Genomic DNA, 142551 nt, shown 5'->3' with positions numbered 1-142551 from the left:
GGAAATCATAAGCAACAAAAATGGTAAATAAACTATTTCCAGGCATCAGTTTCCCCCCTTTCAGAAGTTTCAAGCTGATTATTTGAGATTTCCACAATCTTTAATCAGTGTGTAGTTATGGATAAAGAGCACGCATTATTGCATTTTTCACACATCATATTATCATAGTCATAACTATTCTCATTATTTGAATAATAATAACACTCTGCAATAGACTAGCTAGCCACCCCGTCAGTGACCACCCTCTGAATTTCTGCAAAATTTTATTTATCCAAATATTTTCTGCTGATTTGCTCAGCGCTCTAGTTCCTAGCACTATATAGCCATGCAATCAGCCTGTCTATAAAAACCCTCTGTTACATTAGAAATACGTACACAGCAATGTTCTTTATCCAATTTAAGACATCCACACAATCCTCTTTCTTTAACTAATAAATGGTCCAAGGCTAACCTTGCCTGCAAAAGCACTTCACTATTGGCTTGCACCTGCTTGTTAACTGTCAAGAGACCTTGTCTTTCACATCTGCAGGGCTTTCCACTTGCCACAGAAGATTAGATACCAACATTCTATTTCCAAGAGACATCGGTCCTGGCACAAAGAAGGCCTGGAATCCCCAGCCTGCACAAACACTACTAGAGGGCCCTTGCCATTCGTCTGTATTTCCTGATCACCTTACTCTTCCCCAGAATTCCATAGATAAGGGATTTCTTCTCTATAATGGGCAAAGGGTCAATGCTCCAACAGCAAAATGATGATTTAGTGAGTCCATCTTCAAAATATTAGTCCAGTACTAATGGATGGGGATGGACAGGAGCACATGGGCTGAAGGGCCCTGAAACCCCAACAAGGGTTTTGCATTGCTCCTGGCTCAGTATAAAGAAACCCTCTGCAAATCCAGAGCATAGAAAACCTTGCCATTCAAGAGGAGCACATAAAACCAGTGTTTCAGAAGGAATGGTGGTGACACATGGAAGCTGGGAAAGTTCTACTCTCAGGTCTACAGCCACAATGTCTCCTCCCCTCGCCAGTGCTGAGTGCTCATATCTGCTGTACTTGTCCCGCTGTAGCTTAACAGCAGATACCTGCACATGTTTCTCTGCAACCTGAAGCCACCCAGCTTGTGTCACAGATGGCACAGCCCCTGTTTGACACTCTGCAAACTGAAGCCATGCTGAAAAAGCAGTCAGGAGTTTGCCAGTGTGACTGAGCTTTCCCCTTGCAGGCAGGAGGAAGCTCCAAGAAATTGGAGCTCATTTGGAATGAGTTCTTCATTCATCCATCCTCTGACTCTCAACTTTAGTAACATTTAAGCTTTCTCACTCTGGTTTCAGACACTTTGTCATCATCAGACCATAATTTTTCCAAAAAAGATGTCAGACTGCGCATCTCCAGAAATGTCATTCACTGTCACCAAATCATGATGCTTCTCAGTGAGACTAAGGCTCTGTTCAGTGGATTCTGGCAAGTAAGCAGCAGAAACAGCTTTTTTGTCTTTCCCAACATGCACCTATTAGAAATTGAATGACTCTTACACCATGACTACTCATAAGCTCGCACTGTGGACTGAAGAGTTTTGCCTTCAAACCAAGTATTTGCTGTGATAAACCTGAGTGTGAGCTAGCAGGTGATCCCCTCCAAAAAATATCTAACCTCTTCTTTCTGAACACAGCATGAGGGTAAGAGTTTTAAAGACAGGTGCTTATCCTGATCACAGTTCCTCGGTAAAAACTGCTGCATCATCTTCAGTAGAGTACCCTTCCCTTGTGTAGTTTGAATTGACTCTACCTCAGTGGCATGTTCTTCTAAACAAATACCAGGATCAAAATCGTGCCTAAACTGCAGCTTTCTTAACAGTATGCATTATCTGAAAGCTTAGGCAAAATGCTCATGTCCACAAAGCTGTTAAGGTGTTCACCCTCTTCCTCTTCCCCATCCATTCACATAACTGCATGGACTGCACAAGAGATAGGTACTGAGGTAACAACTTGTAGCATAAGTAAAGATGCAGTGGCAGAACTCTTCTTGTGGTTAATAATCATGTCTGTTTTCCAGGGGATTCTGAATGGGTCCTCCTGAAGACCTTCAGAAACACAAAGGGTAGAGAAGGGCATCGTCCCTGGAAAACAAACTAATCTCCAGAGAGATTTCTCTTCAGACTTTCAGCCAAGTCTTCAAAGCAAGCGAAAAATCAGGTTTCTCTGAGCAACAGTAGCATTACAAGGTTAGCTCAAAGCCAGATGAGAGAGAAGGGAAGAATCCAAACCTCAGCCCAATGCCGTCACAAGTTTCCTGGCAAATCTAATTGCCTGAATGTCCAAATTTGTCCTCTGTGTGTCCCCTTCTGAATGAAACATACTGAATGGGATCATCTCCTTCACTGCATTTCCAGGACACTTTGCATCTTGGAGACACATGGCATAATAGCATAGCCTGAAAAGGGTAGATGTGGCACTGAGGGACATGTTTTGTGGGCATGTTGGTGATGGGTTGATGGTTGGATTGGGAGATCTTAGAGATCTTTTCCAACCATAATGGTTCTATGATTGCTGCAGGGAAAGGAGATCCTCATTCCCATCTTGCCTCCATTTAAAGGTAAGCTATTCATAATTAACAAACCAAAAGATCTTCAGTTTGGATTAAAACCTCACACAGGCCTCAAAGCTAATGGGGAAGCAATCAGCTTCATCCATACCATGCAACGCTGTCGTGGACTTGAGAAAGTTGAATTGTTTTCAGCCCAGTTGTTACCAGCACTGACAGCAATGTGAAGTTGCAGTGTGCTAGCCTTGATTGAATTCATAGTAAAAACTCAAATCAGACATTTCCTGAATTGCAGAGAATGAGATCTACACATAAATTGCTGCTTAAATAGGCTATTGAAGTGTTGAAGAAGGTTTCTTACCTGTCCTGTGACCACGCTTCTGAAAATGCTGTATCAGTGCAATCAAGATAGTAGTTATGACAACTGCTGATGTTACGAAAAAACAGAGAACAGGATTTCTTCCAAACATTCCCGTTTGCTCTATAATGAAAATTTAGTTGTCAAAACACGTACTGTACCATGTTAGCTTTATTGATCTTAATCAAGGGGAAAGGATTTCCAACTAAAAGAGGTGAGACTTAGACTGGATATAAGGAAAAAGGTTTGTTATGATAAGGGTAGTGAGGCACTAGAACAGCCTGCCCAGAGAGGTGGTGAATGCCCATCCCTGGAAACTTCCAAGGCAAGGCCGAACGGGGCTCTGAACAATGTGATCTAGCTGTAGGTGTCCCTGTCCATTGCAGGGGAGTTGGAACGGATGGCCTGAAAGGGTCCCTTCCAACTCAAACAATTCTATGATTCCATTATTTTTCTTGCATCCTGTACGTACGTTATTATCGGAAAGCTGACCTCTGAAATTAAATGTTGTCTTATTATCTTTCTCTAAATGAGTTGCAACCAAATGGCCTCTTTTCACAAGGCATATACAAGAATCTGTAACCCATGGCACTAGGACAGACCTCAGTCAACTGTGTGGCTCAGCAGCTGTTCTTTCTGTCCCATGCCACTAACTGAGATATGTGTAAGCTGTAGTGAGAAGAATAACTAGGAAGCAGTATTTGTACATTAGGCATTTTATTGTTACAACATGCCTCTGTTAAACTTGCAGGTCTCTGGTTTGGTTTCTACAGCACAGTCTGAAAGGTACATCAGTGATGGCTCAGAGCTTGAATAACACAAAACCAAAGCAGCTCCGCTTTGACCAGACAAAGCACGGTAGGCTTTGTAAAGAACAGTGCACAGAAGTACGCACATCTGGAGTAGGAAACAGTAGTCAAGGTATCACCTTCAGGCAACAAAACCTTTCTAGGCACCACTGCTGCACAACCTTGTGTTCCAGGCAAGTGCATGCAGTACTGAAGCTGTGCAGGTCCCTGTCATTTCATACGGGAGCTAACATGTCACTGCCCAGGTCTACACTGGCCTATGAAGACAAGATGGTGTTAAATGAAGCAGCAAGCAGAAAAAGTGTTTTTTTTCTTCTTGTTTTTTCTTTTTTTTTAAGAAATTGCTTTCATCTCAAATGAACCCCATGTTGCTTGATCAGTAGAAAGGCTAATTTTAACCAAACCAAAAGAAGTTACACTAAAGTAAAAATGTTTGAACTCGAACTGTGAAATTCAGAACAAAACCACAATCGTAGACAGCATTTAATTGAAAGCTACGCACATTCCCCACCACAGTAAGCCTTGCAGATGTGCAAGTAAATAATTACTCAGTTTGAGGGATAGTCATAAATAAACTCAAATTTACAAGAAAGTTCCTCAGATATATCTAAACCAGCAAGCATTTAAAGATACAGCATTTACTGCCCCCTCCCAGTCACAGAGGATAGTATTTCCAACACACAGTGGAGCAACACAAAGTATAAATAAAATGACACTTTCAGCCACCCTCAGTCTTTAGCTGAAGTAGTCGTGCTGGCAAAAGAATGCCCAGCTTTATCCAGCAAGGCTTACCTCAGGAAGTCTCTGTTTCATCTATCTGTTAACTGGATGATTGCTCGTGCATTCGGGGCAGTCTCTAACATAATCCAGTAGGCAATCCAATACACAATCTCTTACATAATCCAATACACAAATGGGTTTGAACATTGAATCTGGACAAAAAAGCTCTGCATTTTTAAACAATACTCACCAGTATTCACATTGGTGATGCCTTCGTACACAGTTCTCCCAGATCTGTCACTCACTTCTACAGAATACATGCCACGGTCGCTTATCTGAATTTTGTCTAGTCTGAGATTGTAATCAAATCTGTTAACATATTCCCAATGGTACCAAGTCCAAGAACCATTTATCCAAGCCATTTCTGTATTTTCCTTTTTACAGACTACCTAGGAGAAGTGTTTCAGCATCATCTCTGTCAGATTCAAGAATGTGGACCCACCAATAAATCCTGTGATTTCTTTAGACCTTTCCACTCCTGAGGGGAGAAAAGTGTATGTTCATTACTATGGTATTTTACATGTCATGGAGTGACCACAAGCAGGAATATTCTTGTTATATCTCACTAACTGGGAATGTTCTTTGCTGTTATTGAAATATCAGTCCAAAATCAATACAGAGAGATTTGTTATAAGACTGACTTAATAAGATAGCTTTTTTTCCTACTTTACTAATGCTTCTTCCATTCCATCTGCACACACAGCTTTTTCCTCGCTACACTAAGGTTGGCCCAATAGTGGGTAAACTATAGGTTAGTGGCACTCTATCCAGCCTTAAAACATTAATTGATGTAAAAACATTAATTAGCTACCTGCACAAGACAAATAAATCAAGGTTAGCTGCTTCATATTTTGCATCTCCATTACAGTCTCAGCTCTTTACTGCAGCTCACATGGATGTACTTCTCACATGGATGTTAGTGGTAAAATACCAGGACACTGTAGTGGCACAGAGCTTCAGGTGGGCTGCAAAACTTGCTGGGGAGGCTGTGCACTACTTAGCTCACACTGAGCTCTAGCTCTGCATGGGTAAAGGGTCACTGGTACCACAGGAGCAAACCCTGTTCCTATGAATAAATTGTTACATGCGAGCTTGAAATTGTATTCCACATGCACCCTCAGACCATTCCCTTGGCCCTCTTCCTACTATAGAAGAGCAAGTCCAAGACGATCTCGCGAGGCTGAACATGTACAAGTCTGTGGGGCCAGACGACATGCATCGCAAGGTCCTGAAGGAACCAGCTGATGAGATTGCCAAACCACTCTCCATTTAAAAGTCATGCTGTCAAATGAAGTCACCGGTGACTGGAAAAAGAGAAACATCAGTCCCTTTATCTAAAAGGGAGAAAGTAAGACCTGTGGAACCACAGGCCAGTTCTGTGCCTGGGAAGATCATGGAACAGATACTCCTGGAAATTATGCTAAAGCACATGGAAGATGTGGAGGTGATCCAAGACAGCCAGCACCGCTTCACCAAGGGCAGATCATAACTGATCAATCAGGACGGAGCAATGGCTTGGTGGACAAAGGAAGGGCAACTGGACATCTAACTGGACGTCTGCAAGGCCTTTGACGTCGTTCTGCACCACATCTTTATCTCAAAACTGGAGAGATAAGGATTTGAAGGCTGGACTGTTCAGTGGATAAAGAATGGTTTGGATGGTCATAGCCAGAGGGCTGTGGTCAATGGCTGTATGTCCAGGTGGAGGCCAGTCATGACTGGTGTCTCCCAGGGATCCATCTTGGAACCAGTGTCTTTCAACATTTTTATCAATGACATAGACAGTGGGATTGAATGAACCCTAAGCAAGACTGTGGATGACACGAGGCTGAGTGGTGCAGTTGATACAACAGAAGGAAGGGATGTCATCCAAAGGATCCTGGACAAGCTTGAAAATATGGCCCACGAGAACCTAATGAGGATCAACAAGGCCAAGATTAGATTAGCCGTTAGGGTAAAATTTTTCCCTCAGAGGGTGGTGAGGTGCTGGAACAGGTAGCCCAGAGAAGCTGTAGACGCCCAATCCCTGGAGGCATTCAAAGCCAGATTGGATGGGCCCTGGGCAGCCTGATCTGGTGGGTGGCACACCTGCCCATGGCAGGGGGTTGGAACTCGGTGAGCTTTAAGGTCATTCTATGATAAGCACAGAGAATGAAGGGCATTGCATGTACTGAAAGGAACAAAGGCAGTCTGAGGAAGGACACATGAGTTTGGAGCTAGAGCACTCTTTCACAAAGCCAGGCATGCCTCTCTGATCACAATTTGGTTTTACATCACATCCAAGAGCTACGTCTCTTGTGCTTTGGAGAAGACTTGGAATGCATCAGGACTTCCCAAAATCTGAAAAACTGTTCTAAAAACATTAAAAAACAGCCTCAGGAACATGACTGCCCCAATCACTCATTCCAGACTTCAGTCTGTGCATATAGGGACCCTCTCACACCTAAGCAAACTGTTCTGTGACACAAGATTGACAAGGGTGGATTGAAGCCTGGCTTCTTGTTAGAAAATACAATTTGAATTTGATTCAAACGTTAGGTAAACCACAGAATATGGACCTTGGTTGAATCCTCTCCCAGTCTGGAGTTTTACTGGGATTTCCTATATTTCTATTTTACTCCATGCATGCTGGCAAGTAAACCATGAGCAAGGCCTGTCTTGGGGGGAAAGGGACCGGTCTTGTCTCACCGTTTTGTTGAAATTCATCAGCTAAGAGAACTTTGAACACAGGCTCTGGAAAAAGAAACCTGCTAGAGCAGCATACATCATCTAAACAGTGCTTTCAAAATTTTCCTTAGAAGTGCATCTACTTGCTCTGCCACTCCCAGACAAGCCACACTTCCAATCTTGCATCATTCAACACAGCCACACTCAGAGAATAGAAGGGAACAAATGAAAAAAAAATGTTTTTCCAGATACTTCATTCTTCTAAAACATACATCTTCTGGGAAAAGGCCTCTCCAATCATTTTGTAACCCAAAGATAAAGTGAGACATGCAATCAGAGCAAGGGCACCTACTGAAAATATGTTATCAAAAATGCATAACACACTCAAATTCACTGTTCAGCTCCAGGTTAAAAATTTCACACAAATACAAGCCATCCTTATCACATCCTTTTGCTACACACTCTCCTTCATCTCTCCATTGCGCCATGCAAAGGTTCAAGCTTCCATTGGGGAACACACTAGCCATGTTGTTGTACATTGCAGAGACCTTTACTGTTTGCCTTCTTATCTGGGCCACTGGCCGTTTGTCTTTCTTCCAGATGTCATGGATGTTTCCAGCTGACTGCAGGCAGGCCAGGTGAAAAGCAACACAGTTACCTAGAAGCCCGCAGACAAGGTTTCCTGTTAACAGAAGGCACATGCATGTGAATATTTACGTAAGGGACAAGTAGGATATCATATATATTTGCTTTTTGAAATCTTGTACTACCTTGGAAGCATTTCCACACAGGTTTACAAATTATCTACTAGGAACTTGCATGCCGCCCGAGCTTACTCTTAAGAGAAAGGCAGATAACGAATTAAGTCCCAGAACAGTTCCCTAAGAACCATAAGAAGGTTCATTTCCTTGTCATGCTGAGGAAGCAGTTTGCTTGCATTTGATTTAAGACAGTGGAATTCTACCAGGAGGTAACAAGACATATCAAGAGCGTATTATGAATCAGCATCTGTCATATGTATTAACACCTAGGGACAGATCCAGAAGATTGTCTTCAACACTGACCAAAACTCAAAAGACTAAGTTTTAACAGTTTTCCTGCAGAACCGGATCTTGGCATTTACAACAACTGCTATGTGGAAACAATAAATCCTATGTATTTTGTCATAAGTTGAATTCAGCACATTTGAGTTATAAAATTACTATAGTCTCAATGTCTGAATGAAAATAACTCCCGTGCTAATAATAATTTCTTGCTTCAGAAAAGACAATTGCTCCTCAGCAATTCTGAGACTGTTTTGCCCCAACAAGCAAAGATTTTCTTATTTGTACTTAATTCTTTCATCCCAAAACTCTCTAATCACTCAATATAATACTAAAGCCAGTAGAAAAAAAAAAATCTGAAATCTGAAAAAATAATTTATGCAGCCCTAAGTAAAGAGTCCGATGGACTGCAAATTCTACCCACACTGAAATCGTAGTGAGGGCTAACAACACTTTCAGTAAACCTTGCTGCACTGGGATGACCTCAGTAGCCACATTAGCACAGATTTCAAAATTAAGATCTAATTTTTGTCGCTGGTAATTTCAAGCAGTGGATAAGAAGATAGCAAAACCAAGATGTGAAACAACGTGATGGTTGCATTTAAAAGTCAAACCGTAGGACCTTGTTTCTAGACTTGTGTAGATACTAGTTGTGAGCGCAACAAGTGTTTCATGTAACATGCAAGTGGTCTCATGAGGTTAATACATGAACTCAAGAACAAAAAGGCAGAAGATGCCAACCATGAACACACATACTATATATCATAATGTAAGCTAGTGTCTGATCTGGGCATCCCTTCACCCAGAGAACAAGGTTAAAGTGAGAATTTATACCCACCATGCACATGTAGACAAAATACTCACTCATAGGGACAATACTGGGAGCTGATGCATATCACAGCTTTGTACTGTCCTCCATCCTCTTTCCCAACAATGCAGAGCCTTAATGTTCCATTAGGAAAGATGTGAATCCGCTGGTCATGCCCACTGTTGCCATGTGTCCTGTACTGTAAGGGCACATTTCCCTTGTACCAGCTGATCTGAAAAGGCTGCCACGAATGGGGATAGCCAGGGTCAAAAATAACACAGTCGCACACACAGCCGCTTATCATTGTCACATCACCATGAGCTGAGAATACAACACACAAAACAAGGTAATTACAAGCAATTTTCTCTCAGCCTAACCTTCAAATATTGTCCTGATCCTGCAATTAGTAAGCCCAGCAGCATAAACCTCCATGAACACATGCACACATCCACACCATTTTAAATCCCAGTTTAATGTAGAAGCATGTTGCTGCTACAGAATTAGGAATTAAGTAAACATATTTTCTTACCTTCAAGAATAACAAGTGCACACAATGCAGTCTGGAAGGTGAAAAGAGGTAGCATTTCAAAAAAGATCCTTTCTTTACTATGATGTATACGCTTTTTCATGGGCTTATTCACCAAGAAATCATTAAATCCCACTAACCTAGGTCTCACTAGTGAATGATGTGACTTGAGGTAGGTGAGTAGAAATATTTAAAGGATGCCTTCATGCTAACTGCTAACTCTACATAAAATTCTCAGACACACAGAAGAGCCTTTTTTCTTTGTAATACACACATTGTGGTTTCAACCACTGCATCAAAGCTTTTGAACTTGTGGGTAAGCATCCCTTTTTTCATTATGTCATAACTGTTACCATAGAAGATGGCACCATCAGACTGCTTTTCACAGAAAAAAAATAAATCCATCAGAAATATGTTTTCCGTTGCTACTATGTGCAGAACTTCAGAGTGAAGCATGACCTGCAGGTCAACAAATGAAGACTGTGCACTGGTGACAGACTTGGGCATCTGCACAACTGCTCCTCTGGCCCTCTGCAAAAATACTGCGGTGCTACAGGGGAACAGGGAGCTGGGAGGGGACCCAGCAAGGGCAGCTGAGCCAGCCGACCAAAGAGATGTCCCATCCCATCCTATCCGGCATCATGCTCAGCAGTAAGAGTTGGGGGAGTTGGCTGCGTGTCTGCCACCACTCAGGGACTGGCTGGGCATCAGTGTTGAGCGTTGTGTTACGCATCACTTGTTTTGAGCATTCTTTTTTTTCAATTCTTCCCTTTTCTTTCATATCAAACTATCTCAAACTACAAGTTTTACTTCTTTTTCCCCAGTTCCCACTGGGTGCTAAGTGAGCAAGCTTAGCTGCCAGCCAGGTTAAACCACAACAAGTGCATAGTTTTATAACCAGAAGCGTGAAGGTGTCTACAACAAAGAACTATATCACAGTCATCTGTAATAGTGAAAGTTCCCCAAATCAAATAGTTTGTGTAAAATAGTGCAACGCCAGAATAGTGCCACACATCCCACTCAGCTTCCAGTTTTTCATCAATTCATACATGGCTCCAATCAAACAACCCATGGGAGATAATGCAAAGTGCTTCTTGATAGGCCGAAGGAACACAAATGAGACCAAATTTCAGCAAGTCTCCAGAGAGGTCCGTGGCTCCAATGTATCTGGCAGCTGAGTAGTCGGCTCAAAAAATACATTTATTTCTGGAGTTCACAGAATCTGATTTCTCATCCTCAGCACATAAATTAGGGTGAATTTACCATTCACAGCACCAAGACTGCAATTTGTGCCATAAATCGTTGATTGAACTTACCTTCATTGTCCTTCATTACCCCCAAAATGATTGTCTTTACTTCTACCAGAAAGAAGCAAAACCACTCGTAGGGCAGAGCTGTAGGTGAGGCCCAGGATGAATGACAAAATGGACAGGATTTCTAGGGAGGAAAGCAGGTCATCTCTCTTTCTGCTTTTCAAGCAATGCCTCGTATCCAAGTACAGAGTCATAGAAGTGCATGTAGCTGAGACCCTTAAGATGAAATGAAAGTCAGCTAACCTGCACCGGCAATCCAAAATAACTGCTTACATGGTTTGCACTCATATAGAAAATGAGAGACAAATCCAACCATCCTAAAGACCACAGCACGACTAAAAAAATGTTGCTGCTATACCGGTAATGAACAAGACAAGCAATTCTGGAGTGTGATCAGAGTCTCTGTAACTTTGATTGCTGCCTTCACTGGATGTGTCTGATCATGAAATATAGCTTTGAGGGTCATCTTTACTGCCTTGTTTCAGCAAGTACACACACTGTGGACACTACAGCACTCTGAAGACTAAGAATTTACGATGGCACATTCAAAAGAAAAGGACAAAAACCACAAACTAGCTTCTTTCAACAAGAAAACATTCAAACCAACAACAAGAAGCAGTAAGCACAAAAAGCCATCATATACAAGAAATCTAAACAGTACTGCACCAAAGAGATATAAATGAACAGGGTGATTTAATAAATCCAGAGAAGTAGCTGGAGTCTGTCAGTACCGTATGAAGCCAATATCATTCAACTTCAAACAACCCCTGGAGCAGAGCAGCTACACCAACAATTACCCTCTTTAACCATAGCGAAGATGAACAGCGTGCTGCTTCAGGAGCACCCTCCCCAGTACCAATCTGGGTACAGTAATCTACACTCAGCCCATCCTAATGAGCTCCACGAGCCATGCAGGCCCAAAGGGTACCCTTTCACCCTACTACAGGTTTACTTGCAAACTTCCTCTTCCTTCCTTCCCAACGCACTAAACTGGTGACATTCCTTGCTAGATGAAAGAAGAGCAACACTTCAGTCAGGCAGTCAGTAATTGGCTGAGTCTTTACACAGCCCAAAACAGCAGCAAGGCTTAATGAATTCATTCACTAGGTTCAAAGTGGAAAGGTGTTGACTTGCACCATTAGTCACACTGGTCCTGTAAGCTTTAGTGTGCCCTTCATAATTCTTGCGCTAAGATGAAGAGGGGTGTGCATACACAAGTATTTGTGCACATACCCATGTGCAGCCCTACTTAAGTTTTTGTTTTACATCTGGCTTGGTAGGCCCTCAGGCAATCATTGTAATTAGAAAAGGCACACAGGAAACCAGCTGAGTGACTCTGGCCCACCTCTGACAGCTTGCATACAGCCTTCCCTGGGCACTAGCTGCCAGTGTTCTCATCACCACTTGAACTGTTGAAAGTCTCCTTTGCGAATTACTGCTTCTCAGCGCCCATAGACCACTGAAGCCCAAATAATTTGCATATCATTACCTTCAGGCAGATAAGGCATGTGTGTGCAATTTCAGGTACGCAGATTCACTTGCACCTTGTCAAGCAATCGGTTCCAATTGAAATTAAGCTGCCATGGGACCTGGGGCTGCTATCTTTTATTTTGCATGAGGCAATTACCCCAATGAGGGCTACAAAATGCATATTTAAACAAATAGCCATGTTAATATAGTTCAATTTCTGGATCAGCCGTCACTGACACTGAAGTAATTCAAGACCAGGCTGCCTGAGGGAAGAAACAGGGAAAGGCTGCCCCCTCCAGTACACAGATATGTTATTCTCCAGATATTTGAAAGCAAAATTCTCAGCACACCCTGGAACATTTATCTAACTAGAAAAAAAAAAGAGCAAAGCACAGTCACAGCTGCACAAACAATTCGCACCTTTGCCCTGGTGAAATACAAGCTTAAGTGATAACTGCCGCACTGGTGGTTCCCCTTCAATTCTCTCACTGCTGTACAAGACCTTTTACTTGATGCATCCCAGCTGCCTTCCCAATGCTTTTGAATGCCTGATAGCCCTCCCGACACAGGAGTTCATCAGCAGTACCCCAAGACCTCCTCAAAAACTGCTGGGAAATGAACACATATCTGCCACTTCCTCTCACCTCACTTCAGCTGCTCAGTATGGATTTTCTTGAAGGTTTTCTACGTATCTAACCTATGTCCCGACACACACTCTGCATCTGTTGTTCTTTTGGTTGGGTAACAAGTCCTTTGTAACAGTACCTTGGAAATTCTCAGTTATTCCTAGATATTGGAGGGTGGAGGGACATAAGTTACTCCTCACTCTTCAGTTACAGGTATTAAGGGAAAGCTGAAAACAAAAGAGCACAGAACTTGCTACATCCATGAGATGGATTAAAATGATCAGATGAACCCTTAGAAAGCACTTTGCTACCACTGAGAAATATCACCTGCTGTCACCTTATGAAAGGGAACATCCCATTCCTCTGGAACAGGGAAATGGACTGCAAAGCAACGTAAAATCATAGAATCATTAGGGTTGGAAAAGACCAGGAAGATCACCCAATCCAACCACCAACCCATCCCCACCATGCCCACTGACCATGTCACTCAGTGCCACATCCACACGGTTCTTGAATACCTCCAGGGATGGTGACTCCACCAAACAATTTCAACTGTTTAATTTGCAAACTATGTAAACGGAATGTCTCCTGCAGATAGCATACGTAGAATTCAGTATCTGTTGAAAGACTTCTCAGTGTAGTTTCCCAGTCCATTTTCAGGGGTTTTTTTTGCTTTGTTTTGGTGGGGTGGTTTTTTTTGTTTTGTTGCTAGCGTTGTTTTTGTTTATTTGTTTTTTTGGTGTCTGTTCCTTAACCCCTATTTGGTTTTCTAAGAGCACTGCCAAAGCAATAAATCAAGGTAATGGGTAATGAAGCAATCAGCAACTGAGATCAAGTCATTCCTTCAACAAATGAGTTTTATTGGGTACATATCACCAAGACATGTATGAACTCCTCAAGATGCAGTCCTTCCAGAAAACTGACAAGTGTTGTAGTCTAAAGAATTTATATCTTTGAAACACGACGGAGTTGCTCTTCAGCACTAACACAAATGGAACACAACACAGTAATGTTGCTGCACTGTTTGGAAGTTTGCTTGTTTATCCATGAGCAAATACAGATTCAGGTAGCTGCATTTTAGCATTGACATAGCAATTGCCTGCTTTCCAATTTTTCTAATTAATTTGGTGGTAGTTTGCTTCCTGTCTTGTTTTTTTTTTTTTTCCACCTCCCATGAAATGTAACACAGATGTATGTAATGGAGATGCACTGATATTCAGAACCCAACTGGATGTGACCCAGGGCAGCTTGAGCAGAGGGGTGCACCAGGTGATCCTCCAGGAGTGCCTTCCAACCTCAGCTATTTGGCGATTTTGTAGTTCCCATATCAGAAACAGCTGGGGGAGTGAGGGGGGAGCTTTGGTATTTCCAATCCAAACCAAGGGATGGCAATGTCCTCTGGGAAGGCACTATGCTTTCCATGGTTTTAACAAGCAATCTTTTCTAGGCTATGGAAAACTGTGTCTCTGTTTTAAAGCTAAAATATTTACAGTTGTGTTCTCTGCCAAATGTGTTCAAAGAAGAACAAGACAGCAAACTGGCCTTACTGTTTATTTCTCTTTTAGCAGCTGTGCAGAGTGACAGTGCTCTACATTTGAGTGATTAATACATCACTCTGCACCAAAAGCTTGTTCTGTGCAGGTGAAAATGGTTGATCAATACCTAAGTTTAAGAAACAATCTTCAGTGGGTAGCCACAGTCACTCAAATGTCTTTAAGACCATCCTCCCTTCTATTCAGATGGCAGTTTAGCTAAACGTAAAGTAATTACTATAAAGACTGTTGGAAGATAGGGGATTCGTTCATGCACTACAGTGCCGAGAGAATGGTAAAGCTGAGAGTTTGCTAGAACTAACAGCAAAGTAGAAACTTAATTATTCCCCTGTGTAGCGCTTCTCCTTATCGACTGTAATTCTCATCAGATTTCATTGCTTTCCTCCAACAGACTCTTCATTAGACACACATCTTTGGTCATTTCAGCTCTTTAGGTTGTTTTAAAGACATATAAATAAATAAATAAGCATTTTTAACACTAAATGCATTGAACCTATAAAAAACAATATATCAGCTTTGTCAAAACAAAAGAAAAGGGTACTTCCAAGTCATTAGCCAAATGAAGTTGCTCTGCAGTAGCAAATAAATGGAGCCAAGACTTGACATGGCAGTGTTTCTGAACAAATAGTTATTTTGAAATGCGGGAAGTTTTTCAAAAGCATCTGTCTAGATTCAGGCAGTTGCATTTTAATAGTGAATTCATAAATGCCAGCTTACCATTTTTATCACCCTGGAGACACTTGGTTTCTCCTTTCCATGAAATATGACTACATTACTCACTTTGGGCATTTCATTGCTTTCCACATTTTTAAGACAGCCAAACTTGCTTGGAAAGATTTCTCCCCAGTTATCAATTTGTAATTATTGAGTTGTCTGCAGGACAATACTTGCATGGTTACTTGTAGAATCACTGAAATGCTGATTGGAAGAGATCTCTGGAGTCCAGCCTCCTGCTCAAAGCAGAACAACCACCAGCACTAGAACAGGTCTGCCACGGGTTTGTCTAGCCAAATTCTGAAAGCCTCCAAGAATGGAAAACTAGCAAGCTGTAAGGTAGCCTGTTCCTCTCAAACACTGCCCTCACAACGAATTAGTACTTCTCAGTGTCCAGCCTGAATTTTTAAATCAAACTTGCCTTTATCATTTCCCTCTAAGCAGAATAGTTTGCTTCTGCTCACTGTTCACGTGTCCTAGGCTCCTAAGCACCTTGGGAACCCTCTCCAGTTCTTCCATATCCTTATTGAATCGGAGGGCCCAAAGCTGGACACAGTATTACAGGTGTGGCCCCACCAGATCTGAACAGCATGTGTAACCTCTCTTGATCTGCCAGCCATGCTTTTCCTGATGTAGCCCACTATGCAGGCTGCCCTGTTTGTAATTGGAGCATACTGGGCTGTTTTCTGCTTGGTGTCCAGGTCCTGTTCAGCACGGCAGTCACTCAGACAGCCACTTCTGATGCACATTGTCATTCTGGCATGTGTGAGGAACTTTGGTCTTCTCCTTGCTAAACTACATTAAGTCTCTGTTGGCTCGATCTACAGGTTTTTCAGGGTCCCCTGGAACTGAAGCTTTACTGTATAAATATCTCAACTCCCACCCATTTCAATATCACCTGCAAATTGGCCGAGGATGCATTCTGTCTCATCATCCAAGCTGCTGACAAGAAAAGTCATTACCAAACACTGGCTATTATGGGTCATGAACTAGACATCAAGCTGTTGGCTGAGCTTGGAGGATCAGTAAGTTTTCAGCCTGTCTCTCAGTTTCCAAAGGAGAACGCTGTGGGATACAGTAGGCCATCAGAAGCCTTATTAGAAAGAAGGTGTACTACATCCCTGCTCTCTCTTCATCCATGCCACCAGTCATGTCTGGATAGCAGGCAGCCATGGTGGTCAGATGGCATTTGTCCATGGTAGATTGAAACCAAGGGTTTCCAATCACCTTTTTCTCAACATGTATTTGGAAATGAATTCAGTGGTTGTATTCACTGATGCTGGACAGCAGCCTGATGCGTCAGCCTAATGGTCCCTCACATCAGTATTTAAGCCACAGACAGTACTATAGTTTCATGTGCAGGATACTTTCCTCTTTCTTTCTTCTCTATACATTTGTACTTTGACTGCAAACATACTGACCTTCTGCCTTCCACATTCCTAAGCAGATGTGCTTTGCAGCAAACATGTCAAGGATGCAGCAATGCATCTGACAGTCGTACTGTTTTACAGACTGATGGGGCTACAGAGTCATAGAATCATTAGGTTAGAAAAGACCCCTAAGATCATCTGGTCCAACCATCAACTTATCCCCACCGTGCCCACTAAACTGTGTCCTTCTCCCACACCTCCATGTTTCCTGAATGCCTCCAGGGATGGTGATTCTACCGCCTCCCTGGGCAGCCAGTTCCAACACCTCACCACTCTTCCTGAGAATAATTTTTTCCTACATCCAACCTGACCCTATTCACTTTATTTCAGTATTCCAAACTTATTTTGTCAATGGCCATTTCTCCATCTGTTCCGACACAGTGAAAGCACAGACTGCAAGCCTAAAGAGCTTGTATGTCAAACACAACCTCCCCAACAGAAAGTCGTAACACAAATTGATGCTTAAACCTAACAAAGCCTCAGCACCACAGAAATGAACTCTATTCATTTCCCTGTCACTGCAATTTCCATACTATTTAGGGCACACTGTCACTAAGGTTTCTGCTCATGGGCACAGGGGGCCTACCTCTTTGACCAGGCCCACTCCAGGTTCCATGGTAAGGTAGCAGGGAAACCCAAATGGAAATAAAATGGAATAAGAGGGCAATACACTGAGGTCAGCACGGCAAGAACAGGGGCGGACTCACTGTGACCCCTGACAGCTTGTCCCAGGAGGGCTTGAGCTGCAGCCCAGGGGTCAGACTTTCTACCGCGGGACGGAATGTCCCCCCCGGGCCGTGCTTGGAAGTGGCCTGGTGCTGCCCAAATGCACACCAGGAGCGCTGCAACAGCTCGCTGTCACCGGCGGTTGTGTTCTGTGCTCTCGAGGGAGTCTCCGGACACAGCTCAATCCTCAATGCCCAGAGAAGCTGTGGATGCCCCACCCCTGGAGGCGCTCAAGGCCGGGCTGGATGGGGCCCTAGGCAGCTCCAAACGGGGAGAACTCCCCCACCTCGCAGCCCGCTTCCCTCAGCGCCGAGCACGGCTCCCTCCCTCCATCCCTTCCCGAACGGCTCCAGGCCGCGCCGCCCCGCCCAGGAAGCGCCCTTTGCCCGCGGAGCAGGAAGCGGGGCGGCGCCGGGCGGCAGCGGGCGTCCTGCAGGTAGGCGCGGGGCGGCTGGCTCGGGGCGGCAGCGGAGCGCTGGGCCGGGAGAGGGCAGCCCGGGTAGGAAGCTCCGGCAGAGCCTTTGTCTGTCGGCACCGTGGAGGAAGGACCTGCCCGGAGAAGAGACAGAAAGGAGAAGGGGAGGGCCGGCTGTCCTTTTTGTACTCCTCTCTCCGCTTCAGCCGCCGTCCCTGTGTGCTCGCGTGCCTTGCTTGTAACGCGGTTCCCCCGTCCCATCCCTTTTCACCTGCCTTAGGCAGAAGCATCTCCTTGCCCAGTTTCCACCCGCCGCTTCCGATCCCTGTTGCACACAGGCAGCCTCGTACTCTGCTCCCGTTCCCCAAAGCTCCACGGCTCCCTCTTGTCCTGCGCACCCCTGTCTGGGTGCCGTGGCAGTGGCCTGCCCCATCCTCCTGCCCGTCCCAGCGCATCAGCCCGCGCTTCACGGACGGCATCGCTGTACGTCAGGGACAGGGCACAGGCTGCCCAGGGCTGTGGGCACGACCCCACGTACCGGTGTTCAGGGAGTGCTTGGACACCGCTTTCAGACATAGGGTTTGGAATTTGGGTGGTCCTGTGTGGAGTCCAGAGTTGGACTCGGTAATTCTTGTGGGGCCCCTTCCAGCGTGGGGTATTCACACCTTGTTCTGAATGGCAGCTTTGTGCCTTTGTGCCCGGGATGACCATGCAGAGAACGCTCAGCCAGCAACAGCACTTCAGGAGCAGACTGCAGGACCCCGATGAGCCTGAGAGATGGAGCTCTACGCTGGGATGACTCCCACAGCCTCCACAGCGCGACGCAGCCACAGGACGACTATGGAGCTGAGTGGTCAGGAGAGAAAATGAAGAGCCATCAGCAAACAGCTGAGGTAAAGACAGTGAATTGTTGGTCCCTGAAAGACTGTCTCCTCTGTTGATGAGGTCCATCTCCTCCTTCCACAGAAACAGGACTGAACACAGGAAAGGAAGAAATGCTTTCCTTACTTCAGGCTAGCCTGTCAGTGTATAAGGACTGTCTGCTTTTTGCTGAGCTGCTATAGCAAATCTGAGCACAGCAGCCGTCTGTCAGGAAGTCTTTGCAGGGTCAGAAGTGAACTCTTCCTTCTGCCTTGTCTGCGTGCTTTGAGGCTTGCCCCAGTGGTTGTGGTCGGACGTTTATCAAGATGCTGGCACCACCTCTGAAGTGCCAAGGGTTCTGCTTCTCTGCAGATCCCGCTTGTACAGCCTTCACAGGAAAACCCTGCTGTTTGTGGTTAGCTGCTTTGGGCAAAGGCCTGTGTGTGGGTGGGGCTTTGGGTTCTCCTGCTTTCAGGTGGAACAGGCCATCTGGTACACATTGCAGCGTGTCAGTAGCTGTGTTGGCCCCTACTATCAACCTGCTGCAACAGAGGTTCTCATTAGCGGCAAAGTTCTGAGAGCTGTAAGGCTGCCGAAAGCAACCTAACTTTGTATGTTGGCTCAGGACAGCCTGAAAGGGTGCATCTGCAGAGATGGTCCCCATCAGCATTCAGCAAATATTTAAAGTAGGCATTCAGCTTCTTTTCCTTTCCCTTTTCCCTTTTCTTTCTTCATCATTCTGTAGTTCAGTAAGTCTTTCGCTTGCTCCCTTTCTTTCTGTCCAACTTTGCCACGCAGAATCAAAGACTTCAAGACTGGTGTCTGAAGTCCAAAGCCATTCCCCTCATCTGAGTTATCTCCTTAATTCTGACACCATCTGATCTCTTACTCCTTTTTACCTTTCTTTAAATAGCTGTCGGTGATGGATGAAGCGGTCCACAACAAAGCACCGATCACTTTGTGGTGTTTGTTTGCACCAGAATCCATCTGTCCAGTTAGCCAATTGCAGCTGAATCGTTGTCCAGAGGTGTACTTTTCCTATGGCTCAGCCATACGTAAACAAGGATTGGTAGTTTGAAGCATAGTTCAGGGAGAGTTTCTGAAGGGATGCTAACTGGCATTTAGGTAACTAAAGATTAAAAGGAGAGTAAAAAACCCAAACGTAATGTCTTAAATGCTTTAAAAATATTCCTAGAAGTGGTCTCATCTTTGATATGCTGTGATGCATATCAGTCTCCAGTCCTAGATTCACCCAGCTGGTATCATCCCCTTGCCACCTTTGATTCTTCCTTGTTGAAATAAAGTGGGATTTTCTTCTTACCGTTGTATTTTCTCTGTTCTCCTCCATTTTTTTCTGCAGCAACTGCCACTGCCTACCCTCTTGATGCTAACTGCTGCTACTTGCTGGTTGGCTGGTTTTTATGCTAAAATAGTAAATTCTAAAGGAAATATCATGGTCTTTTGTGCTGGCGGCATTTGTGAGATCAAGCTGCCCAATAACTGCATTTGTGGCAATTGCTGGAGTTTAGTAGGAATGCCAAGCAGGGATCTGCCAGAATCCAGGAGGGGTAGACATGACATCGTATTGCGTGTTCTATGGGTTTAGCTGCCTCAGCCTAAGAGTCTCTCCTTGGAGGAGAAAAAAGAATTGAGATAGCAAGTAAGAAAATCATGCTTTGATGACTAGAGAGTCATTTTCCATTTAAAATAATTTTAGGACAGTAGTTAGTCTTGTGTTTGTCCTTGTTACAGAAATGTCTCCAATTCAACTATGCATGTAGATGTGGCTGAGTTATGCTTTTTCCTTAAACCTATAGCTATTATTGCTGTCAACCAATTGTGAGTCCAGCATGTCTGGTGTATCTCCTGACGTACTGCTCATCAGAAGAGAGGCAACCTTGAATCTCCTATAAGAAAATAAAACCTATCTGACACCAGGTACCTCACTAGTGTACAGGATGCCCATAAATGTTTGTTGCTCAGATGTTGCCATTCATTTATGCAGTTTCTCCATCTGTTCCCTGTATTCAGCAGGGGGAGTAGATTTTAAGGCATATTACGTGACACTATTGCTGAATATTCAACTAAGATTTTGATTTTGTTTGCTTTTGTAAGGAGGATTCCTGATTGGTGAACCTGACATAACCTGCCCAGATGGACCAAGGAGAAGATCAAGATCATGAGGCCTCGGAGGAGATGCACGTGGGTGAGGAATAAGATGAGTTTATAAACACAGACAAAGCAAAAAGCTCTTTGAGCTTCTGCAGTGTTCTTTAAACTACTTTCTGTCATCCAGCTTGATTTGAGACTTGCTCTTCCCCTGTCGGTGCAGGCAGAGCACGTACCCTTGTCAGTGTGCTGTTAAGAGTCTGTATGAAAGACAGAGTATTAAGACAGAATGTGACGATTTCCTGGGGGCAAGGAAAGGCCTATGGCACAGCCCTTGGCTCTGCTGTTTGTGGTACATCTGCTTTGGGTCGCTTGGTGAGGTTGCATTCCCACAACTAGTTTTCCATTTGTTCCCAGTTCTTCCCTGTAACTGCTTCTCCTACACAGTGCAGACCATACTCTCTGGGAGAAGAGCTCGCCTGTTCTCTGCCATGCTTGTCTCCCAGCAGTAATTACAATTAGTGATTACAACAATTAGTTGTACATTTTTTCCAGGTGTTGAGGTCGGTCCCTTTCTGAATCACTTCACAAGCACGGATCAGCAGGACTTGTTGGCACCAGGATCCACGGCGGGAGAGGAACAGCTGGGGAATGGCCGTGGAAGTCAGTGTGGTTCCACAGAGGCACGGCGAGGTGACCACAGGGAGGCAGAGGAGGCTAAGCTGCCTTGCTCTGCTATCAGCCTGGTGAAAAGGCAAGAGAGAAGGGTGGCAGCAGGCCCACGGCGAGCCCCTCGGGCAGAGCGGCCCACCATCTGCTCTGAGTGTGGCAAGGGCTTCAGCCGGAGCATCCACCTCATCCAGCACCAGCGAATGCACACCGGGGAGCGCCCGTTCCTGTGTGGGGAGTGTGGCAAGGGTTTCAGCCAGAGCTCCCACCTCATCCAGCACCGGCGGGTCCATACGGGCCAGAAACCCTACAGCTGTGCAGAGTGCGGAAAGAGCTTCAGCCAGAGCTCCAACCTCCTGAAGCACCAGCGCATCCACACCGGACTCAAACCCTACATGTGCAGCGAGTGTGGGAAGATCTTCAGCGACAGCTCCACCTGCATCAAACACCAGCGTATGCACACAGGCGAGCGGCCCTACAAGTGCCCAGCCTGTGGGAAAAGCTTCAGCCAGCATTCCCACCTCCTCCAGCACCAGCAAGCCCACAGTGGTGTCCGGCCTTACTCTTGCGGTCAGTGTGGCAAACGCTTTGGGCAGAGCTCCGACCTCATTAACCACGCTCGTACCCACACTGGCGAGAAGCCTTACAAATGCAGCCAGTGCGGCCGGGGCTTCAGTGGCAACTCCAACCTCATCAAGCACACCCGCATCCACACGGGCGAGCAGCCGTACCACTGCAGCCAGTGCGGAGCAAGCTTTCGTTTCCAGCCCCAGCTGGTGCGCCACCAAAAGCACCATACAGAGTAGTTGGCCACGTGGACCATGGGCTGCTACCTGGTGCTGGAAAGACAGCTGGACACCTCGTATGGGGTGTGAACTGGGGGTCAGAGAGCCCTCAGAGCCTGACCCCTTCTGGGTAAATCGGTTTGTGAGAGCTGTCTAGGTACTCAACCTGCACTGAATGAACTAGCGCAGGTTCACTGCGTGGAGTGGCTGTTCTCAGCCCCTCTTTCGGGGATGAGGAAAGAAAGGCGCTTACCGTACGGTACGTTCAAGACCAGGAGGGAGAACACAGAGACGTTCCAAGGATCAGTGCCTTCTTTTGCTATTCTTAGAGGGGTGTGATTTTTGTCCTAAAATCTATTTTCTGTACAAGTTGTCTGGATTTTGCCTCCGTTGTAAGGCCATAGCCTGGCATGATCGCTCCCTCAGAATCCACATCTCCCTCTTGGCAGTTTTCTTGGGTTGAGGTGGTGGTAGCTATTTCTTTTAAACCCCTGCGACACAGAGTTGGATGCTTCTGCGTATATGTCGCAGGCCCAGCCATCCTCTGTGCCGGCCATGTCTGTGGAACTGTATTTCTGCTGGGTTGGATGGCTGTTAAATTGACAGGTTCGCAAATGATTGCTGCTGTTTGACAGCTTTGTCCTCAGCAGCAATTAAGTAAATTAACATCCTAATAGGTACTTCTCTCAGATTCTTGTTTAGGCGCTTTTGTGGGTGGCACTTTATGAATGTTTTTATAAGGCTTTTAGAAGTATTTGGGATGACTTTTTAAATTGTGATCTTTAATTGACAGTTGATGAAAAGAAAGAGGATGATGTTTAAAAAATAAGCTATGTCAAACCGATTTTGTATTCAGTGTTAAGCATCTTTTCTTGCATAAAACTTCTTAACTCAAACACGGCCTTTGAGTTGTTAATGATTGCGAAGAGGTGATGATGACATTCATTTCTAGAATTTCCATGAATTTTTGCAGGTGGTTTTGACATCTTTAGTAATGGCTGTCGAAGGAATGTGGGGGAGGCAGAATTCTGAGAAAGCAGAATGAACTGACCTCTGAAGAGATCTTCTCTTTGAGGAGGAAAATACTACTGCTAGGAGTCTGTCCTTACAAGGAAGTTTAGCTCAAACGACCGCTTGGTACGGGGGAGGAGAGAACTGGCAGTAATAACAAAGATGTTAATATCTCTAGCACGGAAGAACTCCCTGTAATGAACGTCGCAATATATACTGAAATGCCTGTTCCACCCACAGAGCCAAACAGTCGAAGAAATCAGAGTGTGCTTTAGGCAAGAAAATGAAGTGATTGAATCTGTTGTGCTGTAGAATTATTTTCTGCATTGCTTATCAGCCTAACACTAACGATGAGCATTCTCATGAAGATGAGCTTCCAAATAGCAGATATCAGTGAGGGCCAAAAGAAGGTCCAGCTTGAAAAGCATGGGATCCTGGGGAAAGAGGCAAACTCTGAACAGAAGCAATGTGACTGGAATGACTGGCTGAGTAATGCAGCACACCTTAACCTCAGCTGCTGTCATGGAGGGCTCAGCTTCATGCTCCACTGGCAGTAGGGCTGGTTTAAGTAGTTTGCTTTCACTCTGCTCCCACCCTCTCCCCCAGAGCCTGAATTCATAAATCTGTACTGGTTAACTGTTCACGTGGCTGTGCCCTCAATCACATCCATGAAATGATCCATGTTTTTAAAACGCAAAACAAGGGAGTTCATTTTAAACTGCGCTAGTCCAATCCAGACGGCAGTCTTAAGAGCAGTAGGGTACATGGTGCACATCAGTGACAAGCTTGGTGTCAGGCAGGCCAACAAGCAAATAACACGTCAAGTATTGCTGTCAGTTCCCAAAGAAGACATCATTTAAGATGTTTGTCTCCTTGTTACACTTTTTTTGTTAATATTTGTAGGGAGAACTAGACCTGGAAAAGCCTGACACATTGCCTTTATTGTTTCTGCGCTCCCTCAGCCACATCAGGAGGACATTGCCACAGTAAGATGAAAACTACATTTCTGGTGTCCTTACTACACGTCCTGTTACCAAAAATGTTTTGACTCTAAATGGAAGTTATAAACTCATGAACTGGCTGAAAACTGAGTTGGAATATCAGCATATTGTGTATATTTGTGTTAGGAGCAAAACAATGCCATGAACAGGACTATTACATCTATATGGTAAATTAAACATGACAAGGGCACAGAAGCCAAGTCATGGTAGCCCAGGTGAACTCCTTGGCACACTCTTCTGCTTCTGTTTGTTTTTCAAAGAGCACACAAAGAGAACATACCAATGGGCATTATCTGTTCCCACTGAGTCTTCATGTAGATACGCTCTTTCTAGGCAGCTCACAGCACTCTCATCTTCGCTTGGCCACATCAAGCCAGGGCATTTCACACACTGTGCAACAGTTATAAAAGCTATAGTCCAAAGCCCAGAGCATACAATTGAGCTTCATATTCCCTTACCTTTGAAAGCGAGGGAGGTGTTAAGAAACAACAGCTGAGAACATTTTCTCTCCTACACCTTTCATATACGTACTGTCTTAGTCATTTACAGAGGTACAGCAGGAAGGAGGGGCAGAACACCATTTTAAGACCACACTCCTTCAATGAAAGGCAACCAAAACTGCAGTGAGAACTTGCCTGTAACTGCTGCTTGATTTCTTGGAGATCTGGCTCTGGGGTTACAAAAATGCCAGGTTGCCATCTAGCTAGACAAGGCACAGACAACGTGTTGCTCTTGGAAGGTCTGTTCCCTGGTCTCTAAGACACGTCACTGCTGCAGGATATCCTAGTGGGCAGCCCAACTGGTGGTCCTTCAGAAGCTATTAAGAGTTACTGGATATGGACAATCCTATTCTGGAGTGCAGCACAGAAGTACACAAATATGTCATGCAGAGCAGATGATCAGGGACTGGGCACCTAGGTTCTCTGGAGCTATATTATACACTGGTGTGGACATAAGCTGAGGAAATTAATCAGTTGAGTAAGATTATCAATGTTCATGCAGCATTCCTCACTTCTTTGTGCTGCTGCTTGATGTGTGGAAGCACACCAGTGTGCAGCCAGAGGGCCAACCATACCCTGGGGTGCACCAGGCCCTGCACTGCCAGTCTGGCGAGGGGTTGTCCCACCCTGCTCTGTGCTGAGCAGCCTCACCTCCAGCACTGAGAATGGGTTTGGGCACCACAATGTAAGAAGGACATACAGCCTTTGGAGTCTGGAAATGGCTGTGTCCACCATGGGATCCCTTCTCAACAAGGTCATCCCTGCAGACCCTCCACCACTGAAACCTTGCCAAGTGAACCCAGCACACTCGGACTTGTCCTCGCTGCCCTGATAAATGCCCCTGCTACCAGACACGGGGTGCAGCTCAGGCCTGGGCAGCCGTGGCAGCCGTTGTGTGTCAGAGTGAAGTCACTATTGCATCACAGACACGTTCCTGGGATAGTGGCCTTTAGGAAGCTCTGGTGTCACTTTGCCTGTGTGGCAGAGGGTGTTCAGCTGACCGAGGCTGAGCGAGCAACTGAGGATTGTGGCTGTGGAGCTGGGAGGAGCGAGGAGGTGAGTGGGAGTAGGGTGCTCTGCCATTGGCCCCAGCCTCTTCTTCCCTTGGGGCAGCGGGTACAGCCCCAAGCTGCCAGAGTTTAAGGAGTGTTTGGACGCTGCTCACAGAGCGGGTCCCCTCCAGCTCAGGATATTCCATGATTCTGTGAGTTTAATCATGAAGTCAGTGTAATTGAGATGCTCAAACAAGAACCAATTAAGCTTACCTGCAAGGGCTGTTTCTAAATTGATTGGCCTACAGGCAAAGTTGAGCTATTCCCAGAGGTATACAGATCTCAGGTCTGCTGGGCAATAATTGAGATGATACCTGCACTTTTCCTTTCAATGATCTTTGCACTAGTACAAAACTGTGCTAAAGCTCTTCAAAGACATTTTGAAAAGCACTCTCTGTGTGCTGCACGTGCTCAAGTATGAAAACTTTTAATTTGCTTGAAGTCCTCTAAATGCGTTGTATTTGGGAGCTCTGTTAACTGCATACTCATTGATGTGATCAGGGAAGTTGAGACACTTAGGAATTGTTTCAGCTACAGTATGGTATCTTTGCTTGATTAAGAAGTGTCTCTCATCAGGACGACAGGCTGCCCGTGGAGACCTTCTGATTACAGGTTTCTGCTGCAGTAACTTCCCTTTTACAACCATTTACAAGAAACAGCCGCAGTTGCACCTTATTGAAGCTGGGGGATGACATCTTCTACTCAGGCATCACGCCGGCCTGAGCAGAAGGCAGTCTCTGATCCCTCTTCTCAGAAACTGAACCCTGAAATGACTACATATAAATACATGTTTCTATTTAAAAAGAAACAAACCACATTTCACTCCCCCAGTGCAACTTAAAGTGTACCTTAGTCTACGAGCCTGCTATGTACACATGCTCTGTCACATTGGGTGAAGGTGTATTTGTGCATAGGAACAAGAAGTAGGTCCCGCGTTGCATCAGCTGCTTCTGGCTGCAAGGGGTGCACAGTGCAGTCTGCAAATAGGCCGCACCAAGATGCACGCAGACTGTGTTTTTGCTAATTTGGACACCGCATATCTGTCAGTGGTAAAGCCTGTAGAATTTTATGCTGAGGTTTTATCCCATTTCCACCTTCCTGGAGCTTAAAGTTCTTGTAAGTGCAAGGTGAGCAGGACTGAGGCCTCTAGAAACACACATTCGGGCTTTGCTAGGAAACAAGTAACTTCAAGGGACTAAATAAATGAATAATTTAGCAGGCTCTTGAGCATCAAATGCATCCACCTGTGGAGACACCCAAGGTCAGGCTGGATGGGGCTCTGAGCACCTGATGGAGCTGTAAGTGTCCCTGTTCACCGCAGGGCAGTTGGACTGGATGGTATTTAAGGGCCCCTTCCAACTGAGATGATTCTGCAGTTCTATGATTTCGTAATAAAAAGGCAGACTGGTAGTAGCTTTTCCTGCTTTTATTCTCCATGGTGACAACTCAAAAGCAACAAATTGGAAACTGCAAGCATGGTGAATGTATAATGCCTGGTAACCGGTGGTAAGGATGTGTCCCAGAAAGCTGTCAAAGTGTTTGTATTGTCACTGTACAGAGCAGTGTGCCTTTCTGACACTCTCTCTGGCCTCCCATTATGGAAATAACTTTGTTACAGACGAGATGGGGAATTTAAGTAAAATAGCAAAAGCTGAGCACAGCAAAGAAAGCCGTTCCCTCACTGCGTAATGGGGGAAACAAAACTGCTGCAGACGAGCAACTGCAACAAAAGAAAAAAAAATACAACCAACAGCTCTGTGACAAACAGCAAGAGGACCATAACCATGGCTGCGATTTTCAACAGGGTCTGTGAAAAGCGGGCACCTGGCAGCCACCAGATGTGTGGGATGTGTGATGGGGCAGTGCTGGTGCTCTGCGGGCTTGGTGTGACACGGATGCACAGGAGCCCCCCATCGCCTCCACATTCATCTGGTGTTCATCCACAGAGGGCACGTGGCTCTCAGGGCACAAGTAAAGGCTTTGCAGGAATAAAGATAAGTGAGCAGGTGTGGAAGAAATCCACCAAGAGGCACTGGACATGAAAACCGTGCCATTTCCTTGACCTGAGTTTTGCTTTTAAAATCAGCCTGACAGCTTTTAATTCATTCTTTTAAACTCAGATGTAATACATCATCTCGGAGCCGCATTTGCTCTCTCGGAGTGATGAAGCACTGCTTCCTTCCCCCTGCCGCTGCTCTCACCAAGGACAAAGAAACCTGAATGAGTTTGCTTTTGTTGTTTGCTCTTCAGAGCTCTTACTGCAGCTGCCTGGGGACTGGAAACAATACCCACTTGTTTTGAAATTGTCTTCAGCTTGAATTTTTAAAATGTTTCCAGTAATATCTCTGCTTATGTTTGAGAATAGATGGAAGGCTTGGGGTTTTGTTTTGTGTTTCCTGTAATTTCTGGTTTTACAGCGGGTAACTTTTTTTTTTTTTTTAACAAAATGCAACTCATTCCACAGCCGAACTGACTGAAGCCCCCGGGCTGAAGATTAGCTACAAATAGCCCAGCAGGCAGAGCGGTCAGAGAGGGAACACACATGGCACAGAGCAAAGGGCAGATGGAGAGAGAGGGTGAAGGTCTCTCCCGGCAAAGGTCCTGGCACAAGTGGGGGTGAATGTCCAGAAGCAGTTATAAAGGTCATAAGAGAATTGGCATGGGAATCATGGCAGATTCCTCCCATTTATTCCTAATGTTATTAAGATTGTTCTGTTTCTGACGCTGATAATTCAGCTGGCATTTTTGAGATGGTATCAAGAACGATAGCTGACCCATCATGTCGTGTACAGATCCCTTCTCTGACCTCCCAGGTAACAGGACAGGGGCTTCAGGAGCCCCACATGAAGATGATGGCATGTTCAGCAGCTCAGCTGCTGCACCAAGCACACGTGCCATTATAGCCAGATGGAGGTGCCGCCCCACATTGCTTCCAGGAGTCAGGGTCAGTTCTGCAGCACCTGGCTTATGTCAAAGGTCTGTTTGCTGCCAGACCCAGTTAAGGAATGAGGTAAAGCCACTTCAGCTTTCATTTCTGCGTGTCCCAAACCCGTACTTCTTAGTGACACAGAACAGAACATCACCCATAGCTTTACGTGAAAGGTCCCCAGAGGAAAAAAGATAGCGCTGGGCATTTTCTCAGTGGAACAGTCTCAACGACATTGTATTTTATTTTTGGAATAGTCCAGGCATGATAAACATTGTATTGATGTACCTATAAAAGTCTGTGGCTGTGTTTGACTTGTAAAATGTTTTGTGATTGCCCCTGCTCAGGGATCCGTATTTGTACAGGCCAGTGACTGGCCTGCATTTCTTCAGAGAAGCAGCTTTGGAAGGGACCATCGGTCAAAAGAAACATCAGCAGTTATTGTACTCAGGATGATCTAAGACTGTGGGAACAGGCAGGCAACCGGGGCTGAGAAAAGCTCTTCTGCACAATGCCAGACTACTCAGTTACTGGAGAAGGCTGGTCACACACCAGCAGTGGCATCCATGTGCTAACTCTCTTAAAACTCCTTGAAAAACTTTCTCAGAGAGTGAATTTTCCTTGTAAAAGATCAATTCCGTCTTAAGGTGCCTGATCCTGATATTTTCTTTGCTACTCCCTCCCACAGATTTCTCTGGCCAGTTTCAGGCCAGCCTTCAAAGGGGTTTGTATGTACAAGTCTTTCATTGGCTGCCAAACTCTTGGTCTATTTCTGTTGCGGGTGAACTAATATTACCCACTCAGAGCAGGCTTGTTGGAGAAAAAGGTCAAGAAAGCAGTTTAACTGCAGATCCATGGTCAGCAGGTGTCCTCAGTCACAAACCAGTTAAAACCATGATTCGGTGTGTTGCTGAGGGATCCATGCAAGAGCAGTAGCTGGAACTTTCCAGAGAAGCTCAGCACACATGACTGGCAGTGCTGGCTGCACAGGAAAGGTGGGCCTGCAGCACGTTGCTGGTAGCCATCTCTGACTTAATAAAAAGGGCTACAATATTTAAAGTTTCCATTTCTTCCCTATTTTAAGTGCATAAGGATTTGGTTTGATGGCCACAGCCAGAGAGTTACAGTCAATGGCTCAATGTCCAGCTGGAGGCCAGTGATGAGTGGTGTCTCCCAAGAGTCTCTCTTGGGACCAGTGCTCTTCAGCATCTTTATCAAAGACAGACAGTGGGAACAAGTCCACAATCAGCAACTATGCAGACAACACCAAACTGAGTGGTGCAGTTGTTATGACAGGTGGAAGGGATGCCATCCAAAGGGGACTGGACAAGCTAGAAAAAAAAGGGAAACATCACTCCCACTCTTAATAAAGGGAGAAAGGAAGTCCTGGGCAACTACAGACCCATGAGCCTCACCTCTGTGCCTGGGAAGATCATGGAACAGATCCTTCCAGAAGATATTTTAAGGCACATGAGAGATGTGGAGGTGATCTGAGACATCCAGCACAGCTTCACCAAGGGCAGATCGTACCTGACCAATCTGGTGGCCTTCTATGATGGAGTGATGGCTTGGTAGACAATGAAGGGAAACTGATGTCATTTATCTGGACTTTGACATGGTCTCACACCACATCCTTACCCCTGAATTAGAGAGATACGGATTTGAAGGCTGGACTGTTCGGTGGATAAGGAATTGGTTGGAGGGTTGTAGTCAGCAGCTTTATGACCAGGTAGAGGCCAGTCACGCATGGTTTTCCCCAGGAGTCCATCCTGGGAGCAGTGCTCTTCAACATTTTTAACAGTGACACAGATGACGGGATCAAGTGTACCCTCAGAAAGTTGACACTGAGGTGAGTGGTGCAGTTCACGTAGCATAAGGAAGGGATGTCATCCAGATGACAGGCTTGAATAGTAGGCCCACATGAACCTAATGAGGTTTAGCAAGGCCAAGCGCAAGGTGCTGCACCTGGGCTGGGACAATCCCAGATGTGTACATACTGGGAGAGGAGCCCTGCCAAGGACTTGGAGGTCCTGGTGGACAAAAAGCTTGACATGAGCCAGCAGTGTGCGCCTGTGGCCCAGAAGGCCATTTCCTAGGCCGCACCAAAGGAGAGGTGGCCAGTAGGGTGAGGGAGGGGATTGTCCCCTTCTAGTCTGCCCTTCTGAGGCCCCATCTGGAGTACTACATCCAAGCCCGGGGCCCCCAGAATAAGAAGGATGCGGAGCTGTTGGAGCAGGTACAGAGGAGGCCAAAAGATGACCAGAGGACTGGAGCACCTCTCTTATGATGAAAGGCTGAGGGAGCTGGTTCAGTCTGAAGAAGGCTCCAGGGAGACCTCATGGTTGTCTTTCAGAACTTAAAGGGGGCTTATAAAAAAGATGGAGACTGGAGATTTTTTTACATGGTATGATAGTAACAGAACAAGAGGGAATGGTTTTATACTAAAAGAGGGGAGATTTAGATTAGATGTTAGGAGGAAATTCTTCACTCAGAGTGGCAAGGCACAGGCACGGGCTGCCCAGGGAAGCAGTGGATGCCCCATCCTTGGAGGTGTTCAAGGCCAGGTAGGATGGGGTCCTGGGCAGCCTGCGCTGGTGGAAGGTTTCCTGCCCATGGTGGGGGAGTTGGAGCAGGATGATCTTTAAGGTCTCTTCCACCCTTAACCATTCCAGGATTCTATGATTCTATGACAACACATAATAAATGCTGTCTGTCTCAGGTGGGAGTTTCTCCAAGTTTTTAAGTATTCGACGTACGGGCTTTGTTAATTTTCGATTTCAGCATAAGTGGTCTGAGGATATTCACACTAAACCCACCCCATGGAAATTTTACAATATACTTTAAAGGCATAATGGGATTACTGAGGTGTCATTACCATTGGTATTTATTTTTCCCATTATGTCAAGACTTTTTTCAGAAGCCTAGATAACACTATTGACAGCACAGACAGATTTGCCACTGATACTTGATCCTGCTGTAGTTCTAAGGGCTTATAATTTTTTACAGGATTCACCCATCATCTTGGTTGTTTTCTTAGCTAGTCACTGTTGTGATGCTTCATTTTAAGGCCACAAAACCATCTGCATCCTCAACATGACTCAGACACCCATATCCTGTGTGAAAAGGATTTAAACTTTATACCAGCAATAAAAATTGATCACTGGAAAATTTATAATTTGAGATCCCATCACTGTCAGATTAAGTGCAACAATAAGGCTCATTATTTTCCAGTGCCAGCATCCTGCAGGTGCTCTGAAAGTTGGTACAGGCACAAAGCTACCATTCCTCTTTTCTGAAAGAAGTGACTCCTATCAGCTTCTGTCTTCCTGCTCCTCTGTGTTGCTTATCCAAGACTCACGGGTCATTAGGGTTGTGGAGATGGAAGCCCTACTCTACATCACCCCTCACTTTTCTGATGATCCATTTGGTGTCAATACAGACATGTTGCTACTGGGCCCTTTTCTGACACAATCGCTGTGCAGATGCACATTCAAATCTCCATATGAAATGCTTCCTGGATCTGCTGGATGTCTGATGGAAAAGACAGCAGGTTAAAAGTTCCCTAAAATCCATGGCACAGGGCTTCCCAAGGTTTTCAGGCCAACAAAACATTAAGATTTTTTGTTTGACAGTGTTATCATGTCAGGGGTGAAATGTTTAATTTCAAATGGCATGTGGAGTAATGCTGTAGACCTCTCAAGGCCTTGGAGATCTCAGATGGAAACCACCTGCCAGCCTTCTGTTAACTACACTGTGATTTTCCTAGGAACATACATTAATGCTGAGAAAAAATCAAGATTTACTTAAAATTTAGTTTCTCAAGCCATACTGCAAGGCAGATCCAGGTATAATACGTTCCTGCAGGCCAATCTTTCTTCAGCCAGGAAGAAAAGTATGAAAAAGAAAGCCATCCTTGCATCATTCATCTTCTAGCACAAAAAACAGCAGCATCAAGTCTGTGGAGATTGCTCTTCCTCTCCCATGACCACTCCTGGTGAGCTAATATGGCAAAGGAGTTGTACAGAAATGAATCTGCAATTTTTATGGAGAATTGCAGTGATGTTAATCGATCCAGTGTTCAAAAATATATTGCTAGAGTGAGCACCTCATAAATTTGAGGCCAGGTAATGACCAAATGCCCAGACTTATGACATGACAATTCAGAGGCTGACAATGTCCATAACAAAACAGGGTGCTATCTTGTTTCCAGGCTTGACTGTGATCAAGATACCAGACCCTGAATTATTCCCACAATCTTTCCTCATATTGTAATTTTAGCAGCTAAAAAATAAATGACTGCATTTTACCCTACAAAAACCAGAATGTTGGCTTCCAGATGGCGTGATGCATTCACTTCTAAATTCAGCTGTTCCTGAGACAACAGCCACTAAAATCATGTCACAACTGTAGTGAAAGAAACGACTGTAATTGAAAAAGGTGACTTTCAAGGTTTGTGTTCACCCAGTGTTAATTCTTTTTTCCATTGCTGTCACCGCTTTGTTCAATGCCTGGGAACAGTGACCAGAAAGGAGCAATTCCAATATCACAGAACAAAGATCTGCAGCCTTCTCACTGCGTCTTTTTCCCTTTCGCTTCTTTAAAACAAAAAGGCCACTAGGTCTGGAGGCGCTGGGAGCAGAACAGCAGAAAAGGTAGAGCACTGCTTATGATATGGTGGAGTAGATATTCTAGCTTGAAGCTCTAAAGGGTCATAGCTCAGCTGCAAGAAAATGCAACTTTATCAAAACAAATCACAGTTGGGGATGGGGGGAAAAACACATCATGCTCTCATCACAAGAAAAGCTACTTTGATCCACTTTCAAAACAATACATCAATCTCACTTGCAACTCTCATCACACAATGAACATAACTAAATATATTGAACAAACCAGCCCATACTTGTCTCTCTCTCTCTGTTCAGCCCTTGCAAAGAAACACCTCATCAGTCCTGCTCTGTGGTGTCTGAAAGGATGTAGATTTTCTTTCATAATTTAGAGCCTTGGAGGCAGTCTGCAGCTGTAAGAACAAGGCCTCCTCCCAGTGTGGGGATGGTAAAGAATAGACTCTAAGCATAGAGACATTTTTGATCCAGTGAACAGAGGAGATTGAGGGAGCATGAGGTATGCGCACAGGCCTCTTTCTGCACGTGACATAGGGAAAGAGGCACAAGGCAGCCTTGCTCCTAGTTCAGGGCTCCAGGGGTTGTAAGGACGTGGCTGCCTTCCAGTGCAGAATGGAGGGTGCCGAAGAGAGCCTTGGCCTCATTTTCCTGGCAGACTCCCAGAGCCTCTGAGATCGGGTGCTGTTTATGGGAGTCTGCCGCCCCAGTGAAACAAACAATTTTTGAACAAAGAGTCCCCGGCCAGTGGCTGCAAAGGTTCACAGGGGCCCGGTTTGCTTGTTGCTCTGTATCTTTTCCACTGCGGCCAAATCATGGTATCCAGCCCACTGGCATGACATGTCCACAGTGACTTCAAACCACAAGGGACATTCTTGTTGGGAAATCGTTCTGAAAGAGAGGAGAGAGATGTCAATTGGAAAGCACCCACAGAATGGGCAATCAGACGGATGTAGCTTTGACAGAGCCACAACCAAACAGCAACAACTTTGTTAAGCTGACAACCTTTGTCTTTCTCACACAGGCCACTCTGGCTTGTCTCTCCCTCCCCAACAACTACAGGCTTGTCAGCCCTCGCTAGCCCAGACTGGGGCAGGATGTTTTTCACCTGCTGGCATCCCATGTGGCTTTGTGTGCCTTTGGCATGCATGGCAGACATGCCCATGGGCAAACCCAGGGGAGTCTGTCACCTCACAATGATGCCCCTGAGGTCTCTGCAGAGTTCCTTGCACTATCAGGGGTTCCCAATAGTGCACACACACTTAGACTCCAGGCTCTGCCCTCTCCTAAACTGGAGAGCCTCTAAACTGGTTAGCAGCCCCTGCCTGTCAGATCCCTGCTCAGCCTATTTGGATCAGCAGCACCAGACAGGGCCTCACTGTTTTCTTGGGATCCTTTTTCCTCTTCTTGTCAGAGGCGTTGAGGTAGGCCTGCTCCCTGGCCCGGTACGAAGGGCCTCGGCTCAGCTCCCTCTCACTGTAGGGGGGCAGGGTGTCCTCCCCTTCCTCCTGCTCAGGTGGTGGTGTCTGCTGCTGCTGAGACGTATCGGATTTGTAGGTAGAAGGGGGTGACCAGGCATAATACGTTCCCCCTCCTCTCTGGCTGGGCTGTGAGCTCAGCTTTGAGGGGGTTTCACAATGGTCACCGCTTTCATCATAGCTCCGGGACTTTCTCTCCAAGACGCTGCTGAGGTAGGAGTGATCATACTTCTGACTCCCTCCGGGTGTCCGGCTCACCAGCCTGGGCAGGTGCTTCTCCTCATGGGCCCGTCTCCGGGGCGGGCTGTATGACCAGCCCCGGTCCGAGTCTGTCAGTGGCTCTCGGTTCCCTCTGCTGCGCTTGGTGTAATACTCCTCCATGGAGCTATCCTGGTGGGTCAGCCCTCCACCACAGCCACTGCGTGACTCCGACCGCTCAAAACGCCGAGTCTCCTGGCTGTCTGCCCGCCGGGCCCGCTGGCTGTAGGACTCTGCAAAGGCTGCCAGCTCATCCATAGAGACGGCTGGAACTCCCACAGAGAAACTCTTGCGTGACAACATCTCGGACTTGGATCTCTGCTGGCTGGAAGAGGGAGAAAACAGTGTCAGAGGGTGGAAATCAGCTATACTCATCCTCTCAGCTGCCTTCATAGGCAGTGGAGGGAAACAGGTACTTGGGGCGTGAATCATCTGACCTGCTTTCATCACCTTCTGTAGCAAGAGATGTATCACATCCTAGAAGTGCCTACTTCTCTCTGCTGACTGTAAAGGCAGTCTACTGTGGATAGCTCAGATTCTACACGTCTACCCAAGATTAACCCCATGATGCACTTCCCTTGTCCTTCATTAGACAGGGCTGGACTTACTTCCTCTTGCCCCCAACACTTGTAGGTGTATGTCCTGCTGGGAAAACCCAAGAACCTGGCTACAGAAGCTCAGAGGAGGTCAATTCTGAAACAGGTTTAAAGTGAGTGAACTGGAATGCTAGCCCAGTGTTGAGGGAAAGAAATCCCTGCCACTTCTCCTGGGACACCAGGCTGCTGGCACATGAGGGAAAAGCACATGGCATCTCTCTTCCAGGTGCCAGAGTGCCAGTCCTGTGGTTCCTAATAGAGCACACCTGCACCAAAAATTGCCCAAGGGATCAGGTACAAATCTGAGTAGAGCACTACGGAAGCTTTATTTCCTATTTATCTCACTTCTGTATCCCACCTGGAATGGTGAGGATCTAGCTTTGCCCATCTTGGTAGGCTTCAGCAGACTTGTGTAAATCAGATTCATGCTGTCCTCACCTAATGACATCTTCCATTTCCATCTTTCTCTCCAGCTACAACCTCTCCATCTTGCTAGACTGGACTGGGGCAGGAGGAAATGCAGAAAAGCTCCCAGTACATCTGGCCCTTCTCCTTTCTTTATCACTTTTATATAGCAGCCTCCCAAACACAGCACTCCTCACCTGTGCCGGAAACTGTCCCTCTCATCTCTGTAATCAGAGATTGCCTGTGATCTTGATGTGCTGCCCCCACCGATGACTCCTGCCCAGTACTCAGCATCACCATCCAGGTCTTCTGCAGGAGGCAGAGGTTTCCTCCGCGCCTGGCGGTAGGGCTGCCTGAAGTTCAAGTCATCCTCATGCAAAGAGCTGAGCTCAGAGACAGTGTTGTTATCTGCAGGGGAAGTTGTAGAAAATAAGTAAGATAGGCATCACCTAATCGCATATGTAAGGATGAGAGGACAGGAAGTCTGTAGTAAACCTGGCTGCAGCTTTTTCAGAAAGAAGCTAAGCTGCTCTCCATTAGAAAAAAATCAAAACAGAAACCAAAGCCCTCGTCCAAACTCTTGTGCAATCCTGCCTAAGGCTTCTGGATCTCAGTTTGGACATAGAGCTGCTGCCAAACCTACAGGTCTTCTGAGCTAGTAGTGAGCAGCCAGACAGGATATTCCAAGGGTACCTCAAATGGCATCAGATGCCTGCGTTCAGACAGTTGAGTTCAGCCTTCGAGCAGGAATCCCTCCTCAGCCCTGCTCAACCAACACGTGGGAGCTCTCCACCTCCCCAAGGTGGCACAACGTCACAGCAGTTGTGCCACTTCCCCGTTTCCTGGTGTGAGACAGGCTGGCTGTGGATTTGGTCTGATTTGCCCAGTTAAAACAAAAACAGCCCCCTCAAAAAAAAAATAATAATAAAAAGATTTTTTAAAAATGTAAGAGACTGTCTGAATCACTGTCAGTCTTTGCCTCATCAAGCACATTGACATCTGGAGGCCTGACACACCAATCTGGATAGGTCTTTTTATAGTACATCTTGTGGGTGGAGAAGACAGTGTACTGAGCAATGACTGTTTTAGAAGTACATTTAATTTGTTAGTTATGCCTAATCTGTACAAAGCCTTGATTTAATGTCATTCCTCAAAGCCCTTACCTTCATTGATTTGCAGGACCTCACGTTTTAAAAGAGCCTCTACCACTGCTAATGTTTGTTAGCACTGCACAAGTTGGGTGCTGCACGGAGGAACTGAGCCCCTCTCCTGCTGCTGTGTTCTGTGCACAAAACAGACACAGGACAAACAGCGGTGCTGCAAGTCCTCCTCAAAACCCTTCCAATTACTGCACCTCTGTCTCCTAATGCAAGGAAGATCCTCACTTGGGTTTGTACTCTGACACCCCTTAGCGCTCCCTCAGCCTTTATTAATAGAGCCTGCAAGAGGCTATAGGAAAACAGGGAGGAGTTCCATGCAGAAGCTTTCTTGGAGTCACTTTTGCAGGGCAACAACCACTCCAAACTACATTTCTGCATCATTCCAGCCACACTGCGGTCACTGCAGCCCATAAAATGTAATTTCAATAAAATCATCCCTTTTCTATTTTGTCAGGCTGGGAGTTTAGAGGCAGTCGCACTGTAAGACATGTAGAATTTCTAAGGGCTATATCCCCAGTTATTATCACACCTAGAGGTTGGAAAAGGCTCAAGTACAGACCTGGCTTTTCAGACAATGATGACTCAAAAGTTCAATGACTCGACTGGTCAATTTTCGTAATAGTTTGAGTTTCCCACACTTTGTTTACTCTGATGAAGGATGATTAGATAAGAAGCAACTCCTTAAAATCAGAATGTGCCCCCAGATTCCTAAAATCCAGACTTTATCCATCCCAAGCATTATATCCCAGAGGCTTTCAAGACAAAGACAGCTAACTATAAGCTATGAATTTGCAGAGTACTTTTCAGGTCAGTGAAAAAAAAAAATCAAACCATTCTCGCTCCTCACATCGCTCTCGCATCCTCCTCGCTGGGTCAAACTGAGCCAGTTCTTTCTCCACATAGTACAGCACCTTCATGGAGTCCCTTTCCTTGTCAGTCTGGATCCTGTACCCTTTGCGCACTGCTACAGAGAAACGAGAAACAATTAGAGGAAAATGCATTTAAGTTCAAGGAGACTTTCAGCCAATACTGCTTCGATAGCTGAGCTCACGTCTACGGGCAGGTAGGCTGCAGCTTTCAAAACACTGAGTCAGTCCTTGCTTCAGAAGAAATTTGTCTGTAAGGTGGGATGTGAAGTTGTGAGCAGCTGCATCATTTATAAAGTTTGCAGCAACAGCAAAAGTGGCTTGGAAATGCCTAGCCTATAGAACCACATACATCACGTGGTGACACTGCCACAGAGTGATTCCACCTCCTATAGAGGATGGCAGGGAGAAAAGTAGCACTCATTTCCCCTCAGTGAAACAGGAAAGATTTGTCATGGTACGGAGAAGCAGGCCCAGAAGGTCAGGCTGCTTCTATGCAGCATGGGCCGTAAGCCTGCAGGGGAAGCAGGTGGCTTAGCATTTGGGAGCTGTCACTCAGCAGGACCAGCTCATCTCCCCACCCAAGGATTTCTGCTCACACAGGTTGAAGAACATGTGGCAGGAGAAGCTCCACAGGATACAGAAGGAAACATAAAGTCCCATAAAGCACATCACACTGCTTTGAGATTTATACCAAACTCAATTAAGGGGCCAATCAGGTCACTGGGTAACTGAAACTGTTTCCTCTGGCATTCTTTACATGCTCTATTTTACAGAAAAGGTAGGTCTCACACATGCGTTAAGCTCTCAACTTCTGGAATTATTTCATTTGCAGGGGAAGTCTGGACAGCTTTTTTGGCTTAGCTATCTTCCTACATGTAGAAAAGACACGTCTGGAGCTACAGCAGCTCTATCTCCCACAGGTTGGCTCCGAGCACAATTTACGGCTAACCTGGTGACCTCAAGGCAGGCCTACAGCCAGCAAGTAGAAAACTCTGCCTTTTGGAGCACTGAAGAAAATAAGGTTTCTGTAGCAGATTGTTTAAGAAAGGTCTCTGCCCAGGGCTATTCCAAGATGGACAAGAACATGGGTCTAAGTCTAAAAGAGTGAACATTCAAAGCCTCATTGGAGTACTGTCACGAGGATGTCACTTATCACCACAAAATGAACCTGTCTGCCTTGCAAGGGGTTGGTATGCTCCTTTGTATGAACATTGCAGTGTTGCACAAGCATTCCTCTTGAGGCATGATTTTAAGAAACAGTTGGATGGTGGCACTGAGCCAACCCGTTTCTTCCATGTTTTATTCCATACCCCGATGCATCATGCCTTAACATATGAGTTTGATAGTATGCTGCATAGTATGCACTACGTGGGCTGAACAAGGACTTGCCAGCAGTATTTTCAGGCACCTTCTGTCCTCAGTGGCTATGCACGTATCTGTGCACTACTGAATAACCATGCTCTGCCTCAGAAGTGGCTGTGCCATAGAAATGGGTGGAACAATTCCTGTAATAATCCTGCAAATCATTGCAGAATGAAAAGTGCTTTACTGTGGGTTTTGACCATGTGCATGTAAAGCAAATAACTAGATTCTGAAATATTACCTTGTGTATTCGCACTTGCGAAAGGTATTAGGTATTAAAACATAGTACGGGTCTACCACCATTCTGCTTTCAGTGTGTCTCCAGAACAAACCCAGATAGCAGAGCCAATAGCAGTCTGGGTTTAACAGCTTTATCATCACCACAAATGCACGTACAATGACTGAAAATGCACACTGTGACTTACAGAAAGCAAGGAACCCTGTCCCTACCTTCCAAAGCAAAAGGCCAGCACGTCTCTTTGAGCGAGGCTGATGCTATGAGGAAGGACTGGCACAGCATGAGCAACAGCATGGCAAGTTCTCCACTGCCTCACCATTGTAGTTGAGCTCTGGTCTGGTACATTGCCAGGAAAGAAGACTCTTGCAATTCTTCCTATTAATGTGTCTCCCAGGAGCTCAGCTGAGCTACCACCTCATTTTTACACAGGCCAACAACCAGCCATCAGCTGGAAACGACTCGGACCTACTAATAACCTTTGGGGACCTTGAGCTGCAGCTTCCAGACTCTGGCTCAGAGCCAGTGCTCATGCTGAGACTGTGCCAAACATCTATTTGGGCAACATCTATAGCTCCTGAAACTGATGGGAGAATTAGCTAGGCTTCATGATAGCTTCATGCTCGACTTTCTATTGCAGCTATGTATCAAAAGGAAAACTACTTTCTTGGTTAATTCTGCAAGCATCTAGAAATTAACTTTGGAATTAAATCTGCAGAGATTACCATGAGCAGCTCATAAAAAGTATTTTCCATGATAGGTAAGGCATATTTTGTCTCTAGGTTTATTTATTAAATACCTCCAGCAATGATTAAATCCCCTTATTATTCCCTCGTGTGAGAATCAAAGACACTATTGCTTCCTCTTCATACCCTTCTTCTTCTACAAATTGCCAGAATCCTTTAATAACGTCTGCATATTTTTAAGCCTGTCTCAATTATATGGAAATGAAGATGCAGGGATGTTAAACCACCACTCCTTTAAGTCACAAGGAATGGAACGTTCTTCTCTGTTACAGCGCATTTTCTTCTTCTGAACAGTTTATGAATTTCTAATGTTTAATCTGTGTAACTACGGATGTTTTTTTTAATTCTTCTGTGGGTGGAACCAAGTCAGACAAAACTGTAAACTGTTTTCCTCCCCTGAAAGGACAGTGCTACTATTTTTTTCAGGCAAGTGTTGGGAATTAGAAGTGATTTCTCATCCTTCTACACTTTTCATAGGAGAGGTCTGGAGTTCAGCTCTTGGATCAAAGACTTCCCTATGTGCATGGATAAGAGAATCTGTGCAAGAGTCTCCAGGCAACCATTACATTTAAAATAGGCAGAGCATACATCCTAACTTATATGTTGCCAACCATCTTCTAAATATGAGAACTGAAATTTCATTTTTATTTCCTGTTCAGACCTAAGTTTAGGACAGAGTTTCTAAGCTTCACTGGAGCTTTGTCGCATGGTATTTATGTAACTAACTGTAGGCAATTTTTTTAAATATCCCCACACTTTAGCTTGCTCACCAGATGACCTCACAGGGGTCACCCACAAGCACAGAAGCTATCTAAGGCAAAGGCTGCCCTTTGCAGACTGGCAAGACAGGATTACAGAATCCACCAGTCTCCATCCCACAGCACTTCTGATCCCACCGACCAATTTTAAATGAGCTAGACAGAAGGGCTGAAGTCTCAAAGATACCAAGTTTTTACAAGTTTCACATCAGACCTATCCTGGCTATGTGGAAAATGCAGAAACCATAATAGTGCCTCTTCTGAGCAAAGACCTTCGTTATCCATTCAACCATTAACTGTTTTGTTTAGCTTGCTGTGTAGCCAACTAGCAAACACATAGTTTGGAAGAGCGACGTAATTGTTTTCTTTTCTACAGCATCTAATTAGAGGATACGTTGGCATGATGGAGGAGCCTTAGAAGCAAGGAAGAGGATGCAGGTTGATACCGATCTTTCTTATCGGCACAGTTCTAGGAATATATTTTATGTGCCGCCCCCTACACAACAGGAGCACAATCCAGGCTAAAGGTTTGTCCACACTATTACAATAAATATTAATTAAGAAAAATAAAGCGTAAGAAACTGTGCTGTTTCTCTACAACAGTTAAAACTCAGTTTAATAATGTATTACTACTATGGTAACATGGAGTATTACCTGTTAAATCCTGAGTTAAAAGCTTAAGTCTCACCAGTTTGTTTTGGATTATATAATAAATGCATCTTTCTGTGCAATAACCATGGACACCAAGAGCCACTCCATTTTGTTTCCAAACACATCCACTGTTTTATATTCTGCATTTGTGCTCTGCTAGTAAAGCACAGCAGAGATGAGTACTGGGTCTGTGATGTGACACTTACAAAATCCCTCAGGTTCCCACAGCCAACGCCATGCTCTACATGCAGTGACATTTAGCACAAGAGAAAAATAAAAGTAAGCACTGGGTTGTTCCAACAAAGATTTTTCAGTTGGACACATTCTGCTTTGGATCAGTAACTGATTTATTTCCTATTTCAAAATGTTGCATTCCAGGGCTCTGTTTTGATTTCAGTGGGGAAAAACTGTCTGACTGTTGAAGGAAAATACTTCTAGTAATTCTGGAAAGGTTAATTCATCAACTGGGGCAGGGGAAGGATGCAGAAGACTGTTCCAAAGCTTAATTACTTGCGAATGCTACTTGATCGTGTCTTTTTGGAACTGTCTTATCAACACACTGTCATGAGTAAACTTAACAATTGATAATTAGTGCAGTGCTTTGAAATCAGACATGTGGCTGGGTCAATGCCAAACATACTTTGTCAGTACAGAGACTATCCTGGTAAAAGTCACTTCTTCTCCAGAAAGCTTGAGATCAGGCAGCTGCTCTGATCCTGAAATGCTTCATGTGGCTAAATACTTCATACTTCCTGAAGGCAGCTTCCTTCACAGCAGGAGAAGTGACCTCGCACCAAGACAGAGCCACCGTACCAATACGCTATGTCTGACATGGATCCGTAACTCCCTTCTCGTTAGAAGCATTCTGTAACTCATCATTCATAAATGGAAAGGCTGAATAAGCCAGGTGATCTACTGACTTCCATAACATATGAGAAGGGATCCAGCCTCAAATGTTCTTGGGTAGAAATGACAAAGAGGCATGTCCCTGTGCCCAAATTACTACAGGGACAGCACAACATGCTATAGCAGAAACTGCTGCAGGAGGGCAAGCAGTGCCCCACGCAGAGTAGCAAGAGCAGTTTACCAAGACAGTGTAGATTCTAAGGCATTGGCTCTAAGGGCAAAACAGCCACTGCCACTGCTCCCCTGAAACCATTCACCCTTTCTACCCTGCCAAGTGAAGGTTTACTGCCGTAACAAAAGAGGCTCAGAGTGTGGACCTCCCATTCACCACTGGCCTAATTTGGCACTCAAGCTAGTTAGGTACTGATGGCACTAGGAAAGGTTGGACTGCATGGCCCTAAGGGATGCAACTGTCATTGTCAGTGCCAGGATCAAGATGCAGTTTCTCCAGGTTTATCCTGTTCATAGCACTCTAACGATGATGTTCATCCTTCCCTTTCCCAGCCCTGTTCCCAGTAAGCGGACTGAATGCTGCAAATTACCATTTTGGTTTCCTCCGCCGGTGTCACTTGGGGCCAAGGGAGGTGGGTGTGACTTATCCATCAGCACAGCAGGAGACGGGACACCAGCTACAGGAACACTGGGGATGTAGTATGGGCCTGGGATGGAGGAGACTGCAGGAGGGTACCCTGCTTTTGCTGCCTTGCCTGCAACATAAACTGAAAAAGAAAAAGAACACCAGTCAGCATCTCACCAGCATCCTCCAGACACACGATACATGGCAGAAACCTGCAAACCACTGATGCTGGTGACACCCCAGCAGGAGACAACTGGACAAATGAAATGACAGGGACCAATCTGAATTTCTCTAAGCCTCAGAGGGCACTGGGGGAGTTTAAAAATGCACGTGTCAAGTGAACCCTGTAAGACGTCCAGTGACTGAAAGACAACCAGCGTGTCTGAGACAGCATTTCTGCTGCCACAATTTAGTGGCAATTCAGCTTTTGAAACAACTCATGACTCAAGATGCAGGAATGAGGCTCATGAAACTTGACAGATCTGCCTAAGTCTGACTGGGAACCTCGCTGGGTTGCAAGGATTTTGCACTGTTGCAGGGCAGCTGCTTTTCACCATTGGGAAAAAACCTCCCTGGATGGTCTTAGTTCTGCCCCCACAACACTCACTGACATGATGACAACTTTGGAAGAGGAGCGTGACACTACGGAGAAGCAGACACAGCTGCCAAGGCAGGGAGGGCTTGGAAAATAACATTTGTAATTAACTTTGAGCGCTCAACCATTGAGTAATAGGTCAGATGCTTCACTCCCCAGGAACTAGTTCTTCAGTTAAGCAAAGTGCTCAGGGCAAAGGAAGCAACATTTGCAAATTCTCCTCCTGTTCTGCCAGGGAGCAGAAGAGGTAAGAAAGATCTGCACCAGCATGGATGGGGTCACTCACGCGCCCGGGGACAGCAGCAGGACTCAGGGCAGCAGGGGCAGCGGACGTAACAGCAGCAGCTGTGCGGGCAGCACTGGCACCAGCAGATCCCCACCAGGAGGAAGAACAGGAACGCGCCCAGGATCACCAGGCCCACAAAGACCCACTCTGGAAAAAACAGGGAGAAAAAGAAACTCACAGGATTGAACAACACTGAGGAAAGGAATGGCAGCAACATTCTCCCTGCAGAGAGAACAGGGGCAAAACAGGTAGGTGGGACTTTTAGCAAAAGTGGGCTCCCTCCTGGCCTGAGACTGCACTGAAGCAGAAATGCCACACAGCGGTGAGAACCAGAGCTACTGGAATGTGATTCCTTCCCGCCTGAGAAGGAGCAAGAGCTCTGTTTTCCCCAGACGGAAACCCTTTGTCCCAGAGCAGACCTGTATGAATGCTGCAAGATGTGCTCCATTAGCATTTGGGCCTCATCTAAAACTCATTCTTCCTGCCCATGTTCATGCCCTGCTTGTGTGCTTGTTCCCTAACTATACTCTAATTTTAATGGGACAAACGATGGTGAAAAGCAGGCTATAAATAGTCCAGTAAATGAGCCAGGCCTGCCCCTTCGCAACTAGGCCCACGCACACAATTATTCTTTTGAATGTGCTGAACGAACATCCTATTCAGGCGCTGCAGCCAGCCAGGAAACCTAACAACCGCTCTTTTTTTTTCATTTTTGCTGAAGCCTCACTTGAAGTCTGTACAAGCGACGAGGTAGAAGAGCTGGTCCACAAAAATCACGACGGGGTTTTTATCGCCTCCGTTTACACGATGTGGGAAGGGGAGCAAGAAAAGGTGTCTCAAACTCTGCTGTGGGAAACCTGAAGCAGCAGGAGCCGTGATGAGGACAGGTGCCTGGCCCGCAGTGGGGCAGCTCCCAGCTCCGTGTCCAACCACTCTGCACTGCACAGGGCATGGTGTGCACAAAGATGCACATGCCCCAACACAGCTGCCCCCTGGATGAGGGGAATGGTCAACGAACACATCCAGACCAAAGAATTTCAAGACTTCGAACGTACAGGAGGCCTGCTTTGCAGCAGAGGGATGTAACTGCCTAACCAGAACTGCTGGTGAGAGAAAACCTGCTGGGAAGGCATTCAGGGGTTCCCAGGTGGTTGTCTGGCCACGTTGGAAAGCTGCTAAGAAGGCAAAGAAAGAAGTGGTAGGATTGCTCGGCCATGGAAAAAGCAGCAGACCGCTCTTTCTGAGTAGAAGTCAAGCGTTCACTACAGGGCCTCCCAGTACACTGTTATTTAAGCTGCGGAAGGTTGCTAGAAGGATTGCAGTGTGAGTACAGAATCACACTGGATAAATACAGTACCTCTGGGTCCCTGAGCTGAAAAGGCCAGGAAAGGCGCTCAGCTCAGAACAACCAAAATGCAAGATTTGTCTAGCTCTTAGTTTTTAAAATGCAAAGATGAGAAATCTCATTTTTGATTCATTCAGAGCATTCTGCTTGAACAGAAATAATTTCTTTTGTTGGCATTTTTCCTTATCCTTTTACAAACGACTGCATTTATTAAATGCGATTTTTAATTTCAAACTTCCTTTAAAATTCCTTTCAAATTTCCTTTAAAAAATGTCAGTGAAAGATCTGGCATTTACAAATCAAAACACTTCATTTCAGAAGTGTAAAGTGAAATGTTTTACGTTTTTTGAATACTTTATTTCACTCTTGGCTGAAACAGCTGAATTTCATTTAAATTTGCATAAATTTTGGCCCTTGTGGATTTTTTTTTTTTTTTTTTTTGTGAAGTTAGTTTAAGTTGAGGAAAAAAAAACCGCTAATGAATAAGGAAGTGACGGGAGGGAAGCATTCATGAATGGAATAGTAACAGCTGATAGGAAATTACTAGTGCAGCTCCTCAGGTACCGGTTCTAGGAAGCATCTTATTGTTCTCCTGAATGACTTTGACAGAAAATAAGAATGTGTTAATGCAGCTTGAGAATAAGAGGTAGCGAAGCATAGTCAACAAAGACTGAGATGTCTTACAGAAAGGGCAAGTTGTCCTTGGATCTACATTAAGACACATGAAACATGATGACATGCTGAATTTCAAGGTATGCAACAATAATTGCAAGGTCGTGTTATCAAGGATCAAGGACAGTTTCTGCAGTGATGAGGACCGCGTTACTCGAAAACAACCGAAAAAGAGAGGACTATTCCACCATAGGACAACTGCAACCACTTACGTTATATCTACAAAAAAGCAAAAGTAATCCAGTGCCCGATAGAGGAGGAATTTCCAGGAGTGCTGAGGAATGCTTTTATACGAGGGTTCGATCTGATTCCATCTGAAACTACTGACGTTATACAGCTCTGGTCATCTTTGTACAAGAAGAGATTGACTCAGGCTGGAGCTGATGCAAAGCAAAGATTCAAGAGCGATGAAGGGATTTGCCAGGCTGCCTTGCACAGTGACAGCAGAAGCTTGCTGCATTAGTCCACCAAAAAGAAGGCTGAGAGCAGGCATAGCTGCTGCCTGGAAATATACTAGGAGGATGAATGCTAGGGGGAAAAACAGGCATTATAGTTAAAGGTCCTAAATAAACAAGTGTAAACAGGCTATGAGCAATACAGATAGAAGCTAGAAGCAGCGTATCAAAGAAAGACATCCAGTGGGAGAGAGAAAGGACAAAATCAGGCTACTCTTAAATTTGCTAAGCTTACGAGAAGCATAAAATCACAAGATGCTGGAGATAGCAAGTAAGATAGAGAGCCGGACTATTTCTTCCAGTCGTGTATTTCCTCATCTCTGCCACTCCGAACAGGACAACAGCTCAGAGGCTTCTTTTGTCATGTTCCTGTCGAAATACAGCATTGCATGATGGAAGTGGCCAGCCACAGCTACACAATGAAGTGCAGGTGTCAGGTCTCCAGAGCTATTAGTGAACTCTTCACTAACAAAAGATAAAAAGATAAAGGGACAAAAGCCCGGTAGAGGAAAAAAAATAGCAAGTTCACTGTAATGTACCTGTGGTCCTTCTGAAAATGTTCTAGGAGTATAAAAAGATGTCAGATTAGTACGCGCTTTATGCACTGCAATATATTCACTCAGCACCAGAAGAAGATACTTGAAATCCACATCCTGGTCACAGGGACCTATGAGTCAGGATTTGATCTCACAGAAAGTTAGACCATTTTCCTTCTGTGATTAGGTCAAGAAAGCAGTAAAAGAGCCCGCTGGCTCCTCCTTAATGCACAAAACTGGGACTTCAAACAGCTTTACCTGCAATTCCCTAATCCTTGCTGTAGCAACCATTACCTTCTCACAGCTCCTCCAGAAACAACTGCGTAACCCTGAGATTTAAACATTTACCAAGTTGAAATACTATGTGGCCTCACTGTCTAAAAACCACTGGTTTGCGTTTAAGAGCATCTGATTTTGTTTATTTAGATTATGTGTGGATTGCCACTGCCTTTTCTGTTTTCTTCTTGTTTATACGCACGCAGTGAGGATACCAGAAAATTACCTGGTCAACACACAGGAATTTTATACCCATTCAGTAAGACTATAAACAGTGAAAAATAGTGTTAGGAAACAGAATCAATCTCTATCTATGCTGAAAACACCAATCCCTCTCCTGCCATGCTTTTTCAAGGGAGCTTTGGGTTACTTCAGAGGTGGGGGAGTATCTGCCTTCTCTGCATTTGCATCTCTGGGACAGCTTTGAAAATAGCTTCACACATTTATGTGGAGATGTATTTTTGCACAAACGTGTGAAAGAATGCCTTCTTGGGCACTGTCAGGGGATGATCATGACTCTGGGGCTAAATGTTCCCACAGCTCTTCCCTCTCAAGGACAATGTGTTGCTGTTCCTTCTTTAAGGAGCGCCAGAATTGGCGGCTCTTGTTAGTTCGGCTTGTGAGGGATTTGTCATGGGCAGAGAGCTCTCACAGCCGCTCCAACCACCTGGTGTTACCTAGATAATGCCTTGGCCACGCAGCACAAGAGGGACTGTGCCACCAACGTGTCACTAGCCAGTGCTCTATTGCTAGCACCTCCTGCGCTACCATCTGTGGCGATGGCTGTATCAGTACCCGCAGCACACAGCGAGGGAGGGGAAGCTCCTAGCGAGCTAGGGCGGCTGACACACAGAGCCATATGGGCACACGACGCTGTCGGGGTCTTTGCAGGCTGGAGCAGTGTTACCTTTGCTTTAGCAGAGAGCTTGATACAAAACCTCTTCTGAACAGTGCTGGAATTTCTGCTGTCACGCTGATCCTGGCAGGGCATTAATATCTCTATGGGTCACCTCCTAGAACACCCGTTCCCCTCCCCGATCCCGGATTCACTCCTCAGTTTTCAACCCAACACACATTCCCAGTAAGCAACAAGTTTTTTTTCCTTTTCTTCCCCAGATAAAATACACATGGGACTAAAATGCACACCACATAAAAGATGCTGCAGAAGGATAAACAGACAAGATGACAGAAGACTGGGTAATTAATGGGTGAAATGGCTGAATACCTGGCATAATCTCCACAGCAAAACTGGGCAAGAGATCAGCAAGCAGCCCTGTCCTGCCTAGAAAAGACAGAAGGAGGAGAACAAGGAGAGAGGTTACTGCAAGAAAAACACACTTCCCAGCCCCTGCCTTAGCTTCCAGTCCCCTTCCTCATCAGCCCACTTGCATTCCTGTCAACCACAGACGTCGCCACACTCAATGCCTGGTGTCTGCCTCTGCATCTTTTCCATTTCTCTGGCCTTGCACTTTGTCTTCATCAGCAGAGCTGCAGCAGGAGGAATAATCTGAAGCTGAGTTGCTCTGATTTAGGCACAAAATGACAAGAATAGGGAGGTCTCCTCGGTGTAATTACAAGGTAGTATCTTGCTGGAGTTATGCTCTGCACACACAAAAAGCTCCTGGACGTGCACAACAGCCCTCAAATAGAAGAATTTGGTTTACTTTAAAAATATACATATGTAGTTTGAACGGATCTGAAACACCTTTAGTGCAAGGCCCTTGATAAGTCAGTCACATGCATTTGACACCTGCGGCTGAGGCTGTCCGTGTGGGGCTCTGCAGCTTCAGAGACAGCTCCAGGAAAGGAATCTTGAAGCATGACTGTGAGTATATGCCACTTATTTCACGATGCACAAGCAACTTGATGAGATTGTATAATATGAAGTGAACCCTCAAGTGAAGCAAATTAACCAGAGAAGGATTCCAATACAATATCATAGAATCACTTTGCAAAAGAAAACAAACAAACAAACAAACTGATTTTACTTTTAATTTATAAATGAATACAAAAAAAATCCAAGCTCCATGGCAGCTTGGGGCCTATTTGTTTTGGCACTGAGTGTCTGGGATATTTCTAATACACAGCAAACATCCTACACAGTGTTCAGCTATAATTTACACACATCTATGCATTGGCAGAATATGACTGTGTGCATCTGTGCTTTGTGCTCCTTTAAATTGCACCAGGTTTGTGCTTGGTTTTTTAACAACATGCATAAGGTAGGAGAGCTGCACTTGAGAGAGAGGAATGTTGTGGATGGACTGTACCAAAGCCAGCTAAGGGCTAGCCAGTGCAAAGGCTACCCCACACATCCTTCAGGTCCAGCAGTGTTCAGAGACAATGATGAATTGGATCCCAAATTCCTTGGACTCTAGCCTGCCCTTGAAGCGTGTTATAATAAAAGACATTGCCACTCTCCGCTTTCCTTAAATGCTTCAGCAGAGCTTCTGTAGATATAAAAAAAATCCACCACGATGCCTGCTGGAGCCATAATAAACATCCTCTGAATGTAGGCAGTGCTTTGCAAACAGTTGCAACTCATCAAAGCTGTCTAGTGCTCACTGTAACACCATCATGGGTGCTCCTGAAGCCTTAGCAAAAGACACAATGTTGAGCATTCAGACAATTGCTCCTCATTTACTACTTTGAAAAGGACTCCTGCCACCAACATACTGCAATATTTTAATCTACAGATGCAGTTTCATGACACTGATAGCAGAAAGGATCAACTGTCCAGACTGCTCACAGCTAGCTTATTATACAGAAGTACTTATATATGCCTTCTGTTCTCTAAAGATGGGCATGCACATAATACGTGCAGGGTAGGTCCTGTGTGTTACAGTCCAAGACCAACAGCAGGCATCAATGGACAAACAACTAGAGGTGAACAGCTAATGCGAGGCTTGGATTTGCAATCCCAGTGGTAAGGTAGTGACAGCTCTACAGAGCAGAAGCTCCATCTCACAAGTCCAGGTAGCCATGCTTTGTTTTGAACCTATCCTAAAAGTTAGTGAGGCACTGGAACTGGTTGATCAGAGAGATGGTGGATGCCCTGTCCCTAGAGATACCCAAGGTCAGGCTGGACAGGGCTCTGAGCACCTGATCGAGCTGCAGGTGCCCCTGTTCATTGCAGGGGAGATGGACCACATGGCCTTTAAGGGTCCCTTCCAACTCAAATGATGCTATGATAAAAGCCTCAACTCCTGCACTTGCTGGGGCTTACAGTGCCTCGTGATCCTCCAGATGAAGCATACACTCAAGAGGGAAGAAGCATCCCCCAAATCAATAGTGCTGTGAAGACTCAGTAACTCATGATAAAGACAACCAAAGCACTTTTCCTACGCTACCTACAACCAGTCATTGTTTCCCTGTCTGTGCAGCCTGTTTCAGTCCTGCTGGGCACCTGCTGCGGGAGTTGCTGTCCCAGCCTCGTGGGCCTCACTGTTACCTGTGAGGGAGTTCACTAAGTCCTCACAGGAGGGCTGCCCCCCAGCCTCAGCTCTGGGCAGCTGTGCCCCCACCAGCTTCCACTTCATCTCAGCTCTCCCCGTTTCCCTCCCAGACGAATTCCCTGACAACCCTTCCCCCCACTACTGCTCTGCTCAGGGCCAGATAGTCCAGGCCAGGCCTGGCCACAGGCCGGGTTACCACAGTGACGGGAGGCTCCTGGCGGTGCCCCTCACAGAGGCTGACTTCCCTCCACACCACCAGCAACAGAAACCTAGGAAGGAACCATGACTGCCAAGCTGCAGCATGACTCCATCCACAAAGACTACATGTCTTCCGTGCAGCCTCCCAACACTGAACTCCCTGCAGGCACCACTGAATGAAAGACGGAATAGGGGATACAGAGGACAGTCCTGTTTACCAGGGTCATCCCACGTGGCTCTGCTCGAGCCAGGAGCTTGTCCTCATGCGAACACAGATCTGGGACACATTCCCATCTCTGTTCCCACAGAAGGCACCCCGCACGCCCTAGGCCTCAGCGGGCCCCAGCACAGAGGCAAGCCACCAGCCCCCACCTTGTGACAGCACAGCACAGCGGGAGAGGTGGAGGAGAGACAGGAGGGGAAAGCTGAGGGGTGCAGAGCAGGTCCCGATGGCATGGAGGTACAGGGGTGTGGGTGAGGACAGAGGCTAATAGGCAAGAGAAGGGTGGGCTAGAGTAGGAGGGCACAAATAGCAGTGGAGCAGGAAGAAGCGGGAGTCAAGCAGTTACTTAGCAAGAGCCTGCAGAGAAAAGACATGAAAATAATAAGTGCTTAGCCAAAAGGGAACAATGGCAGGAATAAAGTAGGCGCAGGTGCAGTCAGGACCATGGCAATTGGATAAATATGAGAACATGGTAAATACTGGCAATTGCATCAATGCAATACGTATCTGGTAAATGCAAGAATAACCACTGAACTGGTTTCCTGCTGGGGGCTGCCTCCGCAGCTCCACCTGCAGCTGTGGGACCACAGGAGGCAGCAGCTGCAGAGGGAACAATTTCTCCCTCAGAGGCAGAAGGATCTGCCAAGCTGTGTCACAACCAGAGGCCCTGGCACGGGACACAGCTCTGGGGGGGACAGAAAGCACCAGAGAGTAAGCGTGGCACTTGTAAATCCACCACTTTTCCAGGGAAGCTGCTGTGAGATTTATTGGGACAGCACGGCTCTCTGTAGCAAGTTACTTCGCAGGAAACTTTACCCTTCCTTCCCATCCGTCCCTTCCCTCTGTCAATTGGAGGGAGAACAGCAGCAGCCCTTTTTGGAGATCAAAGTTTTAGCAGGGAACAAAGACCTCCAAGGAGGCTGTTGCCATGGCGACCTTAGTAAGGGAGGCCTTTAATCACACCAGCCTCCTTTGTGACCAGCATGTGGCTGTCGCTGGCAAATAAGAAGGAAAAGAGGGGTAAAAAAAATCCTAGGCAACAAGTAGCGCTCCTAAATGGTGTGAAATAAAGAACTACCGAGTCTCCTGGCCTAGGACGAGCGAGAGAGAGAGGACTGGAGCTGATTACAAAGGAGGCAGTGCCCAAGGAGGACTGCGCTGGGGGTGGGGAGGCCGGCGGCCTTCCTTGCGCCCAGGCCTTTGCCAGCTTTCCCAGCACTGCTCCCGCCTGCTGGAATTGCCTGCCCTCAGGGTCAGAGAGCCCTTGCTGTGAAGGTGCCCGCGGACACCTCCCGGCTGAGACCTGGCCCTCTCACCCCCAGCACACAGCCAGTGGCACTGACATCCCCGCCAGCGCTGTGACCAAGTGCTGGCTCAGATGCTGCCGGCAGCCTCTCAGCCAAACACAGAGAATCCTGAAACAGCCCTCTTGTCAGGGAAAATTTTGCCAAGAACTTTTCCATCCCCAAAACCACATCAACTTTTATTATACAGTCTCTCCCGGCCCACAACCTGCCTATATTTATACCAGGTATTGAGTTATTTTGCTAAGTAAGAGCCATCTAATTAGCACTGCGTGCCATACACACACATCCCAGGAGAGATTTATCCTCTCTGAAAGCCGATGCATGTCTCTATTAGCACATTAAGTACTGTGCGAAATGCTGTGTGTGTACACATCTACTTCCATTCCTACCTACAGGTATTAGACATGACAAATTTTGGTTTTAGACTGTGTGAGTATTGGCTGGTAATATAAACCACCAAAGATCTCTAAGATGATGAGCGGCTGGGAGCACTTCCCATATGAGGAAAGGGTAGGAAATCTGGGACTGTTCAGCGTGGAGGAGAGAAGGCTGAGGGGGAATCTTATCGCTGTTTTTAAACATCTAAATTGCTGGAGCCATTGGATGGGGCCAGACTCTTTCCAGTGGTACCCAGCAACAGGTCAAGGGGCAATGGGCACAAACTGGAGCACAGGAAGTTCCATATAAACACAAGGAAGAACTTTACTGTGAGGGTGACAGAGCCTTGCAGCAAGCTGCCCAGAGAGGTGATGAAGTCTCCTCTGGAGATATTCAAGACCTGTCTGGATGCTTTTCTGTGTGACATGCTGTAGGGAACTGCTTTAGCAGGGGGACTGGACTGGATGATCTCCAGAGGTCCCTTCCAACCCCTATGGTTCTGTGATTTCAGTTTACCCATCAGCTAAATTTTAGCTGACTTCAGAAATTAAGAAAAACCCATGGGCTAATTGTTGGTTTTTAAAATATAGTATCATAGAAGCTGAGGCTGAAGCTTCTACAAGATCAATTATAAAATAATATTTCACTAATGTATCATTTATGCAGCACTGGCTGCTGAACTGGCTGGAGAAAAAGTAGGCAACAGCTGCCTACAAAGCACAAAGTTCATCAACCAAAGTATCAAACCAACAACTGAAATTAGTGAAACACTTTGCTGCCTCTTCCAGGAACTTGAAATGTTCTTGGGAATGAAGCCACTACATCTTGAAGGATGTCCCTGGAAGTGTTCAAGGCCAAGCTAGATAAAGCCCCAGGCAACCCGATCTAGTGGGTGGCCACCCTGCCCACAGCAGGAGGGTTGGAACTAGATGACCTTTGAGGTCTGTAGTAGAAATGCTAAGCCATGGCTTGAACCAGTGATTAAGCGCCTGGTAGGAGGGCAGGGCCAAGCCTGGGGAGCTCAGGTGCATCCAATGTACCTGAGTGACTGGAAGGGCTGGAGCCAGGATCCACCCCTTCCAGACCTCAATTAAGGGTTGGCAGCAGAGGTGAGAGTATCTCATCTGGAGATTCCTACCTCCCTGAGGACCTTATAGGCCTTCTCAGGGTTAGCAGTTTCTTTCTCTTATTTCTTTGCCTACTGCTATTGCATCTAAGCAGATCCCTACTTGCTGTAGCTTAAGTCCTTGCTGCTCTGCCATCTTATTATGCTTTTTATTATGTTACAGGTCCCTTCCACACCATTTGAGGATTCTACATCTAAGCTACACACAATCTGGTAATGCTAACATTCCTGAGCTTGCACAGACCTATGCATTTCAGGGCAGCTGCTGTGCCTGGCTACACCTACACCATCGCTCTATAGAGGTAAAAGCCTGGGAAGGGAGCAGTAATAGATCTCAGGATCCTCCACCTGATGCATAAATTCTGGCTCTCAGAAAAACTAATTAGGTACCATGCAATTAAGCTTGACTGCTTCCTGATGTGCGCTGGGTCACCTAGGATGGAGTATCTCCTGACACTGCTCTGTGCTTCTGATTTGAAAGTAACTCCAGGCACCCTGCATCCATGCACTGGTGCACTTGCAGTTTCCTTCAACAAAGTCTATATGGATGTACTCATATAAAAAGCAGTGCATAGATGCTATGAATAATGACTTGATTCATAGCACTGCTTCTGTGTTTCCTGAACCAGGTCACTCAACTGCTAGCTACTAAGATAGAGAACAGACTTTCTGAAATCTAGGATTCAGCTTTTTTTGGTTCAATTATATATCAGTTCTTAAAAAAAAAAAGTACAAAGTTGCAAACGAATTCACCAGCCCAGCTGCAATGTCAGCAAAGAGTTCTAAAATACTAGTAAGATATGAGTGTGGAATGCATTGTTTGACCCCTGTTGCACATTTCCTAAGCTCTAAACTAGCAAAAGAAGAGTTCATACCATTTCTGTCCGGAGTTTCCAAACCAAAATACAAATATTTGACAAATAAAAGTATAACAACACTTTAAATTGAAATTATTTTCTCTCTCTACAATAGGTTCACCCTCTTTCTGTGTTCCTGAGGCACAGAGATTACTATCCCTCTTCCCTTGCCTGCACTGATTTCCTTAGAGAGGGTTGAAGTCCCTGATGAGGCAAAACCTACTGAACGGTCTTTCCAGTAAAGTACATAAGCACATGCTTAACATCAGGTACGCTTTATAAATCCTATCAGCTTTGCTGAGTATGAATGGATGTACATAAATGTTTACGCACTTTTCTGAAACATGTGCCGTCTTCACTTCAAGCCTGGGATTCTCTGATGCTACCTAGAGTTGTCCAGATTGTGCATGCGCCAGTGTGATATGTACAGGTGACAAAGCTCAATATGCAATCCCATCATGGCCTAGGCAGACTGGCTACTGAGACTTCCTTAGAAAATGGCAGAATAAAGCCAGAAGCCTCTGCAATTTTTTCTCTAAGGAAAAAAAAAGGAATACTGTAACTTAATCAGGTTTGGGATTTGGCCCCAAGTTGTGACAAAGCAGCTTTTGACCAAAATCGAACATTGCATTTCAGCAGGATCCTCTACTTTTAGCTAAGTAAGTTTCTACCTAGTGGTAGTGTCAGTAAATAGGTATCTACCACTTTTGCTTCTCCAGCCTTCCAAGTTTGTAAGTGAGATTAAGATTCCCTGCTAAGCAGCATCTTTATCTAACCTAGATTGACTTTACATCTTGGTATTAACAAGAAACAATTAGAAGAGAAATCTTCCTGTTTCCTTTTCCATTCTGATTTTTGTTTTTCCACTCTGAAGAAGTAAATATGTAGAACATTCTCTACACAAAATTCTAAACTAGGCTTAAACCATTCAGCAGCCTCAAAATAAGCAATGTAAATTATATATGAAAGACCACTGCCAGCATGAAGCAAACAGCCATGTGCTGTGGGAATGGCAGTGTCCACAAGAGGTATTATCTGTCTGCTGCTCCAAGGAACAAGGAGCAGCAAGTTCCACCCAAAGAGCAGCAAACAAAAACCTCTTACCACGCACCTCTAGGGCTACCGAAGTGCTCAGATCTACATCTATATTGCTATCTCTGTAAATCACTAATACCTCATGAAGTAATGAGATGATATAAAAAAAAAAAAGTCCCAGAAGATAGCAAGATAGAAGACACAGTATTTTTGCCACTGGCTGCCTTCTCCACCTCCTCCTCTAGCCATCACTGAGGAGAAGTAAAGGAAAAGGAAGGAAGAAATACCAGCACAGGCAGAAGACGACTGAAGTGGGAAGGAAGGAAGGAAGATAGGTGGGTAACCTGGACTCACTCTGAAAGCTGGAAAGTTGCCTCTATACGCATTACCCAGAAGAAATACACACAAGCTGCACCAAACAGCATGAAGCAGAACAAAGTATGCCCATAGTAAGTATGCCTTCATGCTGCTGCCAAACTTAGCAGAGGGCTGTGCAAGGTCAGACCCAAAGGCTGTAGCGAACAGAAAATCTGATGCAGTCAAGGTAACACAGCCTAACCACCATGTTTCCTCTCAGCATAACCACAATGACCTGTGGCCAGAAGCATCATCAGGCTGGCTTCAGAGAAGGGAATTTCTTTGTTCTCCCCCTACCACAGTCTTCTGTACATGCTGAAAACCAGATTCTTCCTGTTACCATGGTACTGCATCATCACTGGTGTCTAAGCACAATTGCAGATACAGATAAGACCAAATCGTGGCAAGGAAGGTGAAGAAAGGACAAAATCCAGCAGTCCACCACCACACAGTTACAGTTGAGGAGGCTATGTAATAGCTACAACTTCACATGGCAGAGAGCTCCACACGGACTAACGCAGGTTATCTTGGATTTGGTATAATTAGTGTATGATACACAACCATATTGTGAATTTAGATAGGAGTATTAACATTGTTTTCTGTAGGGATCCATTCTGTCACCTGACAGACATCTGAAGGAATGAGTAGAGGAGATAGCACCGTCCCTAACCCAAACCATTCAATCTAGTTTATTTTGTGATGACAAATACAGCTCTAAATATAAATGTCAAATTCTCACCTGAGTCTTGTTTGTCAAGTGCCCTTGATCTCATGTTCTATGCCTCTAAGTATCACAATGAACTGCAGGCCCAAGCTTTCTAACATTTCCTTCATGGGATGTACAGATCTGTCAGCCCAAAAACTCATACAAACATGATGACCAGACAAACATGCATTGGTGTCAGCAGATCTTAAGGTAATTAGAGAAATCTCATCATACCCTTCTGGAACAGTATAGTACTACAGCTGGCTCAAGCAAACTCAAACACTCCCAACAGGTCCAGTTCCACTCTGCTTTTCTCCTGTAGCTGAGATGGGTGTTTTCTTTTGACTTATAAACTGAACTGGACTGTAAAAGCCATAGCTGAAACCAAAACTTGCAAACAGGCAAAAACCTGATCCTATTGACCACACTGCATAAGGAAACCTAAGAGACACATGCATATTGCAGAGAGGACACGTCCTTTTAGTGGCAGTATTGGCTTAGACCTGATTGGAGGTGATCATGAAACTGTACCTCTAAGTGTATAAGTACAACTAAGCAAGAAGAAAAATATCCCAAACTGCCATGCTCAAGCAAATAAACACAGTGCTTTTTGACATTCCCACAGCTCAGAGAAGTAGGACCAAGGGAAGGTTAAAAGACTGCAAAAGTGTATGATTTGATATCTTCTGAGTGAAAGACTTGTTCTCAAGTGTTCACTTTTCCACAAGTTTATTGTTTTATGCCTTAAGAACAAGGGCTCTGACTTTCTGGAGACCAGCATTTTCTGTAGTCATTTACGCCTGTTTGATGTGTGAGCAGCGTGGGTGTAAACATTACTATTCTGGTTTGGCAGCACTTGCCACCCACTTTGCCTAGGTGTGAATGACTGCACAAGGTGCAAGGCAATGGTGAAGGTACTGCAGGGACTGTTTTACATAGATTTTACACCCATAGTAATATGGTGCACAGATATGTGGAGGGAGAGCAAGCGAGCATAAGGAAAGATACAGCAGCTATCTACTGAAGATGAAATATGGCAAGAGGGCTTACCAAGTACAAGCAGCTCCACTGATTCTTCATTCTTGCCCTCCACATCATCTGGTGTGATAATAAGGCAGTAATAGAGCCCACTGTCTCCCCACATCAGCTTCCCAATCTGAAGGTCCGCATCTGAAAGTCAAAAAAGATAAGTCAAGGTTTCCCTCCAATGCCAACTGAAAGAGTGAGTCCATCTTCAAGTCCCCAAACCAATTCATTTCTTTATGAAAGAGTGGTTAACCTTATCCAGAACATCCAGGAATTCAGGAAAAAGTGAAACAAGATTAGGACTCCGTGGCTCTAAGTGGCAACACAGCTAGTGACACAGAAGTTGTTCACTCTGGAAGTACTATGAGCAGAAAAGGTAACCAGTGTCATTATGCCTTTTCCACCACCTAAGGCCCAGGATCTCAACAGCATTTGTGCTATGGAGTGAAGCACCAAAGAAAATGACCTTTGGTTTCCAGAGCTGCTTGGCTGAATCCTAAATGCCCGTCACACAAGAGCTCCCCTCCTGACACCTTTCCTAAGGGAATTAACTGAACAACTACTGCCAGCCTCCAGTACTCCAGATTTCCAAGAGTCACTTCCAATCCCCATCACAGATCACCAGCGTAGGAAAATTACCATGGACAATGCTGACGTCTCTTTCCTTATAGAAGTCCCCTATAGTGACGGCAGATCCTTGCTTGGAGGCCACGACACGGACCGTCCTTCTGCTGTCCACACAGTCCAGGTAGGGATCCCAGTCCAGGTTCCTCTTGCTCATTGTTTGTAAACCAGAAGTAACCATACCCAGTGCTTCTCCCATCCGGTCCTGGCAGTAAGATTTATACCTCCACTGTACCACAGCTGGTTGGGTGGAAGAAGTAGAGAAATGGCAGCGAAGCAGAGCAGGCTGAAACAACATGGCCACCTTCTTCTTCTCAGGCACGGTGACTTGCAGTCCTTCCACCTCAGCTGAAAGACAAAAACATTAGTGTCTTATGACTTGGCACTGCTTCAAGAGGGGATTACGGCACCTTGTCATGTCGTCATTCTCCCCACGTGCATAAAATTAAAATGACCATCAGTTTGCTAGAGTGCAATACTCCTCAGCATATGAAAGCAAAGGTTGGCAGCTTGCTCCCTGGATATGTTACAGCCATAAGGAAAAATACTGCACAACCAGACTGAAGGCTCAACTGGAGTATCCTTATGCTCTGCAGTGACACCAACATAGTGGTGTGCTGATTCATGCTTCCATGGCACTTTCATTGGTAAGGAAGAGGGATGTTAGGGATGGCCATATTCCACTTCTCAAGGTCTGCTAAGGAGTGAGATCCCAAGTTCACACCAATCCTAATGAAGAACAACCGACTTCCTCCCAATTTCAGTGTCATCATATTTACTCTCTGAAGGACAGGCAGCACCAGCCAAGCCCTCTGTGCAGTGGTGCTCAACATTGCTAATAGCCCAGCCAAACTAGAGACTCAGGAAAGAGTAGATCCAAATTGCAAAGCTTCTGCCACAACTGGTGTGTGGCACTGAGAGAAACTGATCCACGTGGGAGGCATGGAGAAAAATGGCCCAAACACCCACATTTTTCACATTCCCATGGAGGAGATGGACCTCAACACACGATGTTTATCTATCAGTTGACAGGAAAGCTGCAGCTTGGAGCTGATTGTATTAGGGCCTGAGAGAAAATACATAGGAAAGAAATACATATGGGACTGCTGCCACATCCTTGTGTAGCTTTAGGAGAAGCCAAGAGATGGTGAGCAATGCCAGCAATGAGCACTCAGAATAGTGAGATACTCCATCTACCCACAGTCAAATGGCCAAAACCTCCCACGCAGGCCCCTCTCTGCTTCCTGGCCTCCTGCACTGCAGGCAGTGATGACTGAGGAAGCACACAACGCTGAAAACATATACAGCCACCCTTCCAAGCCTGGATGTTGCAAGCGGTGGAGGCACAGAAACAGCCCCGCAGCAAGGGGGGAACTGTGAAGGAACAAGTTTGTATCTAGGGACACCCTCTGCAGCTGAGGGACAGCAGAGCCTCACTGTGACAGCTCATGTGGAAAGAGCGAACCAGCTTCAGTACGGTGGCAGCTCCCTATGCACAGCTAGGATATACCCTGAGGCACAGAGCATAGTGAAGAAGAGAACAAGCCACGAGCAAATGATAAAGGGAAGAAGGATAAAGAGGAAACCTAGAGCGCATCATGAAGGACTGCTGGACTTGGGTGAGGTTTAGGGAAGAATGCAAGACTGGGGACACGGTAAGACTTCCTTCTGGTGGGAAACAGTAGGAGAGAAAAGCAAATGCCAAGAAAGAAGAAAACAGAGTAAGGCTTAAGTATTAGGGTAAGTAGATGGCTGATGCAGAACAAGGAGGTTTACATTAATTGGGAAGGTCTGAAAGTGTCTTAGCCTAGACCAAAAATAATCTCAAAAGACTGAAGCCAGGTTACAGCAGATTAAAACATGATGCAGAAAGGAAAAGAAATGGAGTCAACAAAAATGCAGCGCCCACAACAGAAGCTGGAGTTGAAAAGGAGAAGAGAGCTTGCAAAAGAAACTGAAGTGACCGTGTATTTAGGATGGGAAAAGAAAGGCACAGACACTAAAGCAGTAGAGTCGAAAGCAGAGAGAGCAGTAAGTACATCAAAAGCAAGACAACAGCAGTCACAAAGGGACAGAGTCCAGTTGGAGACAGCTGCAGACCTGAAAAGCAAAAGCAAGCAAATGTCTTGTGATCAGGAGTTGTAACCAAAAGAAAGTGAGCAGCTTAGACCAATGCTGAATATTGTTTCAAAACATTATCAGTGTCCACATTATAAATCACAACGAAGCCTACAAACACCAGTTGGGAGATAAAAACATAGTATGGACGGCACCTAGGGAGAAAGCTTACTTCAGAGAGAGGAGATAGTCTGATACTAACAAAGAGTTACTGATCTAGGCAGGATGTGACACTGAAGACTACGAACTGAAGGTTTGTGGTGCACAGGGGTGCTATGGCATTTGCAAGAATGCTGTATTATGCATGTAATGAATGCATGACATTACACATATAGCACTTGTGCCATATTGAAATTGCACAGGAGATGTCACTAGTTTTGCTAGAAGTGCCTGGAGTCAAATCCAAACGCTTAAGCGTGTGCTCTTCAGAGCACCGAGTACCACAGCTGAGGTCCCAGCAAGATGCTGCCACAGCAGAAGCAGGGACAAGAGGCACGAGGTGCAGGCAGAGAGATAACTCCAGCAGCAGGGATGTTTCTGCTGGGTCTTGTTCCCAGGGGCAAGAGGGACAGAAGCACGGGGCATTGCAGCACTGGGGGAACGTCCCCACGCGGTTCTCACGGTGATCCAAGTGGTGATGCGATCTCATCCCCTCCTCTCCAGAGACCTGTGCTTCCCAGGATGCATCTGAATTTAAGAGACACGACAAACACCTTGAAAAAACGAACAGGTACAGGTCAGACCTGTATCTGGCGGCTCTGCACCTGACCCCAGGCAGCCTGTGGCCAAAGCCAACACGTGACATGAGGTGACCAAGTGACTCATCATGTTACTTCAGCTTCAGGGACAAAGCACTGACACAGGGAATATTTAAATCTTTCCCTTGTGAACGAAGTGCGCTACTCAGTAAACACAGTGCTTTCAGCTATCCATGTGCTGCAGCACTCCTTCCCGGTTAATGAGATTAATGAGTTTGGCGAGCCAGGGACTGCTTTAATAAATGATTAGCTGAGCTTTAGCAAATTCTCATCTGACTCACTTTCCCCACCCCATTCCCATGTGAATATCTATACTGAGAAAAGAAACTTGCAAGCAGCTTTTGGGAAAATACAAGATTTCCTTTTCTACCCAAAAGCATTTGGGAGATGCGCAGTAACTTATCTGGCATCTTCTGCATCTTATCCCAAGGTCTTCCTTAACTTGTAAGACATTCTTTTCGGACCTTTCCCAGAAATAGCATCTGAAAACAACGCAGTTCCTCACACAGAGACCAGATCAGTGGAAACTCTCAATCTATTTAAGTCAAATTGTATATAATTACATAGGGCTGAACGGGGAAAATTATACACCTGTTACTTCCTCTGCCAAAAAAAAAAAAAGCATCTGAATCTCTTCATGTCATACATCACCGCTGTAACACCACCCATCATAAGGCCAGCAAGACGCTAGGCTGCCTGACGACAAGATGGTGGCTCAGCACCTACCACAGATGTCTGTGCACACAAATTACAGAAGTCTCCTTAGGAATTCCTCAATCTCAAGAAGCAATTGCTGAGCTCAACGATCTCGAAGAGACGAGCCAGAGTGCCAGAAGCCTCAGGACAGAAATCTGGGCTGCTTACATAGCAGAGCACAAAAACAGTCAAGGATATGAAAAAGGATGACAAGCTTGGTGACAGCAGATTGCAGTGGCTCTGTCGAGTTTAATATTAGCAGGATTAAAAAGAAACGGAGCTGCGCTCTGCTATGTTTTGATAAACATGGGCAGAGCAAGATGAGCCTTTATTTCAAAATCATTATGGAAACGAAATGCTTGCACTCCAGAGAGCCAACCTGTTTACTGTGAATTTCAAAATGTTTGAACTTTCACAAGAGAAATCTAGCTCGTGTGAGCCACAGGGCCATGTGACTATTGTATTTCCCTTTTTCTTTGCTCGCCTAAATCCCTGGAGAAGTCCTGCAAATATTAATCAAGTACATCTTAAAAATAGGATATCATATCCTCACTATCAGAAAGTAAGAACCTATGTATTTGCATCCATATTTTCCTCTGATCGTATCTCCACACTATCCTTAGATTACATATGCAAACAACGCAGTCAACATTACACACAAGCTATTCCTAATACATTTTACTGCTGATTAAAGAAAATTCCAGGAAGTGATTATAGAGGGGGTATCCGTATGGGCATATTTGAACCTCGTGAGCCTGATCTTCCTAAGCACTTTCCACAAGTCAGAAAAAAGAGAGGGTAATTGAGAGGTACGAACTTCGGTTCCTCCTTTCACTTGTCCTTCAGACATAAAAGCCTATGTTTCCCCGAGGTGAGATGGATCCCAGGAAGATTCAGCTTCATTACCCAACCTTAAGCTAGCCTTTATGAATAGAATAAAGCTGATCTGAAGCACTCATCTCTGTAAATAATGACAAAGCCAAATACTGTAGTTCAAGGTAATAGGTCTGCATCCTTCTAGCATATAAGATAAGAGTCAAGCCCAAGAGAAGGCAGTACACATCATTCTTCAGGTCAGCAGGGATCTCCTTATCTGTGCATGAATCACATTTCTTTCTTTGCTGTTATTTGGCCCACATTGCAGTTTGCCTGGAGCAGCAGGGCTGATGCCGTGAAACTGCAGAAATGTCACCCCACAGTCTTATGCACCTTTACTGATGCGAGTACCAGAGGTGCATCCAGGAGAACAGGAGGTCCTTGGACCCTAAACCAGGCACCTCACTAAAACTACTCCTAGCCTACACTTCAGGGCTTTGGCAGAAAAGCGTAAATCCATAGGTAAGAGACAGCGGTCCTAAGGTAATTTTTATTACTTCCCCACAGAAAATAAACTATTGGACAAAAGGATGCTCCATCCCTTAGGTTGGATATCAAGAAAAATTTCTTCTCAGAAAGAGAGCTGATGCATTGGAACAGGCTGCTCAGGGAGGTGGTGGAGTCACCATCCCTGGAGGTGTTCAGGAAAAGGCTAAATGTGGCACTGAGCAACGTGGTTAGTGGGCATGGTGGGGATGGGACCGTGGTTGGATTGGGTGATCCTAGTGGTCTTTTCTAACCTTTATGGCTCTGTGATTCCCTTCATTGTGCCTTGGCTACTGCCCATCAACTAGAAGTGCTCTCTCCCCCACTGCTGAACACAGACAATGCTTTCAAATGTGGATCCAGCCTAAACTGGAAAGCCTGGGTTCTGAGACTGGAAATCAGAGACGATAGGCAGAGATGCAAGCAAGTAAATGCAGAGCCAGTGTGACCACAAAAATTGGGCTGTACTGACTCTTCTCAACTCAGATAGGACTACACTGCACAGTTAAACAGCAAAATCCACACAATTAACCAGCAAAACCACCACCATCAGATTGAGTGGTTTATGGGAAATGGATTGCACATCTTAGTCTAGCTGCTATCACACTTGTGTTCTTAGCTCCACGGCCACTAATTGCCAACTTTTGTAGCCAGCAGGAAACCAGTGCCTAAATAGGTCAGCTGCAGCTGAGGTGGAAGCACGGTACTGCTTTACACAGCTCCAAAGCAAAACAGAATTTCTGTTCCCAGACTGCTTAACCTGGAAAGGAGCAAAACCGAAGTCACAGAAAAGCAGAGGCAGCACTCTCAGCACAGAACCTCAATATGAAAACTCTCCACACGGGATACAGCTCGGGCTCTGCATACCGACCGCAGCAGACTCAGATTTCTTTACTCATTCCCATTCCCCGTGATGCTGTCCCCCCCAACATCCCATGCTTCCGACTTCACTGGGGAACTCCATAGCCCTGAAATACCAAGGACTGTGTGTCATATCCCAGGAAAGTTGCTCTGTAGGCCAGGGAAGGGCAAAGCACAGCCAGGCTCCAGCAAGCCCCTTCTGAACTGTGGCTAGCAAAGTAAGGGTAGGAAATTCACCCACCCATGTTACAGCACAGCATTGCAGAGGCCCTTCAGCACAGAGAAGTAAACAGGTACTGGGTGCTAAGTTATTGGGGAAAAAAAGACCTCATGGGAGGGAAGCCCAACCAAACCCACTGCACTTTACAAGGGATTTTCTGAGCTTGCAGCGTCACAATGTGCAAAAGGAGACAAAAGATAAATGCGAGAGATAAAAACTAGCTACAAAGGACAGACAGCTGGGGGGGAAGGAGCTGCTGATTGGGAATTTCTCAGCCCATCTCGAGGAGGGAGGAGGGGAGCGATGGGGCGAGACCTCCCTCTCCCTCACTCCCCTTTGTCTCCCCATCCCGCTCTCCCTGCCTCAAGCCCTCCGGTTCCCACCCCCACTCCTCTGTCTTCGGAGCACAGCTACCTCCAGCGGGATGCGCGCTCTCTACCCTCAGACAGACCTCTCATTCCTTTGCACAGCCATCCGGCAATCTTGAATCCGTGTTTGCCAGCCTCTCTCCCTTGTCTGTGCACACACACACACAGCCCTTTGCTTGTCTGCTTGCTCTCGGCCGAGCACAGCCGTGCTTGCTCCATCCCCGCGCAGTAACCTGTTGCCTGCCTGGAGGACTGGGGAGCCTGGGAGCTCTCCTCCTGCTCCGTGCCTCGGCTCCGCACAGATCCGGCAGGCTCCGAGCAGTGGCTGCCTTCAATGGCGGGGAAAGGTGTCAGCGGGCTGACGGAGAGGTCCTGATCTAGCCAGACGTTTGCAGATAACAAGCTCTTTAAGGAGAGGGAGGAATGTGAAGTCACGTCTGTGTGTGCCCTGAGCTCTTACCAGTCCCTGGATGCTGTTTGTCATCCGCTACGGCGAGCGGAGAGAAGCCCAAGTGGGGTACGCTCGGAAGCGGCCAAACGGAGGGGCAGGAACGGGGAGGGGGCGACGGGCCGGGAGCTGCGAGGCCCCAGCTGAGGCCGCGAAGCGCTGGGAGGGAGCAGCAGGCAGGCTGGGGATGACTCAGAGCCAGAGAGCAAGGGAAGGGGTGGGTGGGCGGTGGGAGAGAGGTGTTATGACTAAAAGCCGAATTTACCGCCTGCGAATCCTAAATCTGAAGAGGAAAAGCCTGAGGTCTTTTCTGTGGGATACACGGGCGGCGGTGTGAAATCCCGGTGTGAAATTGGGAGCGCTCCCGTTCCTTCGCCTCCCCGGCAGCCAGCCTGCCGCAGCCCTTCCACAGCCTCCCGTGCCCGGCTCGGAGCAGGCGGAGTGCTGCCCTCCGCCCTCTCCTCTCCTCCTTTCCCGATCCTCTACAGCCCCTTCCCGACCCTTTCCCCACTTCAGAGCCCCTCTGCTCCCCCGCGCCCGCCCCCCTCGGGAGCCGGCCCGGGCAAGGGCACTCGGTCCCGTCCGGCGCTCGGAGGCCCGGGCACGGCCACCCCGGAGATGCAGGGCAGCGCTCTCGTCCCGCACCCCGCTGGGCCAAGGAGAAGTTCCTCCGATTGTTCCGGGCCGCCGTCCCCACCGCCCGCAGCCAAGGACACTGCGGCCCCCCGGGCTCCCGCCGGCGCGCTCCTCTCCCTCCCCGCGGCGGCAGCCGACCCTCGCACCCCGAGCCGCCCCCGCGCCCTCCCGGCGAAGTCTCCACAAACTGCCCCGCGGGACGGTCCCCCGACCCCCAGCAACCAGCCGCACGGCGCCGCTCCTACCTGCGAGCCATAGCAGCACGACGCAGCCCAGGAGGCGCCCACCCATCTTCCCGCTGGCCGGGCCGGGCGAGCATGCCGCGGGGCGGCGGGAGAGACCCGGGACTGCCCCGCCTGCTGCCCGGAGCCGGCGGAGAGGCCGCGTCGTGCGGCTCCTCTCCGCTCCGCTCCTCCTCCGCCGCCGGTTGGGGGCCGCCTCGCGGGGCCGGGCCGGGCGGGGACAGCGCGGGCGGGGGGCGCGGATCCGTGGGGCTGGGGCTGGGGGAAGCGCCGCTCGGTTGCCAGGAGCTCCCTGCAGCGCCGCTCCGCAACTCTCCGCGCCCGCGGCTTCGCTGCTAAAAATGTCCGCTCCAATCATCCATGCCCCCGAATTAACCGCGCGTACCTCGGGAAACCAGAGCAGGCTGTTGCAGTGCCGCGTTTCCCTGGGGCTTCCACTTGCACCGTGACCAATCGCTGCGATTTTAGATCAAGAGGAGATCCAACTTCACACGAGGAGGAGGTGTTCTGGCTGTTAGAGACCGACATCTGAGCCGTGGGGCGTTGGGCGCTGCTGCCAACACGATGTTGGACGGGGCTGGAAGTTTTCAGGGGGAGCTGCCAACTAGAAGTGCTGCTGTCGATCATTGTTTGAAAGGTGGATGTTGCTGTGCCATGAAACAGCCCTGACCAACACAGGCCCAGATAAGTATGCGCTGTACTTCTTTCAGGGGCTCGGCTTGCATTTGGAACCGAAGTTTGGATTCTGCGGATGTTGATGATCCACATGGGAGCAGCCTTCAGCCTCCAATGTGCCAAAGAACACAACCGATGCTGATTTTCAAGCTCTCCGTTGGGCCCAGAGGGATTGGTGCTGGGTGTGCCCTCTGCTACAGGCAGGGTGCAAGCGGTGCCCGCAGTACGACCCTGAGATACTTCCAGCAAGTGTTTTCCAATTGCATAGCTTTCAGATTGAACTTCACTGCACGCAAGATACGCTTTTTTCAAAAACAGCAAATAAAAATAGATTGCTAATTTCCAAGTGGAAAAGCAAAACAGCACATTTGCTGTGATAAAAGATGTGTTGAAACATTTGGGTTGTTTTTCTGAATAGTTGTAGTCCCTCTGTTGATGTAGTTGAACTGGAATGGGGCGAGGAGATGATCCCCAGGCACAGCCTGTTTTCAAGTGCTTTATTCCCATCAACTCAATGTTATTTAAAAATACTTTTCACATTGTTTGTTTTTATTCAACATTGCTTATAAAGAAATACACACCCATCCCCAAATACTGTCCTGAACTGCTGGGGGTCAGAAGGTCCCTCTGACCTGATACATCGTAGAATCCAAAACATCACAGAAGGGTTTGAGTTGGAAGGGACCTCAAAGCCCACGCAGTCCCAACCCCCTGCCATAGGGGGGCTGCCACCCACCAGATCGGGCTGCCCAGGGCCCCATCCAACCTGGCCTTGAACACCTCCCAGTATAAATTTAATTGTTTGTTTTGCAGTGATAGCTAAAGGCCACAATGAAGAACTAATACCCTACCACGCTAAATAAGGCACATAGGCCCAGTGCTCAGGGCTGGTCTCCGTTGGCCCACAGGGACCGGACACCCGACGGCCTTCCTGCATACTTGCAGGTGAAAGGCAAAGCAGGAACTCTTCTTAGGGCCTCAACTTCAGACTCAGGAAATAAACAGAATCATGAAAACTCACGTGGAGGCCATGATAATTCAGATTATCTGAGGGCCTGCCTCACTGATTAAATGTGTATGCCAAATAATCCATGAAGGTTTGTATGGGCTGAGCTAAGACTCCTAAAAAGTGAACATGAAGCTAGTATTTCTCTTTCTCCCTCCCTCATGCATTTCCCCTAATAGCCCTCCATGTTTCAAGTGAAATCCCTGTGCCTTGCCTTTCTGTGACTTAGTTGGGCAGGAGGCCGATCCAGTTTCCTGAGACGATGTTGATCTGGAATTATCTCATAGGTTAAAAGCTGGGAGTAGCACAACCTCTTATGTGTCACTATTGTTAACTACTCCTAGCTTTTTTTTTTTTTTTTTAATCTACTCCAGCTTTTCCAAATAAATTTGGCATATACAACAGTTTAGCTAAACTTTTGACTCACAACAAAGGAAGGAAAGATTTTCAATACATGGAAGCACCATTGTTTTGCATGTAACTTCGGCTTTATAGCTGCTTTGAAATGTTCATATACTAAAACGTGGTGTACGGTTCTTTTTAACGTAACGTGAGCTGTCATTTGTATATACACACGTATGATGGATGCCTGAGCCTTGAATAGATGTTCCGGATCTCCGTAAACCCTTGATCTGAAAATTACAACATCTGAGCTGCCTTAACAGATAATGTAGGGATGTTGTCCTTCATTTTAGCCTGTTCTTGGAGACAGAAAGTTGCACAGTTAGCCTCATTTCACCTTCAGACAGCAGGTGAATTCCTAAGGAATTAGTCAGATCACTTCAACCCACTGCAGGGATTACTTGTGCTCTGAAAAACAGCATATCTTGGGCTTCAATCTTCATCTCTCTCCAGCCTTGATAATGGATGACCAAGTTCCCCATTTCTGTCCTGAAAAATTTAGCCCGAGACTGCACTGGAGGAATACCACTCTGCAACACTGATATAAGCGATACCTCAACACTACTTGCAGCAGTTCTGTAAACAATGGGATCATGAAAAATTCAGCAGAACAATACAGAAACAAATTATCTTCTTGTTACTCATGCTGCTGCTATCCATAGCCCTTCTGTCTTCCTGCCAACTACTTAATTCCCCTTCCTCCTTTGATCTTCCAGTACCAGTCTTTTGGGGTTATTTCCTCTGCTGATAAGCAGTCGGCTTTTTAATGTGTCCAGCATCTGGAATGACACATGCCAGCGCTTCGCTGAGAATGACCCATCTCAGCAACACACCAGAAAACCTGACATGTTGCATGAAAGTGCTTTTCTTCATGAGTACTTTTGCACATCCATTCAGTCCCCTGGATTTCCGTGGTAGAAATTTCCATAGAAACAGTGATTTCGACAGCTTTCTGGGATGTTGTACTAGCCTCAGCCATTAGGCACTGCTCTCTTGATTTAGTACTGAGACCAGCACATTACAGAAGGTATTACGCGACACGTCATCAAATAATAGCGTTTACTGAGTTTCTTCAGAATAGTTACTAACTAAAACTTTTCCTCATTTGCTTTGTTACTCCAGAGTCCCCTATTAATCGTTGATAGCTTCACAGCAAGACGTCACTGAAATATATGCGCTCTCTCTACATTTTGTTGTTGGTTTTTTTTTCTCAACTGCCTGGGTACATATGATTGCACAATAATATGGAGCTTTTACTTCCCATTAACGTCAGGAGTGGGTGATATATAAACTGCTTCTCTTCTTAACCATGCCATTTGTACCAACTAAAATTCAGAATATTTAATGGGGAAACTTTATTTTCTCATTCTAATGAGCCTTGATTTCTATAATATAAATTTAGCATCATAAAAAAGAAAACAAACCTCTCTCTGTAATATTCACTCAACATAAGTTTCCCATGCTGCCCTCAATTCTTTCTTAGACATGGTGTACCTTTGCTGCACTTCAAAAGGGAACCTGAAATTTTCACGTAAGTAATACAGGAAGTGCATATCAGCTGTAATGTTTTGTGAGGTTAGTATACAGGTACGTGATCATAAGCGAATCCTCCCAGCTCATCATCTTTTGTGTGTCACTAAACTCAAAAATACACAGAATAGGAATAAGACACAGTCTTCTTGCACAGCTACAGAGAGCCAAGGAGATAACAAATTGTTAAATTGTCTTGTTGCTGGCTACAGAGAAACTGTGACAGCACAAATGCCTTCAGGGAGCTGGAATTCACAAAATGGACTTTTGTGACTGTCTAATCAGGCTTTCTTAATAAAACAGGCCATAACACTTTGCCACTCTACATCCTGTTTGAACTACAGCGCATCTGTGAGAAAAAGAACCACAGACTACTTTTGGTTCTGAGAGACCTCATCCTGACCCTAATTTCATCTAACTTCAGCTTCTAGGAGTGCCATTCCAGATGGAAGGGTCTTCTTAAGGGATTTCTTATAGAGGCAATGATTGTGATCAAAGCACCGTTTAACGCTCTCTTTGAAAGTTCAACAGATTTGGTATTTTTCTATATTCTGAAGCTAATGCCAGATCTGGAGAGAGCATTCCAGGCACAGCTGCTAAAAGAAAGAAAGCAGAAATACTACGTCACCACTACTGCCTGATATTTCTTTGTTTATCCTTCCAGTGATTGCACTGTTAGTCCTTTCAACACAGCATCACATGGAGAGACCCACTTTGGTGGATAGCTTGCTCTTTCACCCTCATTATTAACTATCCCCCCATCTCTGTATCATTTGCAAGTATCTGCGGCAACTGCATGCTACCTTTAAAGTTATTAATAAACATTCAGTAGTATGCAGCCAAGAAATCGAGCCATCTTGCTGAAAATGTGCAATAACAATTCCTCATTTAAAATTACATTTTAAGACATCTGAAGCTAACGTTTTAACTCGTTTACTGGGGACCAGATTGTCTCTGGATCATTCTGTTTCCTTGATTTAGTGTTATGTGGTCGAGTTAGATGTCTCAAATGTGTCTGAATGCATTACCTTTAGTAAACACGCTTAATATGTCTTTGATGCAATTAGAAAGTAATGTGACAAAAAAAATTTTCTTCAAATCCATTTGATTGACATTCATTACATTAGTTTTCTTTAATTCATTATTGAAGCAACTCCTGTGTCAGTGATTCTATTCTCTTGCCTTGGATCCCTGTTGGTCTGGCAGGTCTGTAATCACCCAAGTCACTCTATGTAAGGCCAAATCCAAAACAAGGCTTTGCAAAATTTTTGGTACCTAACTGTACAACTACAGTTTTAAAATCCCTCATTCAACAGCAACTGGAGACCAAAAGTGCACATGTAATGTCAAAGTCAGCGCAGTTACATTTCTGCTTCTCTGTCTGCTCAGACTGTCCTGAGCACACAGGTGTAAAAAAGCACCCAAGGTAAGGCTTACATACATGTGGGTTGCCCCAGTCAGGTCCCTGCTATCCACCTGAAAACTTGGATGTGGTCTTACCAGATATTAAAGATTTCCAGTATTTGTCTAGGATACTGGAACAAGGTGGTGGTTTCACTGGAGCCACGGCATTCAAGATATTTGCAATTTATGGCATAGAAGGGATGTGGCTCACCCCTCATGGACAGCTCGTTGACAGTTATGGGTTGAGTGCTTCTGGGAAAACCGGGTCGGAAGGGAAACAGCACATGACCGGCAAGTCCTATGTATCCCACAGCTGTATGACCTGATGCAGAACAATTCCCAGCTCAAATGCTAATATTTCTGAAGAGAAGACAGAAGCATAACAGCATCCACTTGAGTCCCCTCAGAAACTGAGAAAAAAGATGCCGATATCACCATAAGGCCTGATCTAGGACATTCACAAACAGTCCAACACTGTGAAACCCTGCAAAGGCAGGCAGGGGAACAAGGCGGGGCAACATGGCTTAACTTTTTGTAAAAAGGCCTCCTGACTCTGAGATGTTCGAAGTTATTTCCCCAATCACACAGCTGAGATGAACAGCTTCTTCTGCTGTTGTGACACTGTTCAGAAAGAAACCCAAGATTCATTAGGTCAGGAGTGAGAAAGCTGACTTCTATAGCTTACTCTAAGTCACTGTCTGGGGAAGGGGAAGCCTGCAGGTTATGATTCCTGGAATGAAAATGAAAGACAAACTGCAAAATAACGTGGAAAAAGCTCATCTGCACACCCACAAAGGAGTACAGAGAGACAATGTCATGGGGGTAGCTAAATAATAGCCTGCCCTGACTCTTCCCAGGCCCATCGCAAAAAGCCATCAGCCCATTGAAGTCTCCCTGCACAAGTCCAGAGGAGCACAGGGACACAACAGCAGGTGGGAACTCAGATTAAGAACTGAGGGGAAGGGACTACTTGTCTGAACCCTTCCCAGCGCTGTTCCAGAGTAGCCCCAGTCCCAGGGTTCAGGCATGAAATCTATCAAGTCAACGCCACATCAACTTTTGGACTGAGGGAGGTTGCATACTAGGAATATGCAGACCAAGAGCATTTCAGAAGTGCACAGAAGTTGCTGTGGGATGTTTAGGGGAAGAATCAAATGCAGAAAAAGGGAAGGAGCTAGGTGATGTGGGAAGGAACAAGTGTGGGAAAACAGGGAGAAGGAGGTGGTATGCCCTGGGAGCTGGGTGGTGGTTGTGCACCTCTGATGGTAAGACCCCAGGAGAAGCAGGCTACTGGATCTTGTCTGATTCCCCTAATATAAACACCAAACATTTCACTTTGGAGGAAAGTGCTCTAGACCCAGAGCAGCAGATCACTGGGTAACAGCGGATGGAATTGCTGCCATGTTGTTTTAGAGTAACTTTGTTCATTCTTTTTGAGGGACTACTGTAAGATGTATTTTGGAAAGAAGGTCATTGCCCTAAATCCTGAATGAATGAAGAAGCATTAGTGGCAGCAGGGTTCCAGACAGTTTTTCAATATACATCGTCCATATTTTGAGACATGTAAAGAACTACATGCATTGATGAGAAAGCATAGGTGCCCAGTTCTGGAGCTGGGTTTCCAAGGCCAGAGATCTAAAAGTTAGGTGCTGGCATATCGAGTCGTTTAGCTGAATTAAGTACTTTAATGAAAAAGTAATATATTGGCGCAACCCTTGCTTTTATCCCCTGGAATGGCCCCAATGCTACAAAAGTTATTTACAAATCAGCATAAATGGTCTAAAGGTCTCTTTTGCCAGCTAAGTTAAACAGCAGACAATTGCATAGTTAAAACATGAGTTTCCAGTTAAATCACGGGGGGATTTTCCCAGGGCCAAGGCCAAGAACACTAATGACACAGTGCTCCAAAGATGATCTCTTCCCTCTTTTATTCTATTCCTTAACCTTGTGTAGGAAAATCCTTTCTCCTGTTGCTTATGAATTTTATTTTCCAACCACACCTCCAGCCCTAGGAGAGTGCAACCCTGTCTTTTTCAAAGAGTTGATGTACACGTTATCTGAATTTTTTAAAAGGATGGGCTATTGAAGGGTGGGTCACAAAACTGCACAAGAGAAAAGAACACAGTGTGAAGGAAACTGAAGCAAATGTGTACAGATTCACTCCTAGCAACAACTCACACAGTAATTCAACAGTAATATTCACCTTTGGGGCTAAAAAACTGGACTCTGCAGAAGTTCATATTTAAAAGATACGAGTTATTTCTTGCAGTCTCTCTTGAGAGATTTGGTATTAATATATCAGGAAGTAGTCTGGGATATAAATGATTTTGCACAAGAGTGATAGTGACTTTAAAAAGTTATTCTCATTGAATTCACATCAAGATTTTATATGTTTTTAGCAATGTGATTGGCTCTTCCTGTAAATTTAACAGCAAATCCATTAAGTGGTTCACAAGCAGCATAAAATAAACTGCTTCATTGGATTTGAGCAAGACAGAAGAGCCTCCAGAAGACTAAACTGCATCAGCTTTTTTTAACCATCAGATAAACCAGCCACCAGTGAGATGCAAAAGCAATCTGATCTGACCTTATCTGCCAGCAGTTCCAGCAGAGACAAACACAATTAGCTAAGTTAAAAGATTTAAGCCTAGACAACGGTTACCTCCTTTGGTGCTAAACAGACTGTTACCTAAATGGAAGACGAAGAAAGAAGCTAGACTGAGGGGAAAAGGCAAAGGTGTCCAATGATTTGGAAATGCACGAAAGTCTTTAGCAGTGTTTTTGATCCTCATGTCTATGTTTACAGTAAATTCAAGTTGACTCAGTGGTACAGGATTGGAAAGAACTGCTACCGCATCCTGAAGATGATTCCCCATCAAGATGTCCCCATAGACAAAGGGAACAAAGGGAATGTGGTAGACATCACACATCTAGAAGAAAAACCTGGCCAGAATTTTATCAGATCTTATGCTGACACTGCCATTTCAGTAACCCTGCTTCAGATCAAACTCGCGGTCTTCTATTGCAGGCAATCATATTTCACAATCTGTTCTGTTAACTGATTAAATTTTCTTTTATAGCCAGTTGTGGTTGTTGCCCTGTTAATTTCCCTTTATTTTTTAATATATTATGGCCAGTGACAATCACTCTGTATTTGAGAGAGATCAATAGAAAGCTTAAGGGAGGAAGCAACTCATGCTGCTCACCACGATGATGTATATCTGATTGTTTCCAGCTTTTATCTTATTTGAACTGTGGCTCAGCATGCAAACCTTCAGTGAAAGAAGTATCAGGTATAGATTAAATAGAAAAACAAAAAAACAAGAAAGAGTCTAGACAGATGTCTTAGTTTTGTAAAACACAGCATCACAGAATGGTTTGATTCTTAAAAGAAATCTAGTCCAACTCCCCTGCAATGAACAGGAACGCCTACAGCTCCATCAGGTGCTCAGAGCCCCATCCAGCCTGACCTTGGATGTCTCCAGGGACAGGGCATCTCTCTGGGCAACCTGTTCCAGTGTCTCACCGCCCTTATTGTAATAAACTTCTTCCTTATACCCAGTCTAAATCTTTTACTTTGAAACCATTTCCCCTTGTCTTGTCACCACAGACGCTGCTAAAGAGTCTGTCCCCTTCCTTCTTACAGCCCCTCTTTAGATACTGACAGGCCGCTCTCAGGTCTCCCCGGAGCCTTCTCTTCTTGGGGCTGAGCAGGCCCAGCTCTCTCAGCCTGTACTCTTAGAGGAAGTGTTCCACCCCTGGGATCCCTCTGTGGCCCTCAGACAGGAGCTCCCAAAGTATTTTTAATAAGCAAGTTTGCCTTTCCAAGCAAATGCACACTTCTCAGCTCCTCCACTCTCCTGCTATGTATCTCAAAACCAAGCTCGGGCCTCTTGTGTGAGGCTGCTCTTTGCTCGGTGCCCAGGCCGAAGCGCAAATGGAGCTCCAGCTCAGGGGCAGAATGTGTGCTGTGTCCCAGAGCGGCCGCTGAGGCCACTGCTGCTTTTCAGAACCCTCAGGGCCCTGCCCCTCACTGCTGTCCCTGCGCTCCCTTTGGCAGTGTGCACCTCCTTCTCAAAGTACACCTCATTGGAAAGTCCTCACTATCATATAGGAACACAGCACTGCGTCCAGATGAGGACCACACACAGTCACCAGCAATAGGAGACTGCATTTTTGTTTGGTTTCCGGCTTGGCAGATGCCGGAAGACCTATTGAACCCTGCTGTTCAATGCTCACAATCACAAACAATCCAAAGGAAGAACGAAAAAAAAAAAAAAAGCCACCTGCCATGCTCCGCCATGACAACACCTCACACCCAGAGGCACGTCCTGGCAGCACACAGCGACGAACTCTCTCACGTTATCTCCGACCTCCAAAAGACGGCACCACCCACACGCTAAAAAGAAAGCGGGAGCACGCGCTCCTCGGCCAGCTCTCCGCCCCTCCCGGCCCATCCCTCGCCGGGGCCGCCCACAGCAGCGCCGTAGCGGCGTGGTGGTGGAGGAGGAGGCGAGGCGAGGCGGGTGGTAGCCATGTTGCGCCCCATGCAGCCCCGCAGCCCCTACTACTTTTTCGTGCGTGACCGGCTCCCCCTGCTGCAGCAGCGCGGCCTGCCCGTGGCCCGAGTGGTCGATGGCTTTCCCCACCTCACCCAGGAGTGGGCGGTGAGGGGAAGGGCCGTCCTTCAGGGGAGAGGGCTTTGAGTGAATGCTCCTTCGGGGGAGGGGGAAGAAGGCACTCCTGGCTGGGGGAACGGGTTCAGGGAGAAGACCTCTGTAGGATGAAAGTGCCTGTAGGCCCTCGGAAGGTGCTGCAGGAGCATGTGCTCCCGAGGTGTCCTGCATCAAAGCCGGGTGGCTTTGCGAGGGAGAAAACTACCGAAAGTGCTTGGTTGGATGATAATAGTTATCAGTGTTGGTGAAATACTGACAGCCTCCTTTTGGAAGTGTCGAAATGTTCTGTTGATTTGTGGGATTACTGAAGGAAGCGGTAAAAACTCGTTGATAATTCGCTTTGCTTCAAGCTGCTAGCGGAGGAGGAGAGGATGTTCTATGCAGAGAAGGCTCAAAAGTGGAAGGAAAAAAAATCCTTTAAGAAGAAAACAGAGGAGGTAAAGGCTCAGAAAGGAGCGCCTTTTGGGAAGTGGTGTTTGCTTCAATGGGACTAATTCCTCATTTTAAGTAGTGTAAACTGATAATTATCAGCCCTTGTCAGGCAAAGACAGTTATCTGGAATTCATGTGTGTGGATGTGGATGTTACTCACAGTTTAGGCCTAGATTGCATTGTGTAAGCCTCTCAGGTTTCTGGGCATCTGCCCAAAGCTTTCTGCCATCCAAAAAGCTTACTGTTTGTGTATGGATGTGCAGTGCTTTACTAATAGGCCTGCGAGCCCCTCTTGATTGCACAGTAGCAGAACAATCTGATGACTTGGGGCTTTATCAGCTTTTCATGAATACTTTTCCAAATCAAAGGCTAATATATGTTGCAAGCTTTTTCACCAAAATTATGCAAATTGTTGAAAATTTCAGACTGAAAACTTCCTTCCATGCAACAAGTAGTTAAATTTTAACAAAATAGCATTTTTTTAATACTTCTATTACATCTCAGAAATTTAGCTGAAGTTCTTTCCAATTGTGCATTGATCGAGGTAGTAAGATAACAGTCTGCTGTTAGCAATCTTGCCTTAGCCTGCAAGTCTGCAGGCACTTGTATATAAACTACAGGTTTGTTCCACCTAGCCATAATGAACAGTGGGCATCCTGTGTTTCTGTGGTAGGAGGTGATGAAATTTATTGGAGGTTAATTAACTTGGCTGATTTTGAGTTTTCTCATCTTTTCTAGATCCCTAATAATTCAGTACATGCTCATGGGACTACAGAGATGTACAGAATGACATCTTTTCTTGATGCCTCAGCTATATCGTGGATGAGTGATCAGGGTATGGTAATCTTACAGTAGCTGATGCTGTTAAATAAAAGCTTGCATTGTAAAGATATTCTGGGTGGTACCTGTACAGAGGGGATTTTCATTTTGTCAGTAGTGTCAAATGTGTGCTGCTTCTTAGTGGTGTTGTAGGCCTGCAAAGATCTTTCCTTGTGTAGACGGAAGCTGGTGCAAATGCTTCTCTGCATCCCCTGAAATAATTCTGTCCTCTATTTTTCTTTTTAGCTTAATGGAAGCATAGCTACTAACATTTCATTTACAGGTTTCTCAAGGCTTTCTGCTCTGACGTTTGTGATTTACAAGGCCTAATCCAAGTTCAGGATAATAGAAGGTTTATACCAAGATCCAAGGGCAAGGAGCTCAAACTTTATATCATATAGCTGTTAGATTAAATTGGTTACCTGGCCTTCTTGGTAAAATAAAAGTGGATGTAAGATAAGAGTACTTGGTCAGTACTTGTATAACATCCTGACTAGTATCCTTGTTGAGGGAACCCTTGAGAACCAAACTTTTCCTGTCTGTACCTTGTCAGCAGGTGGATGTTTTGATTAGAATTAAGTATCAAACACATCTGTAGTATTTTATTCTGGAAGATGATAGATGGTAACACCTGCAATATAAGTTAAGCAGCCAGTTAGTAGAAGCTACATCTGTGCCGTTTGAGCAAGTCTCTGCTCAAGCCTTTTACCTAACTAGTATCTTGAACATGTCATGGTTATAGAGGATCAGAAAAGAGTTGCTCTGTTTAAAAAGTGTAATATCTGTTAGTGACAGCTGAGCATGTCTGGCAGTAAGAAAGCTATGATGTAAATCTCATCAGGCTGATCTTGGTGACTTGAGCTGGCATAACCACTGTTTCAACTGAGTCTGCGGGGTGTTTTATGATTCTGCTCCTTAATGTTTCTCAGTAAAAGTCCTGCATGGTTGCCCATACCTGTATCAAGTCTTTTTCATGTGACAGGAGTTCCACTCAGGAACTTCTTTCCCACTGCAGCTTGTAGAGATTAAGAGCCATATGAGGTAGCATCAGAACTCAGGCTTGGGACAGGTGATGCTGAACACTATAGAATCTGGCCCACGGCGTTGTTTTAGTAGAACAAGTAAAGGTTTTTGTTTGCTTGTTTTGATGAGGGGCAGAGCTTAAGGGTAGGTATTATCTTAAACTTCAGAAAGAACATGATGTAGCATTTGTGACTATTAGGCATTAATTAATGTAAAGTATTTTTCATTGTTTGATGTTTGAATACGAGATTTTATTTCGTCATGATTTTCTTGGATATTCTTGTCGTCATCTTTGGGAGCTCATTCAGTGAGGACAAGTGATCCTTTGAGTTAGTAGAATTCTTCCCACCTCCTCTTACACAAAGGTTACCAGTTCATTTAACTTAATCTAAGTTACTGAATGGAGCTTGTGAAACTGCTTTGCAATTACTGATTGTTTTTTCCTAAGGGGCAAACAGTCCCATCACAAAAAGGGAACAGTATTTGGTGTTGGATTCTAGGCCTCTTAACACTTCATGTGCTTGCATAATATATATTTTTTTCCTCTCAGCTGTGGTTGCCGACGTCTTCTATTTCCTGAACATTTACAGTCACGGCAAGCTGCCGTCCCACTGCGACCAGCGCTTCCTCCCTTGTGAAATTGGGTGTGTCAGGTACTCCCTGCAGGAAGGCATAATGGCTGACTTCCATCACTTCATAGATTCAGGTGATTTCCAAGGAAGTAGTTCATCTTGCTCAGGGTTAAGAGGAAAGCTTTCTAGTGTCAGTTACCACTGCCCTGATTAAATTTCTGATGTTAAGATAGGCTTATTTCTTTGACTACAAGTGATTAGACTTCCACTTTAAATAACTGAGCATTGCCGTTTTCTGTTTGTTTTTGAACATGTACGTAAGTACTGGGACTCCACGAAGCTTTAAAGAGGGCGGAGTAAATCCAGAAGGCACTTCTGATGCTTGTGCTTTGTTTCATGCCAAGGAATGTTTGTTTTGGACTTAACATATAAATGCAATGCAATATACTCTTCTTCAAATGAATGCAACTGAAAATATTTTTTTCAAAAATAGTTGTGGTGCTTGTACAAGGCCACGGCGGAAGGTGAAGCTGCTCCTTTCTCTAAATCAAAATGTACTGCCTAGTTCAGAGTTAAGGATCTGTCACTGTGGTGATGGATGATGGTTGTTCTTTTTCTTCCATCCCTCCTGTTTTTCTGCAGAAGTACCACCACGTGGTTTTCGGTACCACTGCCAGGCTGCTAGTGAGTATCAGTGGAAAAGAAGAGTGGTATGCAAGGGTTTACAGTTTTGGACTCGGCTTATCTGATCTGTATCCAGTTGTTTTGTAAGTTTTCTCTGGAAGTTTCTCCTTCTGGGGACTTCCTCTCACGTTTTGAAGAGAAAGGGGTGACAGAACAACTTGTTGCAGTCACCTTGCTTATTCCTTGTACCCTCAAATGGCAGAGCTCTTCGCTGCCTTGTTTCCCTTGTGGCTCTTAAGCAGTGTTTATAGATTTCTGTCTGGTTCTATTAGTACACTTCCTCCCCTTGTGTGCACAGAGAACAAACTTGGCCCATGTTATCCTATGTCAAATAATTAGATAATGGCATCTCAAGAGGGGTAATGTGCGTGTGTCTGCTTACAGCCCAGACTGCTAGTCTTCTGCAGGAAATAAGGTTTTGATAACTTCAATTACACGTGCTGCCTGTAGGGAAGAGGCATGTGTGTTCTTAAGTACATGTATACATTAAAAAACAATAATAATAATAAGGTGGGTGGAATTCTTATCATTTTAAGAGACAAGATTTCTCATAAGTAAAAGTTTTTCCACTTGTTTTTTTTTTGTTTGTTTGTTTTTGGTTTTTTTTTTAGGTGATGCTACTCATAAGATCCCTCTATCTGGATTTGGTCTTTCGAGTACTTGCTACCCAGTTGTCATATGTGAACTTCTTAAGTTTGCCCAGCCAGCCAGAAATGTTTGGCCTCGTTTTTACTGTAAGGTATGGTCAAGCTCCAAGTAAGGCACTCAAAATCAAAACCTAAATTCTCTTCCAGTGGGTAATCAAGGAGAGGATTTGCTCTAAAGCATATGCTGTGTGCAAATGAGCTGGGGGGGGGAGGGGGGGGAAAGAAAAAACACTCTTTCCCAAAGTTTCCTTGTTCCATTATAGGAAGAAATGACCTAATTTTAAAAGTTCGGCAATTGAGACTTTTTTTTATCAATTCCAGCTTTTTGCATGAACCAAAAATGATATGGAACCTGAATAAGCAAACTTCCTTTTTGTGTGTGTGTGGGGTGGGGGGGCGTTGTTTTTTTTTCCTCCCACACCTACCTACCCATACAAACTCCTGCCCGTTAGAAAAAGAAGCTGACCTTTTTATAAATTAAAGGCACAGTTTTCTGCCTTCTTATTCACAACCTGCACCTCTTGCTCTTAGTCTGCTGATGAACATTTCAGAATGTTCTGACACTGTTTTGAGTTTCTCAGATCGTACTTAATGTGACTGCGCTGGATAATAGTCAGATAATCTCACTTTTCTAAGGATGTTTTTACACTTTAATGGCTTACCACATGAGAATACCATACTTCTTATTTTTGCTCATTTCACTGAGTTGCCAAAGAGTGAAATAAAATGCTGGGGTTCAGAGGAATTTAAGCCTCATGAGAAATATATATATATGTATATATAAAATTTGTTTATTCCCCTCGAGCCTAATGTTTGCTCTAACTCATGAAAGCAGTGGAGGATCTAGATCTTGGGCTTTATACATAAATATAAGTGCTGTGCATGGAAGAAAAGTAACATACAGCAGTTAAAGGCGATGGCTATAGTATGAGTTAACTGTTAACTTGTCTCTGTGTATTAGTCCAGAATTTCTCCTGAGATTTGGTTGGAAGGCTGCCTTAGAATTTGATTCCTCTTCAAGGTGATTTTCAGGAAGGCTGTATACAAACATGGACTTTTGTTTTGGAAATGACTTCTGTAGGTGCAGCAGGTCTTGCAGATATTAGAATTGTATACTGTACTTAGGCAGTTCTTGAATGTGACTGAAATTTTCTTTTTTCTAGTCTGATGACAGATTCCGAATCAGCTGGTGTCTTGAACGAATGGCTAGCGTAGCAGGTGGGAAGACGATCGTTTTTGGCTTTTGTTTCTCCAAGAAAGGAGGGTTGTGTGGTCATGCACTGCTATATTTGTCAGAAGGAATTCAGGTCTCAAGGGTTTCATAAAAGCTGATACTGATAGCTAGAACTGCTGTGCCTGCTTCTCCCTCTTCTCTTCCTCCCCATAAATGAGGCACGGTCAGTCAGCTAACTAGCTAAGGAGCACGTGAAGAGAACAGTGTATGCTATTTGTTGGTCAGCCAGTTAAAGGAGCGGTGGAAGCAGTGAAATTACTGAGAAGGTAAGTGTAGGGTAATAGATGGGGAAACTAACGGCTTCTGAGGAAAGGTGGCCTGTGAGTAAGATAGGGTGGAGAAAACAGAGAGTATAGGACCCGCCTTGCTAAGATGCCAAATCTTAATAATATCACTGGTAGAATAATTTGTTGAGATTTACATGAACGTTGGAGATTCGTAGAAGAAGGTGGACAGTGAACAAAGGCTGGCTGAAAAGTGGGTGAATGTTCTGCTGATGTGCATTTCCTCTGAGCTACAGGTGTTGACAGCTCTCTGGAGCTTCTTACTGTAGAAGACCTGGTAATAAAATTGTACCAGAAGAAATATCAAAAGGAGCCATCCAAGACTTGGGTATCTAGAGAGCTAGATGTTGTCCTGTGGGATTTTTCCAGTAATACCAGGTATGTTGGGTTCTTTTTCTGTGGAAATAGGTAGCATCCTGACATGTCTTAGTGCCCTACATGCAGCTTGTGCACAGCCAGGCTAAAATCTTTAGCAAACCATCTCATCAAAAGGTTTCTTATCATGGCTACAACAGGAAATGTGAAATACTGTCTTTCAAAAAAAAAAAAAAAAAAAGATGAAGACCAGTTGCTCTTTAATGCTGAGTCTGGGGCTTGATTTAAAGGGGGGTTGAAAAAGAAAATATTGTGATATTTGAAGTCATAGAAAGGAGAAGATTCAGACCCTCTTTTAAGTGTAATTTAAATGAGGAGCTGGCTTTTACTGCAACTGTGATGATGAACTAGGTATGCTTTCTAGTGGCAGAAAACAAACTTAAGCTGAAGAGTTAACTTAGATGTCTTGCCTTCCTGAAGGAATGCTTTTAATAACTGTAAAATGCATGTATTTTATGCAACTGATTTCATAGGAGTTTTTTCTACTTTTTCCTCCACGCTCTAGTATATGAAAGATTGCTGGTTAAGCACAGTTCTCAACTCTACATGAATCAGCTAGATCTGTTACTGAACATTGGTCATCTGTGTAATCTTAAATGGATGATCACAGAGACAAAAGATCACACCTTTAATGTTTGCTCCTGTTCCTTCTGACCAGACCAACTGTTCTTGTTGATTAAAGTTGAAGATACTTAAACAATAAACCTCAATTCCATTTTATGTAGGTGCAAGTGGCACGAAGAGAATGATATACTTTGCTGTGCTTTGGCATCCTGTAAGAAAATCGCGTGAGTATTTCATAGGAGTTACCTACAGTATGATCACATTTCCTTTTGTTACACACCTGCACTTTTTGGCCCTGACTGCTTTGAGCACCGTGATTGTAAATCTTGAGTTTTATTTATTTCTTCCACTTCCAGGACTTTATGTTCGGCTGTAATTTTTGCGCTAATTCTGTAAAGCTATATTAGTAATTCAGTATAATGCGATTTCTGTGATGATAATGTCCATCACTTGGTTTATAGTCATCACGGTATATTTTAGACCATGTCTACTTTAAACAGTATAAAAATTTCTCAAGTAGATACAGAAGCTTCTCTATTTTAGGTTGGGGGAAGGGTAAATAGGTAGTTGGGAAAGAAATGCAGTTTAAGACCGCAGTCAATAGTAGTAATGCTATTTGAGAGAAACAGTAATTAATAGTCTTATCTAAAAAAAAAAAAAAATAGCATTAAGCAAATTTCCAGCAATGCATTTCATACTTCTGAGTGGTTGCTTTTTGACAGCACGAGGAAGAGACTGTGATAATTTCACATGTAGTTGTAGAATGTGCTGGTGAACTTGGAAAGATACGGGGTTGTTAGCTGCTGTGACAGTGACCTTTTGCCCTCTGTCATCATCTCTGCATCTTGATCCGTGGTGGCTTTGTCAGTTGAAGAACTAAGAATGCTGTGCTTCCATACATAAGCGTTACAGCCCTCTTAACAAAACTTACCTTGTTTGCTTTATTTTCCTGGTTAAGTTACTGCATCAGTAAATCTTTAGCTGGTGTGTATGGAGTCTCACTGACAGCTGCTCACCTGCCTCTTAAAGACTGCAATTCCTTGGGAAATACAAATCTCAGGCGGGTAATACTGGATGCTGGACGTTTTCAGGTCAGTTTCTTTAAATTGTTTTCCTGTGTTATTTCTAGTTAAGTATTCTAGACAGAACACACTTGATAATTTCAGGTTAGCCATTTTCCTTTTTGGATGCTGTCTTTTTTGAGGTATACTTGGCAGACTGAGAAAAGAAAAATAATCTCTAGCTGGGCTATTTCTTGCCATGTTTTCTGACTACAACTCACAGGTATCGTGAGTAGTTACGCATATGTCACTTAAGAGATGTATTCTCTAATTTTGAATGCTTATTTTTTCACGCAGGAAATGAAGGCTGGGGGTTCTGGAAGTGACAGACACATCCTTTCTCCAAGTGGAGTTCAAGAACTTGTCCCTTCTGGTTGTGAGTTTGAGACTTCTCTATTTGTAAAGGGAAAGAGTATTTATACTTAATCCAATTGCAGCTTTTTTAAATTTCTGGGCTCAGAAGTTATTGTCCATCAGTGGCATAAAGCTTACTCAGCTCTGCATGAGCTAGGTTTGTTCCTGTACATTGTGCAGATTTCATTGAATTTCTTTAGGTGAAATTACTGTACAGAACGCCTGTGTCTCTCTTTTCCTGTTAGAACTATCAGATACATTCCACTCCACAGTATATAAAGGAAAATTCCATTAGTTTATGCAAACTTCAGGAATTTATTTCATTTGTAAACTGTATTTATTTTAATAGGTGATTCTCCATGTGATGTGAAGACTTCTCCTTATGGAACAAGTACCATGCGAGGAAGAGGAGTTACTCGATTGCTGGAAAGTACACCTGATCTGAGCAAATCTTTCAGTAAATAAAATCTTTACTTCCACGACAGCCATACTTCTTTTTTCCCTAAGATAACCAGCAGTTTCTCCAGACATGTGGTTTTTCATCTTATGTGCAACTGTTGCTCATTCAAGTTCTTGTTAAAATGATAGAACGGTTATTTACTGGACTTAGAAGGAAGTCTTCATTATCTACAGGAAGATGTTATGATTTTGCATCTTCTCAAAAAAGAAATGCCATGATAGTTCTATTTCTTAATGGGTGGAGCACAAATTCAAGTGACTAGCAACATCACTGGATTAGAAATTCTTTAGTGGCCAGTGCAGCTTTAAACAAGTGTTGCTTTATTTTCTTCTTTAATAACCTCCTTCACCTCATCTGTATGTGGAAGGTAAAATTTCAGTGCATAACTTGTCTCTCCCCAAATACGATGGAGAGAGCAGTGGAGGTTTGACAGGACGCACTGGGGAATGTAATGTGGCATGGTCTCAAAGGATTGCTCAGAACCTGTTTCTTCCACCCATTGAGAACTCAAGTAGTCGTTCAATGCAAAAAAAAAAAAAGCAGATATTCTGTCAAAAAGTGTGGTGGCTGTTTTATGGGTCTGTTAGTATACTTTTGGAGGTGTAAACTATATATCAGGAATATGGATACTGTTTTTTTTTCCCTTTGCATCAGTGATTAAAAGATTAATGTTCCTTAAAATTAGTGCTGATTTTATTTTTTTTAACTTAAATGGATTGAGAACAGTCGTAATTACTTGAGGGGACAGGAATACAGGGAAGTACTTCCAATAGTGCCAGGAATGTTGGGATGTCAGAAGTTTCATGGAGATACAAATCTTGGATGTGTCCCTAATTAGTTGTCTGTTATGTGCGCATCCTCCTTAGAGCGCATGTGTCTTTGAACAACTCATTCTCAAAAATAAGAGCTTTTTTTCTTCAGTTTTTTATATCTTGTTCCAGCAGAAGTCCAGTTGTGAAATGCTATCTCCATAGCAACTAGCTGTGAGAGGAAATGAATTTCATTCCTTTTAGGAACTGGAACTTAGAATTCAGTAGTGTCATCCTTTGAATGATGGGAGGGAAGGGTAAAAAAGGATCAACATGCTTCAGAGCAAATTCAGGTGTGCTGATCAGTATTTTTAAAAATGCCAGTTGCTGTAAAGCCATTTGGGGACTTTCTTCCAGAATCACTGAACCATTTTTATATGTCCTTCTTAAGAGGTCGCCCTTATCCTTGAATTTTCTTGCACGAGTGTGTTTGCTTCCTTTGAGGTTGGTGTTCTACCTGCTAAACATTACCGGTTAAAACTCAGTAAACCTTGAACACTGAGATTTACCAGACTTAAAGGCATCAGGGAGCTTTGTAACAGGGTATAGAGATCAGAAAGATCAACATGATGGAAAAGGCGTTAAAAAAGAGGTGGAAGGACCAGCACAAGAGAAAGGTGCTACAAAGGAAGGGAAGGAGATCACTCACCTGTATCGGAAGATTCTGGGTTCACAGGGAAAAGTTTCCACCGAGGAGGGATGTCCAGAAAGAGATCCTTCCTCAGTGGCAGTCAGCCCTTAAATGAGGTCTAAGAGGGGTGGAGCCTTCTGGTCACACAGTGAATTGCCTTCACCTGTGCTCCCAGGGCTGACTGGGTCTTTCCTCCAGGTGCCCAGTGGTTCAGGCCATGACTCAGCACTTCCCATACACTCCACCCCTTCATGGCATGAATCAATGAAGGAGTCAGCTGGAGGGTGAGCCTTCCCTGATACAGGGATCTGACATATATACAATTGCCCGTCGCAATGCAGGTTGACACAATGAGAGAACTGATGGTCAGTTTGTGATTGCTGTTCTCTCATGGGCCAGTGCTCGATGACATTACTGGAGGCATGCAGTTGTTTGGTGCAGGTCCGTCTCATGCTCCACCAGTCCCACATAGGCCATCATCGCATGTCATGCTTGATGTCACAGCAACATTGAAATGCTTCTATGACATTCCACTCCTTCCGGTGATCCTGGAGACTCAAGAGACTCACAGGGAGTAGTACAGGTTTTTCCAATGGTACTAAGAGGGGGAGGTCTGCCTTCCACAACAAGATTCAGGCTGTATTCCTGTCCTGAGTCAACACTTTGGCTTGCACTGGAGCATGTCCCTGCCGTCTGTACCACACCCTTTGGCCAGATACCTGCAGCTGCATAAGTATATCAGGTACTAAAGGGGAGGGTCCTGATCTGCCATAGGGACATGATGAGGGTCCCCTTAGCAATGAAGACCTCAGTGTTGACCACGATGTCAGTAGGCCCTGTACCGATCACCAGAGGGACTACCAAACCTCCCACCTCCAGTAATCTTCCCCAAGGTACAAGTAGGCCACACCACCTTGTTCCTACTTGTACCTTCCAAGGCCATTCTATTTTCTGGGTACCGGGCTATAGATTCTCAGGGGCAGGGAGCAGAAGGTTATTTTAATTACCAATTTGGGGTCTTACCCAACTGTCAGTGCCTGTAATTTGGATCTTAAGAGCGGAGGCCCATGTTGTCTGTAGCATCTTCAGGGCACTGCGTCTGCCATCTCTAGTCCTTTCATTCAGGTCCCGCAGGGTTTCATAGAGTCTCTTTGTCTACCCTTGCAGGGACTGAGAGTCTCTCTTCAAATCAGCCTTCAGGATGCCATTATAACATTCAATGAGGCCTGCTCCCATTGGATTATATGGCAGATGGAATCACCATTCAGTATTGTTCTGCCCAGTGTTGTATTATCACGCCCATGAAGCGTATACCCTGGTTGCTCTCGATGACCTGCAGAGTCCCATATACCACCATTAACTTGCTTAAAGCCTTGATGGTGTAGGCCTGGTTTGCTTTTGGTACCAGATAGGCCTGCATCAGTCCACTTGCTGTGTCTACAGAAGTTAATGCATATCTATCCCCTTCAGATCACAGGAGAGGGCCTATATAATCAACTTGCCACCATTGGAGAGGGTTACGTCCTCTGGCAAAGTGGGCAGTTGTCTCTGGCAAGGCTTTCAGTCTCATTCTCAAGCAAGCTTTGCAATTATGACATGCCTGGATGATATCTGACATTGTTATGGGCAGCCCCCATGCCTTTGCAGCTGCCCACACTGTCTTCTGTCCAGCATGTCGCAGCTTCTGGTGTAGCCAGTGGGTGATGTTCCTGGAAGGAAAGTTGTCAATTCACCATACTCGAGCCAGTGTGTCGGCCTCATCATTTCCTGGTGACTGCAGGGGGTGATGTCCAGAAACGTAGTAGACACATATGGTTCTATGTTTAACCACATTCCATATGTCTAACCACATCTCCTTGCTCCAGATCAGTCGGGTGTGGATGGTCCAGTCTTGGGTGGCCCACTGTGCGATCCAAAGAGTGAGCCCACAATACACAGCCCAACTATCTGTGCAGATGTTCAGTGCACTGTCACCGGGTTCCTTGGTGATGACCATCCACACAGCTCACAGCTCTGCCCATGGCTACTCTGACCATCCCCCTCTTCAAACCAGATTGTGTCAGTGGGAGGATGGTATGCTACTGCTCTCCACTTGCTCGGGTTACCTTTGCTGGACCCATCCGTATACAGGCATCTTCAGGAATGGGATATTTCCCCTCCTGAACTAGACTCTTGCTCTCTAATGGAGCAACTGTTGTTTCTTTCGGCGCACCGCTGTGATACGTCACTGGGCCCAAGATCTTTTGAAGGTCTTTCAACAGTGATGACAATTGACTACTCCTCTGGCTAAGATAGGCAACCCATCGTGCCACTGTCTGCGCTTGGGCCACTCCTGTCTTAGGAAGGTGGGTCAGATCTTTCACCCACCCCTGAATCGGCAAGGTGGTCTTAACCGTGACCTCAGATGTTTGGGTTATTGGCTCTACTGCCTGTAATGCAGAGTAGGCAGCCAATACCAGTTTTTCCAGTCATGCTGTATCTTTGTTCTGCTCCATGCCAGACCTGAGACCAGAACCCGACTGGAGTCTGAATGGAATTCTGGCATTGCCACAGGCCCCAGCCAAAGCTGTCCCGAGTGACATGAACATCCCGTTCAGCTGGGAGGGTAGAATCAAATATACTCAGTGCCTGGGCTTGTTTAACAGCCAGTTTTGCCTGTTGGAAAGCCTCGTGTTCCTTTCTCCCCCAGTCTCATAGTTGCCCCTTTTTCATGAGTCCATATAATGGTCTCAGCAGCTGCGCTAAATGAGGTACAAAGGAACACCAATATCCCAATATACCCAAGAACTCCCACAGCTGCTTTGGTGCCATAGGGACTGGGAGTGCCTGAACCTTATCTATGACAGCACTGGGTAGTACTTTGGTCTTTCCTGACCAAACTACCCCCAGGAATTTCAGAGACAGGCCCGGACCCTGCACCTTCTGAGGGTTTATAGCCCATCCTTTTTCCTGCAGATAGGTAGTTAATGAATCTGCCGCCTGTCCTACTGCCTCCAGTGAGTCAGATGTCAACATGAGATCATCAATATAGTGATACAGGCTAACATTATTAGGTTTTTCCTAATTTGCCAGGTCACACGCCACTAGGTTATGGTAGTATGTTGGCAAATGTACGTACCCCTGTGGCAGGACTTGAAAGGTCCACTGTCTGCCTCCCTGTTTAAATGCAAACTGGTCTTGCGATTCTTCAGCAACTGGAATACTGAGGAATGCATTTGCCAAGTCTAGGAGACAATGGTAGGTTTTTATTTCCCTACTCAATATGTCCATTAGGCAATATTGGGTACGGCTGTGTGAACAGGCAGTGTGACCTTATTTAATTCTCTATAGTCTACAGTCATCCTCCATGTGCCATCTGACTTCTGCACTGGCCATATGGGGGAATTATATGGGCTATATCCAGGTCTTATGATCTCAGCTTTTTCTAATTCCTGCACAGTCCTTGATATTTCATCTTGCCCCCCCCCCAGGAGTCTGTACTGCCACACATCAGTAATCCAGCACAGTTCCAGCAGGCAAATAGACTCACGCTTCGCATGGCCTCTCAATATTGCCTGCACCGCCCAGATACTGATACACCTCTGTCAGAGTCTGAACTCTCCTGCGATTGTCTGGAGAGCCAGACCCCATAAAATGCCTGTGCCCAAGATCATAGAATTAGCTAGGTTGGAAAAGACCTACAGGATCATCCAGTCCAACCATTCACCTACCACCAATAACCCCACTAAACCACATCTAAGATGTACTCTGGGACTGAGGCAATAGATACCTTGTCCTTCTGGGGCAGGACACGCACAACCCCCAGTTTCAACCACATCTGGGTAACTGGAATGGTCTGTCCCCTGAAGCCACTGATCATCGCTCTATCCCCATAACTAATTGATGTTTCCACACCTGTGGAAACCAACACCATAAAGACCAAAAGAATTGACCAAAGAATTGTCAGCTCAACATAAGGCCTCTGGTCCCACCTGGCAGCCCTAGCTACATGGGAACTAATATCCCCTATCAAGCCATGAATTGGGCGAGAGCCAAGTCTTTTTCCTCAGGTGGCTCAGGCATTGTAGCCAGAGTCACCCGGGGAGGCCTTTTCCTTTTATTAGAGACTATAAAGTCCTCTAGTACCCAAGTATTTTCTGGTACTCATTCAATTATTCGTACCCCTGCTCTTTTGGAGTTATTTTGAAATTTTTGGTCATTAGTTGTTTCCATAATTAAAGCAAAACATGATTAGGTTGCCGATTGATTTTAGCAAAATCCACTCCAGCCCATATAAGGTCATTAAACATCTGTTTTTGGGATGCCCGTATGGGGCCCGATTGGGGTGACTGTGGGGCAGCTTTTCTAGTTTTAATTACTGGATATACCTCAGCCCCTTCCACTGTTCTAATATTATACCTTGCCCTTAAGCACTCCGTCTTCTCCAGATCAGCCACCAACTGGGCACCCTGCTGAATAATGGCCTCTGAGGCCACCAGGGGGTTCAATATAGATACTAAAGTGCCACAGTAGTGGGAAGGTGCCTGTTGTAAAATTAGGTCCCTCATTCTAGAGGAGGATTTTACTAAATTAAGACTTTTGAAGGCTTCCTCATAAATGACCTCTTTCATTCCTAGCTCACAAATATATGCTTGGAGGTCCTCCATGGAGGACCATAAACCTGCATGCACCAGGATATTGGTCTTATTAGGCCAAGTGATACAGCATGCCGCCATCAACTAACCCATTAGGGAATGATTCTCCTCATTATGTTGCACAGTGGCATATAGTCTTTGTCTAAGGGCAGGGTGCAAGGTAATGAATGCAAGCTTGGAAACTTCTGGTCCACTGACCACAACACTCTCTGCCCCCATGTCCCATAATCAAAGTAACCAAGCCAGTACACCTTCCCTTGTTTTCTGCTGAAATCATTGCACCAAACCCATCAATTCAGATGCCATATGGGGCGAGCTGTTACGTGAAGATGGGTTTGGGCAGGGGGCACCCCTGCTGGTCTATCCTGTATTTTTTTGTTGTTGTTTTTTTGCATCACTATAGGTCAGATCTTGAAGGGATCTGCCTCAAGTGGGGCTTTGAGATCCGATCTTGAGATTTTTTTTCTGTTGCATTACCCAGGTCTACTGGTTCAAGGGCCTGAGTATTTTCCAATGCGATACTCCGTATTTGCTTTAAAGGAAAAGTTAAACTTAGGTTTTTTCCGTGTCAGTAGGCCAAACTCTTGCTCAAGTTTCTCAATGCAATCACACAGTAATTGGTTCTCATTTTCTAAAGTACTATTTGAAAGTTCTGCACAATTCAGTGCCATTAATAATGGCCATGCTACGGTGGACACAGCCAGTTGGTGTTCCTTGTGATTAGTATATCTTTACCTAACCCATAAAAATATTTTGCCATGCCAGATGGGGATTGAGAAATATTTCCACTATTCCACAAGGGACCCTATTTTTCAACTATGGCTGCCAATTCATAAAAGGGTGAACCCAGAAATCCTGGGATGTGCCCTGACAGGGTTTTATCAAGAAGGATGATGTTCTCCCCCCTTGACCCATTTAAAGATATTCAAAAGGAAAGCCATTTCAATATCTTGCCATTTTAATATCTTGGTCCACCTGGCTCACCAAATGTAGCGATCAGAAAGATCAACATCATGGAAAAGGCGTTAAAAAAGAGGTGGAAGGACCAGCACAAGAGAAAGGTGCTACAAAGGAAGGGAAGGAGATTGCTCACCCGTATCAGAAGATTCTAGGTTTGCAGGAAAAAACTTCCACCAAGGAGGGATGTCCAGAAAGAGATCCTTCCTCAGTGGCAGTCAGCCCTTAAATGAGGCCTAAGAGGGGTGGAGCCTTCTGGTCACACAGTGAATTGCCTTCACCTGTGCTCCCAGGGCTGACTGGGTCTTTCTTCTAAGTGCTCAATCAGTGGTTCAGGCCATGACTCAGCAGTTCCCATACACAGGGTAACAAGGTCTACTTATTAGTGGTAAAGGCTTTTATCTGCAGTGGAATAATAGTTGAGTTCTAAGTTTACCAGCTGATGGCTGCGCTGACATTTCAAAATGTACAGAACTGTTATCTTTGGATTATTTTCAGAAGTCGGTACAATAAAAGTTTCATGTTTCATTTCTTACGAAGAAGAGAATTCATTCTTAAAATATTTATTCAGTATCATATTAATGTAAATACAAAAACTTCTAACAGCTTTTGTTACTATGCTTCAAGACTAGGGTAGTAAAATCTGAGCAGAAAGAGAAGAATGCAGACTTAAGATCCACAAGCTTCTCTGATTACAGTTTTCAGATTATTCCCCATACTTCCACGTGAACAGGTGAAAGGCAAGAGAGAAGTTCCCAATTCCCTTTCATTGAGTTATAATAAACTTGGTGCTAGTCCTAATGCATCCAGAATTAACCTTAATGGTTTGCTTATTGTTCTGTGAACTTCTTCAGATAGAAGACATCCTTTGTGTCTTTGCTGGAACTGATGATTCGAATAAATAGAAATGTAGTGCTGTTACTCTAGCAACAAGAATTGTGAGATAATTAACTCTTGTCTATCTGCTCAGTTCTGAATTGTGCACCATTCTTGAAATAAGTAGTGTCAGCCTCTGCTTTTTGCGGCTTTGTAATACTGCAGCTCAAGATCCTGAGAAAAGTGAGGAAGGCAGTGAGAGCAGACACTGGGCGGTGTGCAGGAAAGGGGGAGATGGAATCCCTGGGAGCCAACTCTTAAAGGATTCTAGGAAGACTGGCAGAACACTGGGGACAGTGTCTCCCAAGTGGAAAAACAGTTTAGGAATGGAGGTAGATCTGCCAGGAGTCATCTTGGCTTTTCAGGGAACACTTGACTGCACTTGAGTGCAAAAAAAAAAAAAAAGTGTATATGGGAGGTAGGAACAGGTGCTGGCCACAAAGGAAAAGCCCAGAAATATTGGCCAGGCATGTAGGGATGGTATTTGGAAATCCAAAGCTTTCCAGTGTGGCATTGATGTTTGTAAGGGATATCGAGGTCAAGAAGAAGAGCTGCGACTATATTAACAGGAAAAGACTGAACAGAGAAAAGTGCTCCTGTTGCTGAACAGTGTGACTGACCCCATTCCCCAGTGTGAGCTGTGAGTGACACAGTTCCCCAATGTTGCCTTTGCCTCAGTCGTTGCTATCAAGAGCTCGAATTTCTGTATTTGAAAGAAGGGAAAGCAATGGATGAAGATCAAGTTGGGAAATCGCCTGGGAGAACCTGACCCATACAAGACCACGGGGTGTGATAGGTTGCGTCTGAGGATGCTGAGAAAGCAGCCTGATATCCTTGCAAAGCTATTCTGTCTTTAAAAGGTCACAGAAAGCATGGGAAGTCTGCAGCAGTGGAGGGAAGGCAAATATATTGCACCCATTTGCCAAAGAACAATCTAGGGAACCATAAACCAATCAACTCCACTGCGCTCCTTGGAAAAATCATGGGTTGAGCCCTCTTGGAACACCTTTATGGGTAAATAGAAGGAGGAGACTGGCAGCAGTTAGCATGGGTTTGCTAAGGCAAAATCATACCTGACCATCCCAGTTGCCTTCCATGATAGATTTGTGAGTGAAAGAAGTGTAGCAGTGGTCATTTGCCTTGACTTTAGCAAGGCTCTCAATGTGGTATGCACGTGTCCAAGTTGGGATGCTAGGTGGGTGGACAGATGATTAAAAATCCATTTGGACTCTGAAGGTAGCAGTTAAAAAGGCATACTCTACGTGGAGGCCACTGACAGGTGTGGCACTGCAGGAGCCTGCAATACCCTGTTTAATGGCAGTGACCCAGGAAGTGATGGAGGGCACTCTTACCTGCTGAAGTCACCCAATGGAGGAAGCCAGCTGATACGCTTGAGGGCAGGAAGTGCTAATAGGGAACCGTGTCCTGAAGTCCAGCACCTAGGAGGTAAGGATCCCTTGCAACACTGCAGTCAGGACTAGCAGGAGAGCATCTCTGCTGGGAACAATGCCCAGAACTGAGGGGAAGAAACATAAACATTTGGAAAGTGACATGGAAATAGGAACAGAGGTGCTGATGAGAATACTTGCCTTGCAGAGTGTATAAAACTACTGGGACTCTGTCTTACATCCATGCTTCTGCTGTGCTGTGGTCATCTGTGCCTGCTGTCAGAGCATTTAACTTTTGTCCCATTGCTTTTTTCGCTCGTAGATGATGATGATTTTCTTGCCACATTTACTAGACCTCTTGAGTTCCTTGGCTTAAAAATGTCCAGATAAGAATGAACATTAAAAGCGAAGGAGCAGTTCTCTTAAGCAGTAGCAGTTTTCTGGGGAGAAGTAGTCACCTTTAGACAAAAGATGGAAACGTAGTAAAGTCCTGGTTAGTGTAATTGCTTTTGGCAGTGCAGGGTGATCCAACTTTTCAATTTGTGACATTTCTTTCCTACCTTCTTTTCTTTGGCTTGCTGGATTGTTGAAATGGGCTTTTTTTGTTTCCTTCATACACTTCATTATATACGAAATGACTTCTAGATTTCTGAGGTACTATCAGAAGGGGGAAAAATCATAACTTTTAAATATCTTAGTATGCTTGCTGAAAGAAATCTTGCTATTAATGATGTATCAAAATCATACTGTGGCTGTTCTCCCCAGTTTGGGTAACAGCAGTCCCGCAAGTGGGAAAATGGTTTGTGAGCACTTAAATTCTGGTGTTCTTTTGTTGTTCTTTTCTTTTCATGCACAGATAAAGCATGCTCTTCTGTCTGAAAGTTGAACATAACCAAATAGTAATACACTATAGACTGGAGTGTCACTCCTTTTCTGCTCAGTTCCCACCTTGTGAAGGGTGTGAGTATTGAGGTTAGGTGCGTGTACATTAATTCCCAGGAATTCATTAAATGTTGTTCACTTCCTTCATCTTCTCCCTAAATGTGTTGGGGGCACTGCTTTAGTTTTGTTTGAAGTTCAGAATATACTAGAGACTCTTGGAGCTATTCCTGCTTCAAAAGATATACAATTGATGGAAAACCTTGGAGTAGGTAGGAATTCAAATACGCGTATTTCTGACTGGCTGAATTTAAGAAATCGGTTGCTACACATGTAGCATCGTGGTAAATATGCAGCTTTCAAAATGTTAATCTTAAAAAAAAAAAAAGCTTGAGAAGAGGCAAAGTATCTCAGCTCTGCGTGCTCTCACTCAATTTATTTCCGAAGGAAGAACATAGCTTAGCATTGGAGAATGTAAGTAGCTCTTCTTCAATGGTTGTCATGTTTCTCTCTTACCTTCCTCGCTTGTTCTTATGGGACCTATTTAGAATTGAATTCATGGCTTTGAGGGGTCTTTTAACAATTTTTTCTGTACTTTGTGGCTGGTTTTTGTTTGTTTGCAGATAGCTTGATGCAGATTTGTTAATCTTCATTCTTATTTACATTTAAAATGACCAATGTGCAAATGTTATTTCAAGACTTCAGCTGACAAGCAACATTTAAGTTTCACATATCCTGAGAGTGAAAAATATGGAATAAGTAACACAATATCGAGATGTTTTAGAGATCAGAGTCAGCTTCTGGCCACAAATAGTATTCATAGTTGTCATGTCCTTTTGCTGGTCTTTCCAGTTAAGGACACTGATGAGAATCCACGCTATTATCCCTCACAGGAAGCCCTCTTTAGCCCAAGGATGTAAGTGTTTGCGAGGGAACAGAAAGCACTGACCAATGTCCTGAAACATTCATAAAAGACACGGCTTTTGTTTTGCAGTAAAAACCTGTTAAAATGCTAATTAGATTATTCATACTACACTGTCTCATTGCAAAAGAGAATAAGATGTGCCATTGTATTTTTTCTTCTCTGTTTCTGAGCTACGCACCTTGCTCTTTTACCTTCCTCCAGCTTCTGTGTGCAGTTCTTTTTTTGGTAATCCATCTTTGCAATGTTTAGTCATGCATCTAAACTAAGCACTGGAAGAAGTCCTCAGAATGTCTTGCTGAGTTGTGCTTCAAGTTGTTCATTGCCAGAGAGATTTGGGTTTGGATGTATCGTGTAAAAAACTCTGGTCTTTGCAGTTGTTATTACTACAAATGAAGGCTATGATTAGAGTATCATGCAAAACAAAGGCAGTCAGAAAGCTGTTATTCTTAGTAGTCTGACACGCACGGTTCATAATCTAGAAAACGCTGCCCGTGTGTAGGAGGATTGCTGGCTCTCCTGAAAGTTACATTTCAGAGTTTTGTTAGAAGGTATTGTTGCTTCAAACAGGAGACTTTGCTCATCTGTGCTTTTTTCCATATTTTTTATTCATATGTGCTTGTATAATACATACAAAAATATATTTAATAAAAGTCCATAAAAATAATCTTGCTTCAATCTTGCCTAAAATAATTTCTGTATTGGACAATGCTGCAAGCTCTGATATTTGCATAGCACTGTAAACAAGACCACCCTTCCTTGACAACTTAGGTTTCAAGGTCACTAGTTCTATGGATCTAGGGATATGCTAGCAACTCTGTTCTCCAGATAGACTTGTCTGGCTTCCTTCACAGAAAGTGGGATGGTGAGAAGACTGGTTATTTTTGGATGAGTGGGTGGAACAGTGCTTCACATGCATTTTTCTGCTATGAGGTTAAATATTAATACCCACTGCATGCTAAGCACATCTTTCCATTGAAACAAGAATATTTCCACCCCCCATCCCCCTTGGAAACTTCAAGACAGAGCCATTAGCTTTTACTTGATTATTCTAAATACTTCTTGTGGCAAGAAATAGGTGTTTGCTTTCTTTTCTACAGTGGTGTCTGTTCCTCAGCAAAACCTGAAGGTGGCATTGGCTTCCTGCTTCTTTCTTCATTCGTATTCAGAATCATCATTTGCTCTCTGAGTATCCATAGGTATCCTCTGCGCGCGTTCATCTTCATCTTCTCTTTCCCTAAAATGTTATGCAGGAGTAGTTAGTAGAGTAGGAGAGTAGGAGAGTTAGTAGTTAGTAGTTAGTTAGAGCCAGCTAGAAACTATACTGAAGAGATTTTGGGTTAGAATGGTTTCAGACTGCTCTATGTTGATCTAGAAGCGTACCAAACCAAACTCTAAATTAAGTCTCGCTGGTGGTGTGAGCATGTATGTAGAGAGAGGATGACTAGTGTATCGTTTCTCATCCCACTCTTCTGACAGTGGTCTTTCTTGGTGTAACGTTTCTGAGTACAGAGCATCATGTTGATTTGGGCATGCAAGGGCAGAAACAACTATAGGGACTATGAGAAATGAGAAACAGACTGAGCTTTGTCAATGACTGAGTGTGCTTGACTGAATGGGACCTGAAAATTCACTTCCAAGATGGAATGTTTGGATTTTGCCCCACAGAACGCAAAGGCATCTGATGATACAAGCATGTTCTGCGAGAAGAGATGGGAAGCACCAAGGTAGAAAGAGAAGAGGAAAAAAGCAGTGTGTACTTTCCTTGGTGACTTCTTTTCTCCCACGCTTTCCCATAGGCTGATGCCATAGGCTGATGCCAGCGGGAGAAGGTGAATCCTTTGTATGTTCCGTTCCCTTTTTTTGAGAAAGGTACTTACGTCTCCTCATAGTCCTTGTCCCCTCGGCAGCAGCAGCAGTAGGCTAGAATACCAATAACCACAACTGCAGCAAGAACTCCTCCAGCAATGCCTGCATAAAGGGCGATGTTCATGGATGCTGTAAAGGAGGAAAAGAATTACCCCTTTGCAGCGAGAATGTTATCAAATGCAATCAGCACAACCATTGGTCTTCAGATCCTACTGACAGAGCTGAACTGAGTAGAAGACATTTGTTTGACTACAGCAAATAGAATTAGTTCTGTACTGGGTCTCTGATAAGCCTACAGGAACAGCCCCTGGATCAGAACAACAGCTGTACTTTATAGAGATCAGATTCATACTTTGGGGGCTCAGGCTTAGCTTGTTATGCACATTTTTGGTTTCTTGTCAGCTCTGTGTGTTAGTGAGCACTCTGAGTGCTCTTTCTGCTGAGAATTAATTTTAAATTAATGTGCTACTTCTTGAAAGAAAGCAGAATTCTAAAATTTCGTTTACATTGCCTCTGTTAATGCTTTCACAGCTAGCTAGGGTGCATCCTCTGGTACAATCCTTCCAAAGGAATAGACTCTTACGTGGGACAACGCTGACTGTCATGTTGCAAATTTCCTTTCCCACACTGTTTGTTGAAGTGCAGATGTAAAAGCCGGAGGTATCTGCTGAGACGTTCTTCAGTGTTATTTGCTCTCCTGTTGTGAAACACAAACCAGTCAGGAAAAGAGAAGGACTATAGGAGGGAAGGAAATGGGGACAGCAGCCCTTCAGTTCTAGCTCAGGATGGAAGGGGTGAGGAGAAGTTGTGGGAGCTGACAGATTGCTCCCTCTTGCTCAGGAGTTTCCATGCTAGGCTTTAGGTCTTAGTGTGATTTGTGGGAGGACAAATGGAAGTGTGTTGTTTTGATTACAGAAAATGCAGTACTGGAACATTCCTTCTAGAAAGAAAACAAGAAAACTGTGGGTGGAGCATAAGGAGGTAGGTATGCTTAGTGACAGATTCTTTTTTTTTTTTTTGCAGTGGGTAGGTGGTCAGGAGCCCTTTTTGCTTTGAAATGTGAGATGGCACAAACCAGTGCCCATCTCATGAATTAACTTGTTAAACGGCAAAAGGTTCTTCAGTCCTCCAACCCTTAGGATTTCTGATTTGAATTATTGGGGGGGGGGTCATAACACAGAGAGGCTGTCCTTCTTTGTTTTCATAACAAGGTGTATAACAACTCCATATATGGCCTTTCGGAAGTAAGAGGTCAGAAGCAGGAGATTCAATATCATTGGCCAGGAGCCCGTATGAGCTTCTGGAACAGTCTAGTAAAAAGATAAGAAATACTATATAGTTCTGTAGCTTTTACCAATAAACGCCATTTTGCTGCTTATCATATTGATGCTACGTGCGGTATTTGGCCAGAACCAGGTTTAGGTTCTCTGTGTGCAAGGGTAATACGAAAAGGGTCGCCGGAGTTCGGTAACAGGGGTGGCAGTAGTTTTCCTCTCTGAGAGAGGCCATCCAGGCTGTGCAAATAAAGGAAGAAAAAGAAGAACAGTGACATGGGAATGCTTTAACGCCAGACACTGCCTATCCAACCTAGCAGAGCGCAGAACTGTAACTGAATCTTAGCTGTTTGTTAAGCGGTGCTTGTTACATCTCCAGCTGATGCTTGCAGGAGTACTTCTTTTTTATTGTTGTTTTCTACTGATAAAAGTCCAAATTCTGCTCTAAAATCCGGAAGCTCTGAATGCTTTTCAGTAGCTTTTCTGCTATGTTCTCTGTGCTTTTCAGTTCTTTCCAGCTCCTGTTTGGGACAGAGATTCTGTTCAGTCTTTGCTGACGCCTAGTGCCAGCTAGAAAAAGAGCGTGCAAACCAAGAAATAATGAGCTCCACCTGCTTCTTTTTTTTTGTTTTTAAGTCTCTGCTGTCTGAGCTTTCTTCACCGTTTCTTTCTTTTTCCTTCCTCCTCCAGTACGATGTTTATAGCTCTCAGAACTGCAGTTTGCTACTGGACTGTAAATCCTACTATATTAACTTAAAAGTAATTGACTGCTGAGTCAAATTGGAACAATGCACGTCAGATACTGTCAGTTTTGGAGTGGCTCCTGAGGGAGTTCAGCAGAATGGGCCCCACTTAGCCTAGGACAGTAAGAAGCGTATTGCTTGGAGTGACAGTGGAGCATCCAGCCACCACGGGGGGTCAGGGACAGCTGGTTCACTTACTGGACAACAGTGCTCTGATGAAAACAGAAATAATGTGGAAATGGGTCAGAACAGAATCCTGCTCCAGGAAAGAACAGAATGAAGGCAGGAGTGGGGAGACAGCTGTTGCTTTGAGAAGACAAATCAGGGTGTGTGCAGGGCTGTGCGTGATGCACTGGCACCGCTTAGTGGCCAGCCAAGTGAGTGTGGTTTGTGTTTCTGTGTAGGTTCCATCTTTTGCATAATTTATGCAAGAGTCATCTACTGGGAACTGAGTAGCCTACAGCCTTAACATATTTAGTTTAGCAATGCTACAATAACTTAAGCCAGGAAAGATGTTCAGGTTCAGACAACGTAGTCTGTCTTTTTGGAGTTAAGATATCAGGAAGAAAGGAAGTGGCTTGGAGTAATAAATCTGGGTCCTGAGATACTACTGCACTTTAAAGGCTATTAAACTCACATTTTTCTATGAATAATTCTACCTGAGGTCCATGGAAATTCATATCCTTTTCTCAGATTCTGATGTAAAAATAAAAGCAAATAAAACATTAGGGCTTGTATGACAGTCCTAAAGAATCATAGAATGGCTTGGGTTGGAAGGGACTTCAAGGATCATCAAGCTCCAACTCCCCTGACACAGGCAGGGATGCCAGCCTCCACATCTAATACTAGATCAGGCTGCACAGGGCCCCATCCAACCTGGCCTTGAACACCTCCAGGGACGGGGCATCCACAACCTCTCTGGGCAGCCTGTTCCAGCACCTCACCACTCCCACAGTAAAGAACTTCCCCCTGATATCCAACATAAATCTTCCTTCCTTCAACTTAAAACCATTTCCCCTTGTTCTGCCATTATCTACCTTTGTAAAGAGTAGCCTCCTGTTTGTAGGCTCCCTTTAGGTACTGGAAGGCTGCAATGAGGTCACCCCGCAGCCTTCTCTTCTCCAGGCTGAACAAGCCCAGCTCCCTCAGCCTGTCTTTGTGGGGAGGTGCTCCAGCGCTCTGATCATCTTTGTGGCCCTTCTCTGGACCCTCTCTAACAGCTCCCTGTCTTTCTTCTATTGGAGGCCCCAGACCTGAACACAGTACCCCAGATGGGGCCTCACAAGGGCAGAGTAGAGAGGGACAATCACCTCCCTCTCCCTGCTGCCACCCCTCTTCTGATGGAGCCCAGGATACTATTTGCTTTCCGAGTGGAAGAGCACACTGCTGGCTCATGTTCAGTTTTTCATCCACCAGGACCCCCAAGTCCTTCTCTGCTACTCTCAAGGGCTACTCTCAAGGATTGCTCCTCCCAGTCTGTATATATGCCTGGAATTCCTCCGGCCCAGGCACAAAACTTTGCCCTTTGCTGTGTTGAACCTCATTAGATTCACCCAGACCCACCTTTCAAGTCTGTTGCGGTCCCTCTGAATTGGAAGCTTCTTTTATTCTCAAAGTAGGAACAGTGTTAACTGTTTCTCATTACACTTTCCTATAGATTAAGAGTCATCTCTGGAAGGAAAGTGTCTTCCAGAGCCAGCTTTTCTTTGCCCTAACTCCAGAAAGTGACCTGATCATTGTCAAGCGAGCTGAGATATAAAGGGACACCAGTTAGAAAACTGGATTTTATTCCTCATGCTATCCCACCCTTACATCCAGCAACTGAGTAGGAATTATTTCTTCCCACTTCCAAAGTGAGACAGCTTTCTTGCCAGGTAAGAACTAAAAGTGCAAAAGTGCAAAACAGCGACCACTGTTACTTACAGTAAAAGTCCTTTTTGCCTTGCTAAGTTACTCAGGAATGTATCTTACCAAAAGGACAATTTCTTAAAATCCTGGTTAAAGGATTTCCTAGAAAGAGAGTTCTAGTGTGTTCTTCTATTTGCATTTCAAAGTCTTTCTAACCCAGAACTATGGAGAGCTCAAAGCCTTGATGTCTTTGAAATTCCCATACCGTTTGTTGTTTGTAGTACACGGGGTTCATTTTGTATGTTGAAGCTTTGCCAGGTATATGTGGGTTTTGGGGAGCCCTCATGAGAAAAGCAGGTTAGATTGATAGTCTGTCCATATTCTGCTGTGCCCACAATCTTGCATTCTGGCTTGGATGGTGCAACTGAAGGAAAGAAAAAGAGAATTTGGTTAATTATGTGTAATATTTTGTTTCAACACATTTCCTGCATCTGTTTTTTAATTCCTCCAGAACAGAGGCTGGCCTTGCACCTACAGCCTTTTCAAAAGAAGGTTGTCCCTAATCTGTTTGTTCCTTCTTGATACTTGTCGGCCAAGAAGAAACTGTACGATGCTTTTTGGGATATCTCTAATAATGTTGGATAACTCTTCTTTTGGTAACTGGAGAGTGACAAGCCACAGAGTGAATGAGGAATGATCTGCAATAAGCTTACTAGGTTAGTAGGAGAGTGACCCATACCACTCTAAATATTTTCTATAGTCAAGTATCAAAGGGAGTTGGATGCTTTAAGCATTCCAACCTACTTCTGTAGTTGTAGGAAAAGACTGAAGACAGGATTATGGATTATGATTTACTGGGAGATTTTTTTTCTGTTAGAAAGTCAATTTTATAAAAAACAGTACGGACTTTAGAAGAAGGATAGTGGATCATCCAGTGAATCTAATCTAATTTTGTCTCCATCGTGCTTACTGAGGACGAAAAGACTCGTGAGTGCAGACTGCCGCGGGGGGTCATCCCGTAGACGAACGCTGCATACATACGTCCCGTTGTCTTCCATGGTTACTTCATTGATGGTGATGCTGATGTCTCCACTGTTTACATCACCAGTAAAATGTATTCGGTTCTCGTAGCCCTTGCCATACTGTACAAGTCCATCAAAATACCTAGTGACAGCATCATCCTGTCAGAGAGGGAGGGAAACTAAGCAATCTTAGTTTCTTCTGTGCAGATCTATGGTCTAACTCCATAGATTAGTTCATTCTTAAGAGAAGAATAACTCAGAAATCAATAAAAGGACAAAAAAAAAAAAAAGCCAAAACTTGGAAGTTCAAAAGAGTGAGAGTTTCTGACTGGAATCCTCCTTACATCTTTTCTGGTCAGAGACAGCCAATTGCTTTTGCTGGGTCTTTACTTTTTTACTTTTCCTCTTCATGATGGGACATCATGAAGATGTGATGATATTTGATATTGTTTGATATTCATGTGTCAACAAAATCCTCCTATGATTATACATATTCCCTTGCCTTCTTCCAGCAGCGATCTTAGGAGAAGAAACCCTTGGCAGTTACTCCAAGGAGGACTCCAAATGCTGCTTCTCCTCTCTCTAATTCCCAAGAAGAACTTTAGAGGTCTTTGTGTTGTATTCCCTGTGAATGTAAGAGACCTCAAGAATCTTTCCATGTACTAGTATCAATTAAAACTTCTTATACATCAGCAAATATGTATACATACAATATATGTATACTACATACGCACAAAAATTTGCAAAGCTTTTTATAAACTATCTGAATTTCTCATATACATAAATCGATGTAAACCCAAGGGACATACACATATCCTCAATATACAATTGTAAGACCAGAAGAGAAGGAAAAAAAGGGTGGGGGCTTGCCTAATGTCACACAACAGATTTGTATTAAATTGAATCTACCATCAAAGTTTCTAATTGCATAGGTCTGAGATTAAAGAAAGTCTTGAAGGGATCCCTTTCTTCCAAAACACTTTCTCACCATCCTGCTTCCATCTCTCCTCCCGCCTCCCTCTTGGATGCCCTATCATATATTTTGTTATGCAATTTGATTTACCGCACTAATGATTTTCTTCCAGACAACAAAATCTCCTGAGCTGGTGAAAAAATTAGTATTAAAATTACAGCGGAGAGTAGCGTTCTTCCCTCGTGCCACCTGTACTTCCTTGGTGGGTGTTTCCACAGTGAGGGCATAAGTGGTCACCAGAACTGGAAAAGAGAATGAATTCATTGGTCAGCAAAACTAATAGTATCTGATTTCCATGTCTGGCTTTTTTACCTGCCACAAAAACCCACAACTTCCCCTCTGTCAGCCATGGCATTCCCTTCTGAGCAGGAGGCAACATACGCTGCTGCTGATGGACTATAGGGAGCTGCTGCACAGGATGGCAGAGAAACTCTGTTTTCTTTGCCTTACTTCCCTCTTCTTTACCTGAACAAACACTTCTGTGGAGTTTATAAAGATGTAATTTATTTTATGAGCCCTCTTTCTGTATTTTCTGTATAGCACCATTTGAAAACTCTGTCTGAAACCAGATAGAGGGGAAGGAGAAGGGAAAGGAAATGCTGCTGAGAGGCACTCCTGCGCCAAGGAGGAGCGAGGTCCAGTAAGGAGGAAGGTGGAAGAGCGCAGAGATGTATGCTCCCCTGAGAGAGGCACGCTGTGGTGGTGAAGGTTTGCTTCTGAAATGACCAGGCTGAGTCGGTGCTCCTCAGGAAGGACATGATTAAAAAGCTGCCATCTAGCAAGCTCTGGGGCCTGACTCAGCCATGTCTCTGTCCATCTGAGATCCACAAGGAAATGAAGTGTGCAAGGAAGAGAACAAAGGACATCTGGATTCCACTGTGAGTTGCATCAGGATTGTAAATACAGGCTGTTCTAGACAAAAAGTTGTTACAGCCACATGCCTTAGGCCGAAAGAAACAAGCCGTTGGAAAATCGACACTACCAGATCCTTGACTGTAGCAGCAGTGCACTATATATAAAAAATAATGGTGTAAGGACCAAAAAGACTTTGATATCACCATGGGTTAGTATGGGACAGCTGGCACTAGGATCTGCTCCCCTGTCAGGGGCAAAACCTTCTATAACAGCTTGCTGGATCCAGTCTGTTCCCCACAGCAAATGGTCCTTCCATCTCCTTGCAGACGTGGCCTGTCCTGCCAGAACTGCTGCATTTCCCTCTCCTGAGACGAGATGGCTGGGAATTTCTACAGCAGCCACACCTTTCTCTCCTCTGCACGCTCCTTCCTTACTGCAGGGCACAGATGCCCTCCCATCCACAGCTGTCTTCAGAAAGCTTCAGGCATTTTCAGTGGAAGTGCCAAGATTGCCTTTTGTGCTTGGTAGTGTCCTGGTAAGAAAAGGTTGACTGACCAGAGCAGGATGCTTCTGGCTAAAGTTGCCAGCTTTCTGTGTTCTCCGCTCTATAATTGGGTTTTCTATGGTCTTGATTATTAAGCTGCGTATCGGTTTCTTCCTCATGGCAGTAGTGGTTTCTACACTCTCAGGCACTGATTCATCTGTAACTGTTGACAGCCATGCAAGGGAAACCAGCAGGGCAAAGTACCTCTAATGTTGTTTTATTGCAGCCACTCCCTGGTCTTTCCCTGCTCTGCAACAGCCAGCACAAGGGCCACGCTTGCACAGCCTCAGGGCCTTCTGACTGCTTCTAATCATTCACCCTGCATGAGAGGCACTTATAAAAGCCATCTTTTTTGCCTGTCGCAACTGGATAGAGATGCTTTCCTGCATTTAGGTGGAAAGCATCATAATCTGTACTAGGAGATGGAGCAAAACCAATTTCCTGATCCTTTTGTCACTCGGAAACTTGTTCCACCAGACCAGGCTTCACTGACAGGTCATTAACTCAGCCCTGAGGCAGAGGAGAAACTGTCCAGCCCTAAGGCTTCACTCAGAAGTGCTTTGGCTCCTTCCAGTTGGATGACTGAAATCCTACAATAAAAAAGATTTGGTTTTTGTTTTGTTTTCCCAAACATCTTCAGTACAGAGTCATGGAACATCTGTGTACTGGAGAAACAGCCCGTAGCAAGAGAGATGGCTAATTTGTGTGTTGCTATCGTCTTAATGCCCAACATCTTCTGATGTTCTCCCATTTTTCACCTATTACATCTCTTTCTTGCTCACATGTTGCCCTCGTTACATCTCCTTTTGGCTCTTGGGGAAGTGGCATGATCTCATCCTGAGGTGCCATTTACTTTGCTGATTTCTTTCCATCCTCCTTCTTGCCACATTTGACCCCTTCAAAGTCACCAACAGCCAGTTGGTTACTGTTGGCATGTTTTTTGAATAGATTCAGTCCCATTTCTTAGACAATTGAAAGGACAGGAGAATCAGCTCTGAAGAACTTCAGGAAAGCAGTGGGGACAAATAGCCACTATGTCACTAGATGGATGGCATCATCTAGATTTAAGCCTTAGAAGTACTTTTTATCATTATTAATTACGTTTGTAACATTTTTTAAAATTGAGAGAAGTTTAACCTCCCTCTGCTCAACTTAAAACATTAGTACAAGTGCAAAGGAAGAAGAAAATCAGAGTGTTTACTTTCACATTTGTTACTGTATACATGTTAATGCGTAGTATCAAAACAGAGTGAAGGGCAATTAGTAGAGCTGAAACCAGTTAAAGGGATATTTTCCTTGCTGAAAAGATTGAGATTCTGATCAAACAGGGCTGTTATTGCTGAGTTGCCTTGGTTAGTTAGGCTAGTGAGGAACAGAACTGAAAACTGTTAGCTCAAGTTTTACAAGGAAATGCTTGGAGTTGATTTCTACTAAGAAGCTTAGCTGAAAATCAGTTCCAACATGGGAGAGGGGAAACCTCTCATGTGTGAGATTTGCATTAAAATTAAGTATTTTGTTTGATTCAAAATGACCAATTTGGGGCCTTCCATTCAGCAAGAAGGACACAGTGGCAGTCAGTCACACACTGCTGTGACAAGTTTGGCAGAAGGCAGCCTTCACTGACAGCTGGACACGGGTCATTCAACGCAGCTCTTGCATTCCCACCCTGCACTGCAGTGTGCTGTGTAGTTCCTCTGCTCTAGTGCACTGTAGGAAGCTACTATACCTTCTCCAATTTTTCTTTTTTTCACTCTGAATTATCATTTGAGTCCTACCCAAACAGCCAAGAAGAGCTTCACGCAACATACAGGAGATAAACATTCCAGTGCAGAAATCCGTAATTCAGATAGCATCAAGGGTGAGGATAAGGAAAAAGGAGAATGAATACTAGCAGTGTTATGCAATTTACACAGTGATCACCAGATTATGACTCAAGTCATGTTTATTTTATTCAGAGCGTGATTCCTTTTTCTAATTCGCTCAAGCCTCATGAATTTCCTTTTTGTGGAGCCGTTTGTTGAAGCAAAGCTTTCAGGGTTTTTGATTACAAAATTGTGAGTGGTTTCCATGTACGTAGCTTTCTCTAAAGTCTGCAGGATGACGTAGAACCATTTGTATGAGAAGACAAGTCCGAAAGCAGTGAGACTCAGACTTTACAAGGCAGGATGAGGAATAGCAAGCCTGATGAAGGCCAAAGGCAAACTGCTGAGTTATATGCGTAGGCAGGGATCGCTGTGCATCCCCTTGACATATATAATATATAAAGATCGCAAATCATACCCGAGTATTTATAAACAGGAGGAGTTAACTTATGGAGACATCTACTCCATGCAGATATATGTATAAAAGAATAAAATCCAAGGACTTTTCAACTTCAGTTGAGGAAATGCCTTCTTCAAGACGAAATGCTGCATTTAACAGAAGTCATTACAATTGGTTTCAGAAATATTTTTCGGCCTCTTGAAGTACAGCATTCTTTTCCTGTTTCTGAAGTTGACTTGCAGTTTTACAAGATGCCTGTGAGTCTGGGCATTCAGCATATGGGAAGTAAATACACCTGCCTGATCATCAACATGCAGAAACTTATGTTAAACCGAAGCACACCAACTCTGCTGTATTACTGAGACTCCGTTGTGCCGTTTCCTTCTACCCAACCCTTGAAGATACAATCAAATCGGTACTCACCTGCACTGAAAATGAACAGCCGAAGCCCTTTCATTGCTGTCCTCCTCCTTTCTCTCTCCTTTCACCTCAAGGTGCTCTTCCTTCTAACTTGGAGGTGGCTAGAGAAGTAATTGACTTTAGCTGAAGGCTACTGCACAGTGACATCACAGGTCCACTTCCTCATTCTCTTTTAAAGTGTTTTGCTCTGCCACTCCTCCCACCCAGAATGGCAGGGCAGGTTACCAATAGCATTTGATATCTCTTGCCACTCTCTGTCCCTTGGAGGGAGGAAACTTATCCTCTTGTGAACTTTCTCCCCCAGTTAACTGCCTCTCCCAGTTTCTCCTCACACCCAGGTACATAAAGCGAGAGAAGAGGCAATCCGAAGAGTACGATCACTGGGAGTGTACAACACAACAATTGCAGTCATTGTTCATCATGTCCAAGTTAACAGTGGGGGCAGAGGCTGTGATGCAGACACGGAGATGGCCTGGTGCTCCTGCAGTTCTACTGCCCTGATGTTGTGGCAGAGGGCCAAGGCATGCTGGGGGTAGTGCCAGGTCATGTCTGTCACAGGTGGATCCACTTCCAGTAGTTCTTCTTCATCTTGTGGTAGATCTGCCTCCATGGGCTCCTCCCGGTCAGTCTTGAAACTGTAGCAGCATGCAACACATTCATGCATCATCTGGCAAAGGGGATGAGATGTAGTTTACAAATGTTCCCTGATGGTACAATACTACCGAGGGCAGTAAAAATTAAGAGTTGTAGGAGTATGTCAAGATACAGAGTAACAGAATTATAAAATTGCTTAGAATTTCTGTATTTGCAAATATTATACTGTTAAATGGAAATTAAAGCAGACAAGGGAGGAATCTATGCAAAGATGAATAGTGAAGTTGTGGATAATTCTCTTTAAAATTGATTAGGTACTTAGTGATGGAAGTAGGTAAATCTAGAAATGATTAGTGAAGGAATAGGAAAGAAAAATGAAAAATCATTACAATTGTATAAAATACAATGCTCTTGCACTTGTAGTGCTGTCAGCACTTACTGTTATTCCCTACCCCCTTCTAAAGAGATGAAAAAAAACTAGGCAAGGTAGAGAGTAAGGCATAAAAATGTAAGAACTGCATTAATGGGAAAGACCAAAAGCTTACTGTCCATTTTTCTGACAGCCGGCGGTGGTGGATGTCCAGAAAGAATCTAGGCCAGGGGTAGTGATGCATGACTGTGATTTGTAGCTCAGGGATTTCCTGGTGCCATATCTTTGTAACTAGTAGTACTAGACAGATTCTCTCACTTTGTTCAATCTTTTTTGAGGTCATGTAAACTTACAGCAACTACAGAATCCAGTAGAAAGGTGTCTCACTGGTCAGAAATACAGAAGAAGTTCTGCATGAAGCAAAATTAAAGTAGACTGTGATTATTCAGCTTGGAAGAAATATAGATGAGAACATGATAGAAGGTTCCAGAGCAAGGCAACCGACTTGTGTTGCAAGTCAACTGGAAAAGGAGGGGTAGTAACAAGGCTAAGAAGCTCAAAGCAAATAAACAAAAGTTGGGTATCAATGAAGTCTTCCAGGCAGTGCCTGGCACTCTATAATCATCCAAGGTGGTAACAGATCTTCTTCCATGGTGCTTTGCCAGGAAATACGAACCAGTACCTACACAGATCTGTCAGATGATACCATGAATGACAGCAGTGCAGTCCTTTGTGATTCTAGCCTCCTCCTCAGGCCACAGGCCCATTTCTCCCATTTCTTTTGCCCTAGGATTTAGAAGAAAATCACTTCCAGCTGGGGATTCTGTGAATCTTAGCCAGGTGTTCAAAGCTCTTATGCTCATCTGTCTAAGTGCATGGCTTGCACAACAGCTGTTTGCGCCAAAGGTACTTTCTCTCTTTCCCCTGAAAAAGGCTGTAGAATAAACTGATCGATGGCTTGTAGCATGCTAGCTACACATCCACTGAGGCATGTACAGTGAAAGTCCAGCCACTGCTCACATATTCTGTATGGGCCCTTGGAAGGCACAAATTTGCACTAATTTAATTGACTGAATGTCTTGGTTTGGGCTAGATAAATCTGTTTTCCAAAATTCCATAGAGAGCATATGCTTCAGCACCCTGATATGTACATAAATCTGATATTAAGCAACTTGTTTAGATGCCCTTTATTTACTACTCTAGTTAGTTAGGGGTATTCAGACACTTAAATCCTGATACTTTTTCCCAACAGTTCTTTTTTGAGGGCCTCAGGAGTTTTTGATAAATGTGGGAAATGAATGCACAGTTTACCTATAAGAATTCTGTAGAGCTCTGTGTGCAGAAGGAGTGGGACAGATGGCAATTTTAAAGGATTTTAATTTGGTTTCTGAGTTGACTATCTTTCCCTGTCTAGTATGAGCTGCAAAACTCATAGGCATTGACACCACTACTAAAAGAACTGCCACCATGATCCTGGAAGCTGTTGCAACAAAATGCAAGGAAGAACTTTCAGGTTGTCTATGTTTCTCTATGTAACATATACAGGTCCTATCTGCATCTCTACCTGTGAGCAGTTGTGGTGGGCTTGGCAGGATTTTCAAGCCCTATAAATATCTTGGGCACTGGCACAGGCCTCCCCAGGGAGGTGCTGGAGTCACCGTCCCTGGAGATGTTCGAGAACCGTGTGGATGTGGCACTGAGGGACGTGGTCAATGGGCATGGTAGGGATGGGCTGGTGGTTACACTGGGTGATCTTAGAGGTCTTTTCCAACCTTAATGATTCTGTGATTCTAAGTTTAACCATCATCCCCCGTTGCAGTTGTATCCTGAAGATTAATGGATTTTCAGAAGCAATTCAGTGACTTAAAAGCATCAGTTTTTATTGGATGTCAATGGTATATGTGCTCCTGAAACTCCATTCTCCAATAATATGGGAGCCCATAAACAAACTTCTTTAGATCACTTCCTGCCTCTGTTAGCAACAATTAACATGAACACATGTAGCACTACATTTGAGAGGTGGCTAAAACTTGCATCGCCCAGAGAAGACAGCTGTTGGATCAACTAGTTCTTCCTTTTTTGGCACATTAGGATCTGTTCAAACCTGTAATCCAAAATCCATTTCCCCCTTGGTGTGACTCAAGATTCAGTACATCTCTTTTTCTTGTTCCTGCTTGCCTGGCCCAGTAAATGGATAAAGACAAGTCTAGGGTATGAGTACACAAAAATCTGGGTGCCTGCTTCATGGCTCTTCCCTGTTGCCACGCAGCATCCCTGGTAGGGATGCAGCCCTCGGGTAAGAAGCATGGGGCAGATGCACCCCCTGCACAGCACACCACAGCATCACAGAGAGCTGTGCCATAAGAAGGGTCAGTGCCCTTCCACATGTCCTTTCTTGTTCACTTTATGATTGCAAAAGGAGTCAACAGTGGGATATCACTGCATGACTCAGAACTGGAGCCATCCGTGCTGTAAATAGCGCTTCCAGCTTTTACGGTGTTCTCCCCCACCAGCTGGTCTGGTGAGCTTTGCTGTGAGTCAGCAAGTCCAGAATGGAGGTTTCCTCTTTGAAGAGGCATCAGAGGAAGATACAGAGCACCTCAGTGCTAACTCATCCAGAAGTAAATTTGCCACTCCTAGTGAGCTCGGGGTGCCTCACCCCTCACTGGGCGTCCCAAGTACATAAGGGATCACCCTGGCGTTTCAGGTTGTACTTGGTGAGGTCCCAGTCACCTGGAGGCTCCCACCAGGTGAGGCCCAGCCTTGGCGACTCTGAGCTTTTCTCAGGGTGCCTCCTGCAAGGAGGAAATGCACAGGAGGATAGGTCCTGCAGTGGGGAAGGAGTTAAGTGGCCAAGCAGCTGCCGCCTGTGAGGCACTGAATTCCTCCCTGTGCAGCGCAGCAGCCAGCACAGGGACAGGCTATATTTAGAGGGCTGATAAAGGCTTGGTGCCGACAGTTGTCCTGCCCCTCGATGAAGAAGGTGCAGGGAGAGAGGGGGGCAGCGGGTTTCTCTCCTTCATACAGCTCCCTGCCAGGTTTCCTGCACCACTCTCAGGGCTCCTTCACTGTGCCCCAGCGGGGACATAGCCCTTCATCCAGGCACAGGTGGTAAGTCCCATTTCCTTGCTCTCTGCCTCCCTGCTGCCCTGTCAGCTTGCTGCTCCCAGCCAGGGAGGTGGCAGCGACTGCATTTTCAAGCTCCAGGCCAAGCAATGGCTGTCCTGGATGAGCATGGCTGCCTCCCAGCAAAGGGCTACAAGGACAAAGTCTGAGAGTTAAGGCTGGCTGAAACGATGGCTTTGGCTTGGAGCTGGAGGAGCGTTTCATGCTGGGGAGGAGGGGTCTCATGTTTCTTTCCCTGACGCTCTGCTGTCCCGGCCTGGCAGCACACAGCTCCGTCCAGAGACCATGCACAGGGGGGAGATAGAGTTTCTGCCTTGCCAGCCTTCCTTCTGGCCTCCTGCATGCTTACTCACAGGCAAGGAAGGCCCTGGTGCCTGCTGGTCACCAGCCAGAGAGCAGCACGAGGACACGGGATCGGCAGGTGCCCTGGGAGAGAAGCCATTACACAGCTCCTTGCACCACCGCCTTGCTTGGGAAGAAATATGAACCCTTCTGCCCGCCCTGCTTCCAGGGTTCACCATCAGCATGGTGCTGCCCATAACAGTGCTTTGTTGCATGTTCCTTCCTTCCAGTGGACCCTCCCTCAGCTGCCATGGCCAGCGGCAGGGATTCAGACAGCGAGCAAGTGGTGCCTGATGAAGAGGAAGGCCCAGATGTGAAGGCGGTGCAGGCCCACTACCTGCGCAGCCCCTCGCCCAGCCGGTGAGTATGTACGGTGGCACATTGCTTGTCTTTCCCTTCTCCTTTCCAAAAGCATGTAGCCCATTTTTCTGCCCATTATAAGGACCTGTGGATGTTTTATGTCCATGTTGGTCCTTTCTTCCCCCAGAAAGACTGAGGGTCTTTGGATTTGGGTTTGGTTAAGAGTCATCTTTAGCTGCAGGCTTTTGGTACCAAACAGGAGGCTGTCATTGAGCAAGCACTGAGTTACTGCTCGTAAAACAAGTATGATTTACTTCTAAAACAAGGAAAAAAGTCACAAAATCATAGAATCACCAAGGTTGGAAAAGACCTCCAAAATCATTTAGTCCAGCCATCCACCTACCAACAATATTGCCCATTAAACCACGTCCCTTAGTACCACACCTAAGTAACCCCTTTGTACTCCTTTCCTAAAGCAAAATGCTCTGCAGGACTTTCTATACACTTTGAGATGTTTTATCTGAAGGCAGAGAGGAGGGATCTGTTTGAAAAAAACCTGCCCCGGTGACCTCACCAAGTAGGAGGCTATGAAATGTTTCACATTAGGACCCTCAGCTGTGGGACAATGCAGAAAATTGTAGGCAGAACAATTATTTCATTTAAGTACATGCATTCAAGGATTGTTTTGGATGTTCAGTGAGCTCATATAAAGTAAAATTAGGTGTTGATCTTCATAAATCACTCTCCTTCTGTTGACCAGTCATTCAAAGTGAGCAGAAGTACCTCTCCAATGTATTTATTTCCCTTCCCTTCACATTTTCCATTTCCCATTTTTCTTGCTGTTCGTACCAAATACAATGATTAAAATGGTCCTCCCTAACAAACATGAGCCTCTTGAAGCATCCAGCCTTGGGCAGTTCTGTACCCACATGAACTCTTAGGACAGCTACTGCTAAAACCTGCTGAGGCTGTGATGGCAGATTATCATCAATGGTTATCTTTTGATTCATCTTTGAGAAAACATTTACTGTAAAGGAAATTGAGCACAGCAAATTTATCTCAGCTCCTGTAAATGAGACTCCCTTTGCTCATCTCATAAACTGCCTAAAAGAACTAGGAAAGGACTACTTTGAGTCACATTAAGAGCTGGAGCCCAACTAGCCAACCTGGATGAGCCCACTGAGTGGTTTCCAATGGCAATCTCTTCTGTTTTGAGAATGAAGGCAGTTGAGCTCTCTTGCTGCACCCTGACTGCACCTCAATCATGATCCCTCTCCTGGCTTTAATTAAAGACAAACAGTGCATTGCAAGTACTGCAAGGCTGCACTTCCAGATAGCTTCTCTGATGGTAGCAAACTTGTATTAATGAACAGCATAATCTGTTTTGGAGGAAAATAGAGAGTGTGCACCAGGTTAAAGATGGGCAAAATATTTTGTTAAGATGGTCTACTTCAGAACAGAATATTTGCTTGAACTGTGTAGATGGACCCAGATGGAGATTTATGTGTTTTCAACACTGTGGTCCATTTTTGCTTAACAAGAACCTGTATATATTACTCTGTGTGCCAAAGAACTCTTTTTAAATGTATTTGTGGGTTTCATAATTGTTTCTGACCTTCTTTTAGACAACACTTTGTGACCAGAGAGTCTGAATATGGATTTGTGTTGTGAAGTGACCAGCATACTGAGTACTCAAGGAGAGATTTAGAATCATAGAACTGTAGAATCATAGAATCATTAAGGTTGGAAAAGACCACTAAGATCATCTAGTCCAACCACCAGGCCATCCCCACCATGCCCACTAACCATGTCCCTCAGTGCCAAATCTAGGCGGTTCTTGAACACCTCTAGGAATGGTGACTCCACCACCTCCCTGGGCAGCCTGTGCCAGTGCATCACCACTCTTCGAGAGAATAAATGTTTCCTGATATCCAACCTGAACCTCCCCTGGCAAACTGGAGGCCATTTCCTCTAGACCTATTGCTGTTACCTGGGAGAAGAGGCCAACCTCCACCTTGCCACCACCTCCTTTGAGGCAGTTGTAGAGAGTGATGAGGTCTCCCCTGAGCCTCCCCTTCTTCAGACTGAACAATCCCAGTTCCCTCAGCCACTCTGCATAAGACTTGTGCTCCAGAACCCTCACCAGCTTCATTGCTCTTCTCTGAGGCTCCAGGGCTTCAGTGTCTTTCTTGTAGTGAGAGGCTGAGAACTGAACATAGTGCTTGAGGTGTGGCCTCACCAGTGCCGAGTACAGTGGGACGATCACCTCTCTTCTCCTGCTGGCAACACTATTTCTGATACAAGCCAGGATGCCACTGGGCTTCTTGGACACCTGGGCACACTGCTGGCTCATGTTCAGTCAAGCATCGACCAACATCCCTAGGTCCATTTCTTCCACACAGTCTTCCAGCCACTCTGCCCCAAGCCTGTAGCTTTGCCTGGGGTTGCTGTGACCAAAGTGCAGGACTCATCACTTGGTCTTGTTGAACTTCATGCCATTGGCCTCACCCCGGGGATCCAGCCTGTCCAGATCCCTCTGTAGGGCCTTTCTACTCTTAGACAGATTGATGCTTCCTCCAAACTTGGTGTCATCTGCAAATTTACTTAGAGTGCTCAATCCCTTTATCCAGGTCATCAATAAAGGATAATAAACAGGATGGATCCCAATACTGACCTCTGAGGAACACCGCTAGTGACCAGTTTCAACCCTAATGCTTGCATTGCAACTTGTCATAACTCAAAGGATGCTTACAGACAATTAGATAATAGAAAACAAATGGCATTTTTGTGTCATAATTTGTTTTGAATTGTTTAATAGGACAACATTCATGTCTGTCTATTGAGATGAGAGCTACTTGAGATTTTTCCATTTGATTCATCCCTCTACCTGTCTCAAACTAGACATCTCTCTGCCCAAAACCTTCCCCACCAGTCTATTCTCTTGTGCTCCCAGCCTTTTATATAACCTTTTTTATATCCTGCAAACACTGGATAGCAAGGCGTATCTGAAGCCTTTAGCACTCCTCTGGAGAGCAGTGTGAGGGCTCAGGAAGAGCTGGGCTCCCCTTCTATCATCAGTACATCCTTTTTGCTCCACTTTCCTCTTTTTTTTACCCTCTATGGGTATAAGGGTTAATGGGAACATGGGTCATGGAGATGGGATCCCAGCAGAGGGCATTTACCTAATAGGAAGTGTGGTCGGTTGGCAGGTATTCGATGATATCGGACACTGATACGGAGAGCATATTCATGGAGCCTATCCATCTGTCATCTGGTGTGGCTGCCAAACAAATAATCAATGAAGGTAAGAGGAGGAAATGTAAAAGTGTCAATGGTTTACAGCAGGTTCAGCCCGGTTCTGTGACTATTGGGGTGGGGGACCCATGGACCCATGCCCCGGGAAAGGGAAAAGGGAAAAAGAGTAGGGAGATGGGCCTAAAAACAAAACAGCAGCAACGATCTGAGGAGAAACAAACTAATTTACTAAATAAGCTATCGGAATGCAAAATAACACAGTATAATACAATATCATTACAATTTAAGCTGATAAATCCAATACAATGAGAGAGAGTGTCCAAAATTAAAGTAGGCCTTACTCTAATACTGATGGTGAGATGGCTGGGGAGCGAGATGCTGCTGGGATGAGAGACGGGATGAGAAGAGAGCGTCTTGTGATCTGCAAACAGTTTTATCTTTCCCTCTGAATGGAAATGGTAGCAGAGCAGCAAAGTCCCCTGGGAAATATAGTTCTTCTGAGGACCAGGTACCCGAACTATCCACAGAACTGGAGCATTAACTCTTTAACTCCCAGTACACTACATGACGTTATGATGTGGAATACTAATAACCAAAAATCATAAAACCATGACAAAAATAAATATGTACATAGTACGGACCTGAGTTGCAGCTGTTTTGCCTTTTTCATTCAGAGACCTTAAAATTACAAAAAAAGCCTTTATGAGCAAACCACACCTGAGGCAGAGGTGAAAACCACAAAAAAATCATAAAATCATTAAGGCTGGAAAAGGCCTCTAAGATCATGTAGTCCAACCATCTACCCACCCCCACCATGCCCACTAACCATGTTCCTCAGTGCGACATCTCCAGGGTTCCTGAACACCTCCAGGGATGGTGACTCCACCACACCTCTGGGCAGCAAATAACAATATACAGAAAGGTTTGGTGACTTCCTTTGAAGTTGTGCACTGAATCTGTGGCAGAATCACGTACTACAGTGGTGGAAATGGTTTGATTGCTAGCTGCTTGCTGCAGCAGTATCCTCTTCCATTCTTTTGCAGCTAGAATGAACGCACACTTTAACTCCCAAGCCATTGTGTCTCTGGACCGAGAGGATGGTGTTCTATGCTCTGCCCATTATGATGACCTTCAGGCTATTAGATAAGCATGTACATGCATACCTTGCAGACAGGATGGTGTGAGGTCACTGGGAAAAATAATCCACAAGGGTTGTCTCAGGACCAAAGAATGCCAGGTTGTATATTTCATTTGTTTTTACATGATTTTAGTTAATTGTCAGTTTGTTCCAGAACTGAAGACAAAGCACATCAAGGTAGATGCAGTGTGTCCCAAGATGTTGGAGTCTGCACAGCAGTTGATGGTGGAAGACCTGTACAACCGAGTTAAGGAAAAGATTGATGACACCAGCTTGTTTAACACCCCATGTGTGATGGACTTGCAGAGGGCACTTGTAAAGGACAGGCTGGAGACTCCCAGGGATGCTGTGGATGAAGTCTGGCCTAATGTCTTTATAGCAGAAAAGTGAGTGTCAGCTTTTGTATCAAGTTGCATGAGATTCCCAGTAAAGGATGAGATGGAACCACTAAAGGCATAACATATACTACATGCATCTAATACCTTTCATCCCTAGAGAGCCATGGTGTTTTTTAGAATATGAATCATAGAATCATAGAATAATTAAGGTTAGAAGAGACCACTAAGATCACCCAGTCCAACCACTACCCCATCCCCACCATGCCCACTAACCATGTCCCTCAGTGCCATATCTACACAGTTCTTGAACACCTCCAGGGACAGTGACTCCACCCCCTCCCTGGGCAGCCTGTTTCCTTGCCTCACTGCTCTTTCTGAGCAACTTTGTGCCATCTGAATATATGTTCACATATATGCTCACATAGATCATATGCTTGCAAAGATCTCTGAGTGCTGAAAAGTAAATACGTCTGGATCAGAATTCAGCAGCTTTCCTATGCTGTCTTAAAGCTTCAGAAAATTTAGGAAAGGAAAAGGAAAATGAGCCCAAATTGAGCTCTTCTGTTTGGAATTTGGCCCTGAAACTGAGACTGAAGTTCTTCTAGTGTAAAAGAAAATTGAAAAAGAAATACCATAGCAAATGTTGAATGGAAATGGCTAGGTCTCCTGTACCACTGAGACATTTGTACAGGTGACCAGCATAGAATTAGAAGGGGATACAGTTTAGAACATCAATTGTGGGGTGATAAAAATGGAGAAACAAGTAAACAGCATGATCCTAAGATGGCAGGATGATTTTAAAGTCAAGCTGAAGTTGAAACAGAGCATGCAGCAATACTGGTGAGTGCAGACTTATCTTTTCCCAGTGAGTACTGGAGAGAAATATCTGCAGAACTCTCAAAGGACCTTAAGGTCTGAGGAGAGCCGCATGTTGGATGAGTGATACAGATTGGGAATTGGGTAGCTCTTGCAGCAGACAGCTTCTTTCCTACCCGAAATAGGAACACTGACATCTAACCTTTTCTTTTCTGAAGGAGTGTTGCAGTGAACAAAAGCCGTTTGAAGAGACTGGGCATCACGCATGTCTTGAACGCAGCTCATGGTACAGGTGTATACACAGGACCGGATTTCTACAACGGTCTGAACATCCAGTACATGGGCATTGAAGTGGATGATTTTCCAGATATGGATATCTCCAAACACTTCCGTCCAGCTGCAGAGTTCCTGGATGAAGCACTGCTGACTTACAAGGGTAAGGCAAAAAGATTATACTGCTTCAGCATGCTTGGGAATGAATGGGTGGAAGTGTTACTCTGATAAACAGTGGATGCTACATTTTTAAGTGGGTAGATGGTAGATTCATTGGTCTTTGTATCCATGTACAGTGAACACTTCTTGCCCCTTTCTGCTGTGGCTCATACAAAACAGAAAGGGGAAGACTAGTGAGAGGGGGCAGCCTGGCAACCCATGCTGCAAGCCCAATGTCTTTGGTGCAAGGCACCTCTCTTGGCTGCTTTGAAAGCACCCTGCCATTGCAATGAGATAAAGCACTGCTCCAAGTTCATATATTACTGTATCCTGTGAGCATCAGTTTTGCCAAGATGCTTACTACAAAACAACAGATTGGTTTACAATTACAATCCAAACAACTGGGTTGAACACATGGGTGTCTACACCCAAGCTATTGCATGATTTGCTGCACTCCAGCTCCATGGCAGACATTATTTCTGTGGACTCCCAGTGCAGAGTTATTGTTTTGTAGCAGCTTCAGTGGACAGTTAGAAAAATCTTTACAGTATCCAATATGAGAATGAACACCAGAATCAGTGATATTGTTCTTTTTATGCATATTCAATGCATTTAATTCTGTAGAGAAACAATGTTCCTTGTAGACATGACAATTAGAAAAATGAGAAATTTTTTTAGTTGAATTAGGATGGAGTTACACAACACAAGTTGAGCCAATTTCAATAGCTCACCACTACGAACAAGAGGAGAGACTCTCTGTTCCTCCATGTCCTTACTCGTAACTCCCATTTATTCCCTTGGCATATGACTGGTGCTCACTTTGTGCCACTGTTGATTTCAGCTCACTAAGACAGCAAATCCAACTGCCCTCCAAGGAAGAGATGATTTTTCATTAGGCTAGCAAGCTGAACTAGATCACCGAAGGGTACCAAAACTACACAGGGAAAGATGCAGGCAGACAGAAGAAAGAAAGAAGAGGAATGAGATCTCCCCCTTTTGGTGAGCTGTTAGATAGGCTTTACTGGCTGTTAAAACACTTGGAAGACAACTAGGACTTTGGTACTAAGAAAGATGTAAAAGACATTTAGAAAGCTTAGGAATAGGTACATTAAGTAACTACCTATGGTAACACATCAACAGTCAGGAAGGAGGTGTTTAAACTGGCTTCATTAAGTTTCAGTGCAAAGAGCACACTGATACATTGGAGTTTATCACACATCAGGGAACAATAATTTCAGCTGTTTGCAGGCTAGCAAAGCCTCATCTATTCTCTCTTTGTATTCACAAGCTTTTCTTTAAGTTTGATTTGCTATAAAACTACATTTAAAAAACAATCTTTTTGTGCCAAAGCTTAGTTTTTTTGCAAGATATGGTTACTGTGTAAACACTGTGAAATACAGCAGATCATGAGCTTTGATTCTAGCTCTCACTGTTTACAGAACAGTGGGTACCAAACTTTGGATTATCTGTGCCAGCTTATTGGTGTCAAAATCAGCTCTCTTCCGCTAGTTGCTTGGTCCTCCTGTTCTGAGATACACTCTGGCTCTGGCCTCCAGCCAGTCTACCTGTAACAGTTTCAGTGTGCCTTGCAAAACAGCAGATATGGGCTCTGGAAAAAAAAAATATGATTAAATTAATATAAAATTATATTTAAGTCCTATGATGTTCCTAACTGATGTTATTTGTGTATCCTCCCAATACCTTCCTGGAGGCTACTGCTAGCATCCCCCTTTTCACATATGGGAAAATGAAAGCATGGAAAGCTTACATGCCTTACCCTAAGTCAGCCTGGGAGTCAAGGATACTGCATCACTTCTCTTTCTAATATCTATTATAAGCTTTTTGAATATTTGGGGAAATGAACGGTATAGGAGAAAATATGAATGTTGTTTAGCTTGTTTTAAAATGTGCATGCCCACAGCTTTTGAAACTGATGTGGTTTTTGTTCCTATGTATCTAGACTTTTACAAAGACAAAGCTAGCAAAAAAACATTTGTTATTGATTTCAGTCACTGAAACATGTAATCTGTTTTTTATCAGTATTCAGAGAACGCATCTGTGCTACACATCAGAGCAACTTCTCTCTGTTTTAGGAAATAGCTAATTACTTCTGTGTTCAATGTCTGTAGGAAAAATCCTTGTCAGCAGTGAAATGGGAATCAGTCGCTCAGCTGTGCTGGTGGCTGCTTATCTGATGATCTATCACCATATGACCATTCTGGAGGCTCTGATGACTCTAAGAAAGAAGCGTGCCATTTACCCCAATGATGGCTTCCTCAAGCAGCTAAGGGAGCTTAACGAGCAGTTATTGGAGGAACGAGAGTTGGAGCATACTGGAGATGAAGATATCACTCCTAGTCAAAGTCCTGTCACACACCCAAGGACATCTTCTCGGCTGTCTGGAGCTGGGGACTGCGAAAGTGTCATAGGACCCAAAGCACACTCCATCACAGTAGAAGAAGAAGACAATAGCAGCATGTTAAGTAGTTTCATGAGCTCTTCATCAGTGGGAAAAACTAGCTGGGTTTCCAAACACTCCACTCTCATCAGTGAGGAGGAAGAGGAGCAGTTATATGAGGAATGGAGGAAGAAACAAGGCCTGCCTGCAAAGGAATCAGCAACTGACCATGGAAAAAGAGTGTCTCCAAGGCTTCTGGCTCAGGAAGGGGAGCAATCAGAGGAGGATGTGGAGCAGAGGATCCATGACTGGCAGCGCAGAAATGAGAAATACCAAAAGGAGGGTCCACGCAGAGAGGAGGATGGATATTCCAGCATGGGAGGAAGACCTTACCAATCAGGTGAATTTAGTGATGATGAGAGTGTGAGCAGTTTTGAGATCCGAACCCTAAAGCAACAGTTGGAAGCCAGTAGCTTTAGCAGGACGAGGAGGAGACGCACAGACTCTGTGTCTTCAGAGAGCACCTGGGACATGTGGAACCAGAGGCTGATGGAAATTGAGAAGGAAGCTGTTCAGAGGTATCGTTCTAAGAATAAAAATGATGGGGAGAGACAATCCCCAGAAACAGGAAGAAAGGAAAGGGATGTGGATGAGGAAAGTGTGTTGTCAGACTGTAGCTCCTTCTATAATTTCTGCCAAAAGAACAAAGACAAGTTGACTCCTCTAGAAAGGTGGAAGATCAAGAGGATCCAGTTTGGCTTTCACAAAAAGGATTTAGAATCATCATCATCTTCTGCACCATCTCCAGCAGAAGATGGCAGCCAGACTGGTGGGGAGGGGACCGAAGGGAAGAATTTGTCAGATGTTAACCTGAGTGCTTACCAGGCTTGGAAAATGAAGCGGCAGAAGAAGGTAGGCTGTGAAAGCAAGGAGGAATTTGTGGAGTTTGCCAAAAGTGAAGATTCTGCTTCAGCTAAAAAGAAGCAGAGGCGTGTAGAGCTCCTTGAACGTTCAAAGAAAATTTTAGAAGAAAGCCAGTCCATGTGCAGCTGGGAGACAGACAGTACAATGAGTGGGAGTATCCCCTTGTCTGCTTTCTGGGCCTCAGCGCCTCCTGTGAATGGTGCTGAGGATGCAGCTTCTACACTGAGCATGAAGACAAATCGTTCATCTTTATCACAGACCAGGAGCAGCACTGGGGCAACGCAGCCAAATGTTCCCCTTCCCAATCTCCCAGTTGGCCCAGGTGACACGATATCTATGGCAAGCATTCAGAACTGGATTGCTAACGTGGTCAGTGAAACCATTGCTCAAAAGCAAAATGAGATCATGATGCTGTCCCGTCCATCGTCTGCAATGGCCTCCAGCATAATGTCAGGAGACCTTGGCAGGCGTGTAGATGACGATAAGGTTTCCCTTCTCAGTTCTCAGTGTGGCTCATCTTTTTCTGCCTCTCAACTCGGTCAGCAGGACATGCACAGGGCTGAGTCTCAGTCTGTCCTGTCTTCCAATACCTCCGCGAGTGCAAGAGCAGAAGGAACTAGTTCAAACATGAAGACTATGCAAACAAGCAAACCACTGTATAGCCTCTTTGCTGATGATGTTGATCTAAAGAAACTCAGCAGGAAGGAGAAGGAGATACAAATGGAAATGAGAGAGAAAATGTCAGATTACCAAATTGAAAAGGTGATAAGTGACAATAAACGCAGCACTCTATTTAAAAAAAAGGTGACCAAAGGAGAGGAAAATGAAATAGAAGACGATGTAGAGAGTACAACAAACAACTACAGGCACCCAATGCAAGCAGATCTAGATAGAAATGATGCAATCTTTACTCTGTCCAGTCTATCTGGAAACACAGGAGCACTGAAGTCAGAAGTAGAGACTGATGTTACCAAGTGGCTCAGTGGCCTGAAAGCAGAAAAACAATCATCATATCAGGATCAAAGTGAGAATTTCAGAGAGAAATATAGCAGATCATCCAAAGTTAGAGAGATGGATTCTGAAACATCCAGTTACAGATTCTCCAGATCCCAAAGAGAACAGCTTGACAGTTCTTCCTATGAGTCAAAAGGAGATTCACTGAAAACCATGTCAAGATTTTCCTCTGCTTCTGCAAAAGAGGACAAAAAGATGTATAAGTTCACAAGGTCAAGGGTCAGCGAGACAAGTTCTGGAGAAAAAAGCCCAGAACTGCATGTTTTCAGCCAAACACCTGAACCATCCTTTGACTCTGAATCCCCTGAATCATCTACACAGAGTCGAATCAGATCTCATCACGTGGAGGCGTGTGAAGAGGAGGCCATGTCAGACACGTCAGAATTTGGAGCTAAGAGAAAGTTCACCCAGAGCTTTTCAAAGTCGGAAGAAAATGGAAAGAAAGAGGCAAAAGTGGAACAAAGTGAAGAGAGATTTGCATCTAGACAGTTCTCTCAGTACAAGCGAAGTGTGCGTAAAGAAGAGGAAGAAGAATTGGATGATGATGCTATTATTGCTGCTTGGAGAAGCCGACTGGAAGAAACTACTGCAAAGCTCCGTCGGAGAAAGGAAGAGTGACCAAGGATCAGAGTAGATGAACACAAGCAGAGTCTCAGAGTCCCAGAATCACTCATCATTATATTTCTGATAATCCTTTGTGGTTTGCAGGGCATTTCCTGCAGATAGTCCTTTTCTTAATCAAAAGCGATAAAGGGAAGAGGTCAAGTTTTGGAAGTGTTTGTGGTTTTTCAGAAAGAAGATGCTAGTATTATATGATCAATGTAGGTAGGAACACAGTGTTAGAAGCCAGGTGATGTTTCAGCAGCAAAGTAACGGTAGCACCTCCATGTGAAAGACCAATCACATCACATTTTGATTATTTCAATTTCCTAGTTTTGTTAAAGACTGAACATATATTTTTCTAGGATTTTTTTGATCATAAAAGGCAGAAGCCAACAGCCTTTTCTAGGAACTTGAAGAATGTTCCTGTCTTAATCAGTTTTACTTTATACCACTGAAAAGATACTGCTCCTGGAGAAAGGCTCCATTTTCTATACCAGTCTTATGAATGTCTAAAAAAATAAGACTCTTCAGGAGAATACAGGTACTGTCTTCTTTCATTGAGTAGATGTAGCAAAGTCAAATACTAGAAAAAAGAAAATGCCTCCTTCTTTTTAGAAGTATAAGGCAGTAATGAATGTATTCCTGTGGTACAGTATTTGTCTTTTATATGGAATTACCTTTCCTTCTTGGTTGGTTCCTGCTAATAACTTTGGGCCAATGAAGGAAAATGCAGTAATACTACCATCAGTCTAAAATCCAGTTCAAGACTCAGAGTTAGGGTGAAGATTAGTGTTAGTTTAGGCTGTGTTTCTGGAGCACTGGCTTCAATTTGTTTGTATGCAGCTCAGATGAGTCTGTGCTCTCATGTCTGTGGTCAGATTGTCATGTCTTGATTTTCAAGACAATTACGTTATTGGAAAAGTGATACACAAACTGACCTCATAATAAAACAACGTATAACTGAAGTGCTGATAGAAGACACTGTGCAAAGACTTCTCTAAGGACAAAATCTATGTCTATTGAGAGTGGTGCTTTGAAGCTTGATGTAGGAGGTGGTGGGTTTAGTTGGTGTGTTACAAGTCTTTGACACCAGATGACACCCTCCCCCTCTCTCTTACGAACACCTAGGCCAGTTTCTCTGGGTTTCTTCTCTGGAGTTATTTGTTCCCTCTCTGGGCCCTCTGGCAGAGCTGAATATAAAACAGCAGTGAAGGGATGATGCAACAGCACAGCATCACTCTCTTGCAGAAAGTTGTCTTTCCTGTCTTCTCTCTCTCACTGTAATGCTTAGGGCTTACTATACTGTTATGCTAGCACCTCTCACTGTTTTAATTGTGTAATATAGGCAGTAAGCTCCACAGGGTCTAGTTTTTATCCTTCTCTGTATGATGCCACGCACATCAGCAATGCTATCTAAATAATGGTTACTAATAACAAAATGCAGGTGCCGATTTTCCTAAACTTAGAATCATTTATCTCTACTCTAACTCACTGATTAGACATTATCCGTGCTTCTCTGAAGACAAAGATGACTCTTTCTGACAGCCAGGACCAGGGCAAATGATAGCTGCTTATTGTCAGGTGAATGGAATCTCAAAATCAGGTGATTGAACAATAACAGGGCTAGAAAAATAAGGGGAAGAACATATTTTACTTGTGTCTTTTTTTTTTTTTTGAGTAAGCACAGATTTCATTTTTGAAGTACATAAGGAACATTGTCTTGTTAATGTTCCAGGCATTCAGAGGTGCTGCAAGGCTTATAGTGCACTGCTACTGCAATATAATACACAATACAATACAATGCATCCCTTACTTCTGCATAGTTCTCTGAGGTTTTTCTTCAAAGTGGTGGCATTTCAGGCTTTGATCCACATTTGGAGATTTTACATTGAATTTCAGCAATGTGCTAAAATAGGTATTTTCTGCTTTTCTCTACCTCTGGTAAAGTTGCTCTGTGCGAAACAATGTGATGCTTATGCTCAATTGGAGCTTACTTTAATTTCAGTCTAAAAAAGATCTCAAGTGTGAGCACCGGATCTGTCCTCTGTCTTCTCACAACAGTAAGCAGTTACTTCAGTTTTGACGGATCAAAGTGAAAGTGCACAACACCTTCTGGCAGTGAATCTGCTCTTTTACAAAGGCTGTTCCCTCTGAAAATCTCTCTCCCGCTTCCTAAGGCTGCTGCTGCTCTCGACAGAGAACGCCTGTCCTCCGCAGGTACTGTAGGGGGCATCTCACGCTGTAAAAGATGAGCATCATACGATGTAGTAATTGGTTTCATTTTGCACTGCACAGCACAGCCTTTGTTTGGGTAGCATTTTGATTTAAACAGTAATCCAGGTCTGCAGCACAAATAAATTATTCAAGACCGAGGGGCAGAATATGGTTCTGTAAGCAGCCTGAGCCAAACCATCCTGATAGCGAGTTTTGACCCTTCTGGGAAAGGGTTAAGTGGGTTCTGCTGACTCACTGAGGTAGGTGGCTTATTAGTTCCCTTGTCTAAAAGAGAGATAAAAATGGCTTGCTGGGGAGAAGCCGTCTAGGATGCTGGCTGGGCAGTCATGAGGGAGAAGCCTTAGAAACAGCTGAACTTTATTTTCTTATTGCTTATATCCTTGTTAATAAAGCCAAACCCCCAAAGCAATAAGGGGGTGGGGATAATTTTGGACTCCATTCAGTGTATGGCCTGTGCTTGAAAGTGAGTTGGGAAAGGCTCCAGCTCACAAGTATAAATTACATGAAACAGTGACATAAAGACCTTGCATGGTGAAAATATTAAAGCATTCAGTCATAAGACCAATAACCAGGAGAGACAGAAATGAAGGGGTTGAAGGGAGGCTAGAAAGTCGGGTTTTAAGATTAGATTTTAGAAGGAGATATGGAATCAGTGAAAGAGGAAAGGTCTGCACCAATTGTTTCGGGTGACCAGAGCCGCAGAGGGAATGTTTTTTCAGCAATGACACTAGTCTGACATTAGACTAAAAGAGTAGGTAAGTATCCAAATTTATCTGGGAAGGATCTTTCAGCAAATATGCACTGGGGCCGATGTTTTTCTCAGCCTTACTTGGCTGCTGTTGGCAGGAAGGTGGGTTTTTTTTTTTTGGCATTGTTTAGTGAAAGGTGAAAGTGCAAGGAGCATCCATACAGTCAGTTAAGAATATAAACACAAGAACATCAGAAGGTCTATATAGGGTCAGACCAAAGGTCCATCTGGCTCAATATCCTGTCTCTGATGGAGACCAACAGTGAATACCTAGGGAAGAATATAAAAGCAGTGATATAAGTGATTTTTCCCCAGGATGATCTCCCAGCTTCCAATCATTTGCAACTCAAGGACTTCCTGAGCCAAATGTGATATTTTTGTATTTAATAGCCCTTGACAGTTTTTCCTTCCATGGAGGTGCCTAATCATTTTTGAGTTATAGCCATTATAGCCTTGTACCTGTTAGCCTCTATGATCTCTTCTGGCAAGAAGTTCTACACTTACTATGCACTGAATGCTAAACCATCGCACAGTTTCTGTTCTGAACCTGCTCCTTACTAGCCTACTTCAATGCCAAGATACCAATCCCTGATTAGAATCTACACAACTGACAAGATTTTACCCACTTCTATCATTATGTCTCACCTTAGCTGTCTGTTTTGCAGCCTAATGGAGTTTCTCATTCCTCCTATGAGAGCTGGTCCATGTCTCTGATTACCCTGACCATTCTTCTCTGAACCCTTCACAGTTCTACTTTATCATGTTTGAGATGAGCGACTGAGTCCTCACACAGTGTTCACAGTGCAGGTGCAGCAGGGATTTATCCTGTAGCACAATGGCCTTCTTTATTTTTCTCTCTGGCCCTTCCCTGTCATCTCCTAACAGTTCGCATGCTTTTTTGGCTGTTGCTGAGCACCAAGGTGACATTTTCATTGAACTATTTATTATAGCCACAAAATCATGCTGCTGGGTGGCAGTGGTCATCTCTGAGATCATCGTTTTATAGGCTAAATTTTCCTATGTGCAGTGCTTTACATTTATTAACCTTGAACTTCATCTACCGTTTTAGCGCTCAGTGTCTCAGTCTCATTAAGTCCTGTGCTTTTTTCACACCTGGCTTCTCATTTCTACTGTAGAAACCCAGGCTATGTGGGAAACAAAGAAGTAAAGGAGAGGTAACAGGACAGAGAAACACACGTGATGTTGGTCTGAGTGAAATAAGTAAGAAAACGATGAAAGCTGGAGAGGTTGGAGATAGGAAGTATTGAAAGAGAGATGCAAAGACAATAGGCAAATTAAGGAGCAGATCTACAGCGGATGAAAAAGCAAGATATCTGTGGGAGCCAAAGGGGCTAATGCCAAATATTCATCATCTGTTTACTTGTATAACAGTTTCGGTGAAAGACAGTGGGGCAACCTCTGTGGGAAGGAGGAGGATGGTGGGATTTACAGAAATTATGGATTTCTGGGAAATGTGAAGAGGGCTGGAAGAAATGGTGACAGACATTGACGGGACATAAATGAGAAAGTGGCATCTGTGCTAGGTTGGGAATTCAACAAGCAGGTTTGGAAGGAAGTGGAAATATTGCCAGAAATAGTTATTCCCGGTGTATCAGCTGTATTCTGCATGGCTGTACTGGCAGGGCAGGGCTATAGCCCATTTCCACCACCCACCCCCCCCAAGGATTTTCAGGGCAATTTGTTTTATTGCTCGTGGCTCTAGTTTAGACTGGGTAATTTTAAAAGGCATTTAGCACAATTTCGTTTTTATACAGCTCCTTGAGAAATGCTTACACATTAGTTGTAGTGGTGAGCTAGATGAATTATGAGACAAAAAGTTTTAGTTGGGGATGGTTATGCTGCATTGTCTGCATTTCCTTAAAAGGTTTAGCTGAAATATATTGGATATATACATTATAACATGAAAACATAGTATCCATATAACCTTCTAAATTTATAGACAATCTAGCGGAGATGCAGAAAGCATGGGATTAATACAGTCTAGGGCTCAGAAGCAGAAACTGCATGCTCATACACTCCAGCAAAATCTCTGTGAAAGCTCCCTACCTGCTCTACGGAGTTTCACTTCTCATTCAGAAAAACCAAACTGCATTAATTTTCTGCCTGTTTAGTTGTGAAGGAACCTTCAAAAATGTAAACCATGTGTAACAAATAAACAGTTCTCCAGAGAGATGGGATCATAGCTCTAAATGGTGCATGAATTGCCCCAGTCTCTAAGCAAGGTGTTCACTTCTTTGCCTGGGATTAATCAGTTAAATGCCAACAAGATCTGTTGTATTGCTCTTCGTGTAAAAAGTGGTTAGAGGTTAAAAGTAGGTTGGGGTGAGGTGCAGGAATAGATTGCTTACGTTGCTGGTACTAGCATAATCAGTTTAAATGAACTCTCTGTTGTTTTGGCTAACCCTATGAACAAACATTTTTGGGGTATGGAAGAATCGTATCTTTTTTTTTTTTTCTTCTGGACTGCCTTTTGCTTTTCAGTACATTATACTTTATTCAGGAGCTGATTTCATGTTACTTCCTTTTATCCCTCTGTTACAATTCAGTGTCTTCTGAGCTGAGTGTTTTCCTGCACCTGCTGTTCCCCTACCAGAGGGTGCACTCGCACCCACTCCCACACATGCACACATACATACACAGACACAAAGTGAAAACATCATTTTTGAGTCATAAGAGCAGGCAACAATATGGTTTCATTCCTCCCCAAGACCAACAGATAAATGTAGATGTTGGAATATCTATGTTAAGCTACGCAGATGTAGTGGTGCAAAAATCACCTCAGAGAGCAGGAGAAGGGACAGTCCGCCCCTGCTTTGAGCTTTCCCCTATTTACTGTGTTTCATGGATATCTATTATCTTTAAAATAGATAAACTTAATCCATATGCAAAAAAATGTAACTGCTCCCACAGCAATTCATACCTGGGAAATTTCAGGCAGAGTGGTTAACTTTTAGTTAAGGCATGGGTGTCCTGGAAGACGCGGCTGAGTGTAATGGGAAACTAGCTTCATTGTTAACTGTGGAGAGAACAATGTCACTCCATAATCAATCAATCAATCACTTAAGTGTTTTCCAGTGCACCCTTCATGCCAACATGCCTGAATGCTTTACGGTCATTAAATTAAATCAAAGAACACACCACAAAATGGACAAGGCCAGATCAATAAATCTTGAAACCTGATTCAAACTTACCAAGGACTCTGAACAAGTAGCCACGAAAGGAGGAACGAATCCATTCAGAAGGGCATGTACGTAGGCATAAAACTGAACCAAGACATCGTTGATGTTAGTTAGAAGACAGAAATGCCTAAAGTAACTGATCGTTTTTAAGGCATCACCCGACTACCAACAGCATCTACCACCCTGAGCTCACAGTCCTATAGTCTTTTTGGACTTCTGTGTGACATTTGAAAACAGCTGTGGTGGCAATAACTGTTTACAACTGACCAGACAGCTATATGCTTCAGGTCACATACTGCCAGCAACATACCTAACTTCAAAGGTTAACTTGTTTGTGATCTCTACATTTGATTACTGCAGGACACATCAGTTGGCATTAAAGATTGTATGACTTCACTCATCTTCAAGGGCCAGCCTAGCAATGTGATCTTTGTAATGACTGTATTGAATGCAGATCCGGTCCAAGGCCTTCTGCTGGTCTGGTAGATCATCTCTCCTTGTTGGAGAGGAGGGCTTTATGATACCACAATATTCTTTATGAAACTGCCAATTAATGGGAAGCTTTATACATTGTGCTTGTAGAAATTTCTCAGTAACTGCCATAACCTACAAAGGTTCACTCACAGAGCAGATAAAATGACCACAGGCCTCACTACATCCAAAATTAAATGCAAAATCAGGTTCTTTAACTTAGTCTTCTCTCCCTCGATAATTTTGCAAGGCATGTGCCGCTTAGTCTGTGAATTGGATCAGAAGTATTGCCTGGAGGCAAAGGGTCAGAGGAGATTCCACATATGAAAAGCAGGAGGCCCTCAAGAGGGTGCAACCTCAGTTGCTGAACAGACACCACAAATAGGATGGATAAAAGCCCACATGAAACTCAGGTATGTGAGCAAGCAGAAGCTGACAGTCGCCTCTCAGGAATGCAGTATAAAGCTTTCACTTCTGCAGGAGATGAGATCTGAAAGTGTGCTTCTTGGGAGCAATCAGACCTGACCTGTTGCATGGTGCTGCAGTTGCATAATTGAATAGTTGTCTCGATTCATCCCAAAGTGAGTGTTCTTGGTGGTAGCAGGCATAGAAAATTTGTAAGTCATTAGGGATAAAAGGGCCTATGCAAGGAAAGGTCAGACATTATCCTCATGACCGGCAGAAGGAGTCCATATTAAAACAAAGAAGGTATTTGATTTTCTTTTGAACATGGGCAGATGATTCAGACCCACCTGCCCTTCATATGCTCTGTCTCTCCCCTTCCCATCTCCTCTCTTTTGAAACAGATTTGAGTCCATCCACTTTTATATTTTCAAACAAAACTCATAAAAGGGCCATAAATATCATGACTCGCTAAAATGAAAGCTGTTTTCTTCTCCTCCCAGGAGACTCCTGCCTGAGAGAGAGACAGAAAGAGTTCACCTCTTTGAAAATTCCCCCCTCAGCCGAAGTAAAGCTGGTATCTAAGAGCAGTCTTCAAGGCTTTGTTCTTATCATCTTGACCTGGCTTTGTACCGGCTTCTCTCCGTATTGCCTGTGGAAGTGTGAAGGACGGGGCGAGGGGAAGGAATTTTGGCTATCACTGGCAGAGCAAGGGTCATGCTTGGAAAAGGGATCTCATTGTGGTTTCAGAAAATGTTATAAACTCAGCACACCGGCAGAAAGAATGAAGAAGCTCATTCCCCTGCTAGATCAGACCAGTGATCCACCCCTTTTCTCTCTGATGTTGGCCAGAACAAGATGCATCTTAGAAGGTCTAAAGAAAGCCTAAGTGGGCAATTATGGGATAACCTGCCCTGAGTCGAATTTTCTCCCTGCCTGGCCCAAAGTCCTCCTTCATCTCTCTGTCTTGGTTAGAGTTCAAATTTCTTCCCTGAAGCATGACGGCTTCTCTCCCTTCCAAACTGCTTTTCATCCTGGCCTGTCTAATGCAGCTGCCTATGACAGTGTTGTGATGGGATGTATAGGTCTTGTCCATTGAGAGCCTGTGACAGATCATAGCCTTACTGGAAAGAGAGACGGAGAGGTGAAGAGAAGGCAAGGGAGGAGAGCACAAACTCAGATGAAATATCCATCAGGAAGATGGAAAGAAGAGTGAGTGGCTGAGAAGCTAATTGCTGCCTGCTGACCTGGGCTGTGCAGATAGCTTGCAGGTGAGCATTTTTGCTTTTCAGAAATTTCAGCCTGGAGCACACTAGGAAATTCAGGTCTTGGATGAAGCTAGTGTTCAATAATACTTCCCCTTACATATATGTGTGTGTATAATATATATATATTTTACAGCTGTAGAAGTATTAGAGTAGTCCTGAGAAAACTATTCTGTTACATTCTGAAGGAACTTTTTCTTACGCTTCAGTTCATTACTCATTTCTGGAAAGAAGTATTGGAGTAACCAGGAGCTACTAGACATAGAACAGCAATGAAAAACAGGTTGTTCTTCTATTTCTGCCTGACTTAGGAACACAAAGCCAGGTGTTCCTCTGTATGTAGGGCCTCATCCCTGTCGTATGAACAGGGATGGCTGCTCATATAGTCCAGCTAGAGCAAAGATCTTATCCGATAGGCTAGGGTCTCCAACCAATAAAATAAAATAAATAAAATAATAGAATTATAGATAAGATAATCCAAACCAGTGCGGAACCTCATTCGAGCTCATTTCTTCTTCACAACAAAAAGGAATCATGAGATCATACTGTAAACCACAGAAAACAAGGCTGTCTCTTGGAAAGTATCTCCTTTGCTAAATCCTATGGATCATCTTAGTAAGCTGTTCTTTTTTTCTGTATGCATCCTTAACACTGGGGAACAATATTATTTTTCCTGTCAGCTCACTGAAGAGGCAGCTGGCATAATTCTTTCCAATAGCAGACCTCTGGCAGAGCTTTGCGTCTTCTGCTTCCTGAAGTGATCCGTGCCCAGGCTTTCTCAGTGCATTTCCCCCCACACTGGATACACGGGATGCCAGAAATGCAGGGGTTTAGTGCCATCCAATTCTCATGCTAGATTTTCTCTGATGACTAGATACCCAGGTGAGGCTTTTACTTACAATCTGTAGCACGACAGAGCAATTACCCTTTTAAGCTGCCATTTACAAGTTCAAACAACTATTTTTTTCTAAACCTGTAGCACAGTGCCACTGCCTGGTATGGATGGGGTGACGGGAATAATATTGCACTGTCTTGATCTCATACATGCGTCCACAGCTTGGTCTGATGACAGCCACATCCTATAAAATAACCCCTCACGCTATGTGCAGCCTCTCTCCTCTGTCCACAACTGAGTTCCCTTTATAACTCCAATTTTGCCATGATGACAGCAATGCAGCTATTTCAAGTGCATAGAAATGGTGAATAACTTGCCTATTATTCTTCCCAGTCACCTTTCTCCTTGTCTCTTCTTCAGTCATGAATGTCCTGGAGAAGAGATCATCCTTGCGTGGCACTAGGAAATTCCTTAGCTCTCTGGGAGAGATACAGTAAATAAAATATGATGCTAGATTCTATTTTCACTATAAAAAAGAGCCACGTTATGACCTGATTTGGTGTGATTATACTGTAAATAGGCCATAAACAGTCAAAGGGAAAATAACCCGCAATATTCACACCATTGAGAGACTGTGTATTGGTAATCACTTTTTCTCCCTGCTGTTCAAAATATTTTCCAAGTGTCCCTGAAACTGCACTGATAGCAAAATGTGGCCCAATTCAGGGGCTTTAATGGTATTGCTAAGTGGAAGTGATTTTTCTCCTAGAAATTTTCTGTGAAATAGTCTCTATTTTGCAAAAATGAAATCATAGCTATTTCACTACAAAAGCATTAGAAAAAGGTAGAGACCATCAAAAGTATTCCTGAGAAGTCAGTCCCATGTTTCCAAAAAATTTTGTCCAATTAAGGAAAAAGTATTAACGTTGTAGATAGAGTGGCATTCCTATGTGAAGATGTCAAAGAGTTTTTTTCAGTGTTGGTTGCTGAAGCTAATAGGGAACTTACCTTCCATTTTATACATAGGGGAATAAGAATAGATTTTTTTTTGCCTCTAACTCATTTTTTCACCTTTTTTGGAATAATTGTCATACTTTCTTCACCATACAGAAAATGAGGATTTTTAACCAGCGTTTTAATTCACCCTTACAACCACAAACCTTCATGGAGAACTGGGCCACCCCTGCCTATCGTGATGCTATAGAAGAGTTGCACCTAATGACCACTTCATAGAATCCTAGAATCATTAAGGTTGGAAAAGACCACTAAGATCACCCGGTCCAACCACCAGCCCATCCCCACCATGCTCACTAACTCAGTGCCACCTCTACACGTTTCTTGTACACCTCTAGGAACGGTGACTCTACCATGTCCCTGGGCAGCCTGTGCCAGCCTTGATGCAGACAGAATTCTCTTTGTGGGGAAGGTCTTTTCATTTATTTATTTATTTTTGCCTGATATTTATAAACAGCCTTTCCAAATATTTCCCCTTCATGACCTCTCTTTATTTCTCAGCATCCTTTTGGACTTTTTGGTATGATAAAGTAGTATCTAAGGGTGTTGTTATGTACTGTTACTCCATGAGTATCCAGAGAACTTCACTAGCACCACTGTAACATGTAGAGCATACAGCACAATTCAAGATATTCTCACCCTAAGAAAGTTGCAAGTTAAATGAACAAAACAGACCCAGGCTGGGAGAAAGAGATGTGTCTGGCAGCGTATTTGAGACCCAGTAACTGAGCCCAACATTGTACAAGAATAGAATAAGACCTTGAAAAAGTTCAAAAGACTGAAAATTCAACTCACTAACAAAGTCATTCTCCTTGAGCAATCACTCAGCTGTATGTGGCACAATTAAACACTCTCTGGCCTCAAGAGAGCACATGCGTGACTCTAAACTAGTGATTAAGTGTTCGCTGGAGAGGGGGAGACATATGTTCCAGGCCTTTTTCCAGAGAATATACAACGTGAGAGAGTTAAAGATTCATTAGTGCAGGCTTATCCCCTCCCATGTGAGTGTTCCTGACTGCTAACCACCAAGCTGTGCTTTGTCTTTCTGGCCAAAAGAATACTGAAATAATCCATCCGAGGAGAAATAGTTGATGTGGGACTCATTAGCAGCCCCTCTTTCATTCCAGAACAGACGACAGCACAGGAAAACAGCCTCCCATGTGCACATGGAAACAGATTCACCTTCTCCTGGCAAGTTGAGGCACCATCTCCCATCTTCTGAGATGCCTGAATACCAAGTGGAAAAGGGCTGCTCTGCCTTCTGCTCACATGCTGTGTTCTGTTTTGGTGTCAGGTGAATCTCGGGGCTCTGGGAACTGGCTAGAAAGAATTACTTTGTTGCAGCCTCATGTTTAGGACTGATCAGAATGACTGCAGGCTGTTGCCAGAAGCAGCAGTGGCATCCCCTCAGTTCGCATTCCCCAGCCTCCAGGCAGCATGCTGACATCACATTTCTAACATGACGTCACAGTGATATGGGTGTGGGGTACATTGGGTTACCTTGTTGATTTGGTGCGTGGATCCTCTTTTGGCTCCAGGTCATACTGTGGTATTGCAGGTGTTTTCAGATCCAAGTGCAGGCCGTCCCCAGGATGAGGCATCAATTCCTAGCAAAACTGGCACCTTTACATGTGTTTTTCTGTTTGAGAAATGATTCATAAACAGTCAGATGGCTCTGGCTCTGCATGGCAGATTGCTGCCAGAGTGCAGCAGCCTTCTAGGCAAAAACTGGGCTGCATCACCTGCTGAGCGCAGGTCTTCTTTAACATTTAGTGCTTCCGTAGCATTTAACAGCACAACACAGTACAGCTCCCGCCTTTCATTTTCCTTTGTCCTTCACTCCCCAGATTCAAAAGTCTGCTGATGACTCTGGAGTGCCAAAGCTCAATGTAGATGGGCCACGAATGGGCCCGAAGTCAGCCCTCAGCCCTAAGCGCGGCAGTCACAGGGATGGGATCTAGCTCACAATTAGACTCTAGTATTAATTCTGTCATTTTTCAACCTTTGCGTTTGGAAAGCAGTAGGCTGACAACACCAAACCATGTGCTTCTTTGTGTCTCTGCTGAGGCCTGATGAGAGATTGTCTTGTAACCTCATGGTGCTGGAATGGCAGGGCTCTGAGGACAAGGACCTGCTCTGAGGGAAGTGTTTTGCCAAAAGGTGTGCAGGCAGGAACAGGATGAGAAAAACATGGCATACTGCAGCAGACATAAAAAGGCTCTCTCTGCTCCCTTAATCTACCACTCAGACTGAGTTACATACCATAAAAAAACACGTTCCTTGCAAGATCAGAATGAGATGGTGTTTGGCTTAAACCTAACCCTGCTTTTGAATGTAAATTAGGTCTGTTCTCCAACATACTTATTTTACTCTGTTGCTTTCCTCTCTGTGGAACCTTTCCTTGGTTGCTCCTCTGGTGTTAATCTGGCCCTGACTGGTGGAAATCACAAACTCTGCTCACGTCACAAGCTCTAAGAACCACATCCTCGGTATCCTGCTATTGGTGTCTTGCAATCTTGGCTGAGGGCAGCGGGGACTCAGAGAACCCCACCTAGAGCACACCTGCACGATGTTTTTTCCCACCCCCTCCTGCACAATTATTTAGGGAAACCTATTACTCTAGGCCAGAACAGCTACATTAATAACATCCACTGTTTAAGCCTTTCACTCAGGTCATTTCCTTGCAGCGGAAACTCACATACTGTCAAAGTTGACAGTGCTACAGCGGTTTATTGCACCAGAAGACCTGGCCTTTTCTTCCATCTCCTGAGCTCGGCTGCTCCCATTATATGAGCCCTGGCTCACAACTGTCCTTAATAAAATCTCCGTGCTCCATATGCTCCCTCAGCCTCACTTTGATTAGTGCTCCTGCAGTCTTCCTCACTGCTGACGTCGGGTGCATGCACAGCTCTTCAATTTCCCGACAGCCCTTTTCAAACACTGGCTTTTAATCAGGCTCTGTTTTACCAGCACTTCCTTCTCTCACAGTGCTTTTGAAGCAGTGCCGCTGCTAGTGGTGGTGTTCCTTCTCCACTGCCCTTTTTTGTTGTTTCCATACAGAATTTTTTAGCTCTTCAGATGTCCTTCTATTTTTTTTTCCAGTTTTCTTTTTTTCTGTGCTGCAATCCTAATTTCCTTCAGGATTTCTCCTTCCCCTCCTGGGAAATTTCTCTCTATTTCTGGCATCTGTCCTTCCTAACCCTTCCCACATTTTTTTTTCCTTCCAAAGACGGAGGAAAAGAAGAAAAGAATCCATTTAATATTTTTCTGTAGTAACGTCTATCTCATCTGTCAATAAATTACCCTTTGCCATCTCCGGGAGACCCCTTTGTCTCCCTTCACTGACCTTATTCTGTACCTTGCCTGTTTTTTTTTAAGGGAGGATGCAATATCCCTGGGCTGTCATTCCATGAAGAACAGCTGTCATTCCTCCCATAGTGTATGCGTATGTGTCTGAGGAGAGAGAGGAAAGGGAGGGGGAAATTAGGGGAAGACAGGGCGCTGCCACTGGGAAATATGAGGGTCTTGTTCGCAGTGGCTAATGTTTTTTCATTCATGATATTCACCTGGCAATTCTGTCTCTTTCTCCTAGTGGCTTTAGACAGTCATTTTATGATTAACATAAATCTAGCATATTTGAAATATAGAATATTTATTAGAGCGTTCATTAAACACTTTTTTGGAAGTCATTATGCATATATTTTTTACATTTATAAATGCTCTACACTCTCTACAGCTGTGAATGCTATATCATTGTCAGAATTGCAGTCTGTTACTACAGAGTAGGATTCAGAAAGCATATCCATGTGGCTAAAATACATATGACTTGTCCAAGCATTTTCAGTGTTAGAAACCGAAATGCTCACTGATAGGGTTAAAGAGCACGGTATAGACCTGCATGCAACTAACTGGCTGCGTAGACCTGCATGAGGAAGAGCTGGGCCCTTGAATGCAGCAATTTCTGCCCGTCCCTTGCCCCTCCTTGCACTGTGTGAAGCACTGCAGCCTCCCAGAGAGGTCATTGCGCAGCGTTCCCTGTCTCGCTCATGATCCAAGGGCTGCTTCACACTGGTCACACGTAGCACAGATGCAAGCCCCTGTCTTTCTGCCTCTGCCCCCCTGCACAATATAATTGTAAATTTTAAAGGTCTGTATAAGCAAACAATACCTTTAAAGAAATAAAAGAACTGAAAAAAACGCCTGAAGATGCCCTCATCTCTGCAGCATCTGGTAATTGCACTGCTAAATGGATTTATTCTCACAGTATATCTATGTGAAAATAACTACTTGAAATAAGGAAACACAGTCATAGACATTATACAGGTGTCCAGCAGAGTCTCAGAAGCTCCATCCAAAGTGACCTGAAGGTAGAAAAACTAGCAGCTGGCCCTCATCCTCCGAGTATCTGAATCAAAAGCCTGGTGTGATGCATCATGACTCCTGTTTGATCCACCCCCAGGGCTTCCTTTGTCTGGAAAGCAGTGCACAGGCACTGTGTGTGTGTGTGTCACAGGAACCAGGTACCCTTTCCAACGTGTGAGCCAGGAGGTGGTCTGAGGCCGCAGATCAGCCAAAGCTAGAGCGAGACTGGAGAATGCACACTCAATCAAAAAGGAGGTCCAGGTGTGAAGTATGTATCAAACTTGCCATTTCCTTGACCCATGCTGGTATGACATCGGAAGAATATCTTTTCTCTTAGAAGCACTACACGACTTATTTTACAGCTGCTTTGTTAGTGCTATCTGCTATGGCCCCTTCTCTCTTGTCTGACTGTTCTAACTTGGTCTCTGTTGGATTTAGCTGCCCTAACTGTAAAGGTAACCCATCTCCTCAGCGGGAGGCAATGAATTCTTTAACGACCGCAGTGAAATGCATTGATACGATCCTTAGTTGAATCACTGATTTCTGCCATTCTCAGTTCAGGATATCGGAATAAATTGGTATCAGTGGTAATTTACATCAGTGCATTAGGCTATGAGCTGATATAATTAGCAGTGGACAAGCTGTTCACTAAGCCGCCTGTTCTTTGGGTTGACTACTTCCCACCTTAATAATGCAAGCTGAAGACGGCAATGTCTTCAGCTTCTCCAGGGTGAATCATGAAGGCTTGGGAACCAGAGCCTCACTTCCCTGGGATGTGATACCACAGCGCTGGAAGCAATCTCAAGCCTTCAGGAAATGACAGGGGGCTACAGCTCGTGGAATGGTTTCCAAACGTGTCCTCCTTCTGGTAACACCAACCCTGCTCCAGGATCAGGAACAGCATCTGATGAAGAACCGCTCCTGGCTGCTGCCATTTTCAGGACGATACCACATAATTATCCAGATCTTTTGTAAAATGACACCTGTGGCAACTGGCAGAGTACTTGCACAAACATTACCAACCCCGAGGCTGAGAAAGTTTTAAATACCCTTAGTAATATAGTACTAAAACCTTTATGATGAGTGAGCGTGGGTGGAATAATTGTCTGCTGAGAACAAGGTGGCTTTTCTCATTCAGCGCCTGTAGTTGAATCCTTATCTCCTGGATAAATAAAAACAAACCTCCCCTGTTATTATTGTTCTCCTTCACCTTTTGACTCTCGATTAGATTTACCACAGACGCTTCCCTTTGGCAATGCAAGTGGAACCCACGTGGTTCTGATGGGCACCAGTGCAACCTTTGCCTTGTTCCACCTCAGACTCTCCAGCTCCTGAACATCTGGGCAGCTGTTAATGATGTGTCCCAGGCACACCTTTCTGAGTGATCACTAGGGCCAACATGCTCATTTACCGCTTTGAATTATTATCTTATTTCTAACTCTCACCTCTTGGAGTCAAATCTGCTACCTCTCTGAAGAGAGAAGCTCGTGGTGATGGCTGCCTCGCTCAGGCTGCTTCTCCCTTCCCTGTTTTTTAGTGCTTTCCCTGACGAGGCCCCAGGATTATTGCAAACCAGTCCCAGGAAGAAATGCTGTTCAATTAGGCGAAAAGAAACTCGAAGGAAAAAAGGAGTAGAGCCAGCAAATTGCTTGAGATAACAATCTCCCCCCACCCGTGTGTCTCTGTAACTAAGAGGATTAGCTGAACTTTCTGTGTCACACCAAAACTGACAATAAGCAACAGTGACTTCCCCCCGCTGGCACTTGTACCTTCACATGTTTCATTTTCTTGCCCATACTACTGCCTTGCCCCTTGCTGATTGTATGACAAACTTGGGGAAGAACGTGATGGCTCTTTCCTTTCCTTTAAGATTTATGACTCAAAGCCAAACAAAACCCAACTCTAGTTATTACATGCTCTGTTTCCTCCTAACAACAGCTCACTTTTAACAGTATAAGCTAACCAAGGAAACATGGAAATATGGTCTACTTGATCTCACCCAATCTATCTGCTGTTTGTGGATAGAGGCACGAACAGCAGCCTCAGGTCTACTGCCATGGGACTAAGCGTAAAGGCTTCCCTCAGGAGCAGGACCAGTTCTGCAGTATATATAAAGTAGAAGTCCCATCAAAAGCCAAAGTGACAGAGTCTCCATGTAGCTACAGTACCACTAGCAAGAAGCTGGATGCTTTTTTGTGTGGTGGTCGGACTATCAAGAGTACTTTTCCAGTGAGGGAAATGAGCTTTGGTGAAGGACTCTGTCGCTAATGACAGTATCAGCCCCACGTGCTTCTGACAGTGCTGTAAACATGGTGAAAAGAATGTGGCTTGGGGCTGATTACATGTGAAGTAATTCCTGTTTCTGCGGTAAACCCATTCCATTTTGCTGAGTCGTGTATAAACATTTTAAAGCAGGTGAGCAGCTCCTTGCCGTGAGCCTGCCACAGAACTCATGCAAGGAGAGCAAGTTTGTTCCAAAACAGACAAGACTGAGGAGGACTCTCTCTCTGACACTGGCAGCCTCCTCTTCTCCCCAACCCTCAGAAGTTTCCACAGAACACAGCAGAAGGTGGTGGAAATACGGAAGGTGAATCTCTCTGACACCTGAGGGGCAGCACGCAGGCACCCTGACATGGTAAGTAGCTGTGCCACAGGAAGGAGGCAGGAGAAGCAGAAATATTTTGGGATGTAAGATGTCATGAGGAAACAAATTGGGATGTGGGACTCCATTGACTGTCACTAGGGCAGGGATTGAGGGAAACTGATGGCAGAACAACATCAGCAAGAAATACTGGGATTGGGTCATAAAACGCTTGGATTTTGCCTGTTTTTGGAAAGCGTTTTACCAAACTAGGCATCTGTGCTACCTACCCTTGTATTGCTACACAACTCCCTAGACCTAAATTAAATCACTATGGCATTTCTGCCATGTTAAATGGTGCGAACAGGTACTCTCAGGCCACATAAATTCAGCAAAGTAGTGGTCTGGGGGTCTCCGTACAGCTTTACTTGAGATTAAAGGGTATGCATTGTGGGGGAGAAATACCTCCAGACAGACTTTTACTCCAAAAATTCGTTCGGACTGAGGCATTGTAAGAAACGCCCAATGTATTGCCGTGGGGCAAGACTGCCTTGTCACTCTATAGCAACTCCCGTCTCCTCTATATGGAGCAGCAGTTTCAGTTCAAAGGGATCTAGGCCCATTCTCTTTCTCCATATACATGAAATGGGACCAGAGCGGAGCGTGGCAGCCTCTTAACAGTGCCCCACAGCACTGCGAGAGTTCAAACTAGAGAGTGAAGGACACCGTGTCCAATTGAAATTACAGAGGAATTCAGGGTAGGCAGAATGTAATTACACAATTGGAATTTAAACTGTGAAATTAAAAGGAAATATTCAAGGATGAAGGGGCAGAGAGAATCCCTAATCTCCAGCCAGGCTAGGCTGTGTGCCAGAAAAGTCCTTTCTGAAGAGGGAATAAGCAAAGCGCCTGTCCTGGAAGAAAGGGAGGTAGAGAATAAAGACAATGTTTTCAAAAGCACCCCAACTCCAGCTGTGAGTTTGTCTCGCGGGCTGTGTCTATTTGACAGAAAACCTTGTGGTTGCTAAAAGGTGTCAGATGCGTCCCTCTTGGCCCCCTCTTCGCTGAGGTCAAAACCAATTTGGTTCCTCGTGTAAATGCATCACTAGAGCACTCCTGAGGTCTACAGCAGACAGTGCGCTATGGGGCTGGCTGAAACAACGTGGCCCTCATTTTCTTACAGGTGCAAAACACACTTTGTCCATCTGTATGGGGTCTGCCAGACTGCAGCCTCACTCTCTGTAATATGTGAGCACTTCCCAACTGTCAGTTAACAATCCCCAAAATGCTAATAGTACGTATTTTCAGTGTTCCTTTGTAGTAAGAGGGGGAACTGAAACTCACCGTGGCAGTTTTGAGCAGCAACTTGGATCAGGGAATGGCAAATCCCACTCCCAGGAGCTCTGAATCAAGCTTCAGGACCCCATTGTGGTCCCGGTGCAGGAGGAGGGACAGGCTGTGGATTTTGGTGAGCTAAGCAGGGTCCTTCGCTCAGGGCATAGTTTGGAACACCTGCTGCACAGGTAACTGAGGATGTGTTACTGAGTTTCTCTGCCTTGATTTGCCATTGCTAAGAAGGCACAGCGATAACTTCCTGAACCGTCTACGTTGATCATTGGTTAGATGTAACTGATTAAAATTGGAAGGCGTTCAAAGGTTGCATTAATGAAAACCATTGAAATGTATACAAAAAATGGAGCTAGAGAAAGTAAGTGTAGCCAAAGTGGCAGAGAGTGAGAAACAGACTGAAAAACCCACCTGAAAAGATGTGTCCTCCTCGTGATTACCTCTCCCTTTTCTGAGAATGTGTGAAGGTTCTGAATTACGGTTTTTTTTTTTTACAAATATGAAAATCATATTTCTTTTCATCTGTGCTCCATGTCTTATCTTCAGAAAAGCAGTTAGCTAGCAGCTGGGAGGACTGGAACAAGCTCCCTTTCATTAGCTGGGAGATCCACAGGACCAGCCACGACTCTCAGAAATAAGAGGTTTAGGGTCATCCTTTCTCCAGTCCAGAGGCAACAAGAGAGGGACAGAACCAGAGCCAGAGCCAGAAAGCAGCTTGCTCAAAGGAAGACGGAGGAGTGTGTAGGGGGAAATGTGAGCCTGTATACGCAATGGGCAGTCTACTCTCCCCTGCTCTTGGTGCTCACCACTTACAAGGCATGTGGGAAGGAGTGACCAGAGAACTGGAAGGAGCA

At 44.7% G+C, this 142551-nt stretch overlaps 5 protein-coding genes across 13 annotated transcripts; 3 read left to right on the top strand and 2 right to left on the bottom strand.

Moving 5' to 3' along the window:
- Positions 13635 to 23100, top strand: LOC110401285 (zinc finger protein 239-like). Of its 3 annotated transcripts, none has more exons than XM_021402217.1 (4): positions 17712 to 17801; positions 18463 to 18673; positions 20757 to 20847; positions 21306 to 23100. In XM_021402217.1, the coding sequence occupies exons 3-4, from the start codon at positions 20796 to 20798 to the stop codon at positions 22223 to 22225; spliced, it is 972 nt and encodes a 323-aa protein (XP_021257892.1). In that variant the 5' UTR covers positions 17712 to 17801; positions 18463 to 18673; positions 20757 to 20795; the 3' UTR covers positions 22226 to 23100. The 3 variants fall into 3 exon arrangements, 2 of the variants coding, with proteins under 2 accessions (XP_021257892.1, XP_021257901.1); XM_021402226.1 differs by lacking the exon at positions 17712 to 17801 and adding an exon at positions 17809 to 17864; XR_002440321.1 differs by having other exon boundaries at positions 13635 to 18673; positions 20757 to 20843; positions 21306 to 21444.
- ILDR2 (immunoglobulin like domain containing receptor 2) lies at positions 27180 to 75873 on the bottom strand. Of its 5 annotated transcripts, none has more exons than XM_021402152.1 (10): positions 75784 to 75873; positions 58787 to 59119; positions 58172 to 58291; positions 48705 to 48761; positions 44196 to 44342; positions 43280 to 43456; positions 38058 to 38174; positions 36248 to 36458; positions 34693 to 35374; positions 27180 to 34204 (listed from the first exon to the last, which is right to left on the bottom strand). In XM_021402152.1, exons 1-10 carry the CDS (start codon positions 75788 to 75790, stop codon positions 34169 to 34171), a joined length of 1887 nt encoding a protein of 628 aa, XP_021257827.1. In that variant the 5' UTR covers positions 75791 to 75873; the 3' UTR covers positions 27180 to 34168. The 5 variants fall into 5 exon arrangements, with proteins under 5 accessions (XP_021257827.1, XP_021257851.1, XP_021257820.1 ...); XM_021402176.1 differs by lacking the exon at positions 75784 to 75873 and adding an exon at positions 66866 to 67535; XM_021402145.1 differs by lacking the exon at positions 75784 to 75873 and adding an exon at positions 66484 to 66665 and having other exon boundaries at positions 38058 to 38171.
- Positions 75925 to 85362, top strand: MAEL (maelstrom spermatogenic transposon silencer). 2 transcript variants are annotated; one of them, XM_021402190.1, is made up of 12 exons: positions 75925 to 76164; positions 76524 to 76610; positions 77343 to 77439; positions 78997 to 79152; positions 79661 to 79702; positions 80314 to 80441; positions 81513 to 81567; positions 82104 to 82245; positions 82968 to 83030; positions 83765 to 83897; positions 84165 to 84243; positions 84571 to 85362. In XM_021402190.1, exons 1-12 carry the CDS (start codon positions 76033 to 76035, stop codon positions 84684 to 84686), a joined length of 1230 nt encoding a protein of 409 aa, XP_021257865.1. In that variant the 5' UTR covers positions 75925 to 76032; the 3' UTR covers positions 84687 to 85362. The 2 variants fall into 2 exon arrangements, with proteins under 2 accessions (XP_021257865.1, XP_021257874.1); XM_021402199.1 differs by lacking the exon at positions 76524 to 76610 and having other exon boundaries at positions 75926 to 76164.
- On the top strand, positions 86321 to 134471 carry DUSP27 (dual specificity phosphatase 27 (putative)). 2 transcript variants are annotated; one of them, XM_021402121.1, is made up of 6 exons: positions 86321 to 86863; positions 112250 to 112379; positions 115529 to 115623; positions 116867 to 117098; positions 118085 to 118302; positions 120428 to 134471. In XM_021402121.1, the coding sequence occupies exons 2-6, from the start codon at positions 112270 to 112272 to the stop codon at positions 123250 to 123252; spliced, it is 3480 nt and encodes a 1159-aa protein (XP_021257796.1). In that variant the 5' UTR covers positions 86321 to 86863; positions 112250 to 112269; the 3' UTR covers positions 123253 to 134471. The 2 variants fall into 2 exon arrangements, with proteins under 2 accessions (XP_021257796.1, XP_021257786.1); XM_021402111.1 differs by lacking the exon at positions 86321 to 86863 and adding an exon at positions 111457 to 111662.
- GPA33 (glycoprotein A33) lies at positions 96386 to 108228 on the bottom strand. Its single transcript, XM_021402132.1, has 7 exons — positions 107591 to 108228; positions 103597 to 103748; positions 102482 to 102692; positions 101777 to 101935; positions 98230 to 98343; positions 97658 to 97775; positions 96386 to 97014 (listed from the first exon to the last, which is right to left on the bottom strand). The coding sequence occupies exons 1-7, from the start codon at positions 107622 to 107624 to the stop codon at positions 96933 to 96935; spliced, it is 870 nt and encodes a 289-aa protein (XP_021257807.1). The 5' UTR covers positions 107625 to 108228; the 3' UTR covers positions 96386 to 96932.

This window comes from Numida meleagris, chromosome 1 (assembly GCF_002078875.1).
Source record: "Numida meleagris isolate 19003 breed g44 Domestic line chromosome 1, NumMel1.0, whole genome shotgun sequence".
Taxonomy (NCBI): domain Eukaryota; kingdom Metazoa; phylum Chordata; class Aves; order Galliformes; family Numididae; genus Numida; species Numida meleagris.
The sequence above is the reverse complement of the archived record's forward strand: the minus strand, read 5'-3'. Positions and strand labels throughout refer to the sequence as shown.

Excerpts from the sequence above, each read along its gene's own strand:
- LOC110401285 (XM_021402217.1), top strand. The coding sequence starts at position 20,796 with ATGGACCAAGGAGAAGATCAAGATCATGAGGCCTCGGAGGAGATGCAC. Across the intron at positions 20,848-21,305 it reads CTCGGAGGAGATGCACGTGG|GTGTTGAGGTCGGTCCCTTT; the intron begins GTGAGGAATAAG and ends CATTTTTTCCAG.
- ILDR2 (XM_021402145.1), bottom strand. The coding sequence starts at position 66,529 with ATGGGTGGGCGCCTCCTGGGCTGCGTCGTGCTGCTATGGCTCGCAG. Across the intron at positions 58,292-58,786 it reads AGACGTCAGCATTGTCCATG|ATGCGGACCTTCAGATTGGG; the intron begins GTAATTTTCCTA and ends TTTGACTTTCAG. Across the intron at positions 35,375-36,247 it reads AGGGACAGTTTCCGGCACAG|CCAGCAGAGATCCAAGTCCG; the intron begins GTGAGGAGTGCT and ends TCCCTCTTCCAG.
- MAEL (XM_021402190.1), top strand. The coding sequence starts at position 76,033 with ATGTTGCGCCCCATGCAGCCCCGCAGCCCCTACTACTTTTTCGTGCGT. Across the intron at positions 76,611-77,342 it reads TTAAGAAGAAAACAGAGGAG|ATCCCTAATAATTCAGTACA; the intron begins GTAAAGGCTCAG and ends CATCTTTTCTAG. Across the intron at positions 81,568-82,103 it reads ACGAATGGCTAGCGTAGCAG|GTGTTGACAGCTCTCTGGAG; the intron begins GTGGGAAGACGA and ends TCTGAGCTACAG.
- GPA33 (XM_021402132.1), bottom strand. The coding sequence starts at position 107,624 with ATGAAAGGGCTTCGGCTGTTCATTTTCAGTGCAG. Across the intron at positions 103,749-107,590 it reads GCTGTTCATTTTCAGTGCAG|TTCTGGTGACCACTTATGCC; the intron begins GTGAGTACCGAT and ends TCTCTTTTCCAG. Across the intron at positions 97,015-97,657 it reads GACAAGGACTATGAGGAGAC|GGAAAGAGAAGATGAAGATG; the intron begins GTAAGTACCTTT and ends ATAACATTTTAG.
- DUSP27 (XM_021402121.1), top strand. The coding sequence starts at position 112,270 with ATGGCCAGCGGCAGGGATTCAGACAGCGAGCAAGTGGTGCCTGATGAA. Across the intron at positions 112,380-115,528 it reads CGCAGCCCCTCGCCCAGCCG|GTATTCGATGATATCGGACA; the intron begins GTGAGTATGTAC and ends GTCGGTTGGCAG. Across the intron at positions 117,099-118,084 it reads AATGTCTTTATAGCAGAAAA|GAGTGTTGCAGTGAACAAAA; the intron begins GTGAGTGTCAGC and ends TCTTTTCTGAAG.